The 112,442-nt window shown below is 37.5% G+C and overlaps 3 protein-coding genes across 3 annotated transcripts; 2 read left to right on the top strand and 1 right to left on the bottom strand.

Moving 5' to 3' along the window:
- The first annotated feature begins 19,235 nt into the window (after positions 1-19,235).
- Positions 19,236-77,501, top strand: LOC149022116 (BAG-associated GRAM protein 1-like). Its single transcript, XM_089150291.1, is given in 19 exon segments — positions 19,236-19,447; positions 19,450-19,679; positions 34,842-34,892; positions 35,163-35,260; positions 41,049-41,124; positions 45,386-45,514; positions 45,596-45,642; positions 47,919-48,039; positions 48,177-48,293; positions 49,454-49,483; positions 49,592-49,691; positions 56,992-57,098; positions 63,344-63,484; positions 63,587-63,691; positions 64,810-64,956; positions 65,047-65,100; positions 75,332-75,395; positions 76,408-76,469; positions 76,609-77,501. Coding segments are annotated over 19 exon segments (1,818 nt in total). The 5' UTR covers positions 19,236-19,410; the 3' UTR covers positions 76,711-77,501.
- A 9,630-nt stretch (positions 77,502-87,131) lies between these two features.
- LOC149022115 (uncharacterized) lies at positions 87,132-91,934 on the bottom strand. The gene is made up of 3 exons (XM_089150290.1): positions 91,663-91,934; positions 90,939-91,076; positions 87,132-87,532 (listed from the first exon to the last, which is right to left on the bottom strand). The coding sequence occupies exons 1-3, from the start codon at positions 91,789-91,791 to the stop codon at positions 87,344-87,346; spliced, it is 456 nt and encodes a 151-aa protein (XP_089006416.1). The 5' UTR covers positions 91,792-91,934; the 3' UTR covers positions 87,132-87,343.
- A 15,887-nt stretch (positions 91,935-107,821) lies between these two features.
- Positions 107,822-112,126, top strand: LOC149022114 (auxin response factor 11-like). Its single transcript, XM_089147548.1, has 15 exons — positions 107,822-107,897; positions 108,518-108,630; positions 108,780-108,890; positions 109,132-109,188; positions 109,284-109,433; positions 109,575-109,659; positions 109,908-109,998; positions 110,119-110,274; positions 110,376-110,489; positions 110,586-110,661; positions 110,762-110,933; positions 111,056-111,081; positions 111,202-111,675; positions 111,756-111,946; positions 112,048-112,126. The coding sequence occupies exons 1-15, from the start codon at positions 107,822-107,824 to the stop codon at positions 112,124-112,126; spliced, it is 1,971 nt and encodes a 656-aa protein (XP_089003674.1).
- Positions 112,127-112,442: the final 316 nt, after the last annotated feature.

Below are 112,442 nucleotides of genomic sequence, written 5' to 3'. Positions count from 1 at the left end.
ATATCAAAAAATCCAAAACAGACCAAATCGAGTTCCACTCATTGGTCGATTGGATTGGTCTCTGCTCGCCGACCAATCACGACCAACGAGAGACGATGGCCTACAAAATCAGAGTTTTAGAATATAGAACCAAATTTGGTGGTTCCAAAGGGTACCAAACAAGGGGAAACTACTATGAAAGTATCCTAGTATATAGAGGACTTCAAAACACTAATCAAATTAAGTTTTCAACTTACAAATTAGGAAACAAAAGTTACCATAATTAGATCAATCATGGTTCTTGAAGAATTCATAGCAACAATCATGGACAAGAACGATAGGATGATGGATCATTGATTGTGATAAAGAAATCATGAAAAGCATGCATAGATCTTCAAGAAAAATAGATCTAAGACAAGAACATGAATCTAAACAAGGAAACAAAACTTACCATAAATGTATTAGTCATGGTTCTTGGAAAAAGCATGGTATGATCAAGAAGAAAGAACTAGAGATTGATAGGTTATAACTCTTGTAAAGAAAACACAGCGATTGACTACTAATATGATCAATAAAACAGATCTAAGAAGATCAGAATTTGAATCAAAAGATGAACAAAGACAAGATCATGATTTAGATCATGATTCCTTCAAAAGCTGCAATGATCATGATTAAGAACATTGCATTAGCCATTAATCCTTAGGAAGATCATGAGGGATGAGTAGAGAGATGTTGCAACAGAGAATCAGCATCTCTCACTATGTCAGCCCAAAGAGGAAAGAAAAACAGAGATGGAGAAGAAGAAGAGAGTGTAGACATACCTGATGCAAGAGGAAGAAGATTACTTGAGTTCTTCGAGGGATCAACCAAGGATGCAAGAAATTGATTAGAATGGAGTAACTCGCCAGGCAGGAGGCAGAGGAGACAACTAATCCCAGATTGGACTTAAATAGAGCAACAAAGACCAAACAAAACAATCTCATTGTCGATGGATTGCTACGCCACACCAATCCACCAATGAGACAAAAAGCAACACTGGTCAAAACATCTCGAAGTCCGATTGATCCAAATCGAAAGGGAACTCACACAAACATACTAAGACTATCTAGCATGAATTGGGCACATCCATGGTCCAAAAATCAGTACTATAAATTAAACATGAGTCTCTAAATTGGAAACAACATGGCTCATAGCAAACCACATGGATTCAAGGGAAGAATTAAGAGAACAAGGCTCACTCAATGGAAATCAAAACATATCAGAGCAAGAAAACTAAATAGAAAATCAAAAGAATACTAATCTTAGAATGAGAAATCAAAAATAAAACTACTAGAATGCTTATATCAATGTCAACATAGAAGGCTATAATGGCAGAAAGAAAGGGGAATTGATTCAAAGAGATAAATACATAAAACAGCAGAACAAGATCAAACATTTAAACATCAATTAGAAAAGAAGCTACAGAGAATGATCAGCGCCAAAACAAATCAAAATCGGTGAAGAATTGAGGAGATCACCATGTGGTTCAAGGAATGCATAGAGTGATTGGGGTCACCGAACATAAGGAGATTAGAGAATAGGTAGTTACAGTAGTTTAACACCTTCTCCACAATCAAAGCATCAAGATAGAATAGTGAGAAGAAGAAAAGAGAGAAGAAGGAGATAGAACACTGAAATCAAGGTCCAACTTCAAGATGTAACATTAAACTAACCTTTCTTCACTCAAAATAGATAGGGTGTCCTTGCTAGGTTTGGGCTGGATTTCACATCCATCACCTAAGCAGTACTTTGGATTATGTCTCTTCTCCAATATTTATGGGGACATCAACCATGTGGCTGATGCCTTAGCTTGGAGGGCCTTTTCAATGGCGACTTCTATTGATTGGACCATTTCCTCTCCTTCGCAGTGTCTTTGGGGTTGTTTGGCAATGCTCTTTTGGAACTGATTCTTGTGCTCATAGCTGTTTTGGGCACAGAATTGGGTAATATCTTGTTTGGTAAAGTGTGCCAAGAAATGTGTGTTGGCTCACCAAAATGGGCAAAATGGGGCATGAATCGGGGATTTTGGCACACTTTAGATCGTACCCAAGAAGCTCCATGTTTTAGCACACTTTAGATCTTTCCCAAGAAACCCCAAATTGAATCTTCTTGGGCACGAACACAATATTGTGAGAAATGTGGGCACACGTGGGCCAAAAGGTTGGCCAAAACACTAAATGAGGGTATCGATGTAAACTTACATGGTAAACACAAAATACCCTAAAACCAACGTCTTTCCTCTCTTTCTCATTGACAACTCTCGATCCATCTTCTTTTTTGCTTTCTCTCTCTCTCAACAAAAACCCTCAAAACAAACGATCGCAAGTCGAAGCTACGTTCACCATTCACCATCTCTACAAATAAAAAAATCAATCATGAAAGGTTCTCAATTTAGGTTTTTTTTCTCCAAAGTCTCAGATTTGTAATGTTTGGTTCTGAACTCCTCTGTTCTCCTTTGCTCTGGATTTAGTAATTTTTCCTCTTTTTCGCAAGCTTTTGTTTTTGGTAACCTCTATCACTCTATGTACGTTTAGAAGTTTTGTTGCATATCAACATTGATACTCTACTGGTGACTTCTCTCCTCTCTGAACTTCATTTGTTGAAGTCTAGATCCTCATAGTTACTCACGGAGACAATTGACAAATTGTTAATTGTGCACCGGCGATTCCTCTCTTGATTGCCGCTTCTCTCCTAATTAAGGTATTTGAGGTATTATAGAGACTATAGTGTCTTCCACTCTTCTCTTACCCTAAAAGATCTCAAGGAAAATCCTTAGAGAGAGCATTGTTCGTCCATCAGAGTCAAACCCATGATCTCTCTTCCGAGAAGTATGGATTTTACCACTCTATCAACCCTGCATTTACATGTCTATTATATTTTTACCAAACAAGTGTTTAACAGCATGACATATGAGAAAATGGGCACAAGAACACTAAAAAGGGATTCTCACCCTGTTTGATGAAAAACTCAAAAAATCATTGTCAAACAACCCCAATTTGTAAGTCTATTTCATTGGCTTTGTCGCCTCATTCAAATATCTTCTGACAAAAAACAAGAAATACGATTTTTATAGTTAAAACTATCAAACACGATGTCAAATAATGAATAATATCCGATTATTTAAATTTCAACTTCCTCGAAAGTCAGACCTGACATCTCTATTTGCTCACGGTGCTTGACTCTAACGAGTCGCGTGAACCATGCAATGCTTTAGAAAATTAATTTTACTTTCACTATTGACGTTTTTGTTTCTCTCATATTGAAAGCATCTACTCCATTTCCCTCCATAAACTACAATCCTTTTCAACATAATCATTAGATGGGACCCAAACATTTCGCTGAAACTAAAACTTCTACCAGACAGAGAGAATCCTGCAACCTTGTGGCTATGAAAGAAGAGAAGAGAACTGACATTCAAAGGACCACATATGGTTCCAAGCATTCAAAAACAGGACCACTACAATCCTTTTCAGCATAATCATCAAAGGGGAACCCAGATACGAAACTAGAACTTCTACCCTGAGAGAACCAGAGAGAGAAAGAGAGAGAGAATACTGCAAGATTATGGCGATGAAAGAAGAAAAAAGAAGTGATATACAAACGGCCACATATGTTTCAAGATATTTAAAACCAGAATCAAGGAAAAAAGAAGTACATATCGGAATTAAGAAATATTAATGGAATTTTTTATCGAACAAAGCAGTATACTGGCTGCTATAGAACGAAGCAATGCTTAAGTGTTACTGTTTGATTCAAAGAAAATGAGAAGATTATGATTGGATAGGTTTGGGTTGGGGATTACATGGACAAAATAAAAATTAATTGAAAGAAAATGAGACCTCCTTTACTTACCAGTTACTTTGAAGCTTTGTACAATATTACACCATGGTTGATTGGAAAACTGAAGATCAGACTTGGGAGAGACAAAAACTAAGACTTGAGTCTCTTGAGCAACAACTGGAGGCATACATAATTATTAATGTTGGAATGTAAAATTTGTGGAAAAATATTTAGATATTTAGGACTAGTGGGGTACTTGATTGTTATTTACCAAAAAGAAGGGATCAAAAACGGAAATATTTCAATTTGTTTAAAACCATTTTAGTTATTATTAAATATAATTTTAAATAAATTAAACCAACATTGGATCTGGTTGAGCTAGGTTGGGTTGGTCCAAGGGCTTAACAGAACTAGACCTACCTTGTCAAGGCTTATTATTTTGTAAGCCCCCCTTAAGGTTGAAAAAATTGGGTGTAAAATGGGCCAGGCTCAGGGCAAGTTTGGGCTAATATAGGGTTTTATTGATACCCCTATATAGAGCACCAACTTTTACCCTCCTATTCTTGTTAATTTAGACTTCAACGACTACTATTTTGATGAGTTGAATAAGAAAAAACGAACCCTAAGGTTATTTGGGGTTTTTGAAAAATACAAAGATGCCGATCATAGTTTAACTAACAGCAACTAATGGGTGAAAGAGTGAAAGATGACCATTAATTGCATGTAAGTTGCGGCACCAAAATTCAAAGGTAAAAAAACAAAGTAAAGAAAAGGGAGGGGTGGGTGGGTCACCTTTCCTCTCCCACTTTCCTTAGGCATTAATCTTTCTCTTTCTTATTTCTTTTTGTAGGTAAAACTCTATATATCTCTATTCGATAATAGAATGGGAAAGATCCTTACCTAGATTTGGTTTTTCCCAATATAGAATTACTGCAGCGGAAGTATTTTGGATACATGTATTCGTTCCTCCACGAACTCGTCACCAGTTTGATTCCACAATCACGAGGAAAGGGAATGTATTCCACAACCCAAAAGCCTTGTGGATCGAAGAAACTAGAGACCAAATATTAAAGAGAAGAAGATCCACGAAGTATCTCCTTTCTGCGTTTCTTGGGGAGAGAGAGAGAGAGAGAGTTTTTCAGGAAAATCTCACGTATGAATAATGTGATCACCCAAGTGATACGGTGGTTACCAAAATATATAACCTTATATTTTGTAACCGCCCTAAAATTGAGTTTCCGATTTCGCCCTTGGGCATATAATTATATTAATAATTAATAAATCCCAACATCTCCCCCTTGCACAAGGGCAAGTGTTAATCTCTCTATCACAGTGTATCCCAGATATACACATTCGATCTCTCTATCACAGTATGTCCCAGACACACATGTATATCCCAGATATACATATTTTGATCTCTTTGCTATGTATCCCAGACATATAGACCACTTGTGTCCCAGCACCAACATCCACAAATCATACTGGCAAATGGGTTATACGACTGGTGATATACCTGCAAGCGTGAGCCCCAAACTAGAAACCTTCCCAGAATGCCAGAATAGCACATCACTCAAAAAAACACATCAAATAAGCATTAGTATACCATAGTGTCCTAGGTTTATTCAAACTCATCAAACTAAAGGTATCTCGATCTCTCTACGAGATCACCTTATTGTCCTTAAATTATTCACTACTGTAACACATATAGTTGGTGCGAGCAAACACTTTTAGGGTGCAATTGAATCAAAACCTTTCCTTTCATCCCAAACCATCACTGCACTTAGGATTTGCCCCTTTAGGTCAAACCAATCATGACCATAGGAAACACCTAAAGCCTATGACCATTTTGAATGGAATTTTCTTTTTTCTATTCTCTAGCTTCTTGGTTTTGGGAATCATCAATAAAGTTGGTTTCTACTCTTGTTGCTTCTTCCTCGTTTTCAATTAAACTACAGGGCTCACCATTTGGCTTTTTTCCAATTGGGTAAAGGGCTTCACCAAGGCTGCCTCTTAGCTCATGCTTGTTTCGATGTGCTATGGAATCCTTGTCCAGGATTCTTGGCGTATTTGGGAGCTTAATTAATGCGTTCAAAGGCATCAAGGTGACAACTTACAGGTAACTCTACTTTCGGTAAACAATGTTTTTGTTTTTGAGGGGCGATGGATGATGATTTCACTACCATTAAAGCAGTATTGGATCGAGTCTAGTTTAGTAGTAATGACTCAGAGGAAAACACATGTTATTTGACCAAATTGGTATCTTGGTAATGTCACACTCGAAAAAAATACTCAAGGACCAATCTTTTTCTTTTGAGTTTTTTAGATGCCACCCACTATTTATTGGGGTGAATCTAGTCGCGCAATAATTGATGGTAAGGATTCTAAACACTCCAAATCACCACTACAGAATTTTAGAGAGAGGAACAACTTTCTAAAAATAAAAAAATTCAAATAAGAAGAGTGTGCTTAACTAACCTCTAAAAGATTTGAAAGTCCAAGCAAGATCCAAGAATTCTCCGCAATTCAAGGGTTCTTCACCACCAACCATGTGTACACAGTCTCTCAACCATCCACAGCATCCTCTACAAATAAAATAATGGGAAATTAGGTAGTGGATGACTATTTATAGAGGGTCGGGGGCAAAACAGGGTTTAAATCCTGCGACCAAACCAACCAGTCGCTTGGGGCGGTTGATTGGGTCAATCAATCGCCTTAAGCAACTGCCCCTAGTACTTTTTAGTACTTGGGTGTTTTGCTCATCCGGTTGATCCACAACACCAATTTAACTTAAACCAACATGTGGAGGACTCTTACCTTAATCTCAGACATCTTCAAACTCAACTTGACTCAAGCTATAAATTCACTTGTCCAGTCTATTAGGGTTTCCATTGGATCTTCTTCAGGTTCCCAGTAAGGCAGGTTCTTCATCAACAGTAACTAGATCCATGGGCCCATTATATGAATCATGGGCTTCAATCTGGATAGCCCAACTTCTTCTAGCTAGAACTTTGGGTACTCAGACCTGTAATAGAGATCCAGGGTTAGAATTACGGGGGTTATTGTAGCGGCAACCTTCATCGGCGCACTCCTGCTGTCACATCCCTCAAAAATCCACCCAGGGGGTACCCTATTTGGATTACTCGGGGGAGTGATCCACAGCCCAAAAGATCCAAGTTTAGGAACGATCATATCCACTTAACACAATAACTTAATCAAAAGCAAGAACAAATCATAGTTTTCAAGTAATTTAATAATAGAAGTCAAGAAAGGATCTCAGAAGGATCACATAGAACATCAGAGTGCAGAAAATGATACCAATAGAATGAAGTCAAAGTACGAAATAAAAGGGGAAACCCATTCTACAATAACAATGGAAGGTAGATCGAATAAAAGTAAAGGTTACAACTAGTTCTCAAAAGAAGGGAAAGAAAAAGGTAAGCAACTAAGTTATAGTTTCTTCTAACTTATACAATGTTTCCTCAATAAGATAATCATAAGAAACTAGACAAGGCCGAATCTGCTCCTAACAAATATCAGTCTCGAACTGATAGTCTTCACCGACGTAGTCGCCATAACCAGTATTGTATGAGTCACCAACTTGGTCTTCAAAGTGTTGACCATTATAGTCAACAGTAGTAGTACCTGCAAGAAAGTCTAACAAAAGATGTTGCAAAAAGGAGTGAGTTCAAAAGAACTCAGTAAGGTAGTTATTCCATAATACATAAGCCATATGATACAAGTCATAACATGATGCAATATGATATAAAACACATGATGCAAGTATGCTTCTAACTCTATGAATGTTGGTCTCTATGGTAGACATGCTTTAAGTCATAGCACCATACTTCTTTGGGTCGTCTATCACTCCCCCTCAACCATTTAAGGTATCTTGGGTTGGCTGGGGTAGTTGGGTAAAGTCCTCGTAAAAAACCATGGTTGGGGATTTGGTCACCACTCTCTCACATCACCATTTGTATAAGTATTGGCGCATGTCACGGTAAAGCCTAGCCCAATGCAAGTCATCTACTCAATCATGTCAACTCAGATCCGGATACTTCTATTCCTCCTCAACCATTTAAGATATCTTAGGATCCTTTCCAGTATCCTTCACACTAGAGTCATGTATCCTATGGCTCCAACCAACTCGAACTACGGACTCATCAACCCTATTGGTCATCCACAAATAGTAGATAGGAAGTTCTCAAGACCTCTTACGGGTTGGTTACCGGTCTTGAGCATCCACACATCCCCATTGCTACCACGGGTTGTTCGGTCTCAATGCCCTTCCGATTCGGGTCTCACACGACAGGGACATCCTAGCCAAACACCACTAGACAAGTCCTATGTATGTCATCCAATAATCCAAGAAAGTGTTGATGGGCATCTTCGGAGAGCATCCCATATTATTCCCTCCGATGTCCAAGGACAGAAGTGTCAGTATGACACTCCCCAATCCCAAATTATACCTAAGCAATCACATGCTTATTTCCATCATATCACATATCAACAATACATCATCATAAGAAAAGATATATCACAACATCTCATGATCAAGTGTATAAGTACATGACAAGAATAAATAGACATGATAAACAAAGTAATTAAGCATGGTGCTACTGTCATAAGGTAACTACAGTAGTCATATGATGTCTAGAATCAACTAATAAACTAAGTCTACTAAATTGCCAACAACAGTGTAAAAGTCATACAGTCTATGTTATATGGCGATAACCCTCCTTACCTTAAGCTGTCATGATGATGATCCAAATGTTACAAAAGAATGATCCAATGATGGTTTTAAGACCCTAGACAAACATAAATGAAAGATTAGAGAAGAAATCGGGAAAATCGGAGGTTGAACGGGTCAAAACGGAAAAGAACACAGTTTAGCGCCTGCTTGGTCGATGCTCCTTGGTTGATGGGATCGACCAAGGAATAGTATCGGGGCTGCATAGTGTATTTTGGTGATTTTGGTCCGAAATCAGTCTTCCGGTGCTCGGATCAATCTAAAACTTGGAGGGATTCATTGTAACAGTATAAGGAAACTATACAACAAGAATTAACACAATCTAATCGCCCAATTGAAAACCCTTGAATTTAAACCCTATGTTCTAAATACAAGAACATAGCATGAAGTGAAATCAAATGAAAAGCAATGAAAACGGAGGGATTAGCTAGGGGAACTGATGGGGAATAGATTAGAATCATATGCTAGCATAGAACATAGGTTTAACACATTACATATCTCAGTTTAGGTCAAGAATGCAAGATGCTAATAAGAAGTTTATAGAAATGCATATGCGAGAATCAAAATAAGAGTATATCATAAGTAGGAATGGAAAGAGATCATGGATTAGTGAGGAACGAACACTTGGAGTGATGGTTCCAAAGTTGCAGCATCAACTCCAAGGTTACAATAGTAAGAAAAGAAGAGAAAAGAGTAGGATAGAGAGTGAAGATGAGAGTTCATACCTTGTAGATGATAATGGAGGCAAGAATCAAATGATTGGCAATGATTAGAGTAGAATAACCTTCACCAATATCAAGGAGGAGCTTTGGGGAACCTTCTCCACGTTCTCAGGTGTTGCAATGATTAGAATAGGGTTCAAAACATGAGACTAGCATAAATAGGGGGTGGAATATTCCAAAAGAATCATTAACTCGCAGCTGGGCAGCCTTGGTTGATGCTCCTTGGTTGATGGGATCGACCAAAGAGGACGACCAAACAAAATTGGTCAGGCATAGTTTAGCAACTTCGGACAGGGATTCGGTGGGCTATACAGGGTCAAATTGAGTGGGGTTTTCTCCTACAAGTCAATCAAGAAGTCTAGTTTTAGAAAATACCTTCAAGTCATGCACAAGAGTTCATTAGGTACTTCAAATAATTCAACCCTCTTCGATGCGCAGTTTCTTAACAGTCACTAACAATGCTTCCAAATATGAAGCACTATTCTCAAAATCCATGGGTTTCGGGTCAAACACCATGTCTTCGGGCCCACAAGGACTTCTTCCTTCACTTTGGGACATTGGATCTACCCTAAGGAAAAGGTCGGACATGACCTCCTAAGGCTTTCAAAGATAGCAACATTGAAATCAAGGTCCGACTTCAAGGTCAAACATTAAACAAGCCTTTCTTTAACCCAAAACAAATAGGGTGTCCTGGCTAGGTTTGAGGTTTGGGCTGGATTTTACATTCTCCCCCCTTAAAATAATTTCATCCTCGAAATTGGGAGAGTACTAGGCTTCCAAAGAGGTGGGAATACATCGCTTTTATCTTGACTTCCTTCTCTCAAAATCTACAAGAAACGAATAACAATAAGTCTTTTGTAAGAAACAAGGGAGTAAATCTAACGTGCTTTGAAATCAGAAACAAATAGAAGGGTTACAAATCGTGAAGATCACACTTGATTTCTTTTCAAAATCATCATGTGGAGAATTCACAAGGTTATAGAGTGTGTGGAGGTCCACTCTAGAACCGCAAGGATAGAAGGATCAGTCATGGGAATGACTTAAGATCACTCTCCTATTAAAAGGGAAAAGAAGGCACGAGAAGAAATCTTAGAGAGAATAGATCAGCTTCGGGGTAAACTTCTACCAAATGAAACTAGGCAACTCATATGATAGAGAATAAATCGAACAATGTATATGGTATGTATGCATTTGGCATAGCAACAAGGTTAAGGTTAGGTGGGATTTCACACCTGCCATTTAGGTTGGAGATGTAACATTGTCGAGAAGTCTTTTGTTTTGAAGCCACTTTGCCAACGCTACTGTCTGTCGGGAACTTGATCTTCATTTGTCTAGTTAAGACAATTGCTCCTAACTTGGTAAAGGATGGCCTCCCAAGGATGATGTTGTACAATGGCAACTCCCGTACAATCAAAAAATTTACCCATTTGGTGGCCTCCTTTGGGTATGTCCCAATGGTTAAATCTAGTTGCACTGTTCCTTCTACCACTGTTGAGGACCCTGCAAACCATAACATGTGTTGACCTTGGCTCCATCAAGTCCTCCTCCATCTTTAGTTTTTGGTAAGCTTTAAAGTATAGGAGATATGCGGAGGATCTAGTATCCACTAATACTTGATGAACCTCCCAACAATCGATTTCGACTTTTATCATGATTGCATCGTCGTGGGGGGTATAGACTCCTCTTTTATCTTTTTCGGTAAACGTGATGGCTTCTTGTGAGCTTGGCCTCTTTCTTTTCCTAATTGCTTCTCCCGATCCCACTAACTTTGACTTTGCCTTCAGCTTTTTAAGGTATTTGGGCTCTAATCCTCCAAATATTGTGAGGATGGGATCGGCTTGCCCTAACCACTTTTTTTCCCTTCTTTGTATTGGAAGTCTTGGGTCTACGGTCTCTGATGTCCAACTGTTCTCTTTTTTTCTCTCATGTTGTTTTCCTTTCTCGATCATCTTCTCTTATCTTCACGTAACTAGCTAGATGCCCTTGGGTAATTAACCTCTCAATATCTACCTTCAAGTGTCTGCAATCATTGGTGTAATGTCCATAATCCCTGTGGAATATGCAATGCTCATTCATATTTCTTCCCTCAGGCTTGGACACCCTCTTGGGTGGTCATCTCAGTATATCTTGATCCTTGACGTGCATTAAAATTTCGGACCGTCGGGCATTCAGGGGTGTATACTCTACATGATCGGGTGAACGCTACCTCTAGTTGGACAGTTGCCGACTTTGTCGATCATTATTTTGTCCTTTTGAACCTTGCCCTTTTTCAAGGACCTTACGCTCCTTATTGGCTGCCTTTGCTTCTCCTTATCCGGCATCAAGGATTTTTGTAACCTCTGGCTTGCTTCGGCACCTTTGGACTAGTTCGGTATATCCTGCAACAACTCCAGGAGGTGCTTGTTGGAGAGTCTTGTAAAAAGAGCTATCTTTTCTACCTATTCATTGAGATTCTCAATCTCCATTGTTGCTTTATTGAATATTTGTAAGTAATCCTGAATGGATTTATTCTTTGCTTGCTTCAGGTGAATAAAGTTTCCTTGGTCTTCTTTATTTGTATGCCACTTTGGAACCGACCAATTAATTTTCGGGCAAGTTTGTCGAAATCGGCTATCCTCCTTGAGGGCATGTTCGAGAACCACTTTCATGTTGCTCCTGTGAGTGACGATCTGAACACTCTACATAATATTTTGTTCGAATTCCTGGCCACCGCCATCTTTTGCTGATAATAGCTTATATGGGCCACTGGGTCTCCATACCTGGCAGTCACATCTATGAACGGGATTTTCTAGATGATTGAGTAGATGTCATCTACCTTCTTACCTTTAGTAAGTTTTCTTAGCTTCTGATTTATGTTAGCCAGCTTTTGACAAATTCGAACAGCTCTAACACTGGGTGTTCGAATGCTTTCTTTATCCGAGTGTTAAGACATGCTGGGATGCGTTCGAACGCCTCTCTCGAGCCTCGGAAAGGTTCCCATCTGGCTGATGTTCGTGAAATAAAAGTAATCGCAAGCGCACTGTATCGTGTAGCTAACAGGTTGATCTCAAGGAGATATGTCACTTTAGAATTTAACCTCTTAATGGTAACGCGAGAGTGCAAGGATTCAAGTTTTTTAACTAAGTAATTAAAGTAAATTAACAAATTTAAATAGGTCGTCCCAACACATACATCTAATGTGATCAAATTGAGAAAAAAAAAATAAAACAAACATAACCTAACCATTCATCATCTAATAAATAAATGAAAAATACATAAAAAAAGGAATAAATATGCAAACAATAAATAAATAAAAAAATAAAAGGAAAGCGTCATCTCTGGATCGAGGGAAGGGGAGTATAACTAGGATGACTTTGACCGTGGACCCTTTGCCGTAGGTTACAATCCACCGATCGGGGAAACGGATAATAAAGAAAAAGAAAATGCATAAAGTAAATAGCATAACAAATAACAAAGCGGAAAGTAAATAGCATAACAAATGGAAAAAATGAAATCTTAACCAAAGAGAGGCACGGCTGTAGGCATCTTTTATCAAAGACCCGAGGGATAGGAAAACACTAAATAAATACTGAAAAATAAATCTCAAGTTAAGAATATGGAGGGGTAGACGGAAGCCGGCTACTGACAATGGCTACTTACTTGCATTCTCAAATCTTGAATAATAATAAAAACCTTTAATGAACGTTTCGAATCTCAACCAACCCTAACAACCAGATCTGAGATGATCCAAATCCACAATTGCTAAACCCCTCAGAGAAAAACAAATCTTCTTCAAAATTGAAACTTGAAGCTTGAAATTGAAATTGCATTGCTCAAAAGAAAGAAAATACACTTGCATAAAATAAATTAAATAACTTTAATATTCATTGCATTATGTAGAAAAATTGAACATAAACATTGAATCTAAAAATGAGAACCCCACAAAGAAATTAAAGAACTAGAGAAAACCTAAACAAGCTAAAGAGAAAAGAAGTGTAGACGGCCTAAAAAAACTAAATAGGAAGGAAGTCTAACCTAAGTCTAAAAGGAGTAGGGGTGTTTATAGGAGATGGTAAATGGGGGTAGAATAAGGAAAGAAATAATCAAAAATAAGAACAATAATGATAACAATAATAATAAGAAGAAAGAATGAATAGGAAAAGGGAAAAAAAAATAAAGAAATACCTAATTTCGTTGGAAAATCTAAGGAAGAGAGAGAGAGAGAGTGGAGAGAAAAAAATTAAAAAAATAATAAATTTATTTTGAGTTAAATGTGGAGAAGAAAGTGGAGATGAAGGAAAGGAAAAAAATATATAGATGGAGAATAAAGTGGAGAGGAAGGAAAGAAAAAAAAAAAAACTTTTAGAAAAGTAATGTCGGTTAATTAAGGAAAAAAATAAAATAATAGTGAAATAAATAGAAAGTGGGGAGAGAGAAAAATAATTAGGGAAATAAATAAAACCTTTTAGAAAATCTATAAAAAAAAAATAGAAAATCCTAATAGTTGACTACTTGTGGGTCCCATACAATTTTCAATTATAATAAAATAAAAATCCTAATTAATCTCTGCCGTAGATCAAAATTGGCTTCTATATTTCTAAGATATTCTTAGAGTTGGCTCATAATCGCATTTCTAGCCCATCATGCTCCAAATCAGGCACTTTTGCACTAGAGAATTTGAATGGACCTCTTGACATGTAAAATTGCATGTTTCATACAAAAAACTCCAAATATTTGCATAAATCCTGAAAATCCTAAAATCTACAAAAACAATATAAAACCCAAGATAGCTCCACTCTAAGTATGTAAAAATGCATGCTTTATACCTTAAGATTTCACACATAAATGTACTCATTAGCTGCCTTATTGTGACCGATCTCTCACATCTACCGCCACTCTCCGAGGGAGTTCTCTCGTCCTTCGCACTCCCAATTGCTCACCTTCATCTTCTTCTCGTCTTATATGTGTCGGGGGGTTGCAAAAATTTTCCCTTGGGGCTAATTCCTTTCTCTTCCCGGAGAACGCCCTCTCACATTCTTCTTGCTTCTCGAGCCCACCTTTGGGCATCTTCTTCTTGATCAAATTGGTTTGGGTTCCTCGGGGCTCCAACCGTCTTGCCATTGTTCTTAGCAATTGGGCTTGCATTTGGTTCATCGATTGTTAGCCTTGATTCATTTGTTCTTGAAAGATTGAGATCATCTAGATCTCCCCATTATGATCGTTCAAGCGTCCTCCCCGGATTACTTCTTCTTCATACTGCTCGATCTCTCACGACGGACCTTCATTCAGGGGGATGGGGTTTCCACCTAGAGGTGGTGGGCGAATATGTTTGTGATTTCTTTGAAGTGTGGATCTTGTATCTACCATGTATTTTCGAATCGATTCCCATAAATGACACCAAATGATGCGACTTAAAATCATCCACCTATTTGAGGCCTGCAAAACAAATGTCAGATGTGGGTGAACTCGACGATCAGGTTGCCACCTCCAATGATGAAGTTAATAAGTGCACCACCAAAGAGCCCTAGCAAATTGAAGAGCTTAATTGAAAGATAGAATGGAGGAAATGATTCAGTTACCTTCCTTCATCTTGTTCTTCAACCTTTATAGGGTTTACTTTTTATTTCCATTCATTAGATTAGTTCACAAATCTTATCTGTAGCGGTTCGATCGTAGGGTTTTATTTACTTAATCTGAGTTAGTTGTAGCTACCTTATGAGGCACAATTGCTTATCCCGAGCTTGGCAAAATCATGTTTCTTTCTATAGCCGTCGAGTTTTTTCAGGCTTAAGGCATCTCTAGATTAACCCCTGGAACCAATCCCGATCGGGGCGATTGAACCAACCCTTGTTCGACTTGGTTGGTTATTATTTTTACTTATCAGTATCACTATCTTATATGGAACTAGAGGAATAAATATCGTTTTGCAAATTACTCTAATAACATGATAGCTTTGATTGGGGATGTCAAATACTTTTCGCCTTTCTTGGTCTGATCAAAAGTTGAAGGATGAACCCACACTTAACTATTGAGATTATACTCCTAGTTGGGACATTTTACTACTACCACCCTCATTTTGGCAAGATTAACTGGATCGAATTGCAAGGAGAACTTTTTTTTTTTGGACTAGTTGACAAAGGCTGTCACACCCCACCCAGCCGGATCCGGTCATACCCGAATACTCGTGGGGGTGACACATCGCAAGATCTAGGTTTAGTTACAATTCCATACAATACATGATAAAGTAAAATTAAATGGACAGGAAATAAATAAGTTCAAGTATTTAATACTCATGGAGGTGATACACTGCAAGATCTAGGTTCAGTGACAATTCCATACAATACATGATAAAGTAAAATTAAATGAACAGGAAATAAATAAGTTCAAGTATTTAATAATCAAGAATGAAAAGAAAAGATTACAATATCCAAAACTTCCTTTCAAAAACTAAACATCAGAGTTCTAAGAAAAGAAAGAATGTATAATGTTGCAGCGGAATAAATCTAAAGAAACTCTAAAGAAAGGAATCTCCATAAGAGCAATCCTAGCATGAACAAGAAGTGTTATGTGCCTCCACTTCGTCTCCAATCTCACCGTCTTGATAGCCACCTTATAAAGGATCCTTAGTGTAGGAGGGGTCTTCATAACCTGTAGAGCAGTCTAAAGAACAAACAAAAATAAAGGAATGAATTCATAGAACTCAGTGAGGTAACTAACATTCACATCATATATTCATCCATATTCCATATAATAATTCATAAGACAATCATGTATTCAATAATATAAATAACCAAATGCATGGTGATGATATGAGGTTCCTAACTCTATAATGTAGTCTCTAAAGTAGACACACTAAGTTATACACCAGTTTTCTTTGAGCGGTCTCATCACTCTTCCCTCACGGCACCAAAGCACATATGTTGGGTTCTCTGCGACTGTTGGGTAAAGTCTCATCGAGTCATGGTTGGGGATTAAGTCACCACTCTTTCACATCACCATTGGTATAAGATCTGGAGTGTGTTAGGGATAAACCTAAGCCCAGTGCGAGGTCATACGGTCTCATATTACATATGGTCCAGATATCTCCCCTCACACCTAGTGCTCTGTTGGTTCAATACCTTTCCCACCTATGAATGGAATCCTCAACGGGAGGCATCTGTTGGTTCCCATTCTTTAACCCAACGGTCATCTATATATAATGGATAAGATGCTCTCCATGTTCTCTCACAAGTTGGTTTCCGGTCTTGAGCGCCCAAGAGCTCTTATCTATTATATGCAACCCTACCTCTCTATGATGATAGTGGGGTTGCTTGATATACAGGACCCAGCCACTAACATCACGGGATAATCGGCTTCAATACCCCTACTGGAAGGGTAATAGTATTCATAGGGATTCCTAGCTCAACACTTCTAGACTTTATAAATCATGCAATTGGGTTTAATGGCACCACATAAGGTTACTAGAGTAATGGGCGAACCCACAACCCTAGTGAAAAATACAAGGTAGTGAGAATAATAATATTCCCCCTTTCCCTTCATATACATTTAAATTCCATTTCATAACAACAATAATAGATTTAAAGGCAAAGAGCAACATCATAAATAATAGTTTTACCTTCCTCGGAACCCCAAAAAAAAAAAAAAAAAAAAAAAAAAAAAAAAACAACAAAAAAAAAAAAAAAAAAAAAAAAAAAAAACAAAAAAAAAAAAAAAAAGGGGGGGGGCGCGCCGACCCGTTTACCTGTTGGTGTGTGTCCTCATGAAATCTAGAGTCCATTTACACTAAAACATGAATTATTTATGATAAGATGAAATCCAGAAATTACAACAACGTTAAAGATGACCATATTCAATATATTTTTTTAGGTATCTAGAAATTTCATTCCAAAAACAAACTAACAAACAATTAATTTGAACCATATAATGTGGTTTGTCTATTTTAGAAATCTAGGGAAAAAAAAAAAAAAAAAGGGAGTGAGTTATTCCTCACCTTCCAATTAGATTCCTTTCTCTAAAGATTAATACTTCCTTCCCACAAGAAGAAAACAAAAGGATAATATACCCTAATCATGCAAGAGGATTAACAAAAATAAAACAGAAGTTAATTTGGTTTCAGAAAAATATCTTAAAATATTCTCATACAAACCCAAACAGAAAACTAGGTTTTAACTTGCCTTTTTAACCTAGATCGGCTAAAAATTATAATTTCATCATTGATTTGAAGTCAAAATGAAACGAAACTTTGGGAAGCTAATTGGGAGTAAAGAGATCATAAGGGTGTCCTCAATTTGATTAAATTTGACCTAGATCAAAATGCCCCAAATTGACTCTTCTAAATCACCCATGGGTGACCCGGATAGTCAAAATGCATCAACCTTAGCAAGGGATTGCAACATTAACTCTTATACTAGAGAGGAAAATTAAAAACAATAGAACAAGGGTAACAATAAACCTAATATGCTCCCACAACCACAAATCTACAAATAAAGAGAAGAGAGTTGTCCACATAATTGTGCCTAAGAGAAGGATTACAGAAATCTCACATTTCTTAAAGTTTTCGCGAAGATTCGAATCACAAAACACCTTCGGAAGGATGGAAATCGCTCATCTTCTTGGTTTCTCCTCTTCTCGTGGCCTCAAACTTGTTCTTGCACAAAAGAAATGTGGTTATGGGTGAGTTAAAACATAAAATAGGGCTTAAAAACCCGAAATTTCGTTTTTACCCTTAAATATAAAATGGGGTGAGGGTTGGTTCACCCAACTGGCCTAACCAACCGGCCGATGGTTGGACCCCCAAACAGATTTCGAATTCAGTGATTGTTGTCTTGTTGGAAAGGTCTTTCGATGATCTTCGATTTGATACCTTATTTGCATTAATCGGATTCTCCTTCGCCGATCTACGGATGTGTCAAAATTGCCTTTTAACACCATCGTGATTAATTTTCTCTCTTCTTTTAAACTCCATGAGAGCTATCAAATCATCACTAGGTTCATCCACGATCATTTGGTCCTCTTCTGAACCTTCGGGCTCGACTCGAATGGTCAACAATTGTTGCTGACTCGAGGCCTGGGTTTGCGACTTTGCGGTCCTGAAATCATGAACTAACGGGTTAGAAATTTGGGGGATTTCACAAAGGCAATTGTTAGGCAACTGTGTGTGCCTTCGCAAAAGCTCTACTCCTTATCAGCACATGATCGAAGTTTTGATTGGGGCATCCATAGATTCTAGTTAGCAACCATTTTGGGACTTCATGTCGAGTCTGGATCATCTTCCTATTTGGGGAGAACAATGTGCTTTCTTGACTCATTCCTATTATATAAGTGTGGTGGGGCCCACCAATAGATATTAAAAAACAAATAAGAAGTTAGGTTTCATCCCTATATTGTAGTTCAAAAGCATCAAGGGAGCATATTGGTGAAAAAATAGTGGAGATAAAATAATAATTAAGCTTTAACATGAGGGATCATAATTATCTCTTCTAATTTTTCTGTGCCTTTTTTCTTGGATGCGATGTTCATCCAGACCATCTCACTCGCACATCAGCTATATCCTCAAAGGGAGTTTTTATCGAATCTCCAACATCAGCTATATCCTCAAAGGGAGTTTTTATCGAATCTCCAAACAAACTTTCGACATCCTGTTCATTTCTAACAAGAAAATTGACCATCTATTTTCTTGTAGATGTGTGACACGTGTCCCAACATTATATCAAAATGTTGAGGTCTATTTATAAGTTACATAATTTTTTTTTAAATTTAATCATAATTTTAAAATATAACTTATAAATGAATTTCAACCATTTAATATGATGTTCAAATATCGATCATACTTGACAAGGAAATTGACTTAATAAAATTTTCAGCACCTACGTAACTACCCGTCACGAGCGCAATAAATTTCGTTCCTTTATTTTAGAATTTTCTTCCCTTTAATGCTCCTCCTATTGCAATTTATTTCATGGTAACTTCGTACAAACATTTCAACGTTCTGGGTATTTCAGTAAAATTGTATGATATGATCTCTCTCGTCTTTCTGTCTTCCCTCCCAGTCAATGTCACCGTTAAATTTCTCTCCATCACTTTTCAAGGAAAGTCTCGTTTTGACTTTCTTCGTACCATACTACCATTTATGCGAGATTGCTTCCGGTGTCGTTGTCTCTTCGAATGGGTCTTCAGAACTTTCAAAATCCTATGATTTCTATTATAAAACCCTAGACTTGTTGATCCCTGTTTGTTCTCTCTCGGATATTCACCTCAGTATGGCAGAAATCCTTCTGGATATTCTCGTTCCCTCTTTGTGGGAGATTGAGATCACCGTAGCCGCCGCGATTTTTACGATTGCTGCGTATAAGCTTTTGTTTCCCGGAAATGGAGGAAACTGTGGCGATATCTCCGTCAACGATGATGGGTCACTCTGTGATGACAAAGATAAGGTCAGTAGTACCATTGGATTTCAGCCATTTATCGGTTTGTGAAAGTGTTTCATTCTTGTTCTGATTGGTTTCCTTTTAGAATTTATTGTTTGATGTTTGAATTCAACTTGAATTTAGTGTTCTCTCAGAGCTATAAAATGTCAGAATTCAATTTGAGTTTTTAGTGTAATATGCTCGTTTCATGGTTTTTGTTTCTTCTGATATTCGTTAAATGGAGTTCGGTAGACATTTTGGACGATGGTCTGTATATCGACGGGAACTCTTCGTAATTTGTACATAAAAATTTGTCTTGATATATTTACATTCATTAAAAGTTGTACGAACCTAGACACCTTTCAAGTTAGAGTACAATTGGTAAGCTTTGCATGAGATGTAGCTCTATTCTGATACAGAGAAAGGTCAATTCTTTGTATTTTTATGCTTTTTGAATTCATTTTCAAACATACATCTGTTATTGAATTTGTTGAAGTTTTACTTAGCTGGAGATAGACAGAAATTTAGTTCCCATTTGTATTATATGGTACAGAAGTTCTCCTATAAATGATATGTTACTTATCTTCATGCAGATCTTGAGGATTTTGATTTTATGACCTGGTAAAATGATGAAATATGTTTGTCGTTTTTGATATTGGAGAAAGTACCGATATGGTACAGGATAGATGCGAAACTGTTTGGGGAAAAAAAACTGTATGAATCATCACAGTTCATTACTAGCTCAGTCGCCCATGATGGTTCGATGCCGGCTTGATATAGGTCAAATGAGATAGTTTCTTCAAGAGCAGTTTAGAGGTTAAAAAGCTTATGCAGTGCATTTTGTTCCTTTACTTTGCTCAATTTGCACTTGAGGTCTGATTATAAGCTGAAATTGACTGTCTGCGAGTAATTAGAGTTTGAATACATAACACAAGATCTAGGCTTTTGAAGTCTCACGAGATGGTAAGAGATTCAGGATTTATGTAACATCTCAATATCTATCCTATATCTTGTGTTACATCTCAAACTTGGTTTGAAGTGGACCTAACTAAGGTTATCAACAGGTGCTTTTATTGATTTTAACCTCAAATCAATCTTGCCTTTCCCTCTTTGCCATGACTGAATGCACCTCCCAGTGAGAGTTTTGGAGCTTTTAGGGCAAATTCAAGATTGAAAAACACTCACTGGTAGGTGCTTTCTTGAATTTAAGAGACATAATGCAGAACTTTTAGGGACATAAATTCAAGAAGGCACACTCACTGGGAGGTGCTTTCTTCTTGTTTTTAACTGTTCTAGAGACATAATGCAGCGACCTCACTTGATGTTAAAGATTCAATCTTGAATTTAAGCCCAAGCTGAATTTCCAAGTTGAATGGGTAACTTTGTTTTGCAAAACAATTGGCATTTAAGCCCAAGTTGTTAGAATTATAACTATGTTGACCAAAATGCAATTAATGCTAAGATGTACTTATTTTGTTAAAAAAATATTTGTTTTTTTATTAATTTAAAGAAAGAAAAATCAGTCCATATTCTCTAATTTTTAATCTTGGTTTTGTCCTACACTCCCTCCCTCTCCAGCCCCTTGATTGAAAAAAGTAATGAAAGTAATTATTTTAATAAAATGTGCCTATGTTAGTATTAAGGTCATTTTGTTCTACAAAGTTATAATTCTGACAGTTTGGGCTTAAGTGCTATTTTTTTTTGAAAAATAGGAGTGGTACATATATATAAAGTTAAAAAGTTCAGTGGGTGAAAATGGGTGATGGGCGATGCAGCCCCCATTTGAATGAGGGCCACTTCTTTTAAGATCTTTGAGAGAACCAATTCAGATGGGACCAAGAAAAGATTTCTTGAAATTTTGGTTATGGGATATGGACATTCTTTGCGATATGGGGCGTGATGGGATGATTCTGCTAGTAAAGATGGATGTGGCTAATGGAATTTGAATTCCCTGGTTGGGTTAATTGGAAAGAAGCATTATCAAGGATGATGGGAGTTAGTTTCTGGAGGGATTTAAATTGGTGGGTTGGTGTAGGTTCTTGAGATATGGGATGAAAATTTATGGGAATTGGGCGAAACTTTGATGATATTTAGGTAATATTATAATGATATGATCCTCCAAGTTTGATTGGGATTGGATTGCTAAATTGGAAGAGATAAGGATTCTTGTTTTGGAAGTTTTAGGGAGTACGAGAACTCAAGAAAATATCTATATTTTGATATTGGATGGTTAGAACAGAGTCAAATGAGGATACATGGTCACTAGGGTTGAGAGGATGATGTGCCTAAAGTGTGAGACAGATCTAACAGTTAGATTGGTGTAGATCTAACCTTGAGTTTAAATAATGAAAAGAGAAAATAATTTGATAGAAGGGGATTGATATAGGCTGTTAGTAATAGTTGAATGGAGCCTTGAGGATGGAATATTCAGATGGAAAATGAATGTTGAACTCTGATCTTCAACCAGCCATTCGTATCTAGGTTTGACTTCACTTTTAGAGTCTTTCCCAGCTTTGGATCTTCAATTACAAATTGACAGAACCACGGCTTACTGACAAGTACAAGAGGTATTTACTTGAAGAGAAGCTTTTCTCATCCAATTTTTTTCTCTCCCCATCGGGTAGAGAAGTCTATTTATACATAATATGCTGGAATCCTGATCTAATTTGGAGTTAAGTTGGACTTTAACTTGAAATTAGAAACTAACTCAAAATAGAAACTAATTGACTTCAAACTGGAAAAAAAAAGAATATTAGAAAAAATTATTTTGCCCCTACAGCATAAGCCAGACATAATTTACGTTGATTAAACTACTTCTGTACTTGGCCTAGGCACCAAACTTTTGGGCTGATAGAATAGTCACATGACAACGCAAACATATTGAACAAAGGTCCAACATCTATATCCGTAAACTATAGGTTGACCTCAAAGGGAAGAGGCTAATTTGGTGGTGGATTTGCATCAACATAATTACACCATACCCAAGGGGAGGTATGTGTAATTTTCTCAAAATAAAATCATTTGGCCACTAAAACAATTTAAAGAAGAAGAATGTATTTCTAGATCAAAAACTGTTTAAATATGTCTAAGTAAGATCATAGTTTCTAACAAACAACAACAACGGGCCTTGTCCCTCTTTCTCTGAAGCCCCGGGACAAGTTTGGCCTTATGAACTTGCCCCAATTTTGCTCCATGTGGATTGGATATGGCAAGTGTTTTGTTTGGAAGTATCCCTGTAGGTGTAGTTAAGAAGAATGCTTTCAAAAAGGCATAGCCTTCTGTGAGGGTCATGACACATGTACTCAAACCCTTTATTAGGAAATTTCTGCTGGTTTATTTCAACATCATAGTATAAAATAGAAAACTTGAGGAGAACTTGGACCGTATATGACAAGTAATGGGAGTCTTGTGGACAGAGAAGCTGTTTCTGAATCTAAAGAAGTGTGCCTTCATGATGCCCAGAGTTATTTTTCTTGGATTTATCATCTCATCATAGGGTGTAGAAGCAGATCCAGAGAAGGTCAGATGATAGTAGATTGGCCTTCTAAAAGGTTTCACAGAAGTTAGGAGCTTCAATGGCTTGTATCCTTCTACAGGAGGTTTATCAGAAATTTCAGCACCATCATGGTTTCCCTGACTGAATGTACTAGAACCTCAAAAGGGAATTTGAGCGGACCCCTGCCGCCACCAAGGCTTTCTCCCTAATCAAGAAAAGAAAATAGAAGCCGTTGTACTATTCCTTCTTGAATTTGACCAAGTTTTTGAGGTTGCTACAGATGCCTCTCATATAGGGATTGGAGTGCTGATGCAGCCATGTCATCCCAGCTGCCTTCTATGGTGAGAAGCTGAATGATGCCATGACTCTGTTTGATCTGGAGCTTTATGCAGTACTCCAGGTACTTAGGCATTGGAGGCACTATTTGTTGGGTAGAGAGTTTCGTTTTTTCTAATCATGAGGCCCTAAAACACTTCCACTCACAAAAACCTATGAGCCATAACTACTTGGGTTGGTTATCTGCAAGAATTTGTATATTCTCTAAAGTATAAAGCAGGGAAGGAGACCTAAGTAGCAAATGCTCCTAGCTGAAAGATCCTAATCTTAACCATGGTCTCATCACAAGCCATCGGCGTACAGCCTGTTGTTGGTGAGTATGCCGGTGACAAGAACTTTGGAGTGATACATCAAGAGTTACAGCAGGGTGGGTGATGTGAACTAGGTTTCACCCCCTGGCTGAAACCCTGGAGTAGGCCCCAAGGCCACGCTGTAATGGCGCACCTAGGGCTGGCTGAACCCTCCTAGAGGGGTATTTTGGTCAATTTTAGCTCTAAATATTTTATGGAATTAAATTTCAGAATTATCAGTCTTGTTTAATTTAGAAGTCTTGTTTTGATTTGAAGTTGAGTTCTTGAGTCCTTAGAGTCTTTCTTTAAAGGACTCTTTTAAATCTTTTATTACAAGAAGAGTTCCATTCCTTTTGTTGGAGTCCTAGTGTCCTAGGAGGAATCTATTTTCAAGAAGATTCCATTACTTGTTTAGTTTAAATTAGAGTCTTTAATTGTGTGGCAGATATTAATTGTAAGGGAGATTCTAAATCATAAAGGATTGCCAATTAGATTGGAGTCTTTAGTAGGCTATAAATAAGCCTAGTATTTTCAATAAAGTTAAGTATGATTATTTGAATAAGAATTGATTAAGTATCGTGGCCTTGTTGAGGCCATAGTTGACTCAAGATTGAGAGTTTTTCTTCAAGATCAGCACCTTCTTCAAGCTCTGGCACTCATTTTCCAGTCACCAGCAACTTCAAGAAATTTACTGCGGCTTCCAAGTAAGTACAGCAAAATCAATCTCTTCCCCTTCACCTTGCAAACCGATCGTACCCCTCCCCAGCCCCTTCCTCTTCTTGCGCAGACCCCATAAACCACTCCACTCCAATCATAGCCTCTTCCCAGTCCTCCCCTCACCCCCCCCCCCAAAGGCCCTCTGCAGCCCCCTATCTTCCTTGAGGCAGCAAGGAAACCCTTCTCCAGCCCCTCCCTACCTAGAGGTGCCATCTCCCTCCCCCCCCCCCCCTTTCTTTCCCTCTTGGCCTCCTCTCTCTCTCTCTACTGACTTGTTGCAGAAACAGAAAATAGAAAAGAAGGATAAAAGAAAGAGAGAGAAGAAAGAAAGAAGGAAGAAAAGAAAGAAAAGAAAGAAAAAGAAGAGAGAAAAGACAGATGAAAGATTGCCCAAGATCTTTTCCTTCCCCTAGAGATCAAGCCCATGGATACTAAAAATCATCCCTAAACCCCTCCCAACCCAATTGCAGACTTCCCTGGGCATCCTAGGGTTAATTCGGTGATCGTGTCGCTAACCAATCAAAAATAAAATCCTATACTAATCTAGCTAGCAGAAAGTACGGGGTCGAACTATGGGGAACTAAAAGGCTAAGTTACTAAGATTGAATTCAACAAAACCTAATATAAATTAAATCTATTAATCAATGCAAAAACTTCAATTATGAATACGTGAGTGTTGGGAAATGCTATGTCAGCATTGCCGCATAAGCCTCCATTAGTTTTGATGATAACAAACACAAAATTACTAATGTCCATATCAAGTTGTGATTGTCTAGTTATTACGAAAGCAAGTGGACCAAACTCACCGGATGTCTCAAGTCAAGGCCAAGACCAAGCCAAGATGGACATGAAGTCTAAGTCAAGATGAACATGAAGAATGGAGTACAAGAAGACTTAAGAACATCAATGATCAAGACTTAGTTGAATTTAGGACTTAGGACACCTCCATATGCACTCACATGTAATTGTATTAAATTATTAGCATATCATGTCACTAGATTGACCTAGGACATAGTAGGAAGGTGTATGAGGCTTAGGGTTGATCAAAAAGACCAAAAACCCAAGCCAAGTCTAAGTCCCAAACTTGATTGGCTACTGTGCTGACAGACGACCGTCTGACCAGACAGTCGTCCGTTTGGTTGTGACTTAAGCCTTAACGGCTAGTTTTTAAACGGCTACTTTCCAAACGGTGCTCCGTCTGATTTAGACAGACGTCCGTTTGGACTAAAATCTGAACTAAAATTATGTTCGTTTTTTATCCGTTGGGGATTGGGCTAAGGCACTCAAAGGCCATCTATATAAGCCTAATTCACCCTATTTGAGAGCTCTGAACCTCACATTTGATCAACTACTCCCCAAGTAATCTCAAGCTCTCAAATCACAGAAAACAATTGTGCTTTGCCTCTCATCCTCACTAAACCTTGGAGAACATACCAAAGTGTTAAGTAAGCTTGTGGAAAGTCAAGCTTGAGGTGATTGAAGGCATTGGTGGTGCATTCATTTTACAATTGAGCATACAACTCTTATTGCATCACACTCACACAAGGGGTAAAGTGTCACACCCCTAGTTAGGTAATCTCTAACCATCCATTGTAATTGCTTGTCTTCAATTCTAGTCTAGGTAGATTAGAATTGATTTTTGGTGCTCTTGCCCATGAACAAAGATTGAGTGTGTGCTCTTGCCAGTGAACAAAGATTTAAGAGGGTGCTTTTGCCCTAAGATAAACAAAGATTGTAAATGGTGCTCTTGCCCCGTAACAAAGATTGTAAGGGTTTGATCTCTACCCATTGTATTAAAAGAGAATTACTAGTGGAAATCTCTTTTGAGGCTAAAAGAGGAGTAGACATGGACATGTAAAGTTGAACCACTATAAATCTTGTGTTGTGGTTGTTTGTTATTGTTTATATTCATTTGAATTTTCAATTTATCTTGAATTTGCAATCAAACTGAAAAATTGGACAATACACTAGTTGCAACTGATTCACCCTCTCTAGGTTGCACCCACAGTGAGGATCTTTGGGATTTCGAATCCCCACTGCTTTTCACTAACTGAGATAACTTTACACTTCAAAATGAAGGATGGTCTTTCCTAGATATGCCCTACCTTTGCAAGACTATCGTCCTTTGCCGAAGCTTGGCACACTTAGTTTGCTTAGCTATAGAACATCTTTGGCCATACTCAAACACAATCTACTAGAAGTTATAGAACAATCAAATTAATGAAATAAGTGATGGTTCATCTACATCCCAAAGCAAAGGAACTAGCTACTTATTATAACAAAGTTCATAAAACAAATAAAGATGAAATTTAGAGAGAGAGAGAGAGAGAGAGAGAGAGAGAGAGAGAGAGAGAGAGAGAGAGAGAGAGAGAGAGAGAGAGAGAGAGAGGAGAGAGAGAGAGAGAGAGAGAGAGAGAGGAGAGAGAGAGAGAGAGAGAGAGAGAGAGAGAGAGAGAGAGAGAGAGAGAGAGAGAGAGAGAGAGAGAGAGAGAGAGAGAGAGAGAGAGAGAGAGAGAGAGAGAGAGAGAGAGAGAGAGATGAAAGCCAAAATCCGTGTTCTCTGTCTTCTCTCTTCTCTGTGGTTGGCTTCTCCTTTTATCCCGCACACAATGAATTCGTCCTTTGTACCCATCAATTCGACATTTTTTCGTTTAGATTCTGAGAAAACTCAAAACTAGAAAGTTGTAGATATTTTTGTTATCTTTCCATAGCATCTTGAATCACTGCAATCCAAGTTCATACAAGAGATATATGCCCAAAATACTCATTGTGCTTTGCCTCCACTTGTTTCCAATTTGGCTCAGATTAGTGTTCTCCTTGCATTAATTAAGTTGGATCTTTGCATTCATGATTTCTTGGGCAGCAATTTTATTTTAATTAAAATCCTCTAATATATTTGTCAACTTTGCTCCACATTATTTTTAATAACCAAAATCACCTTATTCCTGAAAAATACACAAAATTACTCAATTAATTCTCTTTTAATTAACTAAGTATGGGAAATTAAATCAAATAAATAATGATAAATGCATGCTTAATTGCTTATCATTTGGTTATCACAAATTCACTCCTATCTTGATTTTATAAAACCCTAATTTTTACCTTTCTTCTCAATTGAACCCTACCCATCTGATTTGTGATGATTGTGCTTTCCCATAATAATTTCAGGATCATCCTTGGTACTTTAGATCATCCCATTGGCTTTTGGAGATTAATTGATGGAAGATTCTGGGCAAATCCTAAATTTTAGGGAATCTTTCCAAGAAACCCTAACCCTAAAATTGGGTTTCCATCAGTGGACATCATCACCCTAAGTACTCTATCCATAATGGGTATCTATTTCATGGTACTAGATTATGTATTCCAGATTCCTCCCTGAGACACACATCATTAGGTGATGTGAAATTCTAGGGCCAGCCGAGAGAAGCCCCAAAGGTTGAAGTAGGGCCTAGGGGTGCTACCGAGCACCCTACAACTTAACAAGAACTCCAAACTATATGAAGGGCATTTTGGTAATTCAGGCACTTCTAATCAGGCCCAATTAGGTTTAGCTGGATTCAGCGTGTTGGTAAGACTGTAAGAGTCCAACTCTACTTTTATTATGTTATTTGAGTTGTTCCTTTTTAAGTTATAAAAAAGTCCTAGTCTAGTTAAGAGTTCTTAAGTTGGAATCTTATATCCTTCTAAAGATAGATGTCCTTTTATTTTTGCAACTTTATTTAGATAGGAGTTCTTTTAAAACAGAATTCCTTGTTTGTTTTGCTTTCAAATGTCGGTCCAAGTAGGAGTCCTTCAAAATAAAGGCAATGAATACAGCCTAACAAAATTGCTTGATGGAGAGATATTGAGTTGAGCAAGGGTTTCCAAGGGAGGAAAGCCTGCGATAGCTTATTGTGGCCCTTTCTTCATGCGATTTGTCTTCTCCTGGCTCTCTATAGCAAGCGAAGCACTTGTACCCTTACCCTTCTCCCTCTCCATCCCATTACATCTAGTCTAGAACCCCTCCGCCATCCTTGTGGCATCCCTTCTTTCTTACCCAAACATTGATCCCCATATCTCCTATTTACTCCCCCAAATACCCCCTTGGACAATCACCACCCTACCCCCAAGCATCCAATCCCCATCCCTCACCTCAATTGCCCATCCAAAACCCTAAAACTTGCAGTTCAACTTCATCTTCTTTCCCCAATTCCCTAATAATCCTTATCTTCCATATCTCAATCCCCCTAACCTAAATTTCACTCCCTTGTGGATTCTTCATCCCCTCGCTCTCGCCAACCTTCGACCCTCACCCTAGCCACCCCCCAAAAACCCTAGAACTAGAAACACAAAATTTTCTTAAGCCTTAGAACATGGAATTTCAAATTTGAACTGAGTTGGAATTTCATTGAACTTAATCCATAAAACCTAGCCGAACTTTGAATCCCATTTCTATTAACCTTAGGTACTCTAATCAGCCCCTACATCCCCAACCGCAAGGCTTGAAAGGCCTTAACTTGCCTGCTGAATTCAATTATTGATCCTGTAATTGGCCGTCACCTCGGTATTAGTAACATCTTCAATGTGGCTGACCTATACCTCTATCCAGGGCATCACTTAGATGAAGGAGATTCATGGCATATGTTGCGGCTGCCTCAACTCAAGCCCCTAATGGAATACTAAATTGAAGAAGTTCTCAGTGACTGAGAAGACCCTGATTATTGCCTCTGAAACCTTCGGTAGCTCTGGTAATTTCCCTAAAGATTCTAGCAACAGGCTCACCTCTCATCGTTGCAAGTCTTGCGACTCACACTCTCACTTACAAAATTGGTGAAACAAAAATGGAGTGGCAATTATTTATTAACAAATACATGCAATTGAATTCATTAACCAACTGAGAAATCCCTTACAAACACCACAACGATGCCTTTTGCTACCTATCCAGTGAACTCACCTCAGTTCACTACCGCAAGCAAGCTTGCCCTAAACACCTAAGTGACCTAACTCATTTCTCTCCCCCCTCTCTAATTACAATTTCATGTATATAAACCCCCCACAAGCTAACTTCCTATGTGACCCTCCCATGGATTATTTCATTACCCCAAGACTACCCTTGTTCCTGAACCTACGAAAGATGTCTTAACAATACTTCCCCCCTAAAGTTTCACCTTGCCCTCAAGGTGAATTTGTGCTTGCACCCAAGTCCATCGTGTTCCCATTATAAGCCTCCTTTGAAACTGCCGCCTAGTCATCATCATCCTCATGGACCATCAGCACCTTGAGTTGTTAGTGGGGGGCATTAACGGGTCTTAGAGTAGGGCACGTCACAATGGAAGCATAGACCTTGATCCATCTTCGCATTGAGTTCCTTCGGGGTCAACCAACGAGAACGTTGAGTCTTTGTCAAAGAGGTCTTCGCTGTTTGTGAAGAAGTTGCAGACGATGAAGGGCTGGAAGGTGTTGAACTTGGTTGTGGTTGGTTCAGTCCAGTTGGCCCAGTTGGGTTAACCCTTACCCACTCACACTTCCAGTCATTTGGGCTGGGCTTAGGCCCATTCACAGTTACCAAGTTGATATTAATGACTCGTTGGGCTAGTGGCTGCATTGTCGAAATGGGCTACACCATGGTGGGCCAATGAAGGCCTTTCACAACCCAATTCCTAGCTTCAATTGACTGTGCCATTGTTTGGGTCAAGATCTCAGGTTTGAACAACCAAACCTCGGCCCTTATCTCATCCACCAAACCCAAAAGAAAAGCACCGGCAAGCCAGGCTTCATCCCGACAACCAGCCGCCGCAGCTTGGGTCTTAAAGTGCTCATGAAACTCATCGACGGTACCTTGGTGCCTGAGGCTTATCAGGGCTTGTTGGGGACTCTTTGAGTGAGCGAACCAAATCGCCTAACCAACGCTTCCTTTAAAACCTCCCATGACGACACAGGGCTTGCAATTTCTAGAATCGTTACCACCCGAGTGCAAGTCCATTGAAGCACACCATCGATGCTGGGAGAATCTTGTCGCTGTCAAGGCCGTAGAGGGGAAAATACCTCTCTGCCTTTGCTATCCAACCCCAAGGGTCTTCACTGGTAAAACTCAGCTTCTCCATCTCCAGTTGCCGAGGCGAGAAGTCCCTATATTAACCTGCCCCTTTGTGATTAATCAGATCTTCACCACTTCCTCTCCTTGCGTTCATACTTGTCAGAGGTGAAGTTTTTGATGCGCTTTCTTGTGTCACTTCTAGTGTTGGCGAATCAATCTTGAGAGCCTTCCCATGCATCAGGTAGGTCCTCATTCATATCTGAATTCATTATTTCTTTGCTGTTGCTCCTCCAATTGTTGATTTATGAGCTTGAACCTGGAGTCCATTGCAACAAACTGGATCTGGATCTCTTTCACCGTCTTCTCCAATTCTTCCACTCTTGTTTCCATCCTCCCTCTAATCATGCCCTGGGATCTGAACTACTTTGATACCACGTTGATAAGATCCTGATTATTGCCTTTGAAACCTCCGGCAACTCTGGTAATTTCCCTAAAGATTCTAGCAACAGGCTCCTCTCATTACTGTAACCTCTCAGTCTCACTCATTCATCCAAAAAAAAAAAAAAAACTCTCTTAGTCTCACTCACAAAATTGGTGAAATAGAAATGGAATGGCAATTAATTAACAAACACATGCAATTGAATTCATTAACCAATTGAGAACTCCCTTACAAACACCACAACGATGCCTATTGCTACTGTTTGCAAAAATAAAAGTAATTGCAAGCGCACGGTATCGTGTAGCTAATGGGTCAATCTCGGGAGATATGCCACTTTAGAATTTAACCTCTTAATTATAACGCGAGAGTGTAATGCTTCAAAATTTTTAACTAATCAGTTAAACTAAATGAGTGGTCCTAACACATACATCTAATGCGATCGAATTGAGAATAAAAATAAAACATACATAACCTAACCATTCATCATATAATAAATAAATAAAAAGGCAAAAATAAAAAAATGTGAACAATAGATAAATAAATAAATAAAAGGGAAGTGATTCGAGTGTTGACTCTAGATCGAGGGAAGGGGAGTATAATTAGGATGACTTTGCCATAGCTTACAGTCCACTGATCGGGGAAATGGATATTAAAGAAAAAAATGCAGAAAGTAAATAACAAAATAAAAAACAAAGCAATAAATGAAAAAGGGAAAACCCCTAACCAAAGAGAGGCACAACTATTGGCATCTTTGATCAAGGACCCAGGGGATAGGAAAACAATAAATAAATACCGAAAAGTAAATCCTAAGTTAAGAATTTGGATGGGTAGACATAAGCGGGAATGAGGGGGGGGGGAGAGAAGATTACTGACGAAGGCTACTTACTTGCATCCTTGAATCTCGAATGACAAAAAAAAAACCCCTTGAACAATCGATTCGAATTTCAAATAACCCTAACAACCAGATCTGGAATGATCCAAATCTGCAATTGCTAGACCTAGTGAAAAACGAATCCTCTTCGAAATTGAAACATGAAACTTGAACCTTGAAGTTGAAACTGAAATTAAAATCGAAATTGCATTGATCAAAAGAAAGGAAATACACAAACAACTTCAATATTCCTTGCATTACATAAAAAAATTGAACCTAAACATTCAATCTAGAAACTAAATTCCACAAAGCAATCAAAGAACTAGAGAAAACTTAAATAAATTAAAGAGAAAGAAAGTGTAAACTTAGGTCTAAGAGGGGAGGGTATATTTATAGGAGATGATAAATGATTTACAAATAAGAAAATAAATAATAATAATAATTAATAATAATAATAATAATAATAATAATAATAATAATAATAATAATAATAATAATAATAATAAATTAATTAATTATATAATAATAATAATTAATTATATAATAATAACAATAAAGAAGATTGAAAAAAAAGAATTAAAGAAGAGTGAAAAACAAACCTAATTTCGTTGGAAAAAATCAAAGGAATAAAGAGAGAGAGAGTGGAGAAAAAATAAAAAATAAATATTATAGTAGTGTACAAATGTGGAGAATAAAGTGGAACAAAAGAGAAACTAAAATAAAATGCATATATTTTGTTAACAAAAAAATAAGGCAGTTATTAAGGAAATAATAAAATAAACAAAATAGAAAGTGGGGGAGAGAGAGAAAAAATAATTAGGAAAAGAAATAAAATCTAATAAAATAAAAATCCTAACTAATCTTAGCCATAGATCAAAATTGGCTTTTTTATTTCTAAGATATTTTGGAGTTGGCCCATAATCGCATCTCTAGCCCATCATGCTCCAAATCAGGCCCTTTTCACACTTGGGAATTTGAACGAACCTCTTGGTGTGTAAAATTGCATGTTTCATGCCCAAAACTCTAAATATTTGCTTAAATCCTAAAAAAATCCTAAAATCTGCAAAACCAACATAAAACCCAAGGTAGCTCCACTCTAAGTGTGTAAAATGCATGCTTTATGCCCTAAGATTTCACACATAAATATGCTCATCAGCTACCTATGCAGTGAACTCTCCCAGTTCACTACAGCAGCAAAGCTTGCCCTAAAGACCTAACTCATTTCTCTCCCCCCTCTATAATTATAGTTTCGCGCTATATAAACCCCCGACAAACTAACATCCCATGTGACCCACATGAATTATTTCATTACCCCAAAACTACCCCTATTCCAGAACCTATAAATGATGTCTAAATAGTGACATGCATTAGACAACTCATAAAGGGCCTACTGTTCCTTTCTTGTTAAGGGCAATCTAGGAGTGAGAGCACATCGATCCATGCTGATTATTCAAAGGATTTGATCCAGATTTTTATGAGAAGTATATGGCCACCAATTCTTTGGAGAGCTGATGTAGGTCACCACACCCATCTCAAGAAGGACCCCAAGGCCCGTAAGAACAGTTAGGCTTGCTGCCAGCAGCCTAGGGTACTGCCGGCAACAAAAAGAGCATTTTCGGCCATAAGGGTATATTAGAAATTTGGTGTCCCCACTTGAGCTCAGCTGTGCCTACTTGTAATCAGGAGTTTATTGGGAGTCGAAATCTGGTTTTAGTTTGTTATTTGAGTCAGTCTAGGTTGAGATTAGTAGAAGTCCTTTCTAAATTTTGTTTCTAGTGTTAAGTTTTGTTAGGAGTCTCCAATAAAAGCTATAAATATATAGCCTATGCTTGTAACAAATCACAGCTTGATGAATAATTTTTTTTAAGAGAGTTACAGCAGTGATCAAGGATCGAGTAGGGATCTCAGGGTTTCAAGTGCAAGAGATTTCCTGCGGCAGCTTTGTTGGTCTGCCTTCTCATCTTTCCTTAATCCCCAGCCTTCTAGTCTGGTAACAATTCTTAGCTTACTCTCGTCTTCCCCCTCCATTGCACCCTGCTCTTTCCCTCCCCTACCCCATTTGCCCCTTCCCTTTCTTCTCTAAAACTGTTACTTTCGTATATCTCAGTTCTCTCTATAGAATTCTGTTCCCTTCTAGAATCAGCACCCTCCACTCCTAGTACTCTACCCCCAGCCCTAGTTACCTTCTAGTAACCCTAGAATTTGAAACCCTAATTTTCCAAAACTCTAAACACAGGAACTTGATTCTTAAACTGAAAAACAACAAGGTTCAGATTTATGTGTCAAGAACCCTAACCCCTATAACTCCTAGCTGAACTCTCTACACCCGCCCTACAAAACCCTAAAAACCATAGACAGCCTAGAATCCCTTAGCCGCAGGGTTATGCAAACCCTAATTTAACTGCTGTTCATCTATTTGGTCTTGGATTTTGGTCCTCACCCTGTTGAGGCTACATTACAAAGGGGATTTTTTTTCTTCCAATTTGTATGGGTGGGAAGTGGGATAACATCGTAAATGAATGCAGTGATGATATTGTGGTGGTGTATTAATTTTTGTTGGAAATGGGCTTCAGTTTCAACGTGTAGTTATTTCCATTATTAAGAAAATAATATATTTGTAATTATGTTTAGATTGTCATCAAAATAGACATTTCCTTGATTAAATTAAATTTTGTACAAAAAGTAGACTGCAAAGTATGCACCTCTGCAGGGGCCAAAGTCAATATTCCAAGATGGACCATTTGATGATGGCATGGAGGTGGCATGCGATGAATGTGACTGGTAAATGGGCTTTCATGAACTGTTACTTTAATTTCTATCATTTTCTATTTTGGTCCAAAGGCTAGATTACATTAGTTGTCTTCTTGTACCTGTTTCTCATCTTTTTGGTAACATCAAAGTTTCACTAAAACTGATATTGTTGCTTATGTTCATGAACCATGAATGACACTTTGTGTGCTGTTATCAAATCCATGAAAGTAATTTTCCGTTTGTTTGACGTGCAGTTGTGCACTTATTTTGTAGATGGTCCAATTGAAAGTCGATTCTCAGACCAATTCTGCATATGTAATTAAGGTACTTTTAATTCTTTAGAATCCATTACTGTACTGCTTTCTTGATTTGAAGAAGTGCATTAGTTGCTCCTTTTCCTTTTCCCTGTTGCTATGATCATGAAGTTTTTCATGATATATCAATAAAAGAAGGCTATTATTTATTCTTTTTATGTATGAAGAAAAACTTGCTTCCCTCCAATTGAATATCACATTAAAACTAGGTATCATTATGCATTTATCCTTGCTGGTGGATTTATTTTGACAAGGGGGTTCTTTCTATTCTCAATCATAGTTGGAGCTACTTGCTGCCAAGAATCTTATTAGCGCTAACTTGAACGGAACATCAGATCCTTATGCTATCATTACGTGCGGCGAACAAAAGCGATTTAGGTGATGACCTCTGCTACTCAATTTCTTCTTGTCCTGAATATCTGGGATGATTTAATTTTTGGACTTGCTTCTTCAGAATCTTTGATCTTTTCTTGCATGTTCTTCTATCTTTTGTGCAGCATTGATGTAGTTATACTATAACAGTTAAAGAGTAGACGGGGCTATTTGTAATTTGAAGTTATATCTTGCTGTGTTGAAGTTAGATACTTTAATAGCAGGAATTTTAGTTGGTCTCAAAGTCCATTGCAGAACACATGGCACTTTTTTAAATATACATGTCGTTGTTTAGAGCTGGGAGTGTTGAACATAGTAATTTGATTGTCCATGCTGCAGCTGACTTCATCCCATCCTGACCTCACACACCGCTTACCACCCCCTCTCCCAAGAAAACCCATTTAAAAAAAATAAAAGAAAACCTCTTTCTCTCTGGTTACCACAGTTTGATTTCTTTGTCCATTATTTTCTCTGTTCATGCTTTTTCTTCCATTAGGCTCCATTAGCTTCATTAATTTGTTTGAAAGCTCAAATAGGATAGAAAACTGACCTGGGAAAGGAGTCATCTTGGATCTTGGTATTGGGTTCACTCTTTTCTTTGGTATCACGAAAGCCTTGTCGTGGTCAAACTTTTCTAACTTGTATGCATCAGGTTCTTTTTCTTCTAAAGCTGCTTGGGATCTTATTCACACTGGAGGCTGCTGTTCCTTTGTGCAAACTTCTTTGGTTCAAGCATCATATTTTGTACCATTGCTTCTGTTTGGCATGTCTTCTCTAACTGCCTTCCAACACTATCCTCCCTCCAGCACTTGAATATTTGCTGTCTCTGCTGAAATGCTTCCCCTAGCCCATGAATATCAATTACTTGGGGTGTGGTGGAAAAGAGTGAAAAACATTAGTATCTAAAACTAGTTAGGAAGCTTATTTATTTGCTTGTCACTCATCTGGGTATGTCTATTGCTATGGAATCATCACTCAATTTATGGAGAAACCCAGAAATGCTCGTTTGGTCTTTGCTTGTTGCATTTTGCAATTATCTTAAAGGTCCTCCTGGCAAAAGTCTTTGTTATTTTTGTTGTGGTTACACTGATATTGTGGATAATTTTAATTTTGTTTGGATGGTGCTGCGGACCATCACAAATCAACCACTGAATATTGAATGCTTTGTTGGTGGTAGTTGTCTACTTGTTTTCAATGGGGGCACATGGCCCATATTACTGTGGGATGCATATGAGTCATGTGTATGTTGTTTACTAGACATTTACACTAATGTCCCTCGTGTAAACAATTCCAAGATCTGTAACAAGAACTAGGTAGAGAGAAGAAGAGAGAGTAATTGGAGAACAGGGCTGGGTAATTGAGTCAGTGTATTCTACCGTATCAGCAAGCACATATTAATAATAAATTGAAATAGAATTACAAAACAAAATATAACTCTTAACTCTTCCCTAATTAAACCTAAAGCTTAGTTAAGAAACTGACTCAGATTAGGACACTAATGACCAAGGACCTGACCCAATAAGGAAACCACAATAGGGGACACCCCAATTATGTTACATCATGTAATCTCTCGTTATATCTAACATTCCCCCTTAAGCTGGGGTATACACAAAGAAAAGCTCCAGCTTGGACAAATAATAATAACTTGAATGGCAACACCAATCTTGAATCGTATGCAATTAGGCACCAACAAGCTGAAATTAGCACCCCAATCAACTAATATAAATCCATGTCTACATAGCAAGCAACGAACACATCAAACACCCTTCCAAATGAAGATCTCAAAATGCAATAGACAATGACAGTAGAAAAGTCCACCAAATGTAGCGCCTAATAGCTACAAAAATTCCACCATATGTAGCACCTAATGGCTGCATAAAAGTCTATAAAATTGCAGATCCATTGCGTGCACAAAAATCTCATAAATGTGCAACTCACATGGCTACACAAAAATTCCATACAATCGTATCTCCAATGACTACACAAAAGCCTATCCTAAGGAAGGCATTCCAACAATCAGACTCACCCTTGAGTCCATTAAAATCAAGAAAAAGATTCTTGTAATTGACATCTTCAATCTCCCCCTTGTATCGTTACACCTGATCAAAAGCAACTAATAATCACCTCAAATGACATATATCTCAACAAATTTCATAACAAAAGATCCCATAAATAAAATCCCAATATGTCTTAAAGCATCCTCACACAACGAAAAATGAAATTCAAACTGATGTCACGTCCACCAAATTAAGATAATGAGATTAGTAATTGATCCACCAATCTTAACTCAATCCTTGGTTGAGTTCAAGTAAGCATACCAAATAGCCATAGAAGAATTTTTGGTCGAAATAGTCAAAATTTCCACTAAAATGCTTGCATTTTTGAAAACCGAAATGAAAATCCAATTATTTTGGAAAAGTTATAGGTTTTAACTGAAATTTCAGAGATTTCGACCATTTCGGAGGTTTCGACCATCTTGATCGAAATTTCGATCATTTCAACATTCCAACTTGTTTTTTCCTTAGTTTTTGTTGATTTCTATCCCATTTTCACCTAATTTCCATGACTCCTTTGCCTTCAAACCTCTTTTTTTCATTTTTTGCCTCCAAACACCTCTTAAGTCACAATAGCTACAAATGAAACTCCGGTAGCAATAGAATGTGAAGCATGAGCCATACCCAACAGTTCCAAACTTCCCATTTTTTTTATTTTTGTTTTGTTCATGCCTTAAATGATCTTGTATTGCCTTGAAATTAATATATGTTTAGCTTAGGACTATGATTTATGATTGTGTTTTGTTAAACTTATTTTTTAATTATTTGCTACCATTTTTTCATTTTCTAATTTTAATAATTATTCTCTAAATTATGTATTTTTATTTTATGTATACATGATTTATGGGCTTCAACTTAATATATGTGAGACACCATCACTTGATCTAGTTGGCCATTTTATTTTGTTGACCTTGTTGTATATGTGACCATTCTATCAAACAATTCATGTATGATGATGATTCTATGCCTGTTTGCAATACAGTTTGTACTTGTTGGAACCAGTCATTTGTTAGTATTCTTGAATGATAGATTTTCAATGGTTTTTTTTTTTGGCGAAATACTAGTTCCGTTGTGTTAATTATGCTTTAAATATGTAGGAGGCAAGAAGTAGATCAAATGGATGTCATATGAGGCCCGAAACCTACGGTCGAAATTTCATAAAAAATCATATGTTTCGACCGAAAATTTGGTCAAAACCTAAAAATTCGGCCTTTTCTTGGGTCGAAATCTTGGTTTTGATCGAAATTTTTTCCTTGCAAATAACTCAAATCCTGGGTTCCAAATCGTCTTGATAACTCATGGTCTTACAAAATTAATAAATTGGCCCAACTGAAAGAGGGAATGGCAATATTTTAATAAACCAGAAATTTTCAAGTGGCGAAAGGGTAAACTTGAAAGGGGAAACTCTTAATGACAAGATCTAAATGGCATGAAAAGGTATAGACACCAATCAAGGTAGAAAATAATTGTTAAATAAGTTAGACTGAAAAAGGAAAAAGAAAATGAGAAATCAAAGAGATAATGTAAGAAGCTTTTGTTGAATAGAAAAGAAGCAAGAAATAATAGGTAAGTAAGCTGAACTAAAGCATACATTTAAGGAAATGAGGAGGGAACCGATCCTAATTAAATATCTAACCAAACAATAATGACACAATAATGAAAACACAAAATAAAGCAAGTCTAGGAATCAGGAGAAAAAAGGAAGTGGGATCATCTTTAGAATGGTATTCTTGGTAACCAAATAAAAAGGAATCTAAAAGACAAATAGAAGGAAATCTTTGGTAGCCGAGTAAAATGAAACTAAACCACACAAAAAAGGCAAATAGACACAATTGGGCAACAACAGAATAGAGTGTCAAATAATTGACATCGAACCAGGGAATCAAGAGTAGGTCACTCATCCAGCAGAAATATAGGAATCATGAGTATGAGAGTTTTGTCTTCAACCATGAGTGAAGAAAAGGCACAGGGAAGCTTGAAAAGATCTTTAAATTCAACTGTGAGTTGTATCCACCTTTGGTTACTAGAACCAAGTGGAAAACAGTGTTGCAGTCTTATGCTTGCATCTCTCTCATCTGAAGGGTATTCTTCACTCTAAGGCCTCTCAAATACACAAGTGGCAGGAATCAATTAGCAAAAGATCAAAGATCTGAATAATTTTGCACTTGCCAGTTTATTCCACAATTTAAATCTGTCATTATGAACTAGGGAAGGGTGGTGATCTGATCTGGACAGAAATACTGAACAAAGTCTAAAACTCACAATCAAGCTATAGAACTCCTCACTTTCTATTAGATCCAAGGATTAAGGGGTCAATGCCTTTTTCAATTTCTCCTCCAATAATCAAATAAATTCAATCGGTCCAAAAAACCATCGAACCAAAAGATAATAGAAACTAAAGCAACCACATTGAATAGAGGACGCAACGCCATATTCTAACAAATGTGTGAATTTCAGTGAGATTGGTTTGCAAGAAACAACAAACTGGGAAATCATTGACAATAGAGCTATTGATACATCATCCATTGATACACCGATTCTGAGAAAAATAGCAACTGATCCAAAGTCAAAACACGAGAAAAGTAACGCTTTTGAAGAGTGGTTTCCTCTATTATAGATGGAGACCAAGAAAAACATATACTATTTCCAAGGTTAAATCTTTACAGGGACTATTGCAGAAATTTCAAAATTTCCAGAAAATTCTGAAAGTTCCCAATTCCCATCTCTTTCTTCTTAGTTCAGTCCTGAACTACAGAAAACCATCAAACAGCCTTTAGCAGCCACAGAACCAGCAGCCCTAGTTCCAATTTCAACCCTAGCCAAAACACGTAGAAACCCTAATTTAGTGCTGGTTCCTTAATTAGAAGATCCTGGAACTGATGCTAAACCTGGGTTACATCACTCAAATAACTTGTAAAATAATAATTAGAAAAATACGATGAAAATATGTCTAAGGTCTAGACAACTGACAACATTCTGGACTCAATGGGACTCGTACCTGAGTGTCCCAAATTTGAGCAAAATTACCAAAATACCCTGAATTTTCCTAGACAAGGACCTTTAAATAACTTGCAAAATAATAATCAGAAAGCTATGATAAAAACATGTCTATGGTCTAGTCAATATTCTAGATTTGATGGGACCCATACCTGATTGTCACAAATTTGAGCAAAATTACCAAAATACCTCTGGATTGAATAAGGGGGTTCTTGTTGGTTTGGCTTGCTTATGTCAACAAACCTCCTAAAAAGCTTTTGCTTGTTCCTGTAATGGATATGCAGTGAATCCAATTGAAGAGATCGGACATACTCATCACATGTGTTAGCCTCAAAAGACTATCCTATTTATATGCTTTGCCAGCTACTCTAAGAAAATGAGAGAACTTCTGATTAGCAGGCTCTAGGGAGGGTCAAATGTACAGAGGCTTACTCTTGTTTATGAAGAGGCTATTTCCAAGACATGAGCCCATGATGGAAGTGTTCTGCAAGGGAGCACTTGACCAATATGCCAAGCATAACCTTTTTCCTTTTAACGATCACATGGCACAGGTCCTCCTCTGGCTATTATACTTTTGTTGGAGGAAACCAACAAATATCCTCCAAGAATCCACTCCCTGAAATGCCCATTCAGTTTTTATTTCATAATGTTTCTAAGATGTTTGGATAAATTCAGCTATACTATTTCTGATCTGTGCTTGTTTTGTAATTGTTGTTTATTTATCTATTTTGTTGCTGCTGCAGTTCCATGGTTCCTGGGTCAAGAAACCCAATGTGGGGAGAAGAGTTTGACTTTTATGTTGATGTGCTTCCTGTTCAGGTATTTATTGATTCTAACCACATATACTGACAAAATTTATAGGATCCATTAGAGAAAAAGAATATGTTTGTGGGTTGATTAATAGCATGGTAAGAGAACTTTCTAGATCTCACCAAGATCTAGTGTGATATCTCTCTTTTTCCATTTACCAAGACAAGATGATTTGCAAGATGAGACGATGTGCTTAGCATGTAGGATCTCAAGTCTCGACACCCAAGTTGTGACTTTGATGATTGAATTATCATTTGAACTTTGCAATTAGAACTATAAACATGTATAATGTGTTAGACTTGTTTGAATTTTGAATTTTGAGCATTAATTAATGAGTATATGATGTGTACAATAGGCCATCTTAAGGTTTCACTTCAGCATAGTTGTTTCTCACTTGGGTTCCGAAGTGGAACCCATATTCACACTCTTTTTTTTAATATGTTTGAGATCATGCTGGGTGTTGAAAAGGGCTGAAAGAGACTGAACAACAAGTTTCAACCCAAATGACCCCTAAAACCCTCCATTTGGAGCCTCAAGTTGCGGGAAAAAAAATTCCAACAACTCAGAAAGATCTCGCTGAGATCTCAAGCCAACCCTCCCTGAGTTGGAAAGATAGGCCTCAAGATCGAGATCTTGAACCATGGTTAATAGTATTAGTAGAGTTATTTCATACCAATAGTAACCCTACTAATAGTCTGTATATGTGGCAATGTTTCTTCTGTTGTTTTAATGCATTTTGAAACAGTTTTCTTCTTCTTCTGAGTTGCGTGGTTATGCTGTGATATGTTCTGTGAGAGACATGAATGATGAATGGTCATGTGTGTTGTCTTTGTCTACTTTCTGGATGGGACCTTTATTAGAGTCTTCTGGAAGCCCTGTGTTCTGTCCAAGTGCAAAGCTCTAGGATGAGAGATTGCGTGTAAGAATATTTTTTATGGTGATTTAATGGGGTGTTGATGCCCATCTTTGTTCATGCCATCTCTTTGATTTCTTTCTTTTTTCCTAGAAAGTGAAGCAGCCAGTTTTCAATTTAGCAAGTAAATTGAGTTTTTTTCCTAGGAAGATTTTGCAGTTCTTTGAGTATTGGTTTGTTTACCTTTTTATTTTGTTGTCTTTTGTTTTCTTGGTAGTCCTTTTCCTCATTCCATCAAGGTCTTCTGTGGGGGCACTCTTCATGCCATGTTCTATCATTGTTGGGAAGGATGCTATGCCAGACTTTTCAGGGATAAATTTGGCTCTTAGGAGTAGTTTATGCTAAGGATTGCGAATTAGGACATCTCGTTGAACAGCAACAATGTTTGAATTGTCAGAAATTTACTCATTTAGTGGCCAAACAATCAGGTGGATTTTGTTTGGAGCCTGGAAATAGCTCTTCAAGAAGCAGGGTAAAACTGCATATGCTGTGATCCTCCCCAAACCCTGCAGCAATGGATTCTCATGCACTGGATACTCCTTTTTTTAACTGATAATAAAATGAAGTGAGGAAAAACTGATTAGACAATATCCCAAGAGAAATTGTAGATTTATGCAGTCACAACAGGTGGTTGGAGAAAGAAGTAGATGGGAAGTCACTGGAGTTGGCTTTTCTTTAGAATTTGTTGGTTCAACCCGGACCTAGTGGAGCCAGATACAGGTACCCTTGGCAGTTGCTGCAGTTACTGACCTTGAACCATGGTTTTCAAGGCGACAAGGTAAGGCGAGGTGATAGAAGGCAACGAAAACCAAGGCGACGCCAAGTCACCTTGACCCAAAATGCGCCTAGAGAAGCTAGGCGGACGCCTAGGCTCACTAGACGACCATGCCTTGAACCAGTTGGAAAACACTGCCTATAATGATCCAATCCTAGCTGATCTTCTGACTCTTGAGGAGGGCTGAATTTTGTCATCCACCTAGGAAACCACTCTTTGGGGTGAGTCACGGGCATGATGTGATTCATCAGATATCCAACTTGACTCTGATTGTTAAAACAATGAGCAGCACTGGGTTTTATCAAGGTCATTCCCCTTATTTACCTCTCTCTAGATTGGTTGTCATGTTCAAAATTCATACTAAAATTGTAGCAAGTCTTGCCGGCTAGTGATCTTGTGGATCATGGTTCAAGATCTCACTCTCTCTATCCCTTCCAAAAACCGAGATCCCGATCGAGTTGGTGAGATCTCGGTCAAGATGTAGTATTTTTTTTTGGGGCCAACTTGATGGCCCATCTTAGTGGGTTTTAGGGTCCAGGTTGGGCTCAAACTTGGTAGGTAGCCTAATTGAGGCCTTCTGAACATACTCGTGGCCTTGGATTTGTGAGAAAACAACCTTAAGTATGTGTTCTAAGTCTACCCACAGTGTGAAACAAAAATGCTATACGATTTGGGAATGCAAGGTTATACAATATCTAATATAGAACCTTTAAGGAATACAAATGAAAAACATGTGTATTAAATACATGAAATAATTTAAATGTCATCAAAGTTCCATCCATATGAGTATCATAATCTCGACTCTCGAGAATAGAATAATAAAATTACACAACCATTAGAAGTTCCATACAAGTCATTAACTCATAAGTTCATAAGACAAGCAGAGAATGATTGATCTTCCTTTGGTGTTGTAGATGTGCTAAGAGTAGTTGCAAGTGAAAATTTAGCTGAAATTCACAAAAAATCGAGCGAAAATTGAGAGTTCTAGCGAGATATGGCGAGATCTGGGGCGACATGTGGTGAGATATAGCAAGATATGGCGAGATCTCGAGCAAGATGTGGGAATTTCACCCTTGATCTCGTCTCGCCTTCTTTAAAAAACGTGATATCTCGCGAGATCTCATACCATGCTCTGGATTACGTGATTAAGTCATGGTTCAATATCTTAGGTTTCAGTGTCCAAAAAATCAAGATCTCACTGATTTGGGAGGATTTTCCCCTGCCTACTCAATGGCTTATCATGGTGGGTTTTAAGAGTGTTTTGGGGGTGAGACTTGCTGTCAGCCTATTTCAGACCTCTTAAACACAGTAGTGGCATCAGATTTATAAAAGAAAGTATTGTAAATTTGAATTCCATTTTGGACACCAGTTTTGAAACTGCTAAGCTGAAGTTGCACCCTAAAATGGCCTATGAATACATTAATGTTCAAACCTTAAACAAGTCTAGTACATTACACTTGTTTCATCTTTATAGTTTCAATTACAAAGTTGACATCATAAGAGAAAGATACATAATACTTTTTTTTCGTCTCACACGCATAGAACAAAGTTTAAACAAAAATTTTGAAAAAAACTTGATTGGGGAACATGGTGTACCTCTATTGAAGTTTCAGCTTGCAAAAGCCTCGATTCCCTGTAGCAGATGGAGTAGGGGTGGTATTGATCATATGGAGTAAGTGCTTCAACCAAGATCTTGGTAAAACTCCAGTGGAAATCAAAGATCTGGACTCACAGTGGCAAAAACTCTCTCCTGGTGAAGCCTGCAAGCTCTCCATGAGGTCAAGTCAAGATCTCTTGATTTGGTCAGGTGGGGAGCTTTTAACACATGGGTTGAGTTGATCTTTCATTTTGTTCAACGTCTTGGGTCAAGATCTTGAATCAACCAAGACTTTGTTTGTGATTTATGACTTTCTAGACTCGCAGGCATCTTATCTCAGTACTTACGACAGTCGGATCCCCGGTGCCTCTCTCATTTATGTAACTTGTCCCCAAAAAATGTTCCAGAAGAACTGCCATAATCTACTAGTGATCCCGTAACTCCCGACCAAACAGGCCAAACCCCACCCACTCACAGACAAAGAGTAGTAGCAGCTTTAAGATTGAACAAAATGCCCTTGCAATCTGCTTTGGCTGCTACAAAAGTGGAATATTCCAAAGCATTCTAGAAAGCTTTACGAAATGAATTTCTTGCTTCATAAGATCTCACGAGTTCTTGAACTACAGATTTAATCAAATACTTCATAATATGCTTGTCCATGATTCCATCTAGAAAAATTACATTGCTTTATTTATTTAAAGAAAACATTTCTTTCTTGGGCATTGCATTATTCATTCTCTTGTTTCCATTTTTTATGGCCTTAATTATATACTGTTTGAGCAAAAGCTGCTTGCAGTTCTCAAAGGCCTCTAGCTTGCTAAATTTCCATTGCAAATTTTGAAATGGTTTTTGTCTGTAGTTAGTATTAATATTCCAGCATAGTGCAATGTGTGTTTCTTATCATATGCAAGAATCATATTTATTTATATTTTCATTGAAGCTGTTTCACTTTGTGTTCGTTGAATCAATTTTTTTGCTAATGTAGATTAGTGTCACAATATATGATTGGGATATAATTTGGAAAAGCACAACTCTTGGTTCTGTGACCATCCCCATTGAAGCTGAAGGTCAAAGTGGAGCGGTATGGCATTCTCTGGATAGCACTTCAGGGCAGGTAGTTAAGTCCTTGACATCTACTGCATTCTTTTTTCGTTTGAGTATTGTAGCACTAACCCTATATGTGTATATATTTCAGGTTTGCCTCTTCATTAAAACATGTAAAATCCTGGAAAACTCTTCTAGGTAATGGCAATCTCCTTCCACATAAAGATCTTACTTGGTTTATTTATGAAGAATTGCATCATGAATTCCTCTTAAAAATCTCTTCTAAGTGGGGTGCAGTAGCATGCTCAATCGTGTGTTTGTCTCGATGACCATATCCACCAATTCCATTTGCCCCAAATGAAACAGTAACATGTTTTGCTAACCACCTGTGTCTTGCATCTCTGGTGGTGTAAAATATAGGTTTGCAGGCGAGGAAAATATGGAAGTCTGCACTTCTAGGTAGTTAATGTATTAAACACCGAAGGATTAGAACTTAGTTCTTATTATCTGCTGCTTTTTAGGGGACGAAAAGGAAAAAATAAATAAATTTGAGTGTGTAGTTTGTTCTATTTTTGTTCTTGGTGCAGGTTTCAAATTAATTTCTCAACATTTTGAATAACTTGGGACCTTGAATTTAGTCCTATACGTAATGACGTTCTAGGACATATGAGTATTTCAAATTAGGGGAATTCTTTGACTTCCATAGTGACCATCAATGTAAGCTTATCTTATCCACATGGTACCGAGGTTCTAAATCTCAGTTATGGATCTGATTTAAACCCTAGCCGAAACCAAGACTTCCCAGGTTTGACCAGAACCTGGTATATTTTGGGGGCCAGACTTGAAGTTCCATGGGTCGGTTGAAAACTTGAAATCTTCCAAAACCATTCTTGTCAAGCAAATAAGGCAACTCAAGGTGGAGCTGTGGGGCAGGATGCCTAGCGCTTAGGGAGGCACCTGCTTGGATGATCAAGGGACACAAATGTTTTAGTTATTTCCATTGTTTATGGTGCTATAATACCAATCTTATATTGAGTAATAATTTGAAGCCAAATAAAAAAAATCAACATTAAGTCACACCAAGTCATCTGGAACCAATATTAACCACTCAAGCCATAACAAATCAATGTAGAAGTAGAACTTGAAGGCAACAAAGCTGAAGAAGCAAGTCATTGGAGTCTGAAAAAATTAAAGCATAGATTTGGTCTGTGCTGTTCTTGGAATTGGTCATTCTCCTCATATGCGTAATCCAACATTTGGATTGTCTATATGGGTAACAAAATTCTCTTTGGGTTTTAGCAATATTTTATCATATTAGAATTTTGTAGTCTGTAGCTTTAAAAAAGCCCTGGTATCATGCTGTTGAAAATTTCATATCCACTGAAAATCTAATTTCTGTTTTTGAGTTGAGTTGTTTTGGAATCTGACAAAAACTAATATTATTCAGAACCTGAGGTACAAAATAAGAGAACATTGAGAAAGCAAGATTGTCTATATAAAAAGACCCCCCAGCGGGGTGTCTCTAAGGACCTTTATTTATATCTGAATTCTGAATGAGTGCATAGTAACAGAGTCCTATTTATAATGGGAATCAGATATTAACAAAGACAGCTCCTAAACACTGGGACTCGATGACATTGAGTCATGATAAAGGGAAAATTCCCCCATCAAGCTGGAGTATACATTTATCAGAATTATCCTCCAGCTGGGACCAGCAAGAATAAATATTACAACAGAACCAATCTTGTATGGGAGTTTTAGATGCCAATGAGCATGGACAGAGAGATAAGTGTCATTTAGATAGCAATGCCAACTGAAGCACGCAAATCATCAGCAACATCAACAGATAATAGTGGTTCAATCAGCAGCATGCAAATTGGAGGTGGTAAACAATAACCAGAATCCATGATATTATATTTGTGACTAGATTATCAGAAGCACCTCACAAAGAAAGCAGGAGCTGGGTAGTAGGTTGCACTTCTCAGAGAAAGGTAAAAGTAGGTAAAAGTTATGTACAACTTTAGCCACTGTACAGCAGTTTATGAGTGGTCAATATGGATGCTAAAGAGATTCCGCAAAGGTTTTTTTTTTTTTTTTTTTTTTTTTTTTTTTTTTTTTTTTTTAATTTTATTTTTAAGATAAATATTTTTAAAATATATACCTGGGCTCTACAGTTAATAAAGAAGACAGTTTAGAGGATGATGTTTCGCACAGAAGTAAAATAGGATGGTTGAAATGGAGAGGGGCAAAGGGCATTTTGTATGATGGGCATTTTCTCTTACATAATTAAATCTGAAAGGAATATTTATGGAGTACCCATTAGATTAGTCATGATATATGTCATGGCATGTTGGAAAGAAGTGAAGTTGCGCTGTAGTGGTACTGATTTATTGTTATTTGTTGTTTTCTGATCTTTCTTTGTCACATTTTCCTAGTTATTCTTCTTTATGAACCTTCAATTTTATTATGGATAGGGTGAACGGGTATGCTGGAGCTAATGCTCGTAGAAGAATCACATTAGATAAGCAGGGTCCTACAGTGGTTCATCAGAAACCTGGTCCTTTGCAAACCATATTTAATCTCCATCCTGATGAGGTACGTGCCATGAAACTGTCATAGTTCAACAAAATTAGAACTTGTAGTGTGTTCCCCTCCCCCTACCTACTAACTGCATAAGAAGATATCCAGCGACCACCATCAGCAGCCGCATGATAAAATTCCTTATTTCACAGGTTGCTGACCGTAGTTACTCTTGCGCACTAGAGCGGTCATTCTTGTACCATGGTCGAATGTATGTCTCTACGTGGCACATTTGCTTCCATTCTAATGTGTTTTCTAAGCAAATGAAGGTTGGATTTTCTTTTTCATTCATTATTTATTTATTTTTTCTTTTATGGTCATTCTCTTTTGATTTTAAGATTGTGTACACACTTGTTTATATTGATCTGCAGTCTGAAGGAACAGGAACATGATGTGATGATAAGTCAAAATACCTGAAGGCTGTAAAATTTCAACAGTATAAACTAAGTTTTTATGTAAAATAAAAAAATAAAATAGAAATGTTCAGCTTTCCAAAATATTTTATCCGTAGGAAATTAAGATGTACCTTTTTTGGGAGAAGTTGTACACCGTTATTATACATTTACTAGTGTATGCTATCCATTGCTTATTTTATTCATTCTGGCTGATTATTATTTTTAATAACTGCTCTGACATGGACTGCTCTGTCCCACTGACCTGGTTAGCATCTAGGGCATCTCAAATTAAACCAATCAGACAGTTTGGGCTAGTTGATTTCTATTCAACACACTTAGTTTTTCTGCTTCAGTTCACAATCAGATATGAAGATTCTTTCACATGATACCTTCCAGGTGTTTAGACCTTTGTAAGGAAATTCCAGCTGATTCACGCTTTCATGGTCAATGAGATAGCTTCATTCATTTGTTAAATTTGCTGAAGTCCTCCAAAAAACTGTGCTGCCTCTTGTGAATCAGTCTGGACAGCACGTTTTGGACTAAGCATCTGAAGCATCCAGTAGCATAATCTTGTAAACTTCAGTCACCTTTTTGAGCAATTTTATCCGGGTGAAACAACACCCCCCCCCCCCCGCCGCTTCTTCAACTCTTATCCTCTTGTCAATTTATATGGGAACACTACTAATGCATGCTATGTGCCAATTAAAAGCTGCCATTTGGTTTTCATATGGTGTTTATTTTAGAGTATACTGAACTGATTGTTTTATCTTTTAAGATGACTAAACTCACAATTTCATCTTTCTGATGAGATTGACCTATGTATTCTTCTGCTTGATTTTCAATTAATAACTTAATTTCTGTACTAGGTGAACATTATTTCAACCACCTTCTTGCTGCCAGCTGTTGTTTAGCTGGTGGAGTGCTTTCAATAATATAACCAAATGCTACTTTGTTGAATTAGTGGTTTTGTCCTGTTTGGTAGAATGATCGACAAATTTCTTGTTCTAAAAGGGTTTGTGCTTCACTTTTTCTAGGTCATTATCCCATTTGAAGACATAGATGAGGTACACAGTTTCTCGATGCTTTTACTTTGATATTGTAGTCTTCTAAAAATGTTGGTTTTAGTGAGACTGTCATTAAAGTGTTAACATCTTGAATTTTTATTTTTATAGATAAGGAGGAGTCAGCATGCATTCATTAATCCTGCTATTTCAATTATTCTTCGTATGGGTGCTGGGGGGCATGGTGTACCTCCTTTGGGAAGTCCGGATGGTTAGTGTTGAAATTAATGTATTCTGTCTTTTTCTGCCTGTCTCTAGTCTTTTATTGTCATCTGAATGACCTGATGGATTTGGAGCAAAATTGTGTCTACTTTCCAACAATTCCCATTAAATAGTAATGGTATATGTGTATCTTTCCTCTGGACTTAAAAATCTATACTGTGGGTAGTGGGCGAAAGTTTAATTGCCAATAAATATTGGGCCAATGGGTATCAGAAAAGCATCTTACCAACTAAGATTGAGGTTTAGATTTGGAGGATTGTTTTGCCTAGGCCTAAAACCAGTATATCTCAATTTCCAACTAGAAACACGAGTCTTCTGGGCAGTCCAAACTTGGTTTCCAAGCCATATAAAATGTTTTTGTTGACCAGTTTGTATTATGCTGCCTCTTTATACCCTATTATCACTATTCCATAAATAAGTTTCACAAAGAAAAGCCCAGAAAGGTTGTTGTAGTTTTAATCCAAGTTTGCTAGTTTATGTTGAATGTGCTACTACTGTACACTACTGGAAATGTAAATATACATTTAAACTGTCAAACTTAAATTATGCTAGGGAAATGCAAGTGAGGAACATTCACCACTCAATACATGGAACATTGTGCAAGACCAATCCACAAGCTAAAACCACTGAGTGTCAGAAATACTCCAAATAAATCGCATATGTATACCATGATATACTCTGTTCCCATCACTATGTCTATGTACTAATTCCTCTGTTCCCATCACTATGTCTATGTACTAATTCTTCAAGATACTATTAGGAAAACAATCATTACCTTCAAGCTTGGATCATGCATATTCATGTTGTTGAAGGGTTGACCAAGTAGAAGAATACCTAAAATGCCATACAATTCTAATAAATACGATACCCAAAAGAGGGGGCGGGGGAGATAAAGAAATAGTGTTTTGGCCATAGTTGTCATGGTGATGAGGCAATGCAAGGCGGTTTAGGCTGGTTGAGGCAATGAGTCGATGAGGCACCCTCTGAGGCGCTTTTGAGGCGTTTTAAGTGAATTTTTTAGTGTACATTTCATTCACTCCCATGCATTATAAATCTATCATATCTTATATGATAAAAAAAACTAATATTAGCCTACCTCAAGTCATCCAACATACTACAAACCACACATAGTAGGTCCTAAATAAAAAGCCACGGGAAGAAAGGAAGAGAAGTCATCTATCGCGCGGCTTGCCAGAGTGTCGTCGCGGGAATGGAAGAGAAGAAGAGAGGAAGAGAGAAAGAGGTTAGGGATTAGATTGAGAGTGAGAGTGTGAGACTTGAGTCAAGAACTTATTCTCTTTCGATTTTGTTTTTGTTTTTTTAATTTTTATTTTAACATTTGATCACATGTAGTGTCATTATAAATATGCATATGGGTTCAAACAATAGATACTTTACAATTGGAATCTAATTAGTAATTCAATATGTGCCTTCGATTTGGCATCTTTCATGTGATTTAAAAAAGAAAAAAAAGCGGACGCTTTGGGGTATAAGGCGTCCGAGGCTCTTGAGGCGACGCCTAGGCAATGCCTCATACCCCAAGGCGGTCGCCTTATTGCCTGAAAATGAGGCGACACCGATTTGAGGCGCTCCGAAGGTGCCCGGACGCCTAGGCGTTGCCTAGTCGACGCCTTAACAACTATGGTTTTGGCATAGTCCAAATTTCAACCGAGACTACCAAAATTTCATTCGAATCTCAGGTTTTTCCAAAAGCGAGATGAAATCCTACGGGCAAAAGTTTATTCCCAGGTTTCATCTGAATTTGCAAAACCCTATTTAAATGTTCCAAATCTTGGTCGAAATCTACGGTAACTTTGCAGAACTCACAGGTGCTGCTGCATGAAATTTCAGGGATTTCCCCCCATTTTTTTGCCATTTCTGCCTGTTTCAACCTCTTTTTCACTTAAAAATCATTACTTCTTTGTCTTCCTTCACCATTTTTGCTGCTTGCTCCATGGTTATAGTCCTTATGGAGTATATGGTGGAGTTGCTGGACATGGAGTACTCTAAAACTTGATCAGAGTACGTGTCTCAGGGGATGGATCCACCCAAGGACTCAACTTGGAATTGAAGTCTAGGAGTTTCTTTTTGAAATTGTATTGCCATTTTTGCCTCTTTCAACCTCTTTTTCGCTAAAATATCATTACCCCTTTGTCTTCCTTCACCTTTTTGCTGCTTGCTCCATGGTTATAGTTGTGGGGTATGTGGTGGAGTTGCTAAACATGGAGTACTTTGATACTTCATCAGAGTACGTGTCTCAGGGGATGGATCCACCCAGGCACTCAACTTGGAACTGAAACCTAGAAGTTTCTTTTTGATTATTGTATTTGTAATTTTGTATCAAACATTTAATGTAGGAAATACAATTTGTTCAATTTTACAAAGTTTTTTTTATTTCTTATTATGTCTCATGTATACTAACACTTGAAAGATAACTTTTCATTGGGTTTTCAGGAAAATACCCATGCCATTGTGTTCTTTATGCTTTAAATAGGTAGGATGCAATAAATTAGACCAATGAACCCTGTAAAACCCCCAAAGTGAGGATGGAGAATTGATGGCAAAAATGCAATTTTCCATCTTCTTCCTCTTACTCGTTGAATGGGAAATTGGTAGAATTGCAGGTGATGCATTTAAGATTTTCCAAATGGGTCAATTGGGCCTGCAAAAGGCTTCACATTGGACCATGGTTGTATTCTACAGGCCTTAGGCTTTGGAGTTCTAATCTTTATTAGGATTTGACGGTTAGCTTTAGTTTGAATTCTAGTTCTATTACCAGTTGAGTAAGAGACTGAAAGTCATTTTATGAGTAGAAAAGGGGATTTAGAAGGTCTATATATGTGCATTACATCCCCCATCATTTAGAGATAATTTGAACAATGAATGTGATTTTTCTAAGAGTTTTGGTGCTATAGAGCAATGCATACAGGATTAATCCCAAAGCTAATAGGATTACCAAACCCTAATTTTGTGATATTTCAATCTTAGTGATAATTCACCGTCACTGATAGACTTCCCTACATCACTGTAACTCAATCCTACTATCAACCATAACCCTGGACCTAAAATTCTATTTTGACCTAATTGGACTTTACCAATTTATGGCAGGCCCTGGATATTGGCTCGTAGTTTGCTGTACTACCTATCAAGGATTGCATAATCAGGCACTGGAACTTTTGTGAAAACTGATTATGAAATTATCTGAGAAGAGAGGATGATTATCTTTTCTTTTCTTTCCTTTCATATGACTGGGTACGAAAAGGTACCTTTTTCATTGGTTGCTTTTAGATGTGATTTTAGTAGCATCTTGTTGATGTCTGAGGTGACTTTGTAAACTATCCAAATGCTTATTAGTTACCAATCTTGTAGAAATCTCAAGTATTGCACAAAAACTTAAGAGACTAAAAATTGTAATCCTTGTTTTTTTTATATAACTTTTTTTTGGGTTGCCATGTTGTATCTGTTTGATTGACTCTGCTGTTTGCTGGTTTCATTTCTGTTTTCTTTCTCAACTCGCACAAACAGGAAGTCTTCTCTAATTTTCTTCCCTACAAAATGTTTTTCCTTTCATGTTCGACTTCGTATATGTGATCAAGTAACCATGGGGGCAGAGTGCTGAGAGGCATTAGAATTCAGGTGGGAGCCTGAGAAGAGGAGAAACTAATCACTATCTCATCTTGATTCTCTGTGAGAGTGAATGACTACACAATACACACCCATTTTTCTTTTGTCGGGCTGAAATGCGATAAATGAAGCCATCCATATTGAAGCTTTTTTGCTTTAATGCTTGGGTCAGTTGTTGGATTGTGACAGTATGTAGGGTCCTCCCTCCTATGAAGAGGGAGATTATAACTATTTTAATCTCATATGGTCAAGTGTCTTTTTCATGAGTGTCTTTGATTAAGTTTTGTCACTAGGTGAGAATGTCTTTGAGGTATTTCTTTATGGGAAAAATATATTTTATGTGCAACCTTATTCAAATATAAACTTAAAAGTATGTTTTTGAAAGAAAACCTCACTATATGCTACATGATTTTGTATGGTAAGGAAATTTCACATAGACGATTAAAAGGTTGTTCTAGTGCATGGTTCAAGGTCTTGCAAAGATCTCGGTTTTTTCTGTCTTCTTTTTTTTTTCCTTCTATTATCAAGTCGAAACTACAGGCAAATTATGGATTCAACGAGGTTTCAGATCAAGATTTTGGCACCTTGGACTGAATTTTTTAATTGGCAATATTTTACCATCCAGACTTGTCTAAGTGGGATTTGACTCATTCAGATTTTTTTTTATTTTTTTTTTTTTTAAAATATTTTTTTTAACTTTACACAACCAAGTTTGGAACAGGTGGACGTTATAAACACTAAGGGTTTTACTTGAATGATAGAAAATTCATTCTTATTGCTTATTTAAGCTGTTTCACTTGAGATAAGTGTTAATCAAAGTTTGAGAACTTGTTTGGTCTGACCAAAATACTCTAGATTTGGTGAATTATGGTATTATTTCACAGCATTTTGATTGGCCATTTTGGTGATCCTAGGCCAAAGTAACACCTGAAACAATGGAAAGTGGAAGCTGCCCTCAAAATCTACGTGCTTGATAATGGAGCATTTATTTTCAAGTTCTCTATGATGCTGTGAGATTAAGAGCAATAGAAGGTGCCCCATGTTTGATTGGCATAACCACACAAGAACCTTGTTTCCTCATTTGTGGGATTCCCAGCTGCAATTAAGGAAATTAGACCTCAAAACTTTTCACATTTTGATTGAGCTTCCCAGACTAGCTGTACGGTGTTGGGAACCAGATTGTCTTAGCTGCATCACCTCTGTTATGGGCAAGCCTCTATACATGGACTGTCAGACTAGTAGAATGGAGAGGTTCTCATTCGCTAGAATTGTGTTGAACTAGAAGCCAACTGATTGTGACCTCTCTCTATTCTCATGAAGGATGAACTAGGCCTGGGATTTGACCAACTGGTTACCTACGAGGACCTTCCCACTCTCTATCTTTTGGAAGATCTTCAGTCACATTTCCTTAGCCTACACAGTCAACCACCAGCAGACCAACATCAACCCTACTATCTCTTCTGCCCTCACCATTAAACCCATCCAATCCTTGCAACTCCACCTTTCTGTGTTGTTGCCTGGAGCCCCATGCTACCCACACCCTGAACCCAATAGGGCACCCAATCGAGGCAGGATTCCCGACTGCCAATGTTGCTGGAGAGGAGGAAGAAAGGTGCAACCCAGTACTCAACCTGACAGCGGTTGTCCTCTTTTGCCAAAGACTTTCTTTTCCCGATCACCGATCACCCCACTATTGCCGTCAATGCCGCTGCTGCTTCCCTAGAGAATCTCAATGCTGCTGGTGACGTGCCACTGCTAGATGTTGTTGCTCTTGTCCTTGACTTTGCTATTGAAGCTTTGTGATGTATCCGTAGAAAAAAAATTAGAGGGAAACTCAAGTTTCGACTAGGTGAAAATGGGAAGCCTAGGTGGGAAACTGGGAAATTTTGAGGAAACTTAGGATTTTTTTGTGCAAGTTTCGACAAGTTTAGGGAGTATTTTAGGGTGGGACTCTGCATTTAAGCTAATTAGAAAATAAAGAACACATTAATTATATTTTGCTAAAAAAATCAATGTAGATATGTCATTCAATGTACATAACATCAATGTAGAGTTGTCCGAGAAGTACATTATAAACTTAACTACTTAAAGTTCATAACATTCAATATATAATTTCTAACTTCAAAACATCAAGTACAAATTAACTGACAATAAAAGGAAAGTACAACTTAGTGCCAAGAAGAGTGCCAAGAGTGGATCCATCCTGTGATATGAGTAGTACTATGCTGGTAACATCCTCTCCTCCAACCAACAAACATAGACATCCCATGACATTTTATGCCTATGGTTGTCAGGTTAATCGACAACTGTAACTTTTTAAGTCTGGTCATCTACATGCCTGAGATAACCAGTCTGAGGGAATATGCAATTTGGATAGGGAAGTCGTGATGGGGGGTATTTTTCGTGATATTTGGGGAAACATGAAAGAAACAAAAAAAATTGAAAATTTGGGAAAGCTACAAAACTTGAGGAAAAAGCCCCCAGGTTTTGATGAAATTTCCCAAGTTTTCACGAAATTTGCTAGGTTTCCATGAAATTTCCCATGTTTTTCACGAAATTTGAAATTTTTTTTTTCTCATGAACCAGCTGGTCCAATCCTTGCAGGTTCTTTACCCAGATTGACATAAACCAGCAGTTACACTCAACAAACACAGACACAACTAGCATTCAAGCTTGAAGAAAATAATCTATTAATCTGTGGGCCTCCCACTGTGTAGGGGGTCTCTTTGTTACATTACACTTGAAGTCTTCTTGAGATTAGGATTTTGAAATTGACTAAACTAGGAAATCGGCTCACCTACTTCTAATTGACTAAGCAAGCCTAATAGTGGGCTGCCTTTTCAAGAACTAAATTGATTCTGTATAATAAACTGAAGAATACTTAGATGTCCTTCTTGTCCTTAACTTATAATTGGACAGAATTACTAAACTGCCACTAAAATTACTAATACTGAGAAAAAACGAAGTATGGAAAAACAATACTGACTCAGGGGCTAGATCTGCGTCAAAGCACCTTGACAACCATGGTTTGTCTAGGTCCCTTCAGACACCTTCTGAATGGCACAACTATGATTTGGCAAATCGAACAGTTGAACATAATGGGCATGGTTTGGATCAGTTACATGTTGATTTCACAGCACAAAACTCAATCATTCACCCTTTTCATGTTTCTAGTCATCCATTGTTTTTTTAAAATTGCAGTGGTTTTTCAAACCATTATACCATTGTCTAGCCAACCTGATGAAGTTCAAAAGTTGATGTGTAATTGTGATATCATGGAGCGTAGTTGCACACGAGATTTGATATTAGATGATCTGCCATTTGGCAGATATTAGTCTAATAGCTTAGCATACTATGGTTGGGCCTAATTATTGTTACTTAAAAGTGAAATATGGTTCAAGTATATTGCATTCTCCTTAGCCTTGCCTTCAGGTTCTGTCTTTGGTCCAAGGCAAGGAGGCAACAACACACCCTGTTGGCACTTCATGAGTTTACATTAATTTATGCTTATTGTTTTGTTTCCTTTTTATGAATATGCTTTATATTTTATTCTATAGTGTGGAATACCTGAACTTTTGGCTCTTCAATTGGTGTCATTGTATCAATTGAAATATATTCACTACTTAACATCGGCTTCATTTCCTTTTCCTATCTCAAATTTTCAGGTAGAGTTAGATACAAATTTGCATCATTTTGGAATAGGAATCAAGTGTATAGGGCTTTACAACGTGCTGCAAAGAACTTCCGTGCAATTTTAGAAGCAGAAAAGAAGGTAAGTTACATGATTATTCTTGCATATTTTTTGATGTCACAAGCATAATCCAGGCTTGTGGTGGTCTGACTATGTATCTCTTGTTGCCATATGTATTTATTTCATTGTATTCATTTGTAATTTTTTGGAGAGAACTTACAGCTTTGTTTGGTTGCAAGGGGAAGGGAAGGGAAGGGAAGGGAAGTGCAATTTTTTCTAAACAGAAAAAGACAAAAAAGAACTTTTGTAATTATGACCCCATGTGATTGCATAAGCTACATGAATTTCATACCATATTTAGTAACTATATACTTTTCCCGTAATCTTTATTTACTTGAACCCTTGGTTCGAATGACTTGATTAAAAGACTTAACAACTAAGTGCAGACAAAATTGATACCCTTGGTAACCCTATTAAATGCCCACAAGAGAGTCCAATTTAAAAGTAAGCCAATGAAATCAAAGGCCCAATGTGTTGTGCAACCCAAGTTACCCAACCCTAGGTATATTCGTATGGAGAGAACAGAGAAGTCTAATTTGGTTGTGGACCTGCATCACAGGGTGTTTGGTTGCAAACTTGTGAAATCCCTTATTGACTAGAGCCACAAATTGGGGGTAAATAAATCAGACATTCCATTGTTGAAGCAAGGAGATATCACAGAAACAATTATTTTGTTGTTCGCAAACTCATCCAGATGTAGAATATGATGTGACACTGTTAATCAATTTATGAATGCTCCTAGAATTGGTACATGTAGCAAATGTATGACTATTGTATTATGGTTTCCTTTAAGTTCTAAAGGAATATGCTGTTCATGCAATACTTCTTACACGCCTCTGCATGGGATCCATCCTATTTTTATTCTGTATGAACATTTATGATTGGGACCAGATTCCTAAAATAATCACTTTGCAGAATCTGTCTCTTCAATTTTCACTCCTCACTCTCCATACCAGTGCAACGTTTGAGGTCTTGATTTCGAGTGTAGTTTCGATCAAGCTTGAAACAAGCAGTCTTGATCTTGGCTGAGTCACTGTTTTTTTAACTTCAAACTTTTAGGATCCAAACTCAATATAATAGTTTGATTTTGACCTATCTATGTATGTATATGAATTGCCTTTCTCATAGAATCTTTAGTACTAGAATACATAGAATTCAAGTTTTTTTTTTTTTTTCCAAACATAAAACTAAATAAATGATAAGCATCTTGAAAGACATGAAATTGTAAGCTACTAATTAAATCATACATCACACATATGAGACTGTCAGGACCTTCTGGTCTTGCCAAAACTGGCTCACCAGAGATGGTTGACTCTGTTGCCCGACCGCTTGGCGAACTAGACTCCTCCAACCAAAGCACTCCTCTAGCAAATGTGGATCTTAAGCCTACCATCTATGCAATTGGTGGCAGATGTAGTAATTTCGGGCTCAGCCAGACTTCTCCCTAAATAAATGTAGGGAAAACCCATTGTTATAGACAAATGTGGTTACTTGTCTTGCCGATTTTACCCCAGATTCACAACCACTGCTATTTTTTTTCTTCATGTATTAGGTATTAGAAGAGGTAGGTCCTAGTGCTATGTTTGTTCCTTAATCTTGCTCCTACTTTCTGGAAGTTACTCTCATTGTTCACCACTTGGACGACATTTTGTGGCCCTACATCCTCTGCAATTTCCTTTAACACCTTATTTATGTAACCTGCATCATTTATTTCCTTGGGTGTATCCACTAATATCTGGTTAGTCTTCACATGACAGTTGACCTTTAATTTGATGATGGACTGCCTAGTGGGTCTAGTCCAACACATCAGCTATCACACTTATTCACACATCACAGTAACTCCATATGTCTTCCATTTAAGCTTCACAATGTCTACATACTCATCAAGCTCTCTCTGTTGTTATGGCAAATTAACATTCATGAACTCCGTGGAGTGAGCTTTTTCCCTCCTGGTTCAGCCCTCCCTGCAGTGTCAAGCATGGCCTAGTTTTATGTTCCCTGAGCAGCATTAGCTGGTATGCTTTGGTAGAACTGTGTCCCCAACTTTTGATTCTGCTATTACCCCCAGGGCTTGCTTTCTAGTTCTCTCTGGTATCCTCCTGCCTAAATTGTAGTCAAATGGAAGGATTCACTGAGAGAGAAGTGATTCTGTTAGTGTAGTAATGTGTGCGCTACCTTCCTGAGTTACTGACGGTCCTCTTTCATAGTTTCATGTGGTTCCAGCTAAAGAACCTCAAAGAGGATCATCTTTTGTAGGATTGGTGAGGATGGGGTTGCTGGTCCCCACTGCCCTCACACTCTGGGATATGTGAAAAGGTAAGTCCTAATCCTGCATCTGTCTCCTTTCCCCTGCGAGTATTACAACTTATCCAGCTGCCCTAGTACCAGGCCTACCTGCCCTTTTCCATTCTGCTGCTCTAACGCTCTCCATCTAATCTTATAGTTGGCTCTCTCTCAGTCTTCTGGAACTGCTTATACTTTACCTGTGTCTCTAATTCCTCTAACCTATAATGTAATGCATCACCTATTGTAGCATAGAACACCCTAGCGTAATAGCGGTATACATTATAGAATATAAGGTTCTATGTTCCACATTAAAGGGGGTATGGTTCTGTACTTTTTCCCCCTGGTTTCAGCTGCTGACTTGATGCACTATCCTTCCTTGACCTGGGCTTGGTGCCAACTGTGAATGCTGGCATAGTTATATGGCTAAACTTTGAACCCTAATTAAAATTCCATATTTTAGATCTTATTCTAAAGGTTGAATTGGTAACATACGTTGATGAATGCATCTGATTGCTGCTCAGCTATTTTCTTCTTTTTCCGATATGCTTATCGTTCCTCATTTCCTTCAATGGTACGTCTCATTTGTTCAATTTTTAAATTTTAAGAAAATATTCAGCAATGTTACTGCTTTTGCTCCCCTTGTTTTCTCTGGTAAAATTTTCTGTTTCATAAAATGTATTTTGATACAACAACAATAAGCCTTGTCCCAACTAAATGGAATCGGCTACATGGATCCTTGCCCTCCAATCAGTTCTATTCGAGGCCATTCTAGATACAAGGCCTAAGCTATACATATCCTTTCTCACCACTTCTCCTAAGGTTATCTTAGGTCTACCCCTAGCTCTTCTAGTTCGTTTAATGTAGATTATATCACTTCTCCGTACAGGGGCATTTATAGGTCTCCGTTGAACGTGGCCGTGCCACCTCAAATGACTTTCTCAAAGCTTATTGCTTATGGGAGCAACTCCCAAACCAACTTAAATATAATTTCTTATCTTATCCATCCTAGTTTTGCCACTCATCCATCTTAGCATCCTCATTTCTGCTACACTGAGTTTATCTATATGATTCTTTTTACAGCCCAACACTCTGCCACGTTCATCATAGCTGGTCGAACAACGGTCCTATAATATTTTCCTTTAAGCTTTAATGGAATACATCGATCCCATAAGACCCCGAACACACCTCTCCACTTCATCCACCCTATTTTAATTCTTTGGGAAACCTCATTCTCTAAATTACATCTTTTACTTATGATTGAACCTAGGTACCTAAAACAATCACTCTGAGGAATCTCTTTATTGTCAAGTATCACCACCTCATTATCTGCCTGATCATGACTGAAGTTAGAAACTTGATATTCTATCTTCGATCTACTAAGTTTAAAGCCTTTTGATTCCAAAGCTACTCTCCATGATTCTAATTTGGTATTAATCCCCACTTGGGTCTCATCAATCAACACAATATCATTTGCAAAAAGCATACACCAGGGGACCTCATCTTGAATGTCTTTGGTTAATTCATCCATTACCAGTGCAAATAGATATGGGCTTAAAGTTGACCTTTGATGTAGCCCAGCTGTTATCGGGAATTCATTACTCTGTCCCCCCACTGTTCTAACACTAGTCACCGAACCATGATACATATCCTTAACTATATCTACATATTTACTTGCAACACTTCTTTTCTCTAGTACTTGCCAAATTAATGCTCTAGGGACTCTATTATAAGCTTTTTCTAGGTCAATAAATATCATATGAAGGTCTTTCCTACATTCTCTATACCTTTCCATAAGTCTCCTAGTTAGATAAATAGCTTCCGTTGTAGATCTTCCCGGCATAATCCCAAATTGGTTCTCCGTAACTGTAGTTAAGTGTCTCAAACGGGTTTCAATTATTCTCTCCCATAATTTCATCGTATGGCCCATCAATTTAATGCCCTTATAGTTATTACAATGTTGAATATCTCCTTTATTTTTGTAAATTGGAACCACGACGCTTCTCCTCCATTCATTTGGCATTCTCCCTGTGCTCATAATCTCATTAAACAACTTAGTCAGCCAAACTAGTCCATGGGTTCCTAATCTCTTCCATACTTCAATTGGGATTTCATCAGGACCTTATGTCTTGCCGATTTTCATCCTCTTTAAAGCTTCTTTTACTTCGGACATCGAAATTCTACGTATATAAGTTTGGACATTGGTGTTTTGGTGAAAAGTGTAATCGTCCGAATCATAAGTGCTTGAAGAATGCTCATTTAGTAAACTAGAGAAATAGGTTTCCCATCTTTTCTTAATGTCCTCCTCACAAACTAATACTTTACCATCTCCATTTTTAATACATTTAACATGGTCAAGATCTCTACTCTTCCTATCCCTCATCTTAGCTATCTTATAAATAGATTTTTCCCCTTCCTTCGTGCCCAACTTATTGTATAACTCTTCATACTTCTTTTCCCTTGCTTTTCCCGCAATTTTCTTAGCTTCATTTCTATCCAACCTATACCTTTGAAGATCCTCAACATCCTTAGTTCTTTGCCATGTCTTAAAATTAGCTTTTTTATTCCTAATGGCAGCTTGAACCTCACTATCCCACCACCACGTCTCTCTATAAGAATGGAGCTTTCCTTTTGATTCACCTATGATCTTTATAGCCACCTTCTTAATACACATAGCCATCTCATTCCACATTGCATTGGTATCCCCTTTAAAATCCCATTTTCCTTGTTTGACTACTTCATTAATGAAGTTTTCAAGCACTCTCCTTTCAAATTCCACCATCTTATTCTAGGATAGTTTACCTTGGACCTTTTATGTGTTCTTGGGACTAAGCACATATCCAAGACCACAAGTCTATGTTGTGCAGTTAAGCTTTCCTCCGGTATCACCTTGCAATCCTTGCACAACAATCTATCAATCCTTCTAGTTAGGAAGAAATCTATTTGGCTTCTATGTTGTCCACTTTTGAAGGTAATTAAATGATCATCTCTCTTTTTGAAGTAAGTATTTATAATAGATAGATCAAAAGCAGTAGCAAAATCTAAAATTGAAATCCCCTCCTCATTCCTTTCTCCAAAACCATATCCTCCATGTACACTCTCATATCCTCTTTGATCTTTTCCAATATGTCCATTTAAATCACCTCCTATTATAATCTTTTCTCCTTGATGAATTCCTTGCATTAATCCATCCATATTTTCCCAAAATTCTAGCTTTAGACTTTCATATAATCCTATTTGAGGTGCATATGCCCAAATTATATTTACAAGCTCTTTCTCCATTACAAGCTTGATAGCAATAATCCTATCACCCACTCTTTTAACATCCACCACATCATTTTTTAAATCTTTATCCACTATTATACCCACTCCATTTTTATTTGTTTTATCCCCAGTATACCAAAGTTTAAAATCATCCAACTCTTTGGCTTTTTTACCCTTCCATCTAGTCTCTTGAATGCAAGCTACATTAATCCTTCTTCTCCTCAGAACATCTATCAATTTTAAGCTCTTACCAGTTAAAGATCCTATGTTCCAAGATGCCAATCTAATCCTACGTTTATGGACTAGCTTCTTTACCCGCACTCGTCCACGGCGCGGGAACCCTTGCCTACTTCTCACACGCATCCAGGCGCCGAGCGACGCGTCGCTTATAGGGGACGCCCTAGCTAACCGTTGCCCATTTATCACTACACCCGGGCCATAGTGTAGCGCGTCGCTTCTTTTGTCGGGGAACGCCCTAGCATAGCTTTTATCATATTAGGTCGAATCCATGGAAAAAAGGTTTGGCTACATTTTTTTTCCAGTGCCAGCTGCCGACTTGATGCACCAACCCTCCTCCTTTACTCGGGCTTGGGACCGGCAGCAAAACACTGGCGGAGTTCATAAGATGTATTTTGATGCTGCGCAATTTTTTTTCTAGTTCTGTTCAACATTTTGCTTTAATTGAACTACTTAAAACTGATTATTTATTGAACATATAGGAGAAGGAGCAGTCTGCATTGCGTGCACAAAGCAGCTCCGTGAGAGGTAGAAAGCCAGAAAATATTCCTGAAGACAGTGCTCCCAAGGCTGGAAATTATCAACCTTTCATCAAAGAAGATGTTCTAGTTGATATATACAATGTACAGAATAATCTTATATGGTGTTGTCTATTATACAATGTACAGAATATTATACATTTCGTTTACTACCTCTCTAATTATTACTGTTCTCATTTCTCCCAGGATGTTGTCCCATGCAATGCTGAGCAGTTCTTTAATGTTCTCCTGGCTGATGATTCAAATTTTCTTCATGAATATCGGTCGGCACGCAAAGATACTAATCTTAATGTATGCTTCTGAAGTCTTATGATGCCTTTGCCTAACAATTATTTGAAACTTCCAAATATTTAGAGACTGTTATTTTGTCACATGCATTCTCAACTTCATTACTTTAGAAATTTACTACGGCCTGTACTTTCTGGACAGCTGTTGTCTTCTCATTTCCAGTTAGGCATTTATCATGTGACTAGTGCTTCTTCTTTTTCTTTTTTTTTATACACACACACACACACACATATATATATATATATACACACACACACACACACACATATATATACATATATATATAGACACACACACACACACTCAACCTTGAATGACCAGGTTAACTCATACTTTATAAAAGTAAATTGACTGTTTCAATGTTCTAGTTGTTTCCTACAGTCACCAGTTCAGCCTGGGTCTAAAGATATTTGAAGACTTAAAGTTTCTTATGTCATGGGTAATCAAATTTACTATTGTCGTATAGTTATTTTGAAGGTTTGGGCCAACCTCATAACTTTTCAGCATTCAACATTTGTTCTCGTCATTTTCTAATGCCTGTTCTATCCAAGTGAAAACGGATGCACTTCTTGTCCCATGTTATAGTATATCAGATAATGATATTTACAGCAGAAAATAGTCAGTGAAAGTTATGGACTCATTAGCATGTAACATTGATGAAAGTGTAGCATGCCAAAGGGTGGCATGGTATGGACTCATTAGCATGTAGACTCATTGATGAAAGTGTAGCATGCAAAACGGTGGCATACTGTTTGGTGTACCTTGCTGATGATATAAATGATCTGTTGAGTGATTGTAAATATCCCTTCCCTTTCTTCTGGAAGGAATTACTGGTAGGAGGTGAAGGGATTAGTCATTAGAGCTAATAATCCCCTGTTGTTTTTATGCCAACATAGATTTTAGTGGGTCCCTGTTCAGTAGCACAGCTCGATGGCTAGTATATGCATGTACCTATGTTGTCTATCCAGGCTAATAGTTGACCAATTTTAATTTGCAGAGTTACCCTTTAGTTAGTGCTAGATTTCCCTCGTGAATGTGAGACCAACATATAGTTATGAAGTTTTTTGAACGACCTGCAGTTGTAGTGACATTTTCTGCTTGTGGGTTATGTGGGTTTTCAGTTGGGCCCGTGGCATACTGCAGATGAATATGATGGCCAGGTCAGAGAAATAACATTCAGATCCATTTGCAACAACCCCATGTGTCCACCAGACACAGCCATGACTGAGTGGCAGCATGCTGTTTTCTCAGCTGATAAAAGAACTCTGGTGCGGATAATTAATTCACCTACTTACAGTTTACACAATTTGCTCATTTCTTTGCTTTAACATGGAAATTCACGAGACTGACTATTTCAGGTGTTTGAGACTGTACAACAAGCACATGATGTTCCATTTGGGTCTTACTTTGAGGTATTAAATGAGTTTGAACATTCTCTCTTGGATAAATATTATAATTTCATGTGGTCTCTCCTGTTTGGAACTTAAGATTCTTAGATAACCAGCTGCAAAACTGAATTATATTCCAAAAAAGGAAGTCCAAAAACCATCAGGAATTATAAACAGTGGATTTTGGCCCCTTTTTAGTTATCACTGTAATGAGGATTCATGTGTTAGGAAGGAAGCTTCTTTTTGAAAACCAACGTTGAGTCCTATTAGTTGTAAAAAGTAAGTCTCCCCAAAAGATGAGATAGGGAGTGATCATACATGAAAGTATGAAACACCTTTAAGAATACCATATCTAGCAGAACTTGAGCAGTACTGCGGGCCTAGCTTTGACCTTTTAGCCCCTTTTTGGTGTTTTCAACCCCTTTTTCACTCAATTTCTGTTGCTCCTTTGCCTTCCATCACACCCTTTGCTCCTTTAGGGATCTTCTCAAATTTTTGCAATGTTTGTTCTAATCCCCCCCCTTTTTTTTCCTTCGTTTTTTTGCTTCGCTGATGGCTAAATGGTGTTCCATAGCTATGAGACTAATATATGTTTAATCTAGGTCGATGATCTATGATTGTATGTTGTTAGATTTATTTTTTTGATTAATGCTAGTATTTTTTTTTTCTTCTGATTTTAAAAATTATTTTCTAAATTATACAAGAAGAAGAAGAAGCCTTGTCCCAACTAAATGGGGTCGGCTACATGGATTCTTGCCTTCCAATCAGCTAGCTTTGAGGCCATGCTAGATACAAAGCCTTAGTTATGCATATCCTTTCTCACCACTTCTTTTAAGGTTATCTTAGGCTTGTCCCTAGCTCTTCTAATCCCTGAATTATATTACTTCTCTATACAGGGGCATTTCCAAGCCTCCGTTGAACATGGCCATGCTACCTTAAATGACTTTTTCGTAGCTTATCACTTATCGGAGCCACTCCCAAACCAACTCTTATATGATCATTCCTTATCTTATCCTTCCTAGTTTTGCCACTCATCCATCTTTTTTTTTTTTGGTAGCCACTCATCCATCTTAGCATCTTCATTTCTTCTACACTAGAGTTTATTTATATGATTCTTTTTAATAGCCAACACTTTGCATCATAGCTGGTCGAACAATGGTCGTATAGAATTTTTCTTTTAGCTTTAAAGGAATATGTCGATCACACATGACCCCGGACACACTTCACTTTATCCACCTTAATTTAGTTATTTGGGAAACATCATCCTCTATGAATTTTTATTTATTTATGATTAAACCAAGACACCTAAAACAATCGCTCTGAGGAATCTTTTTATCATCAAGTTTCACCACCTCATTGTCTGCTTGATCATGACCAAAGTCACAAACAATATATTTTGTCTTCATTCTACTTAGTTTTGAAGCCTTTTGATTGCAAAACTTGCTCTCCATGATTCATTCTAACTTGGTATTAATCTCTACTTGTGTCTCATCTATCAACACAATATCGTTAGCAATAGGCGTACACCAAATTACCTCGTCTTGAATGTCTTTGGTTAATTCATCCATTATAAGTGCAAGTAATTATAATTCATCCCTCATTGTTCTTACACTTGTCATTGAACTGTCTTGCATGTCCTTAACTATGTCCACTTATTTTCCTGCAACACTTCTTTTCTCTAGTACTTGCTAAATTAAAGTTCTAGGAACTCTATCATAAGCTTTTTCTGGGTCAATAAATACTATATAAAGGTCTTTCCTACACTCTCTATACCTTTTCATAAGTCTCCTAATTAGGTATATAACCTCCATTGTAGATCTTCTCGGCATACACCCCCTAAAATCTTGAACCAGGCAGAAGTATCTCCCGAAACAATGTCTTTGTATGGAGTAAAAATCTTGAACAAGCAGCAATGGAAGCCAGGCAGCACTAATCTGATGCAGTAGAGCAATTCCTTGATTCATCAAAAAACAAGCCAGCGCAGCAGGAAAACAAGGAACAGTGTGGCAGTCTATTTACTGAAAGAAAGGAAAGCTGACGTTGATTCTGGTAAATAATATGGCAGCAAACTGTCAAAGAGGTATGCTAGTTATTAGAAGAGAAAAAACAGATGCTGTAGTCGATTCTGATAAGTGGGACAGCAGTGCCATTCACAAAAAATTTCCAAACACTTGGAGTACTTGAAACCAGTAATAGTTGCGATATGGCATCCACAGAATTTTTCAGATAAAGAAAATTCAACAAAACAGCAGTAGAATAACTTGCAGCAGTATGCTGTACAGCATCTATAAAATTGTCTAGAGTAGGAAAATTCCATAAAACTGGGACAGCAGTAGCATATCTTGCAGCAGAAGTCAATACGGCATCAACAGAGTTTTCTAGAGCAGGAAAATTCCATAAAACAGGGGCAGTTGTATATCACAGCCAAAGGTTGTAACAATTTCAGAAAATTGCAGAGAAGCTTACTAGGGGAATAAAAAAATGCAGGGGTCTTCTATCTATCAATTAATATACTAGAGGTCTTCGATAGAGCAGATTAGCATTAGAATAACTTGCACTGATCTATTCAGTCAGGCAAAAAAACTTATGCAAATCTTAGCAAACCCAAATTGGTTCTCCATATTTTCTAAATTATATATTTTGAAAATAATACATATGTATACATGACATACATGATTGGACTTAATGTATGTGAGACACCATCTTTAATCTTCCTTTGATGGTGTTGAGTTGAATTTTTGGGTAATAATTATTTGTTTTTATTATTTAAAATTTATTAAATATTTTATAAAATTATTAAAAAATACTAATTATCTTATATTTTATACCTAAAAATAGGAAAATATTCATAGAAGCATGTATCAACAGCAGATAAGAATTCTTAGTGCAACTACTATAAGAAACAGATAGGAGGAGGTGGGCCACTAGTTTAAAGTGGCATCTAGTTGGAGGCGATAGGAATCTCACTAGATGCCCCCAATGCTCCTGTATAGAGCAAAGTGGCAATGGCCCAACATTTGAAGGTGGAGAAGAAAATAGGAAGGTGAAGAGCGTACAGTAAGAGGAGTTCAAGGATGCTTACTTAGATGACCCCCAAATCTAGGAGAGTAGGACTTTATCCAAAGGAGCTAGGGGAGTATGGGTTATTTGAGTCAACAAAGGCATCACAAATGAAGTGAGCCATGCAGATGATCACAGAGCAGCAGAGGCTCTATGACTTGAGGAGGCAGCAAAAAGCCAAGATAGCAGGGTCCTCTAGAGAGCCAGAGTTTCAAGGAGGTAGATCCCAGCCTATGAGGAGCCAGAATGTCAGGGAGTGTGAAGGATTTAAGAGGCCAGTGAACAAGAAAAAGAAGTTGAACCATGTATAGTGGAATGTGAAGCGGAAAGTGGGGCTTGGTTTCTCCAAATCAGCTTTCTACCACAACATTCCAACAAATGCAGCCCATGGGCCCTATATAATACAATGCTTGATGAGATCAACAAGGTTGAGGGTTGAGTACGCCCATATACAATCTGCAATTGATACCTACCACTACATAAGCTAGATCCAAAGACATACATAGAGTCTGAAGCCTATGTGGACTCATTATAGTGTTACAGTTATTTGCGATGGTTGGACTAGTCCCACTAGACAGACCATCATCAATTTCATGTTGAACTGTAATGGGAGGACAGTACTCCTCAAGTCAATGGATGCATTCAGGGAGAAGAAGGATGCAAAACACATATATAAGCTACTAAAGGAAGTTGTGGAGGTTGGAGTGGATCATGTAGTCTAGATTGTCACTGATAATGGGTCCAACTTCAAAAAGGTTGGGATGAAGATGAGGGAGAATCCCATGTGCAATCTCTTCTAGACTCCTTGTGTTACACATTGTATTGACTTGATGCTGGAGGACATAGGTAAAGTGAGGGTTATGAAAATTGAAAAGAGTGGTGGATGGGACATGATCGGTTAAGACCTTCATCTACAACCACAGGTTAGCACTATAATTGATGGGGGAACGGTGTGGAGGTGACTTAGTGGGGCCATGGATTACGAAGTTTGCAATGAATTATATTGCATTTCAAAGCTTTGAGAGCAAGTGTCTGAGGTCCATGTTCGCATCAGAAGACTGGTTTAATTGGGAGAGGTTGTGAACCCGCAGATGGCTTCTGGATAGTTTGAGGATTGTAGTAAAGCTTCTTGACTCTATGGTGATTAAACTGTAATTGGTAGATCACAAGGGAAAAGAAAGAAAAAAAATCACACTTCAGCACACATAGGGGCTGTAGCTGACATGATGAAGCAGCAAGTCCAATAGGTCTACCTAAGGGGCAACAAAAAATTCCTTGACAACATCTAAGATAGATTAGTGAGACAGTTGCATCATCCACTACATAAGCTTGATGACTTTATACTTCATAATTGGTTGATTATTGTTTATAGTTTTCAGCTTTTTATTATTATCATCATCATCATTAACATTATCATTTTCAACTTATTCTTATTCTAATAATTATTATTAATATGTGTTTCTCGCTATTTTCTCTTATTCCTTGTTAGCATATTTTCTAAATCCCAAGTGCCATTATAAGCTTATGCTTGAGATGAGGCAAGATTTTATAAACATTGTGGTGGAGAGGATGGATCCAATCCTCTTTGACATGCAATCATTAACTCAAAGGTGAGATTGGGAGAACGCTAGTAGTTGGAGACTTAGGATTTACTTAATTTTACAATTACCCGGTCATTGTTTATTTTAGATGAAGTTCAAGAATGCCATTGGGAGTATCGGCTGCTCTATGGTAATATCAACACGTGAAACCACCAGACAAGCTATTCCAAATCTCTATATATCCTCTCTTTTAGTTTTACTCCTATACTTATGTATAACCATTCTAATTGAAATCTATATGTTTGTTGCAACTAAGTGGTGGTTGTAATATGGGACAGACTCACCCAACTTGTCAGTGATTGCATGTAAAGTTATCTTTCAAACATGTCCTGCCACTTGGTGTTAGCATAATTGAATCACTTTCAACCTCATTCACTCGAAGAGGTGGAACCTATTGGGTGTATAGGGGCTAGAATACTTTGTCTATATGCACTATTGTATAAGACTGAGGGAGGAGCAGATTTAAACAAGGGATTGAGCATGATAATGTCCTAATCGAGTTTGCCAACATATTTGAGGTGGAATATGATGATGAGAACCCATTATTTGAGTAGGTTGGGGACAAAGGAGAGCCACTGCTGGAGGAGGGAGGTCGACTTAGTAGGCATACGGCAAAGGAGATGGGTGTTGATGTGGGTGACTTTTTGTCCACAGAGGGAAGAGTTCATACATAGCCCACCCATACATTTGTGCCACCTTGGTGCATCGATGAACATTGCAAATGACCTACAATTTTTCGACACCAATGATGATGCCACTCAACCACCACCTATAGTGGTCTAAGGCGATGATGATGGTGATGGGGGTGATGGTTTTGGGGTTGATGATGATGATGGTGTTCAGTGGTGGTCGACCACCAACTGAGCCCGATTGTGGAGGGAATTCTAAGCATAAGGGGGTACCACCATTGAGGTTCATAGGGAAGTCTCAGTTCACGTATGCAACATAGGATTTACACCATGGTGCACATACATACAATCATCATAGACATAACCGTGGACATCAAGATGACAGTTCTCAGATGGACATGACCAGCTTGGCAGGCTCAATGGAATCCATGAATTTGAATGACCTTAGAGGTTGAGGATCTGGATACTTGAAACAATAATTATTCACTAATTCCCTGTCCTAGGATCGTGGAACATATCATGGAGTCGGTGGTCACATGCTAATTCCAGTAGTATGTCTGCATATGGGTATGGGGATAGATTAAGTGCATCATTTTTGGACTCCATAGTTAGATATCCATCAGGACCATCACACCTAGTTGTCCCAGTTCAGCCGTCATCATTGGGTTATAGTTTATAGCCTTTCAACCATGACACTAAAATTTTCGTGAGATTTCGGCAAAATCTTGCCATTTCGGTAAGCACCGAACCAAAACTATGGGCAAATATGAGAACATGTGAAATCTTGGCGAAATGTTGCCAATAGTCGAAATCTCGCGAGAATTTCAACTGAAATTTTGTTGAAATTTTACCCCATTTCGAGCAACATTTTGGCAGAGCTTGTATTGGGTGATTTTGGAGCTGATCTTCGTCATTTTCCGTGTGTCTTACATGCATCTTACCAGCAAACGCATGCAGCGGGTGTTCAAGCCCGAGCCCAAACTGCAAAGGAACCCCCCTGTGCATAGGTGGAAGGTCATTGGCAGTAGAATGTTAAGCATGAGCCATACTCAACTCATTGAAATAATAAATGTTGAACATCGTGGGCCGATTTATGAACTCACGGTGTCGAATTTTTTTTGGGAAATGGATTATTTTTTTTAATTTTTTAGTGTGGATGGGCATTGAAATGATATATTTACATTTGTAAAATTTTATGTCCAGACTTTCAGTTTCAAGCTGAATGCAGCCAAGCATGTATTGATCAAGAGTACCACTTTGGGTTAGGTTTTAGGAAAAAATAATGGCCTCATTGTGTTTGTTGGCCTCAAATTAGGCTTGTCATAGAAAACCAAGCCAAAATAAACCCCAAAAACCCACTGAAACATTCAATCAAAATTAACTAAAAATTCCGAATTCGGTATTTAGCCCATCTTGCCTTTTGGTCAGATGGCAAGTTGGGGTGAAATTTCAAACTTTGCTTACGACACATTCCTTAGGCTAAGATATCTACTTTATGTTGATGATCCCACCTATAGAAGGGCACTGCCAGGCTACATAGACAAATTTATGTGTACCATGACATGGCCTGCTTTTGTTTACTAACACTCAAGTGGTTAGTTTTTTTATTTTTTATTTTTTTGGGGGGCAAAATACCTACACGACTGTGTTCTTTATGATTTAAGTAGGTAGTATGCAAGAAATCATACCAAAATTACACCTAAACAGCCTCGAAACTTGCTTTCTAGACTACGTGGGAAAATTCCCAGGTTTCAACATAATTTTGCAGTTGTCCGTTTGTCAGTTGAAATTGGCCTCGATCGTGATTTCAAACCTTGTTTGGAGTAATCTTAGATCCTTTCTATTTTGTGTCTGGAATATGCCTAGTAAAAATTATTCTAAATTATGTTATCTGCAGTTCCCAGCACTTCTTGGGAGAAACAATGTTGTGCTCCTTCATTCTCTTCTTTTTTCGTTCAACAACATACAACCACTAACATCAATACTTAGTCGGAGATACTTTTGACATCCTTATATCGATTCTGGAAACATACAGATATTTTAGTAGGAATCCCATTTTTTATTTTTTATTTTTTATTTTTATTATTTGGGGTGTGTGTGTATATGGTGGGAGAGAGCTTGTCAGAATAAGCAACTACTCACTCAGCAAAAAAAACAAGCCTTATCCCAACTAAATGGGGTTCACTACATGGATCCTTGCCTTTTAATCAGCTCTGTTTGAGATCATACTAGATACAAGGCCTAAGCCATGCATATCCTTTCTCAATACTTATCCTTAGGTTATTCTAGGACCCCCCCCCCTTCTAGTTCCTTTGATCTAGATCAAATCATTCCTCTGTGAAGGGGCATTTAGAGGTCTCCCTTGAATGTGGTTGTGCCACGTTATGACTTTTTTATAGCTTATTATTTATTGGAGTGTTCACAAACCAACTCTAATATGACCATTTCTTACTTTACCCTTCCTAGTTTTGCCATTCATCCATCTGAGCATCTTTATATCTGTTGCATTGAGTTCATCTACATGATGCTTCTTAATAGCTTAACACTCTACAACTTATATCATAGCTGGTTGTACAACGGTCTTACATTACTTTCCTTTGAGCTTTAAGGAAGATATAAATCACACAAAATTTCAGATGCATCGCTCTACTTCATCCACCCTACTTCGATTCATGGGGAAACATCATCCTCATTATCACTTTATTTATAATTAAGCCAATGTTTTAAAATAATTGCTTTGCGGAATCCCCTCATAAAGTTTCACCACTTCATTATCCGTTCAAACACAACCAAAGTTAGACACTAGATATTGTTCTACTTGATTTAAAACATTTTAATTCCAAAGTGGCTCTCCATAGATATAACTTGGTATTGATATATCTCATCCACCAAAACATTATCATCAACAAGAAGAAAACACCAAGGAACTTCATCTTGAATGTCTTTAGTTAAATCATCAATTGGAAGTGCAAATAAATAAATAATTTCACAATGTGATTGATTAGTTTTGTGTCTTTATTATTATTATAGCTTTGAATATCTCTCTTATTTTTGTAAGTTGGTACCATAATGCTTCTCCTCCATTCAGTTGGCATTTTCCTTGTGATCATGGTCTTATTAAACAATTTGGTTAGCCAAGTTTTTTTTTTTTTTGGGTCTAAATTTGGTGAGCCAAGTTAGTCCATAGGTTCCTAAGCTCTTACATATATTTGGATTTCATATGAACCTTATACCTTGCCTCTTTCATCCTCAATATTTCACTTTAGACATTGTAATTTCTGTATATATGTTCAATAATTGGTGCTATGGTGGATGGTGTACTCTTTCAAGACTCCAATACCTAAAATATGTTCATTTAGTATCCTACATAAATAAGCTTCCATCTTTTGTTGATGTCCTCATCATGCACTAGTACTTTACCATCTTCACTTTTGATACATCTGACATGGTTTGGATCTCTACTCTTCATATCTCTTATTTTAACTATCTCATAAATTGTTTTTCCCCTTCCATTGCGCTTAGCTTATTATATAGATTTTCATATTTCTTCTTTCTTGCTTTTCCACAATTTTCTTAGCTTCGTTTCTGGCCAACTTATTCCCCAAGATGCGCCCACACGCTCACACTCACAGACAAAGGGAAGAAAAAAAAAAGAGAGGAAAAAAACCTTATACCTTAGTAGGTCCTTTGCATCCTTAGTCCTTTGTCATGTCTTAAAGCTAATTTTCTTATACTTAATGGCTATTTAAACCTCAATGATCCCACCACCAAGTCTCTACACGCCTAGGACATCTTTAGCCACCTTCCTAATACATATAATCGTCTCATTCCACATTGTATTATTGCCTCCCTCATATTCCTACTTTCCTTTAACTACTTCATTAGTCCAAGATTTCAAGCAATCTCTTTCTAGCTCCACCTCCTTATCCTAGGATGATTAACCTCACACTTCTATGAGTTTGTGGAGTGAGACACACATCCAAGGTCCCTAGTCTATGTTGTGTGGTTAAACTCTCCCGTAATATCACCTTGTAATCCTTACACAGCATTCTATTTGACCTTTTAGTTAGAAAGAAATTTGTTTGGCTACTAGGATGCCACTTTTAAAGGTAATTAAATGCTCGTCTCTCTTTCTGAAGTAAGTATTTACAATAAAAAATAAATAAAAAACTAACAAAATCTGAAACTAGGTTCCTTTCCTTGTTCCTCTCTCAAAAACCATATCGTTCATGAAGACTTCTATAGCCTCTTTTTTCCAATATGTCCATTTAGATCGCTCCTTTTGATAATCTTTTATCATTGATGATTTCTTTACACTAATCCATCCATCTGTTCAAAAAATTATGATTTAATACTTCCATTCAATCCTACTTGAGGTGCATATGCACTAATTATACTTATGATCTCTTTCTCCAACACAAGCTCGATAAATATAATCCTTCTGGCAAATCTTTTAACATCTACTACATCATTCTTTAAATCTTTATCCATATTGTACCCACACCAATTTTATTACTTTTATCGTCAATGTACCAAAGTTTATTGTCATCCAACTCCTTAGCTTGTTACACTTGAGTCTCTTGAATGCAAGCTATATTAATAATTCTTCTCCTCATAAGATCTATCAATTCTAAGCTCTAACCTGTTGAAAATTCCTATTTTCCAAGATTCAGTCTAATTCTAACTTTCTAGACTAGCTTCTTTACCTGCACTCATCCATCGTAGGGGAACTCTTGCCTACTTATCACTGCATCTAGGTGCTGACTTGGCGCAAGCACATCACTTACAAGGGATGCGCCAACTAACCTCGCCCACTTATGTCTACCTCCAGGCCATAGTGTACCGCATTGCTTATTCTATCAAGGAAGATCTCAATTTCTCGAAGATTTTTATTATTATTTTTTTATTTATTTTTTTTGCTTTCTGAATATGATACTGACCCAGAAATTGTTTGTGCTCTTGCAGATCCACTGTAGATGGTCTCTGGAAAATAATTCTGAATCTTCTTGTAGCCTAGATATTAAAGTTGGTAAGTTTCTACTGTCTTTTTTGAACCCTTACATTATTCTTTCCAATGTAACACCAATTTTTTTCTTCTTAAAGGAATTGTTTCTCCCTTAGGGATTTTATTCAATGATTCCTATCTCACTTGATACTCGGTTGCTTCTTATCCTTTATGACATGCATCTGCTAAATTTTACAGACAAAATTCCACTCATTACCCTTTCAAGAGAAGCTTCCCTGGATTGGCTGCAAAAGTAATACAATTTGAAAAATGGTGTGGCAACTAAATCATTGGATAGGCAGTGGATGGTCTAAATAGGCCACTTTTCCAATATTTCAACTATATACTCCACCTTGGATTGGCATTCATCCCCATGCATATCGGTTCAATTATTGAGTAGACGGTGGTCTAAATAGGCCACTTGTCAAATTCTTCAACTATATACTCTGCCCTGTATTGGCCTTCATCCTTATTCATGTCTATTCACACCTTTAAAACTCTGACCTCTATGTGCACTTTCCCGTGATCCTGGATGCTCAAACATCTGTTTGCCATTTGACCAGGGCCTCTGGGATGAAATGACTTTGTGATCTATACCCATGTACATCCACCTTATATCTGCAGAATTTGGGGCAGATCCAAGAAGCCAAATAGTGGATTTTCGGGCTGGCTAAAAAACATCATCTATTCAAGCCAGTAGATATAATTCTGCCTAATTTAAAATGTCTCATTTCTGTCACTTGGGATGACCATATTGACTTCATTCTGTTCAAGCCTACACAGGAATATGATCAATTTGATTTATGTTAAGTGTATCTTTTCGTCAAGGAGGAGCTGTAGGCATCCTAACCCATTAATGCAGCAAGAATAGAAAATAAGATTCAATTGATGTAGTTCTGGGTTTCTGCAATACTGTCAATGGTTTAATTGCACTAGTTAATTTGTTTTTCTATAGCAAACCACTGTTGCATCTGGAAGTTGCATTTACTCGTCACAGATCTCATCAGAACACCGATTTTTCTGGTTTTTTCTGTAGGTGCACATTTCAAGAAGTGGTGTGTCATGCAATCTAAGATAAAGTCAGGAGCTGTTAGTGAGGTTTGTATGCATAATCCTTTGCCACCTGATAAATATTTTACGTGTTTGAGTGAACTCAGTACCACCTTTTGTTGTTTCCATCTATTTTTCACCTGAACAATAGCAATATTCTGTAAGTACTATGTGTTGCATATTGCAGTATAAGAAGGAAATGGAGTCAATGATAGATGCGGCTTGCACATACCTTAGGACCAAAACTTCTGCTGGTGAATCTGATGAGGTCTCTCCTGTGCTATCATAGGATAAAGAGCCAACTGTCATGGACATCATGCCATTGTTATTTTCTTTATAAGTGTAAGTTATTAGGAACAGGTCATTCTAAAGCATGTAGAGTTACTGTTTTCCTCCTGAGAAATCTGGAACTCTGCCACTTTGTACTGCTCCACAAGCATGTCCACTACCGATGTTTATAGGTTGTATGATGCATTAGAGCCATACAGAATTTGGAGAAGGGTGACACATATGGTAGAGCTTTGTTCTGTATATTTCCTAGATGGGGCAATCACTCTCTGTTGGCACTTGGCTGTGGGCATGTTTCTCATTGAAACAACCGTGGGCATGAATCCAAGCTCCCGGCTTTGTAGATCATTTATGTTAGTATTATCGCCCTGCCTTTGATGACAAAGGAGAACCAGAGGCGTGTGCTTGCATTTGTAATGATTTTGTGTAATCTAATCAAATTGTTTTTGACAGTTTCAAATTTTTATAATTATTTGTATTTGTTACTTTATGTAATTACTTGATTATACCCAAATCATTCTATATATCCTAATTGCATCCATTTCTCCTTTGATTTTGACAAGTGAAAATAAAGATTGCATGTAAAACTTGTTATTCGTATTGCCAAATATAATATTTAACTTATGCAATCACATGTGATCATGGTTTATTTCCATTTCAAAAAAGGCGATACCATCCGAAAGAGAAAATTGCAGAAGTATTTTTTTTTATTTTAAAAAAAAATTATATAAATAAAAATTATTGATAGAAATTTCACTTCAGTCAAAGAAAGATTGATGGAGTGTTTTTTTTTATTTTTTTTCACATCCAAATGTTTACTATGTGTACATATAGTCCCGGGGGGGGGGGGGGGAAGCCCTTCCCCTAATCATCCCAAATATCTTCTCTTGTATTAGCAAAAAGAAACCCTCGACTCTAATCTCCTTCCTCCTATGATTATCCACTGGAGTAGAAACTGTATTCGGATGATAACGCCAGAGAAATGAAAAGGTGGTGCTGGGGATGTAACCATTTTCTCAGGTAAAGGATTTTTTTTTTTTTTTTTTCCTTTTTTTTTTTTTTCTGGAGGAAATGATCAAGTTTAATCAAAGATGATTGGGCAAGGCCGAGCATAACTCTAAAAGCCAAGCAGTGGTAACAGACCATTCCTTTACCTATGATAATGAAATAGCTAACCTTGCTAAGCGATCCACTACTTCATTCTATCGCCAAGGAACATACATCATTTTAAAACTCAACAGACTAGAAGACATCAATTGAATATCCTAGATGATGGGGAGAACCTGGATTGCATGATCTTCTCTACCATTGATTGCATTAACCAGCTGTTGGTTGTCTGCTTTAATAAAGTCATAACAATCACCAATAGCATGAGAAGACCAACTCGCATTCCCTTGTTTTAGCCTACCTTCCTTCCAAAATTCAGCATGTGATCTCTAAGCCTGTCTAGCAATTTTATTTGGTCACCATGTTTTCTTGGCTCTAGTTATATCATTGTGAGCCTTCCAAAGGTTCCACGTGAAAAATGTTGTTAAACTTTGAGTCCAATAATTGTGTTTTCCAACTTGCTTTCCCAACTCCCTCCATATGTGAAGCCAATCTCCAAAAATCACATGAGGTGGTAGGGAAACCCTCCTTGTTGTCTAACTTTCATACCACACTGCCCTTGCTACTTGGCAATGAAATAAAACATGCATTATGGTTTATTTTCCTTCCCCACATGATGTGCATAAGCTCGCCAACTTCACTCCCCGTCTTTGGAGACCTTCTATGGTTGCTTAAGAATGATTAGTTGCTCCATATAAAAGATTTAATCTTTGGCAAGGTGTTGACTTTCATAAATCCTTCCATTGGGCTTGATCAATCAATTCCCAGCTATGCAGAGCTGATGAGGATGTCTTCCTTTCATTTTCTTTAGCTTCTTCCTCTTCCAAAATTTAATAGGTAGCCTTAACTGAGAAAGTACCACTACCCCCCCCCCCCCCAATTTCAATTATCTTCACCAAGAAAGAGTGCTAGAGGAATTTGAAGTATGGCTTTAGCCTCATATTCTGAAAAACATTCTCTTATTACCTCTTTCTTCCATACTCTTGTCTCCTTGATCTATTAATTCTTTAACATATTGAAAAGGGCAAGATGAGTTCTCATTACCTTCCAATTTAAAACCTTTCAAAGTTGGTATCCATGTCTCCCCCCAAATTTTGATCTTGCTTCCATCTCCAGTTTTCCATACTAACCCCTTCTTGAGGACTTCTCTCCCTTCTGGTATACTTCTCCATGTCCAAGATGGTGAATTACCAAGTTTGGCCTCCAGGAAAGATTCTGATGGATAGTAGATACTCTTCATGAATTTTCCCCATTCTGACTCTATGTCTAAAAGAGTCTCCACACCACTTTACTCAATAAGGCCCTATTGTGATTCCAAGGATCTCTAAGTGCAAGACCACCTTTACACTTTGGCTAGCATAACCTCTTCCATAACATCCAATGTATGGGAGCTTTTTCTTCTGTACCACCCCAAAAGAAATTAGAGGCTTTGGCTTTTATCTTGTTATGTATTGCCTTGGGAAGCTTGAAGTGGAAAGCCACATATATAGAAACTGGTACAGCCATATATTTGAGTAGTATCTCTCTGCTTGTATGATTCAACATCTTCTTCGACTAGGAATTGTCTTTCCACTTGGTCACTAAGACAATGAAATAGTTCTACTTTTGATACTCCAAAATTAGCTCGCAATCCCAAATATTTTTGTGGACCTCCTCCATATGACACTTTGAATACCTTGGAAAACCACCTTTTAAATCTTGATGGTGTATTGGGACTAAAGCAAATGGACATTTTTTATAATTCACCTCTTAACTAGAGCCCCTACAATACTTCTCAATGCACTCCATGGTGAAAATGCTTCCCAATTTTGCTTCAGAGAACAGTATACAATCATTTGCAAACATCAAGTGGGTTAAAGGTTGTGATCTCCCTTTAATCCTGATGCCTCAAACCATATTTCTGACTCTCTAAACTCTATTATATTGGTGAGTGCCTGGGTCTGTTGTCGTATACCTCTCTCTGGAGTGATGGAAAACCTCTCTAAACCATTAATAATAAATGATTATGTTACAGATGAGAGAAGGTTAAGAATGAGACCCAGCCAAGAAGACTTGGATGCGGCGACTCTGAGCAAGTATAATTGACCACGCACGACAGATGAGGCTAGGAAGCATGAATAGTGAAGAACTAAACTAGAGTTGTGGTTGGTTGTTGACCAACAAAAAGCATGGGAGAAAGAAGAGAAATGGCTTTAGCCACCTTCCATTCAGTAATCTTACTGAATTATTCTACATACTTCCTTGTATAAGGAACTATGGGAGGAGTTCGTGTGAAGATCCGCCAAGATATTGGCGGGACCTTAAAGTGGAACTGAGCTTCTCACTAATAGAATCGTAAGCTTCATTTCATAAAACGATACTCAAATCGAGAAGCTAAAGTCCTTCGTATGATCTACAATCAGAAGTTTAGAGATTAGCAAGGAGACTCCTAGATCTCCTGACAAAATGAAAATGGATGGAAGAAAATGATGTTTCCAGCAAATTTGATCAATAATGGCACGGGAATACCAATTTAGAGCCACTTGATCGGAGTTGAGTGCTGAGAATAAAGGAAGACAATCATAGAATATGGATAAGTTTTGTATATGATAAGTCTTCACAAATATGAGGCCCTTGTGGAGAGCTTCTGCTTCCATCTGACCCAATGACTGATCCAATGGCTGCTAAACCTCTTGTGGCAAAGAAGGATGGTCCAGGGTCCCAAAAGATATGTGCCCTTTTGCCATGGAGCAAAGAGGAATCCCAGCCCCATCATATACATGTGGAAAGAATCCTAAACCGGTTCCAAGTAGAAGGCCAACGGTGATGGGTAGGGATATGCTGTTGTGGTAACAAAAGTTTTGCTATATGATGCGAAGCATGATGAAAAGATGTACTTGGTGTTGGATCAACATGATAAAGAAAAAACTGAAAAGTTGTGAGTCTTCTATATTTGACATACCTGATTGATTCAGCTTAAGAATCCTTACTATTATTAGCACTCACGATAGATAGGACTCAGTTTTGGAAATTTGATCCATGGAGAGAAGTTGCCTCCAATCTTAAGGGTGAAAACTTCCATGTGTCTCTTGCATGTCAGCAAAAAAGAAGTGTATGTACCACCAATTCCTCATGGTCCTTGCAAATGGGGCAACCTGGAGAATCTAACAAATTCTAGTTATGTAGATTCCTTGTTATACGATGAATATTATGGCCACATCTCCACATAAAAGATTTTAGTGTTGACTATACATCAAGTTTCCAAGTGAGACCCCAATGACGGTTTGGTTGAGAGCTACTTAAATGATTCTCTGATTGCAATGAATTATTTAATGCTGAAAAATAAGCAAATCTCATGGAGAATCCTTAATGGTGGGGACATGATGGGTAGTGATTGTATTGCCTCACAGTCAGACACTCCTCACTTGTGAAGAGGGAGATTCCAATGGAAAATTCTCCAATCAATGAGTTGTGCAACCCGAGTAGGCTCATTTTGTTTGGGTTGGGGGGAGGGGGATAACTGTGTGGAGAGAATGTGGTTCAGATGTTGATTGGGAACCCAGGGATCGTGGAAGATACTTGTGTCCTCTCCATTGCCAATACCTTTGATAAATTTTTTTAGCAATAGGTCACATCCCACAAGAAGACTACACTAGCCCCAAGAGCCACTTTGCTTTGTAGAGATAGAAAAGATGTGGAAAATACTTGTCTTCAAGAGGCTACCTCATAAACTTCATTAGTCATTCAAAAACCTCCAACTTTGATGAGCCCGTAAGGCCTGATTTGAAGTTGCGAAATCCTGAAAACCGAACTTGATTGCCATTTATTTTTACAAACCTTCCACTACTATAACCAAGGAACGCCTTAGCCATGATTATTGCCCCAGCAGAAATCTTGCCCCAGCAGAAATCATGGACAATAGCATTAAATTCATTACAAATTGGTAGTTGAAAGACAGATATGGCATAGGAGGTTAAACTAGACACCACTATCCTAATAAGAACCTATTTTCCCATAGGGAAGAGTAAGGGTGTCAAAACCTAACCCGAACCATTAAAACCGGACCGAACCAGCCCGTTATAGCCCGAACCGGCCCGAACGAAGCTTAATGGGCTATGTTTAGGCTGAACAACCTCAGCCCGCATTGGTTCGGGCTGGGCCAGCCCGTGTGTGGTCCATTGGCTAGAAACCAACCCAAACCAACCCGTTAAACCCCTTATAAATAAATATAATAAATTTAATTTAAATGTAAAAGGCAAGAAAACCCCCAAGTATCCATTTGTTTTCCTTAATTGTTTTGCTTGGGAATATGCAAACAACAAGTCAAACCCTTTGTCATTTGGAAAATGGACTTGGTAAATATTTAGCAAGTATATTATCATTTGAAAATCTTTAAAATGCTTTATTTTGATCCATTTTTACAAGTGTCAAGAAGGGAGAGGAGAATAAGCAGAGACAATCCATTAAAATTCATCAAGATGCCAACTTTGTTTTGTATATTAGTTCTATAATTTTATTTATTTGTAGAAAAAAAAAATTTGGCTTGAACACCCAACACAAGAGACTTTGAGAAAACTTAATGCTTATATGTGTTCACATGCTTTTGATAAATTCCACACATCAACAAGGTATTCAAAACATACCGCTAGTAAACCCGAACCCAATTCTAAACTGTTAGCCCAAACCGTTAGTCAGCCCGAACCCAAACCGCACCGGCCTGAAACCGTTATTTTCTTAATGGGCTGTGTTTGGGCTGAGTGTTTTTCAGCCCAACCCGAACTGTTAACACCCCTAGGGAAGAGAAGCTTCTCATACCAATTATATAATTTCGCCTTCATTCGGTCTATGATATGTGATAGTACTTGACGCCTGGATTTGCCAAGTGTGATTGGAAGTCCAAGGTGCAGCCCATGGGATGCTATCTTTCTGACATTTGTGATAAGGAGATAGCCTACGAGTGGCAATGAGAAGTTCCTGGTCTAAAAACAACACAAGATTTATCCACATTGACCTATTGCCCTAATACGAACTCACGTTCCTTAAGAGTGTGGATGACTAATAATGCTTCCTCATAGTCAACCTTCGTGAAGATTATGATGTCACTAGCAAACATAAGATGACTTATCCGTGGCACTCCACTACTAATTTGTGCACCAGATATCATGCTTCCCAAGGGGGGGGGGTGGAAGGAGTTGGCGAGAGAGCGCATCCTAGCAAAGTATGAAGAGATAGGGGCTAAGAGGACACCCCTGTCTTAACCCCCTCCACAGTTGGAACCAAGCCAATAATTGTACCATTCACTTTTACATGGTGCTCCACCGTTGAGACATATTGAAGGAACCAATTGAACCATTTCCCTGCAAACCCAAATTTGACAAGCTCATCACTCAAATATGACCACTCAATTTTATCATAAGCCTTACTTAGATCTAATTTGAGTGCCATCATTCCCTTCTGGGAGCAAGATGTTTTGAGATGATGTAAAGTTCATAGGCAATGTAAATATTGTCAATGATGCCATGCCTACAAACAAAGGCACTTTGAGGCAGGGCAACTATAGAGTACATGATGAGTTTCAACCTATTAGCAATGTATTTAGAAATAATTTTGTAAACAACTGTGCAAAGACTAATAATTTTGTACACAATTGGGTTATTTTTGATGGATCCTTTTGTTTGGGAATGAGAATCAGAATTGTTCTATTAAGGTTTCTTAACATGAATCCATGCTCAAAGAAGTGTTTCACAAATGTAGTACACATCCGCTTTATAAGAATGGAACACTAGATCACAATATGGAAGAAGGAACTTCTAAGCGTGTTACTAACATCGCTTTCCTTAAGACGTAATTCGCCCTCACTACAAAGGTGCTATGAAGTACTTGCGAACCGTCTCCCAGGATACAAAGAAGCCCAACTCAAAGTTGTATCTCCCAAGTTTTGCAAAGCACAAACAAGACTCAATAACAGAGAAAACTTCGGAATTTTTGTATGTCTTGCTGTTGAGAAGCTAAGGGTATTTATAGGCATTGAGGTGCCTCTTCTAAACATTTCATGACTCTGTTCATATGGGTGCACCTTTCTTTAGGGATACAAATGCCTACGTTTAGTTCTGAGCTGTCGGGTCGTTCGGTAGCACGATCTAACGGTCCAGATTAAAACATCGAATAGATATTTATGGATCTGCTTCCATTGCCCTAGATTTATCGTTGATCAAAATACATGGTACAGATCTGATCTCGGTCGAAGCGATGCAAGCGTGCAAAGTGCTAACTGTGTGCGCCATAAACGCCTAAACAGCCCATTGCTCATGCAGTGCGTGCACGGTCGATACACCTTCCTCGTTCATACATTTCACGCACATTGGCGTGTTTCATTATTATAAATCAAAGTTAATAGGTAGTACCTATTAATTAACTTGGATTTCGACATCTCGGTTTCCAATGTGGGACTATATAAAAATCACTTTCCTAAAATAAATTAAGGAAAGTTTTTCGCACTTATAAATCCAATAAAATAAAACATTTATTATTTTATTATATTAAAAATAATACAACATCTGCCGCAACTATCTCCCAGTGGAGTTGGTAAAGCTTGGCCAGCATGGCATCAATGCCTGGAGCTATATTTCCACCCATTTAAAATCTTTCTTAATTTTTGAATTAGAAAATGGTGTACATATTTTTTTATTCATTTCATCTTAAATGGACGGGTGATGGGTTCAAGAAAATTAGTACTATGGAATTTGAGGTATCAAAGAAAATAGAGAAGTAAGACCTGATATGAGCACATAAATCCTTCTCCTTCGTTATCCATTGTCTCGTTGGTGCTTTTAGCTGGCGATTCTATTACACTGCCACCAACACGCTATTGCCATATGCAAGAACTCTGTATTTTTATCTCCATGTTTCAACCAATCTTCCTTGAGCAGTAAGAGCAATAGGCTCTTCTTGCTCCATTAAGATTTTCAATTTTGTTGGAGATCTCGCTCGTCTACGTCACCAGATGGTGAAGGAGATTGCCTCAATGATGCAAAAATTACTCCCAATTTTTCTTTTTTATCAATCTCTTTCCTTGCATTTTAAAAAGCTTTGTCCCTCCATTTAGGGGGAAGCCTCCCTAATCAAAGGACCAACCTTTTTGTACTATTGAATGTAATTATTGATGACCTTCCCATTTTGACTAAAATTAAAAAAAGTTAGCTTGCGGTGAGACTTAAGAAGTGTGTGGTCTAAGCCAACCATGGCATGGCGGTGGACAACAAGATTATCAAAGGAACAATATAGATCTGCATTTCCAAAATCCTTATCCATGCTTTCTGTGAACCAGTACGAAACTTGCCTTTTATTTGACGATGAAAAGTGAGGTCCAATGAAATGCACATCCACTAGGTTGCAATTTGAAAGTTATTGGAAAAGCATCAATTTGGGAGGCAGGTTTGGGGTATCCACCCAAAATTTCATTTTGTTCCAGGACTTCATTTACATCGCCAAAGACGATCCATGTTCCCGAAATCAACGGGCCGATTTGGCAAGCACACCCATATTGTGGGTGAATCGGCACCATTTGGTTCACCATAACAACTGTGGCTTTGAAATCTGTTTTTATGGAGAGGGAAGGAATAAACTGATCAATGATATGAGAACTAGAATAAATAAATCAATGGATACATTAAAATTCCAAAGCAAAGCAATTCCTCCTGAACTAGGGCTACAACAGGGCCGGGATGAGCCGAGTTTTTGCAATCCCAACCCCAGCCCTATATATTAATCTAAGCACATTCCTGCTCTAATCCTAATTCAGGGCAAATGATTATTGTCCCTGACCCTAAGCCCTACAAGGTCAATCCAAGCCCATTCCTGCCCTGACTGGCCTTGTTCATGGCCCTAATTGGCTTTGTTCTTAACCTTGACTGGCCTTGTTCATGGCCCTGATTGGCTTTGTTCTTAACCTTGATTGGCCTTTCCCTAGCCCTATACTTGGCCCTGATTGGCCATATCCCTAGCCCTGATTGACCATATTCTTGTCCTTCTTCCTAATTCATTGAGATCAAGCATCATGGACAAAATTAGAGCCACGATTAGGGTCAAAATCAAGGTCAAGGTTAGGGCAAAAAATCAGGGATAGATAATAGGACAAGTTGGACGGGCTAAAGAGTATTCTCAAGCCCGCCCTTGGCCTAGTCAATGCCAGAATATTTTGGCTCTAACTGCCACTCTCAGGGCCAAAATCTTGAGCCCTAAGCCCGATTCGGGCTTAGGGCGGCGGGTCAAGGCCGTCAGGGCCAAACTTGCACCCCTATCTTGAATGACCAAAAAGTTCAACAGAGAAAACATACTAAAGTCACTCTCCAAATCCTTTGGCAAATTTCTTAACGAATATTATATTGGAATCTTCAAGAAATAACTATCTATTTCAGGATCTTCGGTTCAAGACTTCTTGTTTGAGAACTTCAACCCAAATAAAGAACTTGAATACATCAAATTTGAACTTAATGAAAATTTCCACACTGCAGTTTTTCGAACCATTAGTGACATCATTTCCCAATTAATGCTGTTCTGTATTCTTGGTTTAAAAACCCTAGCATTCCATTGTTCTTGCCCTGCAGAAAACATTTCATTTAATTTTTACACGCTGAACTACTCACATTGTCATCACTGCCAATCTAGACAAAAGGGGCTTGTGAAATAAATCTCCAACACCACTTTTTTATATCTCCAGCTTTATGATTCCTAAGTCTAGGTTCTTCTCGAGTAGATAATAACAGGAGGAAGGAAGAGATTAGAATTGAATAAAGTCAGGAATTTCATTTTATAAATTTACAAATAATTAAACAGAAAGAAAAAACACTCGTATTCACATATATACCTTATTTTTTCCTGCGTATGCATTGGCCAATTAGAGAACACGTTGGCCTAAGACCTTGCTTCAGTCCTGCACATTTAATGCTAATATTTTTTTGCCGTTAATTCGAAATCTTGGATTTCGATCTCGAGATTTCGATCTCGACCGTTGAATATCAATGGCCAAGATCGAAATCTCGACTGAAATTTCGGCTCCAATAATCCAAAATTATGCATGACAATCATGCGATAAATGCACGGGACTGAAGCAATTTCAGTTGGATTGGGCACTATTTGTTTTTTCCAGTGACAGCATGGTACTTTCATACACTTTTCAAGGACACGGGGCTATTATTTATTTTCATTATTACTTCCCTGAAACAAAATAGGCCTCTCTTTGACTGTTGAGAATGGTGCTGGCTGCCTTTCTCAAGCTTCTTATATAGCAAAAACTCAGATAATGAGAGGATGAAATCTCAACCACCACCCATCACCTGGTAGAACAAACTGTAATATAAATCTCAGCTTAATCCAATTTATCCATTATCTGATAACAAAAATTGTAGATTCTACATCTCATATGGCCCTGCTCAACAGGGCATGCAACTAAAATATATCTTTCAACAATGATGCTCACCCAACAAATTAGAAACTATAAATTGGACAAGATTAAAAAGAAATTATCCATCATCAGCAGAATTGGTCAATTAGAAGTTACGACCAATGGAGAGCGATGCCTTCAACCGATCAACAATATGTGGCAACTGCTGGATCCCATCATTGATTGCTTGCTCAACACATGATTCCAAGCCATCAATGGCTCCACCCTTGTTCTGTTGTAGCTTGGTTGCCTCAAACCTGTCTTGGCAAACCATCAGAGACCTCTGCAACCTTTCCTGTTCCAAAGAGGTTAAAAAAAAAAAAAATGAGCCTGTTTGCTATTAGTACAGCAAACAATTCCATGTATACTTCATTCCTAGATGAGTAGACCACACATGATAGCATTGCTAACTCTCTTTAAGTGGAAAAGCATTAAAGCACAATAAAGAGATCGGCTGGCTATCCATGGACAATATTACTTTCCCCACTCCCAATAAAGAAGAGGGGAATTACATGTCACTTATTATATCATCTAATATACCTACCATTCAAGTGAGAAGTGTGTTGATGTACTTTAAGCTCTAGGGTTGGGTACCATGATTAGTATAATTGATTTATACTTCAACAAAGTTTATTAAGTGTGTCCATTAAAGAGTACCCACCACAGGCAACACAACTAAAAGGTCTTTGAAGATATAAACGATATACTGCACCAATTTGTGATAAGAACACAGAATAACTTGATCACAGACTAATGTCACAGAATAACTTGATCACAAACTGATGTGTACATGGCTTTGATAAGCTTCGAATGCTTGTTTTTCTCATCTTAAGGACAACATTAAGGTTCTCTAGATTATTTCACACCCAATATTCCAATCCAAGGACTTATCAGACATTTCATTGCATTCATGGTTCACATGTTCCAACATTCTAGTTTCTAAAATGGAAAATGTCCTGACTAAATTTTCATCTTTTCTACTATTCCATTCCCCAAACCACACGCCCAACCTTGTCTCTCCTTTTTTTATTTTCAAAAAGTTTCTTCTATTGAGACTTTCTATTTTGTGCAACTTAGGGCTAGCTATTTATAGGGCCCCAGAACTAATGGAATTTCTATTTCTTGTTTTCCAACTGTTTCGTCTAGAAAGGCTAGTTTCAACAATTGAGATAGCTGCATGTGAGAGGCCCAAGGACGAGAGCCTACAAACCCCCAAAAAGGGGGGGGGGGAGTAAAAATTATATTTACAGCCTATTAAAACTTGTTGTGATCCTGGCTGCAATGATCTCTAGTTCAAGGCTGACTTTTGCATTGATCTCATTAAATGCTATTTGCTAAGGACTACACTCAAACCTACGGCAGTAACTATTTTGAAACATTCTGCCCAGTTGCCCAATTGACTTTGTTCGTGTTCTAATATCTTTAACTGCTAATCTTGATAGGCCTCTTTACCAGTCAAACATCAAGAATGTATCTTGTATGGTGACTTGTATGCACATTGAAGATCTCAGGTTTTGACCAGCCAAATGCAAAGATATTGTCAAAACAGGTCAAGATCAGGGGGTTCCCCAGACATCTCAAGACGATGGTTTCAACACCCAAAAGTGATTGTTTTTATTTGAATTTCTGTAGGTAGCCTATTTTTGACCTCCTTAAAACTTGCACAAATCACCAAAAAAAAAAAAAAAAAAAAACTCAAAATGCTACTTGTGGTATTGTTCTTGGACACTGACTGGAAATCACAAGAAGCACCTCATAGATTCTAACACTTATACAAATGTATGTGCAATATCATCATCCTAAAGGCAATAACACTTATTTAGCCTAATAACATTTACTTAAGATACTATTCATCAATAAGAAAATACCCCCAACTTAAATCTAATAAAAAGAGATAAAAAAAAGAAAGAGGTCAACCTAGTTCAGGAACAAACACTGAATCTTCGATGGTAGATACAATTTCCAACTTATAACGCTTAGGTTTTTGCCAAGTCTGAAAATTTGATAAACCTTAATATAGTAAAAATGTTGTTAAAAATCAAAATTTAAGTAAATCAGAAGCATTGGATTTATTTTACATGATGAAGAAAGTTAAGAAACCATATAAATTGATGGAAGGGCTTAAATAGCACTGTAGACTTATGAAAGACCAGACTTGAGGAGTTCAATATCAGTTATAAAAAAGATAGCACTATTAAGAAACCACAAAAGATAAATTTAAAATGGCACCTGAGAATTCAAGGGTTTAACAGGTAGAGAAAATTATTGAATAGAGATCCAAAAATCTAGGAATGTTTCCAATTGATTTCTGATCCACCCACTAAAACCACAAGCATACTTTGAATGACCTGCAGTTGATGAATCTGAAACCACAACTATGAACTCAAGAGAAGTAAGCCCAAATCAAAAGAGTTTTCAAATTTGGGATACCAAAAATAAATCAAGACAAGTACTTGCTTTGAAGAGTTAATGGGGAAAAGGAATGAAGAACAAGAAGAAGTGGCTAAACATCCCACTTAGCCTCGAGTGGAATCCCACCATCCACTTTTGGCTTCATACCAACATGAAACTGAACCTCATAAAATAAAGAAGATGCTCAAGCCAAAATCACATTAATCAAATTCTTGAATGAGGTTGACTGTCCTTACAAACTTATATAGAAAACTTAAAAACAGACTTAAACACCAGAAGGAAAGGTCTAAAACCAATCCTTAACTAGGTAGATAAGAAAATTGACTTCACACATGAGTGGACTAGTAGAATACCAAGATAAAACACATAATAACAATTAAGAAAAAGACATTAAGACATTTATTTCAGATGCCTTGCTTCTAGACATATTATAAGCCCATTAAATGGCTCATTACAAAACACTTAATAACAATTAAAAAATAAAGACATTAAGACATTTATCTCAGGACATATTATAAGCCCATTAAATGGCTCATTACAAAACACTTAATAACAATTAAAAAATAAAGACATTAAGACATTTATCTCAGACGCCTTGCTTCTCGACATATTATAAGCCCATTAAATGGCTCATTAAAATGAAGACACATTGGAGCAAAGGGCCAACACAAGCATAGGCCAGAATTTATAACTAATGGGATTGCAGCATTTCAAGAAACAAAGAAGACAAATTTGATCAAGCTTGTCCAGGAATCATGATGATTTCAGAATCCTAATCCAAGAACTACTAATTTCTGGTCCCTGTTCAATAAAGGATTGTAGAATAGATCCACAAGATACGAGATCTATGGATTAACAGCAAAAATAAGTTTCTGGATTAAGTAAATTCTGTATATTATATATATTTTAGAAAAATTGCAGCAGTGTTGGTAGCAAGGATTTTTATAGAGCAACAGCAATGACAATGAAGCATGATTGAAGAAAGAAATATAATACTCTTTCTCTAGTCCAACTGAAACATTACAGTGCCACTTACAAAACCTTTCAAACAGAAGTATCTTAGAATGTTGTTGCTGGAGATGCTTTTGCATCACAACTTTGGCAAGAAACTTGTCACCTGGGTGCCCTTTCCACTGTCTAAGCCATACCAAGGCAACACCATGATTTTGGCTTTCCAATGGCAAGAACTGAAATCTCAAGAACTTTTCGAGAAATGTATCAACCAAAAACTTTGAAACCTTTATGGATCTTGAGAGACCAAATTGGATAAAAGAATTCTAGCAACTTACTTGAAACTTGGCCATTTCATTCTCAACCAGATTGTTAGCAGTAAGAACTGGAACACTGCAATTTTCTACGCAACTGTTTATTTCTTCTTGCCTTCTACTCCTATCAAAGCAATTGTATGCGCAGTTGAAGTACTCTTTCTGTAAGCACCACCCAAATAAAAACTTCGATTAAAATCATAATGGTTTGGAGAAAAGGGGAAAACTGTTACTCGGAATCAGTCAGATTGATGAAATTTCCTGGCGAATGAACAAGTTATAAGAGAAAGAGAATCAAATGAGGCAATAAATTAAAAGGAACGTTATTGAGGGAGAAAACAAAACCAATGGAAAAAGATAAGAAGCTTCCCACAACACACCCCCCCCCCCCCCCCCCCAAAAAAAAAAACCCCATTCCCGAGCTGTAGATCCAAAAAATCTACAAAGCGTTGAGAACCTATAAATTAAGAGACTAGCCAAATGGGGGGAAACGAAATGAGGAGAAACAGAAAACAACCCCCAAAAAAAATAAAAAAAAGGGTGAAAACCTGTAAATTCATACAGACACTGACGAAGAGAAGCAACATCAGCAACATAAACAGATTAAAAAAAAAAGTCGGTAATATCAGATATAGTGGCGTGAGAGAGAACCTAACAATGTAAACACCAGCTGCACAGGATCCAAAACAGAATGTAACCAAGCATCAAACACACAACAAGGTATCCAGAGAGAGAAGGAGAACCGAACCTGAAGAGTAAAATTGACATGGTCTTGTACTTCAGAGAGTTGATTCTGCGCTGCTACATTCACTTCGTTAAGCTTTCGTCGCAATCTCTCTGAAACTATACGTTCCTCGGCAGCCGCTATGTGATCCATCTCCACTTTCAGGATGGGAAAACACGAACAAACAAGGGAGGGTTTTGAAGGGTTTTCAACTATTGGCCGGCCTTGTGTCTTTTATTTCTTGGTAGAAAAGTTTCTGGTTTGCTCTGCCCCCAAGTTAACTTATTTCTAAGAGAAGTCTGCAAAGCATTGTGGAAATAGGAACCCGTTGCTTGAATTTTCTTTATTTATTTGGGCAAATTACGTATAAACACATTGTGTTTGTGATCAATTATATTTACTATTTCTTAAAATAAAAAAATTAATCACAGTTGGCTCTTACTCCTAAGAATTGAAAGTTATAAATGAAAATTTCTAATGAAGTATTAAGGAGGCATTTATAAGTGATATTTTTAGAGGTAGTAGATGTAATTGATTGCAAACATGGGGTCTATATGTAATTTGTCCTATTTATTTTGAGTATTGTCAAAAGCACACTTTAGAGAGGGGAAAAATGAAAAGTCTAGATATCGTCTTCATGGTTTTGAACCGTAGTTATTTAATTTCGGATTCGGTAATTATTCGGATGGAGAATTATTCAATCAATCAATTTGTCAATTCAGTCAAAAAAGCGCAAATTAAAATTTAGATGTGAATTCGGATTCGAGAATTATTCGTTTGAGAAAAAGAAAATCAAGTAAAAGATTTGGATGTTCGAGTCGAACATAGTTGTACATAAATTAACATACACAACCAACATAGAGATTAATTATTATAAAAAAAAAAAAAAATAAAAAATAAAAAATAAAAACCATGGTTTTGGATTGTACGGGTTTAAAACATATTGTGGAAGCACAGAGAACTCAGCCTCTCGAGTCTTGGCTTTATCTATCATTCTCAAGTTGAGAATCTCAATCAATCAAGAGAGAGAATTGTTGAAAAATGTGCAAAAATCTTTTGTAGAAGGAAGAATGAAAGAATCACATTAAAGATGGAGTTTTACTGTGTGTAATGTCAAACAAATGAATCACGACCCAAACCCAAAATCTTTTGTAGAAGGAAGAATGAAAGAATCACATTAAAGATGGAGTTTTACTGTGTGTAATGTCAAACAAATGAATCACGGCCCAAACCCACCAAGGGATCAGAGCCTAAGAGTGTGTAAAAATTGTTTGCAAAATGATCAAACGGGAAAATTTGTGGAAGAAAGAAGAAGAAGAAATATTAACCCTAACATGTTTGCAAGGAAAAATCAATGGTTTTTACCTTTTTTTTTTCAAGTTGTTATTAACCCTGGCCGAATTATTTGCATATAATTCTATTCTTAAGAATTAATTGTAAATTTTATTCATATGGATAAAAGTCAAGAATTTAACCTGAATCAAAGGAAAAACACAGACTAGGGAGAATAAAATGAATATCAATTACCGAGGGCTTGGCAAAACTCTACTAGGGTCGAGTCTTTATTTGTTGTCTTCGGATTGTAACAGTCTTGAAGTGGGAAGAATCCTCAATAGATCCTACCTTGAGGTAACCAAACTCGAGGAAGCATATTCAATCGCTTGTTCGGGATTAGGCAAATTCAAGATCTTCCAAGAAGACATCATAAAGAAAGAGTTTGAGAATGAGAAGGAGAAAGCCTTGGAGAAGGCCAAGGTGTGGTAGGGTCGGGAAACCCAAGGGGGTCAACCAACAGAGCCTGATCTTCAACCCTACCATGAGAGAGTATCCTCACCTCTAGGAAGACACCATGATGAGGATGGAATCGGAAGACGGATGGACGAGTTGGAGAAAAAGCTTGAAGATCGAGATCATAATGATGACTCCAATGTTGTTGATTGAGAACCCTTCTCTAAAGAAGTTATGAGAGCATCACTTCCACCCAACTTTATTATGCTAGCATTCATTCCTTTTGAAGGTCAATCCAATCTCGAAGAACATATTAGCTACTTCGAATCCATAACAGCAGTAATTGGAAGAGAGGACGAATTGTTGTGTTGAACCTTCTCGGCCTCCCTTAAGGGCACAACCATAAAATAGTTCACCGATTTGAAGCCAAGGTCTATTCAAAATTTTGGGGAGCTCGGGAGAAAATTCATTGCCCGGTTCTAATGTGGCATTAGGAATAAGAAGATAGCAGATAGTCTCTTTGCCATCAAGCAAAGATAGAATGAGTCCATCTAAGACTACCTCTTGAGATTTGACAAAGTAAATCGAGATTGAGGAACTAGATGACACAGTGGCATACAATAGATTATGGGGAGGAATTACACACCCTCGGTTGCTAGAATCTTTACTCCAAAACAAATCTAAGACCTATGCAGCCCTACTCAAAAGGTGTCAAAAGCATGCCGCGGTCTCAGAGGTTATTGAAGTTTGACGAGAAATCACCAAGGGCAATGAGATCGAAGGTCCTAATGCAAATTCAAGACAAGAACCTCTTGAAGTGGTTGGGCAAGCTACATTCTTCACCATAGGATAGGAATATGACTAAGTACTGTCATTTCCACAAAGACAACAGTCACCACATAGACGATTGTGGGGACCTCAAGGTGGAGATTGAGAAGCTTATCCAAGAAGGACAACTCAGGAAGTATGTTTGAAGAATGGAATAATACCCAGAGAAGTCCTTGGCCAAAAAGAGGTAGAGACCAAGAAGCCGATATCAAACTCTTATGTAACTATCATCTCAGTTTCAATAAAGTACTACTTTCAGTTGACTTCAAATACTTGTGTCTTTTAACACCTCTTCATGAGGATATTTACAAGAAGGCTTGAGCCAAGAGCTTCACTTGAGCACCTCTTCAAGAGGACCCTTGCGCCTCTTCACGAGGACTCTTGCACCTATTCATGAGGACTTTAATGCCTCTTCATGAGGACTTTTGCACCTCTTCATGAAGACTTTAGCGCCTCTCAAGAGGACATTAGCACTTCTTCACGAGGATGAAGAGCTCAGTAGCTCAACCTGAGCATCTTGAACTTGAGCACCTCTTCAAGAAGACATTAGCGCCTCTTCACAAGGACGAAGAAGCTAAGTAGTTCAACTTGAGCACCTCTTCACAAGGACATTTACACCTCTCCATAAAAACTAACAAGCTGAGTAGTTCAGCCCAAGCACCCATAAACAAGGACAATAATACCTCTTAAACAAGGAGATCAAGCCTGGAAAGTTCAGCCCGAGTACAATGGCACCTCTTGGAGAACTCGATTGGGGGCTTCTCAACTTGCCAGGACAAAGTCTAGAGACAGAATTGGAGTTCAGGCATGAAAGGTTGAGCAAAGAAGAATAGAAATTCAAATAAGCACCCATGATAAAGGCACTCGGCAAAGTGAACATTCCATCTATTAGAACGAAGTTGACCGCATTGAATGGGGGGCTCATGTAGTGGTAAGGAACTGGCTTGAGTACCCCTTGGTTGCTCTATCCCATACCCCCGTCGAGGAACAAGTGAAGAGCCCTCAATGGGGGACATGCAAAGAACCCTTGTGAGGGTAGACATGAAGAACCCCTATTGGGGTAGATACAAAGAATCCCTATTGGGGTAGAAATGAAGAACCTCCCCATAGGGAAAGGTACAAAGAACTCCCCATGGGGGAAAGCACGAAGAACCCCTAGCGGGGGAAGGTACGAAGAACCCTTAATGGGGTAAGTATAAACCTTATCAGGATAAATGTGAAGAACCCATAGCCAGGAAGTACCCGGGCCAGGGAGCAAGTACTCCAAATCTGGGGAACCACAATCAAATAAGCCTCCGAAAAAAGACTAAGTCAAAGGAGCTAGTTATAGAAGTAACCACCCCAGACACCCATAAAAAGCATGGGGGAATGACTCTCCGTGTAACGGCTCCATTAGAGTCCAACAAGGGAACTCCTAACGAAAGGGAACATGCTTCTTAAAGAAACTCACGCCACTCTTCACTCAATGGGAAAAATCCACGGAGTAACCGCCTAAGAGGTAACCTCAATATAAACTCAACTCAAGAGACTCACTAGGTATGAAGAATTATCTAATACTATTTTGGTTATGCTCTAAGAACCCCTCTTAGAGTCTTCAACTGTTGTGCCTAGACTAACTTGACCATCAGAGGTGGTCCGGTCACTAGGTCAGGCCTCTTTAACTTTCATTGTAAGTGTAGGCCTATCACATACTTGGGTAACATTAAAGAAGCTCCTAAGATGTCGTCCAACTACTTGGGTGGCACAAAGAAGGTCTAGACGTAGCACTTAGCACAACGGGATGCTCTGATCCCAATCGAGCTATGCGACCTTGGCAAACTATTTTCACAATCTTTTTTTGATGCGCCCAACCCCTGCTATGGGCGCTTCCCTCCGAGCTTTCTTTGTCTACCCAAATTGGAAACCTAGCAGGTCCATCTACCAAACCTATGACTGAAACTAACTTGGAAGCCCGAAAACAAAGCAATGAAGCCCAAATCCATCAAATTCAACTTCAACTTTGGCTAGGCATTCTCATATTGTCATTCTCTCATCTAAACCAGGGTTTTTCTCCTACGCTCCCCAATCTTCCGTTCGAATTGAAAAGATACATCTAGTTGAGACCCCTCCTCATCACAGAATTCTAAAGAGAAAGGTGTCAACACCTTTTTAGCTCTTGTCTCAAATGAAAAAAAAAAAAGACGAAGAAGAAGAAGCAAAACTGAGACTAAACCATCCCTCTTCGCCCCATTCCCAATTGTTGACTTGATGTTCCCCATTTATGCATTTTAAAGTACAAGCCTATAGAGCTCATGCATCTTCTTCCGAGACATACCTTTGGGCTGTCTATGCTTAACACTCATTATGTTCGAATTTATATAATGTGAACACTTGAGATATTCATGACATTTAAATAAAATATGGATAAAATTTCTTCGAGATCTTAAGAATTTTTGTAAAATTAGAAGTACCTAATTTCTGTTATTCTCAATGAAAGGAATGTAAACCTTCCAACTTTTCAAAATTGCATCATTCCTTCGATAATCATAACTTTAAAAGTTGGGATATTTCAACTTTCAGATTTTAGTCGTTGATGTCCACAATCTTATTTTAGTAACTAAAGGGTGGTGGTCTTTTTTTTTTTTTTTTTTTTTTGTTAAAAATCTAGCCATATATTTTTAGGTTAAAATAACTTTTCATGTGGTTGGTTTTTGGATGATTTAAATCGTTAGGGTTCACCCAAAAAAAAAATAATAAAATAACAAATTGTCAATTTAGGAACTGGATTTGAAACTTTTGAATTGAAATGCATAACCATGAAAAAGAAAAAACATTGTGAGATGAGATAGTTTAATCATGGCAAAAATTAATGAAAACAATTTAGGCAAAACATAATAAATTAATAAAACTACCGCCATTCAAGGAAATTCCAAAATTAAGAGGTGATTTAAAAAGGTTTCGCAATTGGTAGGCTTTAGAGGGCATTACTTCACATTTTTATTCTACCACTTAACAACTCTAAGTAAGGGTATAATATTCATTCCTCTAACCAACCAATGGTTCTAATGGAAAATGGGATGATTGTCAATTTGGCATAATTTTGGGATGTTCTTGAAATTTCCCCCCCCCCCTCCCAAAAAAAAATTACTTTCTCTTATAAATTTTGTTATGTTGAATAAGGAAAAGTATACGTACACTTGTTGGTTTTGTGGACAATTTTACCCTCCATTGTGTCAATACCAATGTAAATATGTTTTTAACGAGTAAGAGTGTCACTACAAAGAATGCATTTTGTCAATCAGGATTTGGGCAATACCATATTCACACCCTTAATTTCCACCCTATATTCAAGACGAAGACCACCTCGAGCCACTAACATGGTGGATTATCCTAAATATATAATGGAGGAAAGTCAAAGTAATGTTATCCTCTATCCTTGAGCGGGAAAGAATTGAACTTGAATTTTGGAGATAGAGTTATCTTCTTCATGTGCCAAATATAGTTAAATTTTTTATATTTTCTTGAAGAGAAAAATACAAATACGTAAGCATGTGCCATACACATAACAACCAACATGTTAAGCTTGAGTGAAAAGTGAATACGCTATGATTGTAATAGTTGTCACAGCCCGCCCAGATGGGACATAATGAATACAATAGTACCCAATGGACCACTAATGTATTACCATAACCATGCAAGCATCACATCCACAACAAAATTTTAAACGGAAAAAAATTGATAGGACCTTTATTAACTCGCAAGTAAAGAGTTCGAATTGTTCAAATGATAGAATACGACAAGTTAGAGAATCTTGAGTTATTTTGACTCGAGGATCCTAGTTTTCATTTTGGAAATTTTCTTTTTGGTTAGTTTCCTATTCTAGTTATAATTGGTGAGCTTTATAAATAAAAATCAGTTATAGGAGACACATATGATGAGTAAGGCATCCTAGTGTTTCTCCAAACATTTTTATTCTTCTTCCTTTCTGCATTGTTGTGTTCCCTTTTCGTCTATCCTCTAGCCTACATGGTATCAAAGCCATAGGTGCTCTAGACTATCTTTCTTTCAAAATTAATAATGTTCTCACATACCTATGATTCCTAGAGACTTATCATTACTGTTTTGAAAGAGATTTAGGGCTTCGTTGAGGGGGAGACAACACCTTACATTGTGTTTTAAAAGTTTGTAGAATCAATGGAGTAAAAAGAATTAGATATCCTATTTGGATGTTGTATCATTGAGATTTGTTGGTTTCCATGGAGCACAAGAGTTTGATCATCTATTTTTGTGGATAAGTAGCTGAATTTTTCATGCATAGCTTTTGGATTTGATCTATTGAGAAGTGTTTGTTTCAAAGGATTTTCTTGAAGAAGTAAAAGAGATTATGCTTTGCAACTTGAATTATCAAGTTCCTTTACTGAGATGATCTTCTTTCTTGTTCGAATTTCAAATTTTGCTAATTTCTAAGATACCTGTAATTGATTTGGTTCTATTCTAGTTCGGTTGGCTTAAGATTATGGATCAATTTTGTTTTCCCAGGTTTGGTTCCGTTGGGTTAAAATTATGATTCTCTTAGGGCCTGTTTGGTTACACGAATCCAGAGATTTGAAATCTCTGGATTCACAAATGGTAGATTTTTACCTGTTGGTTGTGTGAATCTCTAGATTCATGAAATCTAGAGATTCACATTTTTACACTAAAAACGTGAATTTGTAGATTTATGGGTATGAGGTGAAATCCAGAGATTTCATCCATACTATCAAAGCGTTAAAGATTTGAACCATAATTCAATAAATATTCTTTTAGGATAAATTTAGAAATTTCATTCCAAAAATTCAAACTAACCAAACAGTTAATTTTACGAACCATGACTCTAGAGATTTGAAGTCTGTAGATTTGAAATCTCTAAATTTTTGAAATCTATAGACTCAAGTAACCAAACAGGCCCTTACTAATTTTATTTCTGGTTTGGTTCAAACTTGTTGGCTTGGTTCAGAGCTTGATTCTACCATCTTATTGAATGGTTTAAGTTTTGGTTCAACTTCAGTTATTTCTTGTTCCAACTTGTAAGGGTGAGTTTTATTGGGGTTGTTTTGACCTATTTCTGAGTTTGATTATTTTCTGAAAATTTATAGATGGCTGAAATTAAAAATGAAAATATAGATACCATGACTAAGGTGTTATCCTCTTCCTTCCATTAGCTTACTAAGAATAAACTTGAAGGGTTCGTAATTTTCATCAATGAAAGAAAATTGTTGGAATAGTAATTCTTGAGAGAGGATAGTAGGATCACTTGATAAAAAAAAGCCTAATACTTCAAACCCTAATTGGGAGACGGTGGATGCCTGCATTTTGGAAAAAATGTTGAATTCTATGAAGAAAAGTATTGTAGACCTTATTACCTACATTGATATAGTCAAGGAATTATGAGAATCTTTGATGATCTACATTATGGTCTAAACAATAAATCCCATATATAAGCTATCCTAGGGATTCTACAAATGATAGGAAGAGTCGGCCTTGGACCTAGTGTGAGCAACTGGCTATGATGATTTTTCTAGGGGGATTGGCAAAGGAGTTTGATTCCATAAGATCTCAAGTCCTTAGTGGTGACAAAGTGCCTACCTTATCTGACACCTTCTATAGGTTCTCCAAGTCTTTAAAGAGAACTCCCATGATACCACATCTAGTGACACATTTGCACTTGCCACTCTCACAAATAACTATGGATATCGTTCTAAAGGTATTTATGGTCACAAGGCTACTACTTGTAAAAATCCCCTACCACCTCTCAAGAGTCTATAGTACATTAGTTAGGACCTGTCATCATTGTGGTCGACCAAGCCATAGTCAAAGATTTTGTTGGAAATCCCACGAAACCCCTTAGGTTGCCATCAATGCCACTACTATAGAGACCAGATCCCCCTCCCCCCCCCAAAAAAAATAAATTTATAGATAAAACTGTGAAGATATCTATAGAAGACTTTATTCACTTTACCTAGTTTTAGGCAACCCAATCTCACCATCTGCAGCTACATTTGTATAGACAAGTAATGCAACAGTCGGCCTCTCATATGCTTCTAGGCCTTGGATCATTGATTCTAGTGCCACTGATCACATGACTGGCACCTCAAGTATCTTTTCTTCTTTCTGTTCCTCCACTTCTATGGTCAACCTTGTGAATTGTTCCCGCACCACAGTTAAAGGCACTGGAATGATTCATCTTGCCCCCCTCCCTAACCTTATCCTCTATTCTTTATTTGCTAGACTTCCCCTTTAATTTTTTGTTTACTCATAATCTTACCATTGAATATAATTGTCCTGTCACCTTTTTTCCTGGTTTCTATCTCATTTAGGATCATACGATGAAGAAGACGCTTGGTAAGGGTCATGATTCTGGAGGTTTGTATTTGTTTGACATGTTTGTTGCTTGTTCGAGCATCTCTCTACACCATTAGATTCATTGTCAATTAGGTCTCCCTCCTTGCTATGTTTAAATTTACAAGATAGTCCTTTTTAGCTTATTTCTTAGTTATAATGTGAATCATGTTAGTTTAAGAAGCTTAATCATGTGAGCTATCCACCTCGGTTTGTGAACCACTCTTCCCACCCTTCTGCTTTGGTTCATTCTTATGTATGGGATTCATGTCCTATAGTTTCTACCTTGGGTTTTATATATTTTATTACTTTTGTGAATTTGACTTCTCAAGTGTTACCTAGCTTTATTTAATGAAAAATCATTTTGAATTATTTCATATATTTTGTAATTTTGTTGTAGAAATTCATACTCAAATTGACATTATGGTTAAGATTCTTCGTAGTGATAATGCCAAAGAGGTTTTTTTTTTTTTTTTGAAGAAAAATCACCTTATGGAAGTGGCACATTTTATGCTGTTTAAGATGAAGGTGCCTAAAACTTTTGGGCCAATGCAGTCTTGATTGTTTGTTTTCTCATTAATAGTATGACGCATTTTGTTTTGAAAGGGGGAATTCCATATTCTACTTTGTTTTCTTCAGTTCCTCGGTTTGCATTATCGCCACGGGTCTTTGGGAGTGTTTGTTTGGTTTGTGATCTTTGTCCTAGGTTATCTGAATTCGATTCTAGAGCTTTGAAGTGTATGCTTTTTGGCTACTCTCACACTCAAAAAGGGTATCAATATTATTTGTTTGACTTAAAGAAATATTTTGTTTCTGCCAATGTTTCATTCTTTGAGTCCAACCTTTTTCTATTGATGTTTATGTTTCTATCCTTGATGATGATGTCCCGATCACCGTTATTCATACTATTGTATCACCAAATGTTGTTTGTTCATCAATTCTAGCTGATCAAAATAGATAGCTAAATAGAATACCAATGACATCACCGACCGGATGTTACCCTTCCTACTCCCGCATCTCCTCCAATGCCATCTTCTTTTCCAGATCCAGTGGCAAGTCCTGTCCCTATTTTATCTAACCTTGATATTTTGATTGCCCTTCACGCACTTGAAGTTTTGTTTAGTTTATAGTCTTTACTGCTATATCTTATGCTAACATATCCTCCACATCCCACACTTATTTATCTACGATTGAAAACTATCCTCTCCCTAAATTAGTTATAGAGGCCTTGTCTAGTCCAAGATGGACAACTATTATGACTGAAGAATTGTCCACATTATATGACAATCATACATGGGAATTGGGGCCTTTCCCTCCCACAAAGAAAGCCATTGGGCATTAGTGGGTGTTTGTTGTGAAAGTTAACCTTGAGCTTGCTCGAAAGCTAGACACATTGCAAAAGGATATGCCCAAGTGTATAGTGTGGATTACTTGGGGACCTTTTCTCCAGTTGCTAAGATGACATTAGTTCAGATTTTGATCTCTTTATTTGGCTGCCATGTGTCAATGGCATGTCTTTCAGCTTTATGTTAAGAATGCTTTCCCAATGATGTTCTTCACAAGGAGGTTTATACGGTGTGGGTTTATTGCTTAGGGGGAGAGTGCTATGGTGTGCCGTCTTAATAAGTCTTTAAATGGGTTGAAGCAATTGCCTCAGGAAGGTTGGTTCACTTCTACGGTGTACGTACTTTGACTAACTCATCATGATAGTCACCATTTAGTATTTTATTGTTCTTTTGCTTCGGAGGTTTGTTTCTCATCATTTTTGTTGATGACATTATTATCACTGAAGATGATCATATTAGGATTGATAAATTGAAGTTATATCTACAACAACAATTTTAGACTAAGGACTTGGGAAGACTGAAATATTTTTTTAGGTATAGAATTTTCTCAATCCCATAAGGGATTTTCTTGTAGCAACGGAAGTATGTGCATGATTCGTAGACAAAAAATGGGTTGCTTGGCTCTAAGCCTCTAGATAATCTTATGGATCCTAACCTGAAGCTTATGCCTAATGATGGAGATGTTCCTGATGATCCCGAAAGATCTTGAAGTCCAGTTGGAAAGCTGAATTACCTCATTATGATTCGACTTGATCACATTGCTTTTTTGGCGTTGTGAGTCAATTTATATCGGCCACTAGGACATCTCTGTAGGATGTTGTTCTAAGAATATTGAGGTACTTTAAGAAGGCTCCTAGTCGTGGACTACTCTACATGTATAATGGTTATAGAAGAGGTGAAGCGTTTTTTGATGTAGATTGGGCTGGATCATCGGTTGATAGGAGGTTAACCACAGGGTGTTGTACTTTGATTGGTGGTAGTCTTATGTCTTCAAAGAGTAAAAACAGACTGTTGTGGCTAGGTCAAGCAAAGAGTCTTACTATAGAACTATGGCACAGGTCGCTTGTGAATTGATATAAATCAAACACATGTTGAGAGAGCTAGGCTTTGTAATCATTCCTATATGATGGTTTGGTGTGATAATCAAGGTGCTATTCACATTGCTACTAATCCAATGTTTCGTGAACGTACAAAATATACTGAAGTTGATTATCACTTTGTTTGTGAAAAGCTACAACAATGGTTTATTTCTCAAAAGCATGTTCACGGAGGAGAATAGCTGGTGGATTTACTCAAAGTCCTTAGGGGCTGCCAAAGTTCATTATATTTGTAAAAAGTTGTGCATATTTTATCTCTATGCTCTAGCTTGAGGGGGAGTGTTTGAAGGGTAGAAAAGGGCAAGTTAGAGGATATCGAGTTACTCTAACATGAGGATCCTAGTTTCCTTTTCTGAAAATTCATGTTCTAGTTGTAATCAGAGATCTCTATAAATAAAACATCACCTGTAGGAGGCACATATGAGGAGTAAGGCCTCCTAGCCGTTCTCTAAACATTCTTCTTCTTCTTCTTCTTCCCCAATGCATTTTGGTGCTTCCCTCTTCATCTATCCTCTAACATACAGAAATGATAAAATAGCTACCCAATCCTATATGTTTGAAAGAATCCTCAAAATTACATAACTCAAAGCACTGTCTAAATAAACTCCTAACTTGACTAAACTACTAAATAACTCCAACCATCTGATACACCATTGTCTATTCAAAGGGTAGAAAGTGCTAGTTAGAGGATCCCAAGTTACTCTAAGATGAGGATCTTAGTTTCCTTTTCGGTAAGTTTCTTGTTCTAGTTGTAATCGTCGATCTCTATAATAAAACATTGGTTGTAGAAGGAACATATGATGAGTAAGGTATCCTAGCCTTTCTCTAAACATTCTTCTTCTTCTTCCTCTATGCATTCTAGTGTTTCCCTCTTTGTATATCCTCTAACCTACAATAATGATAAAATAGATATCCAATCCTATAAGTTAGAAAGAATCCTCAAAATTGCATAACTCAAAACATTGTCTGAAAAACTTCTAACTTAACTAAACTACTAAATAACTCCAAACATCTAAGCCACCAAGTGAGTCTAGTAAGTGCACAAGTAGCAAGGGTGTGATGGATCATGGGCAACATCTAACTGCATTGCAGCCACAACCCCTTCTTCCACTGCGCCCTCATGTGCTCTTAGCTCGACCAAAACTTCTACACTTGTACCAGCATCTAAAAGGGGGCACCAACCACGGAATGAGTTCCACTGAACTCGTGAGGGGCACAAGCACATCCAATGCATGAACAAGCTAAATCCTAAATGCCATATAACATGCAAGTCTTCTATTTAGTAACACACGTTTATGATAGGAATCCAATCCCCTACGGGTCCATCTTCATGATTATCATCGACCAAGGGTAATGCAATCAGTCTCCTCTCTCTCATCTTGACCCTTGGAATGAAGCTTTAGAACTAAAAGGAAATTGGCGAGACTTAGAGAGCTAAAGACCTAGAGGATCGAGGGAGACCTTCAAACCCTTGGGGAAGTGATCTGAGTGCTCTTCAGGGATAGAAAATCTATTTAGATTTCTTATAGGTGTGAATGAAGTAATTAAATTTGTAACACTATGTAAATCAAATTTCTTACGGGTTTGATGAATTAATTTAAATTTTTTTAAAGTATTCTCAGAGAAAAATTATAAATATGTAAGCATGTGCTACACACATAACAATGGGCACAACGAGTGTGAGTGATAAGTAAATATGCAACGGTCGTAATAGCTTCAGCGGGTAGGGGAAAAAAAGAATGAATAGATTTCATTTGTAAAACGACAAAAATGGATGTGATGAATTAATTTAAATTTTTTAAAGTATTCTCGGTGAAAAAATTATAATACGTAAGCATGTGCTACACACAAGATAACGAACATGGTGAGTGTGAGTGACAACTACATATGCAATGGATGTAATAGCTTCAAGTGTAGAAAATTTGTACATTTCTTATGGGTGTGAATGAAATTAATTTTATTTGTAGAAAAAAAAATACGTACATTGAGTTTCTTATAAGTGCAATGAATTAATTTGAATTCTTTTCTTATAGTTTTCTCAGAGAAAAAAATTATACATACGTAAGCATTGCTAAACACGTATGAATATGGAATGGTTGTAAAAGGTTCAAAGATAGAAAATCTGTTTAGATTTCTCATGGGTGTGAATGAATTAATTTCGTTTGTAAAATAGGAGAGTAAGTTTAAATGCTGACAGTTCTAAAAGGTAAACAATAAATGATTCCGGTGTAATGATTTAATTAAATTTTTTTTTCAGAGAAAAAATCATAAATACATAAGCACGTGCTTAAGACGTGACAACCAACATGATAACCGTGAGTGAAAAGTGAATATGGAATGGTTGTAACAGGTTCAGGGACAGAAAATCTGCTTAGATTTCTCATGGGTGTGAATGGATTAATTTCATTTGTGAAATAGGAAAGTAAGATTAAATACTCATGGTTCTAAAAGGTAACCAATAAATGATTTGGGCGTAATGATTTAATTTTTAATTTTTTTTTAATTCTCAAAGAAAAAATTATAAATACCGTGAGTGAAAAGTGAATATGGAATGGTTGTAACAGGTTCAGGAATAGAAAATCTGCTTAGATTTCTCATGGGTGTGAATGAATTTATTTCATTTGTAAAATAGGAAGTAAGATTAAATATTAATGGTTCTAAAAGGTAAATAATAAATGATTCGGGTGTGCTTTGCCAAAAGTAACGGCGTCATACTTGACGACATGGCAGTTGCCGTTTGTCTTGTTACGACGTTGTTAACGACGTCAAAGAATGATAATTGTTGGGAGAGTAGACTTTCTTTCGATGACACATCCCTTTCAATTATCTACCTCGCCTACATAATTGCACCATTTTCTCGCTGAGTTTATTGAACTTTGAAATGTCCAAAATAGTAAATTCCCGATCTGCACTCCTTTATTTGAAATTATTTTTCTGAATTCCTATACATCGTGATAGGGTTGGCTTAGACCTACTTAACCCTAGCCCAACCCTTGAGACGTAAACCTAATCCAAGCCCAAGCCAACCAGGGAACTAACATACTCTCTAACTTATACTTGGTTCTATCAAGGGTATTCTTACCCTAACCTAGTTCTAATTGGTCTTGATTGAGTTAGGTAAGGTTGGGATGAGTCTGGATCAGCTCCCCGTCTAGAGAAAACAGTGTGCTCTGCTGAAGCTTCCCCAGCACACAATAGTGGTTGGGCCCACATGAGACCTACCGAGGTCCCATCTATGATTTATTTTATTAAAATTTATAATTGGGCCTCACCACCATTGTGTGCTGGGGAAGTGTCATGGGACCACATTGTTCTCTCCGATAGAAAGTTGATCCAGACTCAGGTTGGAATGGTCTTTATGAATCCTATTTCGTCCCAAGCATCCAAATTCATTTGAGGAGAATTTAACATTTTATCGATTTTTTATAAGTGAATCAGTTGATGAGATAAGATTCTTAGTACACGTTTGGTAATACTTCCATTCTAGGATATAAGTTTGAGTATGGTTGTCCTAGGCATAAAATTGAGTCATGCTTGACCTTGCCAAGGTTAATGAATTGCTAAAATCGACCCCGAAAAACCTGATTGAGATGGGTTGGGCTAAGGGTGGGTATGGGCAAGACTAGACTATGCATTTAGTCATTGAATTTGAAAGGCTGGATGGGAGGTTTTTGGGGGGAGGGGGAAGGTTTGAACCCAACACCTCTTTGGACTTCTGGTTTCACAAAAGATGTTGCCATCATTGTGTTAGAAGTACATCCACACAGCCTAAGACTACATAGCCTTGTTTTTCTTTGTAATCAAATGTGCTGCATAATTTTACTTGTTCATATATCAACATCTTAGAATTCATTTGATATTTGAATCTGTTTGTAGTGATAGTAAAAGATGATGAATGAGTAACTTTGGAAAAGACGAGGACAAGGGTCTCTATTATTGTCAAGTTTTAATTCAGTGACTTAAGTCAACAAACTCTTACTCTCACCTCCACCAGTTATTTGAAAAGTATATAGAGATTTTTTATGCCACCAATATAGAAATACATGAAAAATTGCAAAAAAAAAAAAAAAAAAAAAACCATCATACATTAGAAGGCAATATAACCATTTTCTTTGTAATGAGAGGTTGTTGACTAATTGATCATACTTAATTGGTTGACCAGGGTCTAGCATTTAGCAGGATCTAGCCTTGGGGGATAAAATAGATGTGATGATACCTATGTCATGGGCAAGATCATTTCTAAGATTTGAAACATCATTAAACATTCAATGTATGAACAACTTGACCAACATGCAAAGCAGATGCCATTAACATATCAGGAGTTAGCACCATATGGGTCATCGATTCTCATAATTTCATTCCCAATTTAAAGAAATTTGACCTTACCAAAAAAATAATAAAATTTGTCATTTACCATTTTACCACCAAAATGTTTTTAAGGAAACTTCAAGAAAAATGAAACTAAAAACACGACGATTTAACGGATGCAACAACGGGACATCATCAATTGCCATCGATAAACGGTGCAACTAACGGAGTATCGATTACCGTCAATAAACGGAAAATAAAAGTGAAAGAATGAGGTGAAAATGAGGTGAGACTGAAAGGAATGTACAGTCCTCGGGTATAAATGGGGGATCTGGGTATGAAGGTGGAGGTGTAGAAGACGTTGGAGTCCCACATTGAGTGCTCTGTGAGATACTTGATTATTATAAGCCTCTCTCTATTAGTCCAAGTAAGCTGAGAAACTTAGAGGGCCCTTCTCGTATCTCCTTCACTCTCTTGTTTTCTTGTCCCATCTTTTATTTACTTAATCTTTGAGGTGCAATGGCAACAGAAAACACCATGGGTTCTGCCATTATTAGGCTGGAGTTGGACCCTAGAATCACTGATTCTAACCAAGGTGACTTCTGGTTTTCCTATAATTATTCTTTTGCTTTTTTTTTTTTTTTTTTTAATTAAAATTTTTTGCTCACCATTCTTTGTTTTAATCCTGCTCCTAGAAGCTAAAAAGTTCTAACTTCAATGTTTTTTTTGTTTTTTTTTTCCTTTTCTTTTTTGGATCTTCTCATTTTCTTTCAGTATGTAATCATATGATGTCTTGTGGAGTCTCGTTGAGTACTGTCTCTTTGATTGTTTAGTAGGATCTTTTATGATCCTCTCTTTTCTGATTGGTTATGTTTTACTTTTGGGTCAAGGATAAAGAACTTTTGTGGTGTTTTAGAACTTGAGATTAGATTTTGACTGTGAGGTTGGATTACAGTTCTGGGTTTTTCATATAGTTTTCCTTTCCTTTCCCTTTATGGAATTTCAAGTAATGATTTGAGCTCTTAGGATTTTTATTGCTTTCAATTGATAATTGATGAAAATGGAAGTCATTTTTTCCTTGTTATACATCCTGTTTGGTTTGGATTTCATCCCATTCATCAATGAAGAAAATGGCTTTAATTTTTCTGTTTCGATTATTTTTTGGTTTTGGTTTTGGATTTATACTTATGCAATGCTTTTATATTTTCACCTCAGCTAATGCAGTCAGCTTTCATGACGCATTATGGGACAAATGTGCTGGACCTAGCATGTATATTCCTTGCAATGGGGAGAAGGTCTTTTACTTTCCCCAAGGACATATTGAACAGGTTATGTTCTCCTTAAATTTTGATTTTTGAAAATTTGATTAATAGGATTTCTTCAATAGTTAATTTAGTTATGTTTCAAATAGCATATTTCTGATTTAATTTATTTTCTATAAATTCGTTTCTAAGTACTAAAATTTGATTTCATTTAGGTTACTTCATCAACAATTGATGAACCAGTTCTTCATGATCTTGCTCATGGAAGTCGTGCCTTTAATGTACCTTCGATGGTGCTATGCGAAGTTGTTCAAATCCTGCGAAAGGTACCCTTCTCCATGGTTCCACCAAGCTTCCAGATCTTGTTTAATTGGGTTGAAAGGGAGATCGACCTCCAATGTGTTATGAGTTTTCAACATTGGCCTGGTTTCAATCCTGTGTGTGCATGCATGCTCCTGCATGTGTTTTCAAAAGTTAAATTGGTTATAATTAATGCATTAGGATCAGGTTTTTAGGCGCAGTATCTGGTCTGTTAAATCCAAAACTGATTTTACTATGATTTTGCAGGTTGAAGCAGACACTGATGCTGTATTTGCAGATATCAAACTGCTTCCTGTAACAGAGGTACTGCCCTGGGCTTTGCTGAAATTGGTAAAGTTTTAGTTTAGTTGTATTTTTTATGCTGTTGTCTTATGTTGGTAATATTATGGATTTTTTAGCAAAAGGCACCTAATTTGGATGTTGCGGCTAGTCCTCTACCTCAAAGAACTAAAGTACGCTTCTTCTGCAAAACACTAACTGCTTCAGATAGCATACATGGAGGATTATCTATTCCAAAGAAAGATGCTGAGCAATGCCTTCCACCTCTGGTCAGTATATCCATATCTCTGTGGTTTCATCAAGATCGAACATCATTCTTTCTCCCTGGAGTCCTTTGTTCTTGAGTGTTTTCTTTCAATGGTTTTCGATAATGATGGTTAAGTAATATCTTAAATCACTTCTTGGCATAGGATATGTCCGTGGAAACCCCGTCACAGGATCTTGTGACACAGGATTTGCATGGGACAGTGTGGCACTTCCGCCATGTTTTTCGTGGTACGTATTGCATTAAAGTTCCTGCCTTTGTTATTTGTTATGCAGGTCTACTTGTTAATACAATCAAGCATTGATATTGGTACTATGCTATGGCTTATGATTGAACTCAATTTGTTTGGTTTCTCATTTATAATCACTTGGCAAATGGTTTATTATATTCTTCCATGTTTCTTCTTTCAAACCCTTCTATTGACTTCTGTCTCTTCCATCCACGGTTTCTAAAATACATGTTGTGTTGTTCATTGTAGGGAAACCAAAGCGCCACTTGTTTACCGCTGGTTGGGGTGAATTTGTCGGTGCCAAGAAACTTGTTGCAGGGGATTCTTTTATTTTTATTAGGTTGTATATCAATCTGCATGATACTTCAGTGGTCACATGGCATTTGCTTGATTTTAATAATTTCTTTGTACATACCTTCTTAGTCCATGGTTGGATTCATGTTACTGGCCTCTTTTGCAGAAGAGAAATTGGAGAACTTGGAGTAGGAGTTCGTCGGGCTCACAACACTTTGCTTTCGCCCGTCATGTCTAGATGCAGCATGAAGCTGGGTTTAAATGCTGAGGCTTCTTATGCTATTTCTACCCATAATATGTTCAGTGTTTATTACCAACCTAAGTAAGTATTAATAGTTTCTTGGAGTTCAATTTGTCAGTTTGATTGTTCTATGTGGAAGCTCAAATATTCTGACCAGTGTACTTTTATCCATGTTTACATAGAACAAATCATTCTGCATACATAATACCTTACGATAGATGCATGACATCAGCCCCGTATGCAGTTGGCATGAGGTTCAGAATGAAGGTTGAAGCTGGTGAAGCCAATCCTGCACAGCTGAGGTGAGGAAAACCATTTCATTGTGGATCTTTTATAAGCCTATTTCATCTTAATTTTTTTTTTAATGGAAGTTTTGACTGTTGGCAAACTAGACTTGCTGGTACCATTGTTGGTATAGAAGATGTGGATCCTATCATGTGGCCTGGTTCAAAGTGGCGATGTCTTAAGGTTGTTGTCTCTTCTCTTGTGCGTAGACAAACTAGAATTTTTTTGGATCAAGTGCTGAGAAGTAATTCTTTGATCTTTTTCCTTTGTTGTGTTTATGCAGGTTCAGTGGGAAGGTCAGTCTACTGCAATAACAGTATGTCCAGACAGAATATCTCCCTGGAATATTGAACCAGATATTCCGGTTGCAGCCTACGGCCCAATGCTTCCTCTTGTACCTCGATCAAAGAGGGCACATGGCAGTTTTTCAGCTTCGTCTTCCCTAGCTGGTGATGGTTAGTAACTTTGAGAGCCTCAACCCTTAAAAAGAAATTTACTTTTGCTGGTCTTGCAGACTTTACTGTTCGAGGTGCCCAACACTTCCACATTTAAGTTGCTATTGCTATCTTTCTATCAGAATGGTGTATTTCTTTTCTTTTTAATGTATCTGCTTGGAAAAGTCCAAATGGACTTTGTTTTGAACCTCCACCACCTAAAACTAGGAGACACTCAATGAAGTCAGAAGACAAAAAAGATAGAACAGGAAGGTTCTAGCTGCTATAGGAAATGCGTCATGACTCATTTTATACTTCTTGCAATGCAGCATCTTTTCAAAGTGGAAGTCGGCCACGTATGGGGCTCAATGATCATTCACTCCCAGGTTTCTCGGGTTCTGTTGGTGGTAATGTTGGAACAAGCAGGAACCAATCAAATGCACATCTCAATTCTCAGAGTTCTGGACTTCATGAATTGAGATGTCATGAACCAAGTCTAGTTACCACACCAGTAACTCTACAGACATGTAGTGGTACTGGTACTTGTATGATCTTCGGTATCAACTTCGACAGGAGCCTAGTTGCTGCATCACCATCCAGCAGGATGTCTGACCAGCTGCTGCATGCTCACCATCCCCATGTACCTCCCCAAGTAGCTTCTTCAGGGATTTTACAGTCCTTGCAGCCACCTGATTCAAATGGTGCTGGTAATACTGGAAAAGAATGCAAGAATGGTTCAATGGCCAACAAGACTTTTACCAAGGTAATTAATGTCCTGATGCAGTTTGGGTCTACATACTTATTAGCAATGCAAATTAAACTTCATAATTTTTTCCGGTTCAGGTCTTCAAATATGGTTGCACAGTTGGGCGATTAGTAGACCTCAGAAGATTTGACGGGTTTGATGGGCTTATTCATGAGCTTGATCATATGTTTTCATTCGAAGGAAAACTAGCGGAACCTGAAAGTAAATGGTGTTTAATTTTTAAGGACAATGAAGGCGATCTGAATTTGCTTCATGACTATACTTGGAGGTTAAGTATTAGGAATCCAAATAAATTATATTCCATTCTTGATATCATATAACATAAACTGGTGGTTTTTTATTCCTACAATTCTATTTTGGTGATTGCAGGGAGTTCTGTAATGTGGTTCGAAAGATTATCCTGTACCCTAAGGATGAACTACACAAGTTCGATCCAAGCTCCCTATAAATGTGTCCATATGACTGGATCTTCTTGGGTCAGAAAGGTGACGCAGAAGGATGGAGATGATAGTCGAAGTGATGAAAGTCAAGCTGATCCATGATAAGCTCCTTCACCACCGTATGTCAAGGCGAATGTGGTTACTACCTGGGTACTAGTAATCTGAAACAGCCGAAGAGAACTTGTACTGGCAAAATCACAACCGGCGAGCTTCTTCTCTGTTCTTGAAATGGAGGCTTTGGCTTTCCTCACGGGTCTGATGCAGGCGTTTGCAGATTGCCATGGCTTCTTTGAGGTGGAAATTGATTGCCAGCAGTTGGTTAAG

Source organism: Hakea prostrata, chromosome 3 (assembly GCF_041222555.1).
Source record: "Hakea prostrata isolate BN-2017 chromosome 3, UWA_Hpros_2, whole genome shotgun sequence".
NCBI lineage: Eukaryota > Viridiplantae > Streptophyta > Magnoliopsida > Proteales > Proteaceae > Hakea > Hakea prostrata.
The sequence above is the reverse complement of the archived record's forward strand: the minus strand, read 5'-3'. Positions and strand labels throughout refer to the sequence as shown.

Coding starts and splice junctions, on each gene's coding strand:
- LOC149022115 (XM_089150290.1), bottom strand. CDS start 91,791: ATGGATCACATAGCGGCTGCCGAGGAACGTATAGTTTCAGAGAGATTG. Junction 91,077..91,662: donor ATGTCAATTTTACTCTTCAG/GTTCGGTTCTCC, acceptor TGGTGCTTACAG/AAAGAGTACTTCAACTGCGC. Junction 87,533..90,938: donor ATGAAATGGCCAAGTTTCAA/GTAAGTTGCTAG, acceptor TCTTTGGAACAG/GAAAGGTTGCAGAGGTCTCT.
- LOC149022114 (XM_089147548.1), top strand. CDS start 107,822: ATGGCAACAGAAAACACCATGGGTTCTGCCATTATTAGGCTGGAGTTG. Junction 108,891..109,131: donor TTGTTCAAATCCTGCGAAAG/GTACCCTTCTCC, acceptor ATGATTTTGCAG/GTTGAAGCAGACACTGATGC. Junction 109,434..109,574: donor AGCAATGCCTTCCACCTCTG/GTCAGTATATCC, acceptor TTCTTGGCATAG/GATATGTCCGTGGAAACCCC.